This window comes from Mobula birostris, chromosome 7 (assembly GCF_030028105.1).
Source record: "Mobula birostris isolate sMobBir1 chromosome 7, sMobBir1.hap1, whole genome shotgun sequence".
NCBI classification, from domain to species: Eukaryota; Metazoa; Chordata; class Chondrichthyes; order Myliobatiformes; family Myliobatidae; genus Mobula; species Mobula birostris.
Window position 1 is genome coordinate 144,113,888 of NC_092376.1, and position 125,093 is coordinate 144,238,980.

Below are 125,093 nucleotides of genomic sequence, written 5' to 3' on the forward strand. Positions count from 1 at the left end.
AATGCTTGTGATCTCCCTTGTATACTGGAATCGATAAATCCTGTTATCTTTCATTTTGCTGTGTTTATAGACAATTACTGCACTGTTCATTCTACTTTGCTTTACTCCTTTTCCTCTATTTCTTTACTTTTTTCCAGGTAATAATGAAGAAAACCTGAAAAAAAATTAACCATGGTTGTAAGCATATGCTTTTACTGCATTCTGAGAATTAGCTACTCTTTGCCCAACTCGTTGCATAATCAGGAATTTCACCACTGTTTGAAGCTATTAAAATAATCTAAATAGCGAAGAGCGCTGTTGGCTATTTTAATACTAGCATGTTTTGTAAATGTATTTCCAGAAGGTAATGAACCGGAAATAAAGTTCTGTTCTTTCCGCAGTCGTTCACAACCTGAAGATAAATGTGGAACTTCCCTCAAAGGATGAACTTTTATAGTGATGTTCCCAGATGTGCAAGAGCTTTATTGATTAACATTTGTGCATTTCACCCTGCACATATTTCCAGTACAAAAGGAACTAAATTTACATCAGCAAATATTTACTTGAACATTGCACTTTGATTGGTTTGTTAACCTCGGTCTGCCCACACTAGGCACTTTATTGTTGCTCGCAACGTGGTCTCTGGTTGAAAGCACCACCGGCAGTTGTTGGCCGTCGAAACTTTAGATTTTATGACTGCTGCTGGAGAAAAACAAGGGCGACAACCACTCCTCTCTGTCACACTCACAGCCCGAGCTGCATGAATCCCTGCACTACGTCAAGAAATGCTGCGGACTCTCGCAGCGGACGGTCCCAGACAAGGTAAGCTTGTCAGCCGCTGTCGCTCCCCGGCAACAAAGTAACAATGCGGCCGGGACGAGATGGAATCAGGCGCTGCGGCGGGGAGCTAAAGGCAGGGGTCCTGAATGGGAGAGAGGACGGTAGGGCTGAGGCCGCTCTTCCCAGCTCTCTCTAGATCCGGCCCGAGTGGGCGCTGGCGGCTCATGTGTCCCACCGTATACGCACCACGATGGTTGAGGAAGGGTAGGTACCGCTGAGATTCTCCTGGCCTTAGTTCCCGCGCCTTGCGTGGTTTTAACCTCTCCCCCAGAATTTGCCTCAATCCCACTGCCGACTTCCGCTGCTGCTTGCCCCCATGGTTTTTTTCCAAAAAGCTGTCAGTCATCCCTCCCAACACGCATGTGCAAACTTGCCCACCGTTTAAAAAAATAACATCTATTATCAGTAAACAACTTCTTTGCGTCTATATATGCTGTCCTTGCAGATCTGAGCTAATATTGTATGAGTACTGGTCCAATTTCGGCTGCGGTGCTGAGAAATTTTCCAGTTAAGACTTAACGAAGAATGCTGATTTCCAGAAAATTTTAACAAATATCAGCAATTAATTTTCAACGTTAATACTATGTGTGTATTAATTCGTCACATAAATACGTTCGAGTTGTAAACAATCAGTAGTACACATAAGTAGTGGCACCAGTCTGAAAATGTTTTGTACTTGACTTGAAAATATCATTTGTAAACTTAAAACCATGAAACCTTTCCAGTCTGGAAAAGCTATTATATCTGGGAGCTGGCGTGTTTTTTTTTCCCACTACTGCATACTCGTTAATTAGTTCAGTTGTGTTTATTTTTGTGTTTGTCTTTATGGGATGGAGGTGTTGGTGGGAAAATGCACCTTGAGTTAAGCTAGTTTAGCCGCCAGGAGTTACTGATCTATCAATGGATATTGTGAAGCGTTCGTTCTTGTTCTGATATGGTTTGTACTGTGCTCCCAATATCACAGTATTATGTTGGTGATTATTGATGGTTGACAGTGCTACAAACAGGGCAATGTTATGATTGTTTCTATTTTAGAGTTGTTTGGAGGGGCTCTGGTGTTTATGATAGAAGCTCTAAGCTGTTCATTGTGAGTTTAACCACTATTAGCAGAGTATTTTTTCATATCTACTACAACACAATCTTATTAGACCCAGTAACCATGAACACTTGTGCTGGCTGGCAGGTTCACAGGACATTGATCAGAAACTGAGACTATTGATTCTGTCCTATCCATATTACAGGAATAATAAATACATGTCACAATCATTTCATCATCTGAATCTCCTAAACACCAGCTATGAATAAATTCTCTACTTCTTACAAGTGGCTCAGAGTAGAAAATGGAAAGTTGCATGCACTTGTCTCATTTATGAAACATAAATTTGACTTTGACTTTTAATGTGGTTTATGTTCCTACATTTTAATCTTTCTTGATCAAGTAAGCCAGCAACTTGAGATCTTCCGAATAGTGACAATTAAAATTTGCTAAAATGTTATTGCTGATGTGTGAGATTTATCCATTATAATGCCTTGTGCAAAAGATGCTGTTGCATTCAGTTTCACTAGTCTACAGTTACTCTGAGAGAATTCAACTGGAATTATTGTTGAGATCTCTTTCTGGGCTTAGATTTATGTTTGACTATGTATCATTTACAATTTACATTTGTGTGCTGCATTAGCATTTATTTTGTATTCTGGCTGGATTTTAATTTGGTTTTCCCTGTAACTATAAGCATTGTTTGACCTTACATTTCTTTTACCTTTATAATTCCACATTTCTTTTTCCTTTCTGATTGTTCACGGTAACTGCACACATGTAAAATTTGGATGCTATTTTGTTAACACTTCAGTTGTTTGTTAAATTCTGTTATCCTGATTGGGCGTAACTGAAGCCTTAATATAATTGCTTTTTTTGAGGCACTTGTAGAAATGAGCCAAAATACACAGTAATAGGAACTGTACAATAATTTTGTTTATTAAAATCCCTCAGTTTTTCTGTTGCACTAGCAAAATAATTTGGAATCCCCAAAAAACTAATTTGCTGCGACATTCTGAATGAAATACTGTACCTGATCCACTCGTGATAATTATGAGGACTTATTTTATTCAAGTTTCAGAGCTATATGTAAAATGTGTACTAATTGTATTGGAATAAAACTTGCATTCTATAATCTTTCAAAGGAATGTATATCTAGCATTTCAGAAGAATCTAGAAAGGGTGAAACTGACTTCAGCAACGCTGTATATATGCACCAATATTGTAAATTAGCAGTTGAGTAATTGAAAGTACATTGCACTTTTGCTAGCTTTGTACTATAACTGATGCCTATATAATAAATTGGGTTAAATCCATGGTTTTTAATAACTTGCCAGATTAAGATTACATGCAAAACCCAATTAGCTGGTAACTTAACACTTGTTGAAAACTGGATTGAAAGCTGATTTAAGAGCTGATATAAGGCCAGCAGAAGAAAAATATGGAAGGATGTACCTTTATCTTGCCTGAATCCTCACAGCAAAAACCTTCTTAGCAATGGAAGAGGCCACTGATTGCATTCTTTGAGTTGAAAGAAAAGAAATGGATCTCTCAGTTTTCATGCCCATACAAGGTCATTCCTTCATCACTCATTTGATCTTGAATCTCATTTTAATTAAGTTCTAGTTCAGGCCCTCATGTTCTCCTATTTCTACTGATTTGGCATCATGCTTCTGGCCTGAAGCTGTAGAATTTTCTCCTGAAGTATTTCCCCCCTCTACTTGGGTACTGTTTTAAAAGACTTCTCAAAAACTGCTATGCCCATCTTCTCAGACAAGAGAGAATATCCAGATGCTGTAAATCAAAGCAGCACACCCACAGTGCTGGAGCAATTTAGCAGGTCAGGTAGCATCTCAGGAAAAGAGTAAACAGTTGATGTTTCAGGCTGAGAACCTTCATCAGGACTGAGTATTAATATGTCCACCTTCTTGTTGCTTGTATTACTGTTCACTTTTGTGTCATGATGTCAAATAATGCTAATGCTGTGTGAAGTTTCAATATAATTCCAAACTTTTACATTTAAAGCCAGACCTAAGTGGTAAAATCAGACAGTTCGTGTTGTGAAGTTCTTTTATCTGAATTGGAAAGAGCCTTCTGGATATTTGTATGTTTTACTGGTGCCAGGAAATCTTTCACTTTCATTATTGCTTAAATGAAAAAAAAAAACAATTTTTGATATCAGTAATGTTTCTGCTTTCTTCATAATTGAGTGTTTTGGAAATTTAGTCAAGCGTTTGTGAAGTCCAGGTTTGGTTATGTAAGCTGGTTATTAATATATCCAGTAGGATTTTTGAGCACAGCTTTTGTGCTGACGGAGCATTGAGTGTGTGTAAATCACAGCTTATGAAATGTTTAGGTGTATTTAAATACTGTGTATGTACTTAAATTGAAGTTTGTTAAGCACAAGCAGGAAAGGAATAAAATAAACATTAATGTACTAAAAGGACATATGAAGGGCTGTACCTTGTGTGGAGCCTATAATACTTATTTGGATACATAGACTAAATAAATTATTCACTAATTTCTGTGTATGTATGTTGTATCTGTATTCTGCATATTTAGCAGTAGCGAAATAACAGTTTGCCCATCTAAAATGGAGATGAGATTTTTTTTCCTGAGAATTCATGCATTTTTGGAACCCAGAGTGGAGGAAGCAAGAGTTTTTGAATATTTTAAAGTCAGAAATTCTTGATTGTCAAATGAGTAAATGCTGTTTTGGATAGACAGAAATTTTTGTTACAGTCAGACCAGCCATCATTTTACTAAATGTCAGAGCAGGCTCAGGTCCTTTCACTGCTCCTAATTTCTAATGTTCTTACTACTGCATTGGTAATGTTATGTATAGTGCCTATAAAAAGTATTTACCGCCCCCCCCCCCAAAGTTTTCATGTTTTATTGTATTACAACATTGAATCACAGTGAATTTAATTTGGCTTTTTTGACACTGAACAACAGAAAAAGACACTTTTGTGTCAAAGTGAAAACCAATCCCTACAAAGTGATCTAAATAAATTACAAATATAAAACACAAAATAATTGATTACATAAGTATTTACCCCCTTCAAGTAGTAATTAATAGATGCATCTTTAGCAGCAGTTACACCCTTGAGTCTGTGTGGATAGGTCTCTATCAGCTTTGCACATCTGGACACTGCAATTTTTCCCAATTTTGCTTTACAAAACTGCTCAGGCTCTGTCAGATTACATGAGGATCATGAGTGAACAGCCCTTTTCAAATCCAGCTACAAATTTTCAATTGGATTGAGGTCTGGACTCTGACGTGGCCTCTCCAGGACATTAACTTTGTTGTTTTTAAAGTCATTCCTTTATAGCTTTAGCTTTATGCTTGGGGTCGCTGTTTTGCTGGAAAAGAAACCTTCTCCCAAGTTGCAGTCATCTTACAGACTGCATCAGGTTTTCCTCCAGGATTTCTCTGTATTTTGTTGCATTCATTTTACCCTCCACCTTCACGAGCCTATCAAGGTCTGCTGCAGTGAAACGTCCCCACAGCACGATGCTGCCAACACTATGCTTCATGGTAGGGTTGGTGTGTTTTTGATGATGTATGGTTTAGTTTGATGGCCAAAAAGATCAATTTTGATTTCATCAGACCAGTGAATCTTCCAGCTGACTTCAGAGTCTCCCACATGCCTTCTGGCAAACTCCAGCTGAGATTTTGTGTGTTTTTTCAACAGTGGCTTTCTCTTTGCCACTGTCCCATGAAGCTGTGACTGGTGAAGCACCCAGGTAACAATTGTATGCACAGTCTCTCCCATATCAGCCACAGAAGCTTGTAACTTCTTCAGAGTTGTCATAGGTCTCTTGGTGGCCTCCCTCACTATTCTCGTTCTTGCATGGTCGCACAGTTTTTGAGAACGGCCTGCTGTAGGCAGATTTACAGCAGTGCCGTATTCTTTCCGTCTCTGGATGATTGACTTAACTGTACTCCAAGGGATACTCAGTGACTTGGAAATTTTCTTGTATCCATCTCCTGACTTGTGCTTTTCAATAACCTTTCCACTGAGTTGCTTGGAGTGTTATTTTGTCTTCATGGTGTAGTTTTTGCCAGGATATTGCCTCACCAGCAGTTGGACCTTCCAGATACAGGTGTATTTTTACTACAATCAATTGAAACACCTTGACTGCACACGGTGATCTCCATTTAATTAATTCTGTGACTCCTAAAACCAATTGGCTACACCAGTGATGATTTGGTGTGTCATATTAAAGGGGGGAGGTGAATACTTCTGCAATCAATTATTTTGTGTTTTGTATTTGTAATTAATTTATATCACTTCATAGAGATATATTTTCACTTTGTAACAGAAGAGTCTTTTCCTGTTGATCAGTGTCAAAAAAGCCGTATTAAATTCACCATGATTCAATGTTGTAAATCAATAAAACGTGAAAACTTCCAAGGTGTGTAAGTACATTTTATAGGCACTTTAATCTGAAGTGAGTAATGCAGTACTGTGCAAAAGTCTTAGGCATATACAGTATATACAGCTAGAGTGCCAAAGACTTTTGCACAGCGCTATAGTAATTTTATGTATTACTCTGTACTGCTGTCGCAAAAAGAAAACAAATGTCATGACATGTGAATGACGATAAACCTGATTCTGATATCGGTCTCTATTCTGGACTGAGATTGGAAGGGGCAGGGAGAATCATGGTCAGGAAAAGAGGAAATTAGAGGGGTGGGTTCAGGAAGCACCAGAGAGATATTTTGGAATCAAATGACCTTGTCTGGTGACTCAAGACTAGGTGTGTCTGCCTCTGCATCACCCCCCCCCCCCCCAACCCCGACCCTGGCATTCCTTCTCTGCCTGTCTTACACCCCTCCCACAGCACTCCATGCTTGCTATTCCCAGCATCTTGGTCCTGCCAGATTTAGAAACTCACTCTCCACTCTGTGTTAACAAAGACAGTACTGTGAAAAAGTATGTACCTAAGACTGTTGCACAGTACTGAATTATTTGACATCAGCCAATTCAAGTATTTAGTTGAAGCAGTTTGTATTTTGCACCACAGTTCCAGTTAGTCCAGAGGTTGGGAGGCGAGATAATAATGCTGACATATTCTTCAGTAATATTAGCTTGGATTTGCACACTGGCAAGTCAAGGCTGAGCATGACAATTGGTTCAGCATTTAAAGAAAAAGTGACTGAAACATTTTTAATACACTGCCTGAATATTCAGCAATGAATTTTGAAAAGGAATTGGATTATTGTTTGAAAGAGAAAAGAAAATTGCAAGGGTATAGGGGAAGAGCCTGCCAAGGGAATCATGGGACCAAGGATGAAGGGTCTATGCAGGTTTCATGACTCTCACTGTGCTGCACTATTTCACATTATGAAATGGAAAGGATATTCATACTTGTCATTGTAAAACACTAAAACAAATGTAAATTTCAGTAGATTGTGAAAAGAACACTGCATAGTTGAATCCTACTGTAGATAGTGTTCATTTTGGCTTGATCCATCCTTTACTTCTGGTGGATGTGATTAGATCACTGTGACTGTTCAGAATAGTCTATCAAAGCATAAAATATTTTCGCAAGAAATGTCAGATGCTGTAATCAAAAGCCAAAAAAAGCTTGGAGGAATTCAGCGGGTTGACCCATTTGTGGAGGTAAGGAGATGGTCAGTGTTTATGTCTAGACCTGCAATGTCTTTGACTGTTTATGTTGCTTATTGTCCAAATCAGATGAACAAGTTTTATACATGCAGTGTTGAATTACAAGTTTAGGATAGCAGTTTAGCCTCTGCCTTTCTTGTTGAAGCTGGTCATTACCTAACAATTGTGGTCTGGAAATTACTTGCCTATATTTGCTTGTTGCAGTATTTTTGCTACATACATATCTGGCTTGCCTTATTCTTCTGAGCAGCGCTACTAAAATTAAGTATTTACGCAATCATCTGGAGCTGACTGCTCTTTGACTAAAGTCCTTGATAAAGCTGTTGAAAATGCTCTTCACTGAATGGTTTCTGTAATGATTTGTGAAGTGTGACTCCAGTCAGCTGAAGAATTTTTCTCCTTATTTTAAATTCTTAAAACTTTGATTAGGTTCCTCCCTGGGTCAAATGGAGGATTGATGTTTAGGGTATTCACTTTCATGGAAGTAGCCTTTATAATAGCAGTTTCATAGCACTGTTGAACGAATCTTCCTTCAGTCAATGCTGAATGAGAATAGTTTGTCATTATTTAAATTAGATTTATCTTGTGTTTTGTGGATAGGACAAATCCGGGTTATATCCCAATTGTTTGGGGGTGTGAGGAAAATGCTGGTATTTTAATTGTGATTTCTGTCTCTGAGGCCGGCATGAGAGTATCCTTCAGGAGAGTGAACCCATGGAAAGCATCCACCTCACTGTACTAAAGACCTGTGCTGATCAACTGGCTGGAATGTGCACTAATAACTTTAACGTCTTGCTTTGGCAGTCTGAGGTACCCACCTACTTCAAACACGTGTTAACCTGCCTCAGTGATTATGGTCCAGTAGCAATTACATAACAGCAAAGAAGTGTTTTGAGAGGTTGGTAAAGAAACATATCAACTCTTGCCTGAGAAAATACTTGGATCTATTCCAATTTGCCTACTGTCACAACAGGTCCACAGCAGATGCCACTTCATTGGCTCTTCATTCAACCCTGGAACATCCGGACACTGAAGAGGCATACATCAAGATGCTGTCATTGACTTCAGCTTGGTATTCAATACCATCACCTCCTCAAAACTACTCAATAAGTTTCAAGACCTTGGCCTCAATACCTCCTTGTGCAATTGGATCCTCAGTTTCCTCACTTGAAGACCCCTATCAGTTCGGATTGGCAAAACCATCTCCTCTACAGTCTCCATCAGCACAGGTGCATCAGAGGGCTGTGTGCTTAGACCTCTGCTCTACTCACTTTACACTAATGTTGTGAGGCTAAGCACGGCTCCAATGCCATATTTAAGTTTGCTGATGACACCACTGTCTTTGGTCGAATCAAAGATGGTGACATATCATCTCATGTTCTCGATATTTATTGCTTATTTATTATGAATATTATTTATTTTGTATTTGCGCAGTTTGTTGTCTTTTGCACATTGATTGTTGGTCCATCCTGTTGGGTGCAGTCTTCCATTGATTCTATTGTGCTTTTTTTTTGGATTTATTCTATATGCCCACAAGAAAATCACTCTCAGGGATGTATATGTTGACATATATGCACTTTGATAATAAATTTACTATTGAACTTTGTACAGCTTGGCTAGAAGCACACCTAGATGGTGTACCAAGCTTTCAGTAATGGAGCTGTTTCCTCAGCTTTTTCTGTAACCACTGTTGTCAACTGTTGTACAGAATGAATTTGGCTAAGATTGGTTTCTGTGCTGGCATGAATCTTGGGGAGAAATCAAAGTGGATTTCTACTTCTGACTTTGTTATTTAAAATGCTTTAGCCTTTTCTTTGTCACTTGATGCTGGGCTTCTCCATTGTGGATGTTCTTGGAGCCATTTCTTGTCAGTTAATAAATTGTATTTGGAGAAAGTTATTTGTTCACCAACTATAACTCAATAACATTGATTTCTTTATGATCTTTGTATATTTGCATTTTAAATTTTATATCCACATTTGGAACTTAAATTTGTTAAAACTGAACATATATTAAAAAGCACTTTATTCTAGTCACCTAAAGTCTTGAAAATGTAACTTCTATAGTAATTTTTCTTTGGCCACATACTTGTCATATTTGTAAAAATTGACTTCAGCACAGTTGATCCATGGTGGTATATGTAATGACTCTTATATTGATATGTTTTCTAGTTTCATTTTCACTTCTCAATGAATATATATTTTCATATCTGAATATACAGCAGTGTGAAGTCATCTCCAGCACGAACTGTGGATCTGAGTGAAGATGATAAGGATCAGGCACCAGTTACTATGAATCCTCTTCACATGACGAAAGCCTTCAAAGTCATGAATGAGCTACGAAGGTAAATTTAAAGCAAAAATTGCCATTTTTGCTCCCTGGATTTAATTATTTATGTTTGTTACAGTTCACCCTTTTATCTATCCACTTTTCTTCCACTGATCATGAAGAACTGTTCCTGAAGGCTAGCTGGCTTCTAGGATTCTATCAGCATTTCTGGTTATCTGCATGTAATATTCTTTAAAACTGAATGCTTTCAGTTTCTACATATGTTTGGGATGGAAAGTATTTTCAAAAGCTCAGTGTCTGGTGACACTTCCAGTGGTGTTTGTGTGCAGGATTGGTTTATTTTACCTTTATATTGAAAGGGTGCAGCCATGCAATTAGCAGCTTCTATCAGTGCTTCTGTTTGAATTGTCTGTATTTGAGGCATTTTGTTTCAAAGTGCGAATCAGCAAGGTATGGTATAATGAGGATATCTGTTGCCTTCCAGCTTTTAAAATGATTCAGCTGTATGTTCCATCATTTTGCAGGGTATGTTTCCTTTCTCTCAATAAATCACTCCAATGCATCTGTCTTTTGGAAGAAAATTACAGATTACAAGAGACCTTGTTTTAAACCTATTTATAATGTACTCGGTTAAATTAATAACATTGACTGGAATATATGGTGGCTGAGGAATAGCAAAAACTGCTTCTGCGTGAAGTACCTGTAACCTTATAATTTGTGAAGAATGGCTATTTTTTCCTCAATTACGTTTTGAAGTGATCTACTTGCAAAACTAAATTTTGCCACTGTATCTTGGTACACGATACAATAATCATTCAATTTCAGTTGTCAATTATTTCAATGATACAGGAGATTATTTTGTTATTTACCCTGCACAAGAAACTTTAAAAAAGTTGTATGCCTTTTAATTCCTATGGTCTGTAATGGTGTAAAGGGTTGCAATCATAACTGCTTCTGTCAAAATTCATTTGTGTCCAAGGCTCAACAAGCAGGAGTGAAGAGGGATGTCATTTGATGTATTCACTGGCAACAATGATATTGTAACCACAGTATTTTCGGATTATAGCGGTGGAAAGGAATGCCCTGGTACTTGCATAATGGGGGAGGAAAAAGAGATCGGTGTAGGCTAGGATTAGGATTCGGGAGTGGTGGAGATGATTTAGGAGGTAGGAATTGAGATTGAGAGAAAGGAAATAAGTAGGCTGATAACAGACAAATGAAATAAAAGCGAATCATGGTTGAAATCTGTGATAGATCAGGCATCATCATTGAATGAAGAAACAGTGCGTCATCATAAATGAGTAAACAGACATATTTCAGGTGGTTTTGACTTTATTACAGCGTTCTCCCTGGTAATCTGACCAGTGATACAGCCTTAACATCATTAAATAATAAAACAAGGTGCTCTGGGTAGGAGCTTGCTGCTCATCAGGTTCCCATATTGCAATTGTGGTTTTGTGGTTACACTTGTTAATTAATTACTTTTTTGACCAGGCTTTTGGGATATCCTGAGATTGTAAAAGGCTTAATGAAAGTGTTTGGTCGTGCCTCTACTTGTTTTTTTTAACCCCTCTGGTATTTCATCATGGCAGTTTTTATATTGCAGTCTGTTTTTTAAATATGATTTGTAATAAGTAGTTTGTTTAACTTTCAGTAAAAGCACTTTGTGTGATGTGACCATTGTTGCTGAGGATGTTGAAATTGAAGCACATCGTATTGTCCTGGCAGCCTGCAGCCCTTATTTCTGTGCTATGTTTACAGGTACCAACTTTTCTTCATGTGCAATGACAAATATTTTGTAATTTCTGCATAGAATTGAAAAGTATTTTGCTATCTATTTTCTGCTGTGATCTAAAATGCAGGCAGGGGGTTGTTAGCAACAGAAGGGATTATTGGATCCTGGAATGAATTTACTGCAGCATGTGGTAAAACTAACACTGAAAGTGCTTTACCTTTCTCAGTATATGTGCCTGGGGGCGGGGGATAAGCAAGAGTTCATTAGTTTTACTTGCCTGTTATCTGATATAAATTGTAAGGGTGTGGAGACACGGACCATTTTTAACTTTTAAGTCTATGTTTAAACAGCTTGTATTAGTAATTATATTTTTCCCCTCTAAAATATCTAGTTAAAACAGTCTGTTCCCATAGATACTATTGTTGTAAATGCATCAATTGTATTCCACGACTCCTTCCATTTAGACCATAAGAGCAGAATTAGGCCATTTAGCCCATTGAGTCTGCTCTGTCATTTGATCATGGCAGATTTATTTTCCCTTTCAACCCATTCTCCTGCCTTCTCCCCATAACCTTTGGCACCCTTACTAATTAAGAGTCTGTTGACCTCTGCTTTAAATATACCCAATAACTTGCCTCTGCAAATGTCTGTGGTTATGGATTCCACAGATTCACTGCTCTCTGGCCAAAAAAATTCCTCATCTCGTTTCTAAAGGGACGACCTTCTATTCTGAGGCTTTTTACTTCAATTAAAACACCTCGCTTCCAACCATTTATGATAATTAAGGATGTCTAATTTGGTGATTGTTCTTACGGCCTGCTTTGAAACTTTGCCACAGTTAATTTGGACACTATCAAGATTAAGCATGAAAATTGTACATCCAATTTGAAGATTACTTAACAAAAGTTATACTCTAATTGTAGTGCTAAATAGGGGTTTCTAGTTACTTAACAAATAGTGGAATTCCAAAGTAACCACAACAACCAGTTTATTTCACTGTACTAAATTACTTTAAATTCTCTCCCATGAGGCATTATCTCAATTCTACAGAAGGTGTTATTTAGTTTACATGTTCTAAATTCAAAGCTAACCTTCACTTCAAAATAACAGTAAACTTAGAGTTCTTGCAGAAGTTTCTGTGCTGTATAGTTGAATGTTTCAAGCACACCTGAAAAAATAAGCAATTTACTTTGCTCTAGTTTTCCATTTGTAGATAAACGCTATGTTTATCAAAATGGCATGTCATTCTTTATTGAAATTAACTGAGTTGATAATATGTATGGGTGCCAACTGAATAAAAACAAATATAAATATTGAAAGGCAGGCAACCCTTTTTAGTTACATTGAAAAGAAGCTGACAGATATTTGTTAGCATCTGGTGAGTAAAATCTATCTGGTGATAAGACTAGGTAATGTAGGGAAAAGTAATTGTAATAAAGTTGTACACAAGATGTGTGTGTTTTCCTCTTTGTTACTCTTTTCAGTTTCCCTTTGTTCACCTGACACCCACACAGGCTCCCTGTATTCTTGGACTTGCTGCAATGCAAGTAAAAAAAATCTGGCTGGAAGTTAATTTTGCACCTTATATAGTATCTAACTTGGAGGCATATTTATTGTGGTGTAATTAGGATCTTTGCCAAGAATCTATCAGCAAATTGTCAGAAGAATACTGCCTCTTTACTAATGTAAAGAGCTGTTGTTACAAGGTGACTTGGAGTTCATAATTTTTGTATTTTTTCTGCTTGTATATTCCCTAAAAGTAGATTTAAATAAGCTTATACTACCCATCCTTTTTATTCTATTCTTTGCCTTACTGATTTGTGCTGTGAATGGTTAATGCACTTTCATTCACAAAGTACAACTAACATTTACCATTTTTACAATTTTGATCCGGACTGTCAAAAGTTATCTTTTCTGTTTGCAATTGTAATATGTTAGGCTGCTTCAGTGACACAACATGGCAGTGTGTGGAAATTTTTAATTTATCCTCTCCTGTAACTTCCCCATTCAACAAGAATTTTCAGTCCCGGCTAGGTCCAATCCATGCATGTTTATATATTACCCGTGAAGATAATGACAGCTAAGATCTTTGACAGGGTTTCCTGCTCTTTTGATAGTAGTATTATGAATCTGTCTATTTCAGAGTTTATTATGATCTCAATTTGAAGTGATGCTTGCTAGTGAAGAAGAAATAGGGAACGGCCAATTCCTGTGCTGTAAATATTGTGCGAGAAATTCATAAGTCCTGCAGGAGAGTGGTTCAATATATGTGAGGATAAAATTCAGGCTTGTTTGGATTGCTCACATGATTGAATATCCTATTAAAATTTGTTGTCCAGATTTACATGTATCAGAAAATGGCATTTATTGAATGTCTTTCAGTTAGAATTTTCAAGTCATTTTCATTGTTGAATATTTTTCAAAATAAGGTATTTGAAATTCTGTCAAATCAGAAATGCTGGCTAATTAGCAATGGATTCATTTATAAGTGGTGAACATAAGGATTAGACAGATTGGATGCTTGCCTATGGTGCACCCTTGTGCTGTTTGAAATTGAAATTCCTTTTTGTTTTCCTGAATGATAGTACAGATTTAAAGACAGTAATTTCTACTGTTAATTCTCTTCTCTGAACCTGAAACACCATTCCCTAGAAATTTTCTCATTCAACACCTCTTTATGCATTCTGTGTAAATTTTATCTAACACCTGATTTGTGTTAAATGTAATGGGTGCTTTATGCACATACAACGCATTTCAAGAAATTTGATCATGACTCCTATGCCGTATATGCATGAGGGCCAGCTGGTAATGTGAAGTATTAATTTAGCTTACTATTGATTTTTGACATCACCTGTACAATGGATAGTTCGCAAAAGGCACATGCTTTAAAAGTAGGAGTAAGTCATTAACTGCATGGTGGAGGCTGGCATTAACTTCGGCTATTTATGTGAGCCACAGCTCTGGGGCCAGACACACACCCTTCTTTAGATTAATATACGAGGGGCGATTGATAAGTTTGTGGCCTAAGGTAGGAGGAGTCAATTTTAGAAAACCTAGCACATCTATTTTTCAACATAGTCCCCTCCTACACTTACACACTTAGTCCAGCGGTCGTGGAGCATACAGATCCCTTTGTTGTAGAAGTCGGTGTCTTGGACCTCCAGAAAGTGGTCCACAGCAGGGGCAATTGATAAGTTCGTGCCCTAAGATAGAAGGAGATGAGTTATTAACTTTAGCCTTTCTGCATAATCACTCAAAGAGTTGAACTGCATGTGCATGTAATGAGAGCTGTATAACTCATCTCCTTCTACCTTGGGCCACGAACGAAGGAAAGTAGCAAAGCCAGTTATACTTTGTGCCCAGTAGAAAATCATAGCCTCGCCTCAGAGTGGCGTAAAAACCTCTTCTTCCACCCCCCCCCACACACACACAGACACACACACACACATGCAATGTGTGGGGAAAAAAGATATTGGAAATTTTCCAGCTATATCCCCACCATCTACTTCCTTATACTTTTGTATCTCACTTCCTGCAACTTGATAACTTTCCAAAAGCTGGGTGATGCTAGTTAATGAAGCCATGTGAAGGATAAGCAGAGTTCTAGGATTAACTTCTAGTAAGGAGGGGAAAATTGAGAAGATATATTGGTATTGAGCAAGGTCAGGTCAATTTGGAATATCATGTAGATTTCTGGTTGATCTGTGTTTTGAAATTGATATAGAGCTAGTAGAAAGGGTTAAATGAGGCATTTCAGAAAAAAAGATGGACAGAACTTACCTTTCAATGTGTGTAAGTGGTGGCTGAGGATTGGTATAGCAGAGTTCTTCAAAATTATGTACATCTTTGGCAAAACTGGCACTGTGTTTCAGGAATCCCCACCACCCAGGTCATGCTTTCTTTTCACTACTGCCATCAGGGAGAAGGTACAGAAGCCTCAAAACTCACACCACCAGGTTCAGGAACAGTTAATAGCCCTCAACCATCAAGCTCTTGAACCAAAGGGCATAACTTCTCTCAGTTTCACTTGCCCCATCACTGAAATGTTCCCACAATCTATGGACTCGCTTTCAAGGACTCTTCGTCTCAATATTTATTGCTTATTTATGTATTATTATTATTATTATTATTATTATTATTATTATTTCTTTCTTTTTGTATTTGCACAGTTTGTTGTCTTTTGCACATTGGTTGAAAGCCCAATTGGTGTTGTCTTTCATTCATTCTATTATGGTTATTGGATTTATTGAGTATACCCACAAGAAATAAATCTTAGGGTTGTGTATGGTGACATATATTCACTTTGATAACGGATTTACTTTTTAATTTTGAAGTTTTGTGTTTTGTAGGGAAGAGCAGAACTAGAGCCCATCACAAGCTCAAAAAGTCAAATAAAGAATTCATAAATGCTGAATATGTTGGCATTGGGAGTAGTTGAGGCAATGAGTATAACACATATATTGCAGGTATACAGGATAGCAGGTGTAGGCTTCCAGGCCCTCAAGCCTGCCTCACCATTTAATGTGATCATGGCTGATCAATACTGGCCTCAGATGACTTTATGACTTCTCTTCTGTGCCAGTTCTCCATAACCCTTAATTCCTTGATTATTCAAATAGAGGAAATACTTCCACTACCCTCCACTACCATCTGGTGGGGGTTGGGAGTGGAGGGAGGGAGAGAGTTTCAGAGATTATTTAGCCCTGATGCACTTAAAGAGAAACTTGGTAATTGGGAGAAAGAAGAGAATATTATGCTGAACAAGAACACGAAGAAGGGCAGGAGGAAATTCCACGTAATCCATAATGGATTAATTTTCACTGAGATACAGTGAAAAGATTTTGTTTGCACGGACTTGGAGAACAAATGGCTTTTTTTAATGCTGTATGTTCTGTATTTTACTGTGTAAAATAGAAGATGGAATTGACTTACCAATGGACTTAGTTATGTGTGGAAGGCTTTATTAAATTAATTGTCTTAATTCTGGTTCTACGGAAGCTTCCATCTAATTGAACTTCACAGTGAATTTGGTTAAAGTCTATTATCTCTGACCAAGGGTTTAGCTTTTACAATTAATGTAATTTTGTCTTTATTTTTAGGTGACATGACTGAAAGTAAAGCAAAGAAAGTTGAGATAAAGGACATAGATGGGCATACACTCAGTAAACTAATTGATTATATATATACAGCTGAAGTGGAAGTCACTGAAGAGAATGTACAGGTAAATTATGTCTCTTTTTTCATGAAGCATGTTAGCTTAGCCATTAAAGTGAAATGTTGAAAATGAAAGAAAAGCATCAGATGCTGGGAATCTGAAATTAAGACAGAAAATAGTGGAAATACTCAGCAGGTCAGGCAGTATTTGTGGAAAGATAACTCGAGTAATATTTCAAAAATCCACTGTCAAAATTGGGAAAATAAGTTAGTTTTAAATTGCTGAGAAAGTGGTGGTGGGGTATGAGGGGGCTAGATGGAACAAAGGAAATACTTCTGTCAAAATAAAGCCTGGAATGCTGTGGAATATTTTGTGGAAGTCATTCAGTTCATGAGTTATTAGGGGCAGTGAGAGAAAATAACCAGATCTGTAAAATGAGGGCAGTTAAGAGAGTGAGCATATAAAGGAACAGAAATTGCAAAATGTATAGCAGTAGAATAAGTAGAATATACCAAGTAACTTGGCCAATAGTTTATTGAAAATGAAAAACAGGGCTAATGTCATGCTGGATGAGTTAAAACACTAATGGCTAGTTCTGATATATATAGTGCAGTTTTCAAATTTATATTGGGCCTCATAATAATTGCACATAAAGCCAGGCGAATGGGAGTGAATGGAGAACTAAAGCGGCAGGCAACATGAAGCTCTAAGTTGCCTCTAGAAAGGGGTCACTCAGTGCACGCTGATAGTCTCGAACATCTATGTATCAAGAAAAAGGAGCCATTGGAGATATTTATTAACATTAAGGTGACAAATCCCTGGGGCTTGATTAAATCAATCCTAGGGTTATGGGAAACAAGGGATAAGATTGCTAGGCTTCTGATGCAGATCTTTATTGCATCTTTAGCCCTGGGTGAGATCACGAGTGAAAAATTGGATGACTGGAGGGTACTGAATGTTGTTCCCATACTCATGGAGGTCAGTAGGAATAAGCGGAAAATTGACTAGAGAGAGTCAATATGGTTTTGACCCTGCAAAATTGTGCCTCACAAACCTGATCAAGTTTTCGGAGAGTACTTGGAAATTCATGAAGGCAAGGTGGTTCATGGATTTAGCAAGAGCTTTGACTGGGTCCTGCACAGTTGGCTGGTCCAGAAAGTTAGGATGTGTGGTTCAAGATGTTTTGGCAAAGATTCCAGAGTTAGGTGGTGAAAAGTTCATTATTTTTCTGTAAACAAAGATGTACAACATGGATTTATGCTTGGAATTTTGTTGTTTGCCATACCTAAGACTTGGATGAACAAGTGTGTGGTAAAATTAATGAATATATAGGTAAGGAAGTTGTGAAAGGATGCAGAGGAACATACACTCGGCCACTTTATTAGGTACGCCCGTACACCACATTAATGCAAATATTTAATTAACCAATCACGTGGCAGCAACTCAGTGCTTAAAAGCATGCAGGCAGAGTCAAGAGGTTCAGTTATTGTTCAGACCAAACATCAGAGTGACTAAGTGGCTTTGACTTATGGAATGATTGTTGGTGCCAGACAAGGTGGCTTGAGTAACTCAGAAACTACTGATTTATTGGGATTTTCATGCACAACAGTTCCTGGAGTTTACAGAGAATAGTGCAAAAAATAAAAATATCGAGCGATAGTCCTGTAGGCGAATATGCTGTCTTAATGACAGATATCAGAGGAGAATGGCCAGACTGGTTCAAGCTGACAGTAACTCAAATGATCATGCTTTATGAAAGTGGTGTGCAGAAGAGCATCTCTGCACAACTCATCAAACCTTAAAGTGGATGGGCAACAACAGCAGAAGATCAGGAACGTACGCTCTTGTCGCCACTTTGTTAGGTAAAGGTGGTACCTTATAAAGTGGCAACTAAGTGTAGATTAGTTGGAATGTTGGGGGGAACAGTGGCAAATGGAATTTAACCCAGACAAGCATGATGTAATGTGCTTTGGAATGTTTGATACTGGTTGGACATATATAGCATATACTGTACGTATAGAGTATATGTACTGGGCCAAGTGGTTAAGGCGTTGGACTAGTTAGCTGAAGGTTGTGAGTTCGAGCCCCAGCCGAGGGAACGTGTTGTGTCCTTGAGCAAGGCACTTAATCACACATTGCTCTGCGACGACACTGATGCCAAGCTGTATGGGTAGTAATGCCCTTCCCTTGGACAACATTGGTGTCGTGGAGAGGGGAGACTTGCAGCATGGGCAACTGCTGGTCTTCCATACAACTTTGCCCAGGCCTGCGCCCTGGAGAGTGAAGACTTTCCAGGCGCAGATCCATGGTCTCGCAAGACTGTAGGTAGTATAATAATGACAGTGAACTTGGAAGTCTTGATGAATAGAGGGATCCGAAAGTGCATGTTCATGGTTTCCTGAAAATGGTAGCATGGATGATTAGAATAATGAGAAAGGGGTTTAGTTTAAACACAAGAAATTCTGCAGAAATCCAAAGCAGCATACACACAATGCTGGAGGAACTCAGCAGTTCAGGCAGCTCCTGTGGAAATGAATAAACAGTTGATATTTTGAGCCAAAACACTTCTTCAGGACTGGAACGGAAGGGGAAGATGCCAAAATAAGAAGGTGGGGAGAGGTGAAGAAGGATAGCGAGAAGGTTATAGGTGAAGCCTGGTGGGTGGGAATGGTGAAGGGAGAGCAAGGAATGTGATTGCAGGAGAGAGTTGACCATAGTAGAAAGGGAGGGAGGGGCTCGAGGAGGAGGTGATAGACAGGTGAGAAGAGGGTAAGAGCCAGATTGGGGAATAGAAGAAGAGGGGAGGGTGAGAGTATTTTTTTTTTACCAGAAGGAAAAATCAATATTCATGCCATCAGGTTGGAGGTAACCCAGACAGGCTCCTTCACCCTGAGGATAGCCTTATTGTGGCACAGGAGGTGGCCATGACCTGACATGTTGGAACAGGAATGTGAATTGGAATTAAGACGTTGGGCAAAAGGGGTTTAGTTTGCTAGCCTTCATAGGCTAGATTATTGAGTATAAGAGTTGGGATGTCATGTTACAGTTATACACAACATGGATTAGACCATACTTGAAATACCAGTTAACACAATTAAAGGATGTGATATTGCTTAAACAAGTGCAAAGGTGGTTCAGCATGTTATTATCTGGAATGGAAGGGTTCAGTTAAAAAACATAATGGATAGAGCAATACACAAATACTGGAGGGACTCAGCAGGTCAGTCAGCATCTGTGGAGAGGTAGAGATTGGATAGACTGAGGTTGTTGTAAGGGGGCACGGGAGGCATAGAGGTGATCTTGTAGAGGTAGTCATGGTCTCTTTCCAATGGTAGGGGTGTCTAAAACCAGAGGACATAACTAAAAGGTAAGAGAGGAAATATTTAAAGAAGCCAAATGTGACAAGTTGCCAAAAGATGTGGTAGAGGTAGGTACAATCACAGTGTTAAAAGATGATTTGAATAGGCACATTGATTGGCAAGGAATAGTGCGAAATGGGCCAAATACAGGAAAATGGAATTAGAGAAGATAGGCATTGTGATCCTTACGGGCACGTTGGTCCTGTTTCTGTGGTGTATGACTAATCTGCATATTGTTTTACCATTGGAGGGGAAACTACATTGTGAACACTTAATGCAGTGTACTAGGTTGGAAGGAGAGCATCCCAATTGCTGTATCACTTGGAAGAACTTTCTGGGTCTGTGGCTGGTCGGGAGGGAAGAGCTACAAGGAGAAGTGTTGCAGCTCCTGCATTTGTGTGGAAAAGTGCCATAATAACTGGAGTGGTTGGTGGATATGGAAGGATGAATCAAGAAAGAATCTTGAAGGCAATGCCTTTTTGAAATGCTGAAGGGAGGGGATGATGAATCTGCTACTGGAATCTTATTGATCTATTGAGTGCAGAGGTGGTGGGGTGGAAAGCAAGAACTTTCTTTCTCTGACCAGGGAGAGGATGAGAGTACAGTTTCAAGAAATAGACGAGATGTGGTCAAAGTCTTTGTTAGCCATGGATCAAGGGAAGCCATGGTTCAGGAGGAAGGAAAACTTAGGTGCACCTGTGTGGAAGATTACTGGAACAAACACAATATTGATGGAGGAACTAGAAGAATGTAATGGATCCTTTTAGAAGGAAGCTGTACTTGAGGTAGCTATGGATATCTATAGGCTTTTATTAGATGTTGCTGGCTAGCATATTTCTTGAAGTATAAACGAGAGATCTGGAAAGAAAGAGTTGGACAGAATGGAATTTGGGACCAAATATTTTAAGATTCTGGCCTTGGGAACAAAACTGATGTCTAACCACTCTCTAACAATCTTAGTCCAAGTGTCTGTAAGTTAATATTTCTATACTGCTCTAATAATTTCCATTGCATTTTGATTACGAAGCAGAGCAAGACTTAAGCTATTTAATGCACTGTGATGAAATATTGAGCTGCAAATTGCATATACATTTAACAAAAGAAATTGGGATTAAATATTTTAAGATCAACCTTTACAGTCCCTCCAAATCATGTTGCCCAATGATGTTGTGCTTGTCTTGAAGGGAAATGGAACTGGTGAATCATTGTTGCCTGTACTGGAGTACAGTGAAAAGCTTGCCTTGCATACTGTTCATATACAGTGCATTGAGTAGAACAAGGTAACAATAACAATACAAACTAAGGTGCAACAACTTCAGAGAAAGTGCTGTGCTGATAAATGATAAAGTGCATGATCATAGTGAGGTAGATTGTGAGATTAAGAGTCCATCTTGTCATATTAGAAGTCCATTCAAGAGTCTGTTAACAGCAGGATAGAAGCTGTCCTTGAGCCTAGTGATGCATGCTTTTGTATCTTCTGCCCAATGAGAGAGGAGAGATGAGAGAATATCCAGGCTGGGTGAGGTCTTTGATTATACTGGCTGCTTTACTGAGACGGTGGGAAGTGTAGACAGGGTGATTTGTTTCTGTGTCCATAACTCTCGTTTCTCACGGTTATTTGCTGAGCTGTTGCCATACCAAGCCGTTATACATCCAGGTAGAATGCTCTGTATGGTACGTTGAACAAGAATTGGTCAGGGATGACGGGGACAAGTCACATTTCCTTAGGCTGCTGAGGAGGTATAGGCATTGATGAGCTTTCTTGGCTGTGACATCAATGTGGTTGGACGAGGACAAGGTATTGGTGATGTTCACTCCTAGGAACTTGAAGCTCTTGTTAGATTTTTGGATACCCATACAGTAACTCAGGTGTTGAGATTAGAAAGACCAAAAGAAGTCCTTCATTTGTATAAAGAAAACTAAAATATTTGAGAAGAAACCTTTTGTTTTATTCTCTTTCTTTCCTCAGACTTTTTCCTCACCCATTCTTTTTAACAAGTGTCTATTATTCCATCCATGGAATAATTAATTATAAGAACATGGCTTTTCTTCTTGGGACATCCATCCATTACCACTGTCACCTCACCTCACCCCACGAAATAGGCCTTTCCAGCCCTTCAAGCCACATCACCCAGCAACCCCCGATTTAACCCTAGCCTAATCAAGGGACAACTTACAATGGCCATTTAAACCGCTAAACAGTACACCTACAGTACAGTAGGAACACCCAGGGAAAACCCACACATTTCGTAGGGAGGACGTACAAACTTCTTACAGATGACATTGGAATTGAACTCTGAATTGTGGCACCCCAAGCTGTCATAGTGTTGGTGCTAGCCACAGCATTACTGTGGTACTTAAGGGTGCTGTACTTAACACTGGCCGTTTGGGATGAGGTGCAATATTTGATTATCTTTTGATGTAAGCCGTCAATTTGCATCAGATTAGGACAGAATCATGTTTGATTATATTGCCTCTCATTAGCTTAAATGCCAGTACGTGATTTAACAAAGTGTAAAAGCTATTTAGATGAGTTTTACCTTCCTTGGAATCATGGGGAAAATGCTTTCAGAAGAAGGGAATACATTATTGTAGAGAATGTTTAGAGAAAGAGGCATCTTTTTAAATCATACTAAATCTGATGGACTTGTTCGTGAAGGTCACTCTATTAATATAACATCGAACACGCTTTACTCTTTATGGTTTACCTGGCTAAGATTGTTTTCTATTGACTGGGGGTGAAGGTGACCAAAAACATCACTAATTAAATAAATATTAACGTGAAAATGCGCCAAGATTTTATCCCAGGACAGCTTCATGAACTGCAATCAATAACTTCTGTAGTTTTAATTATGGCTGCCACACTTTTATAAAGTGAAATAGCAACTCAGCCATTCAAGTTGAGAAACTAATAATGAGACTTAGGATGCTAAGGGAAGCGAGAGTGGAGATTGTTGTGGCTCTGATGATTTTGCATCTTTGTCAGTCAGGGTGAGGCATCTGAAAACTGGAAGATAGCTAATGTCGGTCACTTGTTTAAAAAAGGCAGCAGGGATAAGCGTGGAAACTGCAGGCCCATGGGCTTAAATCAGTAATAGAAATGTTCTTTTAAAATTGACATACAGTGTCGGTGTGGATTTCGCCCTTCTGGCCCTTCAAGCAGTGCTATCCAGCAATCCCCCTATTTAATCCTAGCCTCATCACAGGACAATTTACAATGACCAGTTAACCTATTAAAAGGTATGTCTTTGGACTGTGGGAGGAAACCTGAGCACCCGGTGGAAACCCACACATTCACAGGGAGAATGTACAAACTCCTTACAGGCAGCGGCAGGAAATGAATCTGGGTTGCTGGTATGGTAGAGCGTTATGTTAACCACTACTCTACCATGCTGTCCCCGCTATTGTGTCATTGGAAGAGATTGAGGGATAAGATTTAAATTGACTTGGAAAGACAGAGATCGACGAGGAGTCTGCATGGGTCTCTTCAGCAAAGATTATGTCTCACAAATCTGACCAAAGTTTGCTTAGACTACAAATCTAGTTCCCTCTATGCCACGGGCGGCAAACTTTTGGACTATTAACCTCTTAGTCTCCTGTGTGAATAGGCTTACTGAAGTCCTTGTAGATGACATTCATTGCACTGATGAATACATTTGAATGTGTATGGACAGTAAAGACACCAAGCTGATGACCATCCAGCAGCATTTGATGTCTGTATCAGTATGAACTCTGAGAACATCCTGCATCAGAGTCCTATGTTACGTAGCTGCCGGGGATGACCTGGGACCCAGACTTCTCACCCTTCCCAACACCCTCTTAGCAAATTCACAGTCTACGAAGAGATGGATAACTTCTCTTCCTCACCACAGCCGTCCTGACAGCAGATGTATTCTTGGAAAGTGTATGAAATTAATATGTTGTCATTTTTATGCAATACTTTTCTGTTTGGAGAACAGGAATTCAAGATTTAAGGCTTTTTTGACATGCGTTTTTACCAAATGTTCTCCGCTGCATTCAAATTATTAGAGCTCGTTCCAGACAGTCTTGCCAACCACAAAGTTTATTTGCCACTTGTTTCCTTTACACAAAAATACAGTAGTAGGGGAGCTGGGATAGTGTGCCTCAAGGTCAAGACTACAGCTTTTTATTATTCGGGTATATACTGGAAGTTAGTCTAGCTCCTCTCTGTCTCTCTGTCTCTCGCAGATATGTGATAGATTAAATGCCATTAGTTTAAAAACTACAAATTGGGTTTATAGAGGCCTGAGATTAACTATTTGGAGACCTTAACCATCAGTGGGACTGGTGTTAAGTTTTGAATGCATGGAATGGCTAGTGCTTCAGGATGGTTGATTCCCTGTTCAGCTTGTCAATAATACTTGTCCTCACTTGGGTATGTAGATAATAAGCATACTTGTTAGGCTGAAGCTGAACAGAGGCCATCCTAGCTTGTAGATCTGAAATATGCCTGTATGTCATTTTATGCATCATTTTATGAATTCTACAATTTGAGTTTGACATCTTATTTTAATGTCTACTGTTGGTTCTATTTGCTTTACACTTTACATTGTCATTTTTTTTTGTTACAACAAATCCCAATTTCATCATACCAGAAATGCTGAAATGCAATGAGTTCTTTTCATAGTTGGTTAAAATTAGCAGTCAAAATGAGACATGATGATCCACAGGTTTGTAAACAGACCTCTTAACTGAAGAAAAATATTTCTCGTATAAAGAAGTGCCCCTTCTCTCCTCTCTGTCCACAAATACAAATTGTTCATTGTTTTGTTTTGCTGTCTGTAACTATGTTGTCTAACTGATCCCAGTACTATTCACTGTCAGCAAACGTACGTGGGGTGATTGATATGTTCGTAGCCTAAGGAGTTCGTGGTATGGGGAGTCAATTTTAGAAAACCTCGCGCATTTATTTCTCAACATAGGCCCCTCCTACATTTACACACACAGTCCAGCGGTCGTGGAGCATACGGATCCCTTCTTTGTAAAAGTCGGTGTCTTGGACCTCCAGGAAGTGGTCCACAGCAGGGGTTATTGATAAGTTCGTAGCCTAAGATAGGAGATGAGTTATTAACTTCAAACTTTCAGCATAATCATTCAGAGTTGAACTGCACATGCATGTAACAAGAGCTGTATAACTCATCTCCTTCTAGTTTAGGCCACGAACGTATCAATCACCCCTGCTGTGGGCACTTTCTGGAGGTCCAAGATTCATATGCTCCATGACCGCTGGACTAAGTGTGTAAATGTAGGAGGGGACTATGTTGAAAAATAAATGTGCAAGGTTTTCTAAAATTGACTGCTTCTACCATAGGCCCACGAACTTATCAATCACCCCTCGTAGTTTCTTTTTTGGTGTTGGTCTGTATACAATCTAATCTGCATTATCACAGGTTGACTTTGGTTTTTGAAAGGGTAGGCAATATGTAGAAGCAACAAATGGAGGCATTTGCAAGAGAGGGTAGCTTCGAAAGCACAAACATAAATATTGAAATTTGCTTGAATCGAGACTACAAAAATCTGTGTTTACTTCTAATGTATTTTGCACTTGTGTAATGGGAATCAATCTGGAACATGCAAATGAAATCTTAAATCAGTGCTTTGTATTACAATAGTGTTTGCCTTAACAGTAAACAAAATTAAGATTTTGAATATTATAAGTAATTGGAATACTGCCTAAAGTAAGCAAGTTTTACTGAGCAACCAGCTAGAAATTCCAGTTTTTTAGGCAGATTATTAATGTTGTTCAATGTGGTGGTACAATGCTTCAGGGTTCCTTGCATTTTAAGGACTTATTACATGGATGAGTGCTACATTGGTCTCATTTGCTCACAAAGTTGCTTACCAGTATTGAGCATTCAACATACCAGAAAGGAAACTTAACCACTTAAGACTGCAAATATGAAAGCTTCTTGTGATGAGACCTTTAAACATCATTAACAGTTCAGCAGTTGGAATCCTTGAAAGGAGCATTAAATAGTTTTAGAATGTGCCATTTTATATTTTTTTTAAATCCCAGAATCAAGGCCAAATCTTGGTTGGAGGGAAGACAACACTTTTAAATTCATTTTTTTTCCTTTACTGTGATACAGTAGAATTGTATTGGTAAAAATGTACAATAGGAAATCCTTTGTTAAAATGACCTTGGGATTTACTTTATTTCCTGTCACCATCTGTCTGAACTAGAGTGTGATTTCAATACATGTATTCAATACAGTATTCTAATACAATACTGAGGAGAAAATCTTGTATTTCAGTGATTGGAAACTGGCTATTGATAAAGTATTCAATACAGTATTCTAATACAATACTGAGGAGAAAATCTTGTATTTCAGTGATTGGAAACTGGCTATTGATAAAGTTTTAAAATCTCTTTAATTTCACTTTAGATATTCTATATTTATTAATGCATTTTGCAATACTACATTTTAAATTGAAGATACTGTATATTAGTAAAGGAAACTAAAATCTGAATTTTGATATTTGTACTAAGCTTAAAGCTTTTGTGTACAGTTTAGCAAAATATCCAATAAACATGGTTTAATTTTTCATCAATGTGAAAAATGTTGCTTTTGTCTTTACTTTGGGAAGTAGCATGAATTAATAGGTAAAGAACTCTTTGAAAGGTGAAAATTACTGGAGAAAGTACACAATATGAGGAAGTGCGTGAATGGGACAAATAGTTTTATTTGAGGTTTTATGAAATCCACCAATGGTATTTGTGTTTTCTGTTTACATATTAATAATATGAGCTGTGTTTACAATTGAACTTATTTAGATGTATTAAGCATTCAATTAAATAATTTCATATCAGTATAAAAGATTTCAGAAATAATGTGATAGGAATGTTGTTTGAGGACTAAACATTAGCCAGTATTCTTAGGATGACTCTTCTGCTCTTCAAATATTTTATGGCTTCTTGGTGAAGGATTCAGTTTTATGTGTGATCTGAAATTCTGGATAGTGTGTCAGCTTCATTTATTCTGGTTCAGCCTTTACAGTGAGACTTAAAACCATAATCTTGTTTCTGATGAGAAGGTAAGATTTTTTTTTACCCACTGGGCCAAATCTGACATGACTTCATATTAATCTGCTGGAAATGAGACTTTTAAGACTGAGGCTACACAATTCATAGAAATTAGTATTTTTTCCTAGTTTCAACAGTTTCTTTCCTCTCACTGATGCTGCTCGACCAGCTGAGTTCCTCCATCAGATTGTTTGTTGCAACTAGATTTTAAGCCTTATTTGCTTTCCACCTTTGTCTTTAGGTATTGTTGCCTGCAGCTAGTCTGTTACAACTAATGGATGTAAGGACAGCTTGTTGTGATTTCCTACAATCCCAGTTGCATCCAACCAATTGTTTAGGAATTCGTGCATTTGCAGATGTTCACACATGCACAGATCTGCTGAACGAAGCTAACGCATATGCAGGTAGGCAGTGTTTACTTCAGTTTTCTTTGTTAAAACAACAATGCCATCGCAATAATATGACCACCTTCAGGTCGGAGGAGCAACATCTCATTCTGTCTGGGTAATTTCCAACCTGATAGCTTGAACATCAATTTCTTTAACTTCTGGTAATTTCTCCTTCCTCCCCTTTTCTTTTTCCATTCCTCATTCTGGTTCCCCTCTCACCTCTTCTCTTTCACCTTCCATTACCTTCCTCTAGTCCCTCCCATCCTTCCCTTCCTTCCATGGCCTACTGTCCTCTCTTATCACATTTCTTCTTCAGCTCTTCATCTCTTCCACCTATTACCTCCCAGTTTCTTACTGAATGCCTCTTCCCCCACCCACCCAGCTTCCCCCTCACCTGGTTTTCTGTGATCACCTATCAGCTTGTACTCCTTCCCCTCCTTATTCTGGCTTCTTCCTCTTCCTTTTCAGCCTGAAGACAAGTCTCAGCCCGAAACATTGACTGTTTATTCCCCTCCATGGATGCTGCCTGATTTGCTGAATTCCTTCAGCACTTCGTGTGCGTTTCTCAAGATTTCCATCATCCGTAGAATCCCTTATGTTTATGTGTGCACAGAATAATTCTTAGCTTTATGTTTCTGAAATGTATTTAAATTTTGATACCAGGATAGCTGATCATGAGATCATAGTGAGGCAGGTCTTCAAAAGCCATGTGTGCAAATAGAATTAGCAGAGAGTTGCCAACACTTAATGACTTCTCTGCTCAGTGAGTCACTAATCCAGTTTAGGCATGTGAAATACTGAGTTGACTCCCCTTACTCCAGTGCCAACTGACCTTCTGTTTGTACCTAGAACTACCCCTCCATTCATCTGCACTCAATCCGGGCAGCACTGATTTGTCAATATACACTCATTGGCTACTTTATTCGGTACATCTGCTCATTAATGCAAACACCTAATCAGCCAATCATTGGGCAGCAATTCAATGCAAAAAACATGAAGGCATGGTCAAGAGTTCTAGTTGCTGTTCAGACCAAACATCAGAATTGGGAAGAAATGTGATCCAAGTGATTTTAACCGTGGAACATTTGTTGGTGCCAGATGGTGTGGTTTGAGTATCTCAGAAACTGCTGATCTCCTGGGAATTTCATGCAGAACAGTCTTTATAGAATTTACAGAGAATGGTGCAATAAACAATAAATATCCAGTGAGCGACAGTTCCTGGGCAAAAACGCCTTGTTAATGAAAGAGGTCAGAGAAGAATGGCCAGACTGGTTCAAACTGACAGGAAGGTGACAGTAACTCAACCACCCACATGTTACAACTGTGGTGTGCAGAAAAGTATCTCTGAATGCACAACATGTCGAACCTTGAGGTGTTCATCAACAGAAGACCATGAACATACACTCAGTGGCCTCTTTATAGTCTGGACAGTAGGAGAATTCTTGGAGAGGTGGCACTTTTACGACAGTGGAATTTAATTGCTCTAGTCTCACATTCCATGAGGACACATTCACTCTGCATTCCTATTGCTTTGAAAACTTGCTGTGAGAGGAATCTTTTGTTGGCATTGTGGGGACAAGTACTTTATGAAGCTTGTGTTCTTTCCCATCCTTCAAAGCACAATGCTTTTAAAGATGGAAAAATATCTACTCAAATATATCTAGCAATAAAAGACGCATTGGGAGCACAGAGAGAGTCCAAGAATGAGGTGACAACATTGAGCAGGGTATGACTGTTCTTACAAGAGCTTGTGCTGATCAGGGGAGGTCAGCTATAATGAAAACAAAGAACTTAACCAGTTGGTATTATTAACCAGTGCTGCAGGTATGCAACATTTGTCTGCTCTGTTAAAGCAATTCTGTAGCGACTTGGTTCTGTAGAAGAAGCCAAGTAAACCTGAGTGAGGTAACTGAAACTCTCAGGTCTAGTATCACTGCTGTAAATTCAACCATAATATTACATAATGACACTGACCTTTTATTCTATGTTCTAGATTGTAGAGATTATTTCAGAAGTGTCACACATACTGAGGTACAGTAAAAAGAACATTGTTTTGCATGCCATTCATGCAGATAATTTCATCACAACAGTGCATCAAGGCAGTATTAGGGAAAAGCAGTAACAATGCAGATTGCAGTAAAGAAAAAATGCAGTGCAGGCTGACAATGAGGTGCAAGGCCAGGTCTGTGTGCTGCACGATGGAATCCTGATTCTGACTCAGTGTCTTATTACTGGGTTCTCACACCATTTTACATTTGTGAACTCTTCATCTCTCCCCCCCCTCACCATTGCTTATTCCAGTCATGTCTTCTCACCTGTTAGCTACCATGGGTCTTGGTTCTGGGCCATTGCCAATGAGATATAAGACCAACATTAAACTTGTCCAGAAACTGCCTAAAATACTAGCAGGTCTCGGCTTAAAAAGTTGACTTGATTTCCCTCTGTAGGTGCTGCTTGACCTGCTGAGTTCCTCCAGCATTTTATCTGTGTTATTCAAATACTCTTGTCACCTCTCCTCCATGATGTTTAAATTTAGCCAGAACTCTGCTGCATGTTTTCTATTGTGCATCATATCCTTGCAGAACTATATTGGCCCAAGGCCCCCCACCCCAGATGAAAATTGTTCATTCCTTTCATGCCCTTGTCCCTTCCATATCTTGGAAACATTTCAATGCTGCATCCTTTCTCCCCAAACTGTATGGTGGATTGTAGCATAGCAGTTAGCGTAATGCTATTACAGTGCTAGCGCCCCGGATTTTATTCCTGCCGCTGCCTGTAAGGAGTTTGTATGTTCTTATGCCCATGTAGATTTTCTCTGGGTGCTCCATTTTCCTCCCACAGTCCAAAGACGTGGGTTAGTAGGTTAATTGGTCACGTTGGTGTAATTGGGTGGCATGGGTCTGCTGGGTCAGAAAGGCCTGTTACTGTGCGGTAAATGTCTAAATCTGTAAGTCTCTAAATCTAAGCACTCTCTGTAGCTCTGTCATCTTGCAAAGATCACACTTCCTTATCATATTTATGATTGTGCCCACAGCTGCTTGTACTCTTAACTGCAATTCTCCACCTATGACTTTTCTGCTCTGTAACATACCCTTCAATAAAGTTTAACAATTGATGCAAACTTTTTGTAGCTTATTGTTTGAATCAGAATGCACAAATGGATGCTGATATGAATCACCTTTGGCTGTTATTCTTTGTAAAGACTTCCTTACAGGAAAGTTGTGTAATTTACCAGAAGTAGTGTTCGTATTTCTCATGAGTTAGTGGCAAGTTGGTTGTATTCATGTGGTTCATGAAAAGAGTTTTACCAGTCTTAATGCAATATACTTCAAAAAGGCATAACTGAAATAAGGAACTTTATTTAATCTGTTCTAGCATCATGAGGATTTAAAATTTTGTGATATAAAAGCAAGAAATATATTGTGATGCTTATAATTTTAACTGATAACATTCTGAATTGCTATTTTAGTTTTATTTATTTAAAAGCTATCTATAAATGCAGGTTATAATAATTGCGGCAGATTGTTTGTAAATATTCACAGGTCGAAGCATTTGAATTAGTTTTCTTAAAACTAATTGCTGTGCTAAAGTGCCTAAGCATAAAAATGATGTGAATTGATTACTTGAATTTAGATAGTAGTACTTCCTTTTTAAACTGTACATGAATGTTGATTTCAAGCCATTGTTTTTGGAGGTGAAGGTCCACAGTGTTAATATTTTTGACTGAATTGAAACTGCAAGGCATGATATTCTGTACCTGAAGACAAACAATCTCTTATTGCAATAACCCAATCTATTCAGCTGTAATACTTTATGCTATCCCACTGCAGTGTTATATGCTTAAAAAAAGTGATGTGTCCCACAAAGGCTAAAATTCATGGTTTGTGTGTGTTGTGTCATTTGAACTGTATTGTTTTGCATAACTTCTGAAGTGCCCTTCAAGGTAAATTTTCCTTCACATAAATCCAGCTTATTGCTATGCCTTTGGGTTTCACTGTCCATTGCATTTCCAAATTACTTTGCAAACTAAAATTAGCTCAGTCTATAAAGCTTAAGCACAACTGAAAGGTTTCCTTCCAAATGAGAAACCATACGACAAAGGAGCAGAATTAGGCCATTCAGCCCATCATTCGATCATGGTTGATTGGATTTTCTCTCTCAACCCCATTCTCCTGCCTTCTCCCAGTACCTCGATATTTTTACTAATCAAGAACCTACCGATGTCCACTTTACCCAAATATACCAATGATGTCCTCCACAGCTGTCTGTGAGAATGAATTCCACAGATTTACCACCCTTTGGCTAAAGAAATTCCTCCTCATCTCTCTTTTAGAGGGATGCCCTTCTATTCTGTGGCCGTGCTCTTTGATCCTAGACTCTTCGACTGTTGAAGACATCTACTGTATCTCGGCCTTTCAATATTTGGTAGATTTCGATGAGATCCCTCCTTGTTCTACTAAACTCCAGCGAATACAGGCCAAAAGCCGTCAAACACACTTCATATGTGAGCCCTTTTATTTCTGGGCCGTCTCCAATGCTAGCACATCCTTTCTTGGATATGGAGCCAAAAACTGCTCACAATATTCCAAATGCACGTCAGACCTAATCCCTTATAGAACCTTAGCATTGCATCCTTGCTTTTATATTCTAATCCTCTTAAAATAAATGTGAACATTGCAATGTGCAAGACCGATTGGTATATCATGGCTATTTAAATTATTTCCCTCATATGTAAGGCCAAAGAAAATTTCATTCTTACAGGGTCAGAGTCTTGTACAGAATTGAAAAAGGCCCTTCAGCGAAATCATAAAGTGCCCATTTACACATATCCTACAGTAATCCCAATATTTTCATTCACCCATAGATTCTATTCACCCCAGATTCCACCACTCGTCTCGGTACTAAGGGGAATTTAGAATGGCAAATCAACCTACCAGTCTGCACAAGAATGTGCAAACTGTAGATAGTTTCTCCTTCTGGTTTTAAGTTCCATACTCCAATCTGATCCTGTTCCAATAGGGAAAATAGATAAGGCTGCTAAAGCAGCACAGCTTAGAAATCTTTCAAACTGTTTATTAAAAACCCCCAAAAATCTTTAAATGAAATAAGTACTGGCACTGCAAGTGATAACATTGACAAAGTTATAGAACATTAGAGCACAGTGGAGGCCCTTCAGCCCACAATGTTGTGCCGACATGTTAACCTTCTCTAAGATCAATCTAGCCCTTCACTCCTACATAGCCCTCCATTTTCATATCATCCATATGCTTATCTAAGAGTTTCTTAAATGACCTTAATGTATATTCCAGTATCATCACCTTTGCAACATATTCCACACACACACACCACTCTCTGTATTTTAAAACGAAAGGTACCACTGATATGTTCCTATACTTTCTCCAGTTACCTTAAAATTATGCTCCTTTGTATTGGTCATTTCCACCCTTGGAAAAAGTCTCTGGCTATCCACTCGATTTATGCCACTTATCATCTTGTATTTATTTAGAGCTGGCCCTTCCAGCTCAGCAACCCACCTATTTAACCTAATCATAGGACAACTTACAATGACCAATTAACCTATTAACCAGTATGTCTTTGGACTGTGGGAGGAAACCAGAGCACCCGGAAGAAACTTGTGTTCACAGGGAGAAAGTACATGTCCTTCCATACGGCACTGGAATTGAGCTCCGATCTCCTTCTCAAACTGTAATAGCATCACACTAACTACTACATGACTGTGGCACCAGATGCACCTCTATCAAAGTCACCTCTTATCCTTCTCCACTCTGAAGAGAAAAGCCTTAGCTTGTTCAACCTTTCCTCATAAGAGATACTCTCCAGTGCAGGTGGCAACCTTGTAATTCCCCTCTGCACCCTCTATAAAGTTTCTACATCTTTCTTATAATGAGGTGACCAGAACTGAACAGAATATTCCAAGTGTGGTCTAACCAGGGTTTTATAGAGCTGCAAAATTACTTCATGGCTCTTGAACTCAGTCACCTGACCACTGAAGGTCAATACACCATACATATACCTTCTTAACAACCCTATCAATTTTGTGGCAACTTTGTGGGAAATATGGACGTGAACCCCAAGATTCCTCTGTTCTTCCACACTTGCAACAATCCTGCCATTAGCCCTGTATTCTGCATTTATGTTTGACTTTCCAAAGTGAATCAATTCAGTTTTCCAGGTTAAACTCCATCTGCCACTTCTTGGTCCAGCTCTGCATCCAGTCAATATTCCATTGTAATCTACAACAAGCTTCTACACTATTCACAACTCCACCAGCCTTTGTGTCATCTGCAAATTTAGTAACCCAACCCAGGAAAGATTCTAGCATGGATAAAGCAGTGGTTGATTGGCAGGAGGCAGATTGGGAACAAAGGGAGCCTTTCCTGGTGTTGCTAGTGACTGGCAGTGTTCCACAGAGGTCTTTGTTGGAACTGATTCTTTTTACATTATATGTCAATGAATTGGATGATGGAATTGATGGGTTTGTTGCAAACTTTGCAGATTATACAAAGATAGATAGAGGGGCAGGTAGTTTGAGGAAGTAGAGAGGCTACAGAAGGACGGACAGATTAGGGGAAAGGGCAAAGAAATGGCAGATGGATTACAGTGTTGGGAATGTATGGTCATGTACTTTGGTCGAAATGGAGAAAAATTACAAAAAGCTGAGACACAAAAGGACTTGGGAGGCCTTGTGCAGGATTTCCTAAAGGTTAATTTGCATGTAGAGTCTGTGGTGAGGAAGGCAAATGTAATGTTAGCAATCATTTCAAGAGCATTAGAATATAAACAAGGATGTAATGTTGAGACTTTATAAAACACTGGTGAGGCCTCACTTGGAGTATTGTGAGCAGTTTTGGGCCCCTTATCTTAGAAAGGATGTGCTGAAACTGGAGAGGGTTCAAAGGAGGTTCACAAAAATGATTCCAGGATTGAATGGCTTGTCAAATGAAGAGCATTTGAAGGCTCTGGCCTGTATTCATTAGAATTCATAAGAATGAGGGATGACTTCATTGAAACCTATCGAATGGTGAAAGGTCCCAGGATAGATAGCTGTGAAACACCACTGGTCATCACTAGTCAAGTGGCATGAAATTACTAAAGATATAATGTTGCATACTACCTACATTTCAAAGGACCTTTGTATGCTATGGCTTTATCCTGAAATGCAGTTGCTGGTCTTTCTTACGCTGCAGGTGGCCAATTCTCTTTGCAAGCTATCTTGTTCACCCTTTGTATTACTTATTCACCAACTATGGTGACTTTTTATTCACTAGGTGATTCCTCATGCTAATCACACAGGTAATTCTGCCTCTGAGCTTTTTGTAAGGTGTTGCCTTTGTGTCCTGCTTGTTCAATATAGAAATATTTGCTGTCTAACCATTTTGCACAGCAAAGATGCTTTGATGGAGTAAAGTTTTCTTTGAGTTTATTAGCAATATAAATGCATGTGTTTAGACTATAGGGTAACACAGTAACACAGTGTTTAGTGCAACGCTATTACAGCTCGAGGCGTCAGAGTTTGGAGTTTAATTTTGGTGCCGTCTATAAGGAGTTTGTACATTCTTACCATAATCGTATGGGTTTCCTCCCGCAGTCCAAAAATGCACCAACTAGTTAGTAAATTAACTAGTTAGTAAATTAAATTGTCCTCTGATTAGGCTCCGGTTAAATTGGTGGATTGCTGGCTTGTTGGGCCAGAAGGGCTTGTTCTGTGCTGTATCTCTAAATAAAATAAAAGCTTTTTCTTTAAATAAATACTTCCGAATTTCCTCTCCAACTTAAAGACTGCTAGATCCAGTTCTGACACTGTTCACCACAGCACCTAGGGATAAGAATTTAATTTAACCTGTGGGTCAATTTTTGCTTTGTCATGAGTTGTGCATTTTTACTACAGGCATCTGTCTGTATAAATCCGCACAGATACAGTGGAGTTTGGGATTGAGTCTAGATGGCTGGAGATGTGAGGCAACAGCTCCAAAAACTGCACCATCATGCTGCCCAGTTTTACTTAGTTAAGTCTCCCAGTTTAATTTTGACTAAAGGAATTTGGCTAATATACACGAATGGAAAAACATTTTGATATTCTATTTAAAAAAAGAAAATTGTTTTGTTTATAAATGCTTTAGTGGTGAAGTGTGGAGTCTTAAGAAACCCTATCTAGTTGGAGTTGTGGTTATTTTATAAATTCTAAATTTGAGTGTATGTTAAGATATTATTTTAAAATCCATTGTCGGAGATGGTTTATACAGCTCCTATCTCACAAAATAAGACATTAAGTAAAGAATGATTTGCCCACAGCAGGTAGGTTGTCAACATTTTTGGAGAAAAGTGCCTTTTTGGTTTCCAGCACAAAGTATGTGTGAGAGTATCAGGTCCTACCAGTTGTATTTGTCTCTGCAGTTCATTTGAAGTTGGTGGAAGTGGATTCCCAGGGGTGAGTACAACTGGCAGCTTATGCTCTCAAATCCTTTAAGTGTTGGTGTCCAATTGCAAATTTCTTTGCTAATGTTATGTACTGGGGTAGACTCTTAAAGGGTTGTATTAGTTTCACAGGTCAGGTATCATCTAATTTTTATTAGCATTGTCACACGTACTGAGGTACAGTAAAAAGAACATTGTTTTGCATGATCCAGATCATTTCATCACAACAGTGCATCAAAGTAGCACAAGGGAAAAGCAATAACAATGTGGAATATTGTGATACAGTTACAGAAAAAAATGTAGTGCAGGCAGACAATGAGGTGCAAGCTGTGAGAAGGTAGACTGTAATATCAAAAGTGCATCTTATCATAGCAAAAAGTCCTTTCAATTGCCTTATAACAGCAGAATAGAAGCTTTACTTTAGCAATTGCTTGATTTCTCAGCTGGCTGATTATACTACATGAGTACAAGCACTCAGATTTATAATTCCCAGCACGGAACCCACGGTCCTTTAAACAACAACATTTGAGATTGCCTATGCTAATTCTCCATAGATTCTTTCAGAGTTTCATTATATGGGACCCGGAGTGACAGAGCAGTGAAAGAAGTTTATGGAGTAAAGCCAGATCTGATTTATAAAGAGGCTTTGAGGAAAGAGAAGCAGAATAAAGGATGTAAAGGTAGAAAGGTAGAAGGGCTAAAGTGTGTGTACTTCAATGCAAGAAGCATCAGGAACAAAGGTGTTGAACTGAGAGCTTGGATACATACATGGAATTATGATGTAGTGGCTATTACGGAGACTTGTCTGGCACAAGGGCAGGAATGGATTCTCAATATTCCTGGATTTCAGTGCTTTAAAAGGGATAGAGAGGGGGGGAAAGGGGAGGAGGGGTGGCATTACTGGTCAGGGATACTATTACAGCTACAGAAAGGGTAGGTAATGTAGCAGGATCCTCTTTTGAGTCAGTATGGGTGAAAGGTCAGGAACAGGAAGGGAGCAGTTACTCTATTGGGAGTATTCTTTAGGCCCCCTGGTAGCAGCAGAGATACCGAGGAGCAGATTGGGAGGCAGATTTTGGAAAGATGCAAAAATAACAGGGTTGTTATCATGGGTGACTTTAACTTCCCTAATATTGATTGGCACCTGATTAGTTCTAATGGCTTAGACGGGGCAGAGTTTGTTAAGTGTGTCCAGGACAAATTCCTGTTACAGTATGTTGACAGGCTGACTAGGGGGAATGCCATACTAGATCTAGTATTAGGTAACGAACTGGGTCAGGTCACAGATCACTCAGTGGGTGAGCATCTGGGGGACAGTGACCACCGCTTCTGGCCTTCAGCATTATCATGGAAAAGGATAGAATCAGAGAGGACAGGAACATTTTTAATTGGGGAAGGGCAAATTATGAGGCTATAAGGCTAGAACTTGCGGGTGTAAATTGGGATGATGTTTTCGCAGGGAAATGTACTATGGACATGTGGTCGATGTTTAGGGATCTCTTGCAGGATGTTAGGGATAAATTTGTCCTGGTGACGAAGATAAAGAATGGTAGGGTAGAGAAACCATGGGTGACAAGTGAAGTGAAGAATCTAGTCAGGTGGAAGAAGTCAGCATACATGAGGTTTAGGAAGCAAGGATCAGATGGGTCTATTGAGGAATATAGGGAAGCAAGAAAGGAGTTTAAGAAGGGGCTGAGAAGAGCAAGAAGGGGGCATGAGAAGGTCTTGGCGAGTAGGGTAAAGGAAAACCCCAAGGCATTCTTCAATTATGTGAAGAACAAAAGGATGACAGGAGTGAAGGTAGGACAGATTAGAGATAAAGGTGGGAAGATGTGCCTGGAGGCTGTGGAAGTGAGCGAGGTCCTCAATGAATACTTCTCTTGGGTATTCACCAATGAGAGGGAACTTGATGACGGTGGGGACAATATGAGTGAGGTTGATGTTCTGGAGCATGCTGATATTAAGGGAGAGGAGGTGTTGGAGTTGTTAAAATACATTAGGACGTATAAGTCCCCAGGGACTGACGGAATATTCCCCAGGCTGCTCTACGAAGCGAGGGACGAGATTGCTGAACCTCTGGCTAGGATCTTTATGTCCTCGTTGTCCACGGGAATGGTACCGAAGGATAGGAGAGAGGCAAATGTTGTCCCCTTGTTCAAAAAAGGTAGTAGGGATAGCCTGTATAATTATAGACCAGTGAGCCTTACGTCTGTGGTGGGAAAGCTGTTGGAAAAGGTTCTTAGAGATAGAATCTATGGGCATTTAGAGAATCATGGTCTGATCAGGGATAGTCAGCATGGCTTTGTGAAGGGCAGATCGTGTCTAACAAACCTGATAGAGTTCTTTGGGGAGGTGACCAGGTATATAGATGAGGGTAGTGCAGTGGATGTGATCTACATGGATTTTAGTGAGGCCTTTGACAAGGTTCCACACGGTAGGTTTATTCAGAAAGTCAGAAGGCATGAGATCCAGGGAAGTTTGGCCAGGTGGATTCAGAATTGGCTTGCCTGCAGAAGGCAGAGGGTTGTGGTGGAGGGAGTACATTCAGATTGGAGGGTTGTGGCTAGTGGTGTTCCACAAGAATCGGTTCTGGGACCTCTACTTTTCATGATTTTTATTAATAACCTGGATGTGGGGGTAGAAGGGTGGCTTGGCAAATTTGCAGATGACACAAAGGTTGGTGATGTTGCAGATAGTGTAGGGGATTGTCAAAGATTGCAGAGAGACATTGATAGGATGCAGAAATGGGCTGAGAAGTGGCAGATGGAGTTCAACCCAGAGAAGTGTGAGGTGGTACACTTTGGAAGGACAAACTCCAAGGCAGAATATAAAGTAAATGGCAGGATACTTGGTAGTGTGGAGGAGCAGAGAGATCTGGGGGTACATGTCCACAGATCACTGAAAGTTGCCTCACAGGTAGATAGGGTAGTTAAGAAAGCTTATGGGGTGTTCGCTTTCATAGGTCGAGGGACAGAGTTTAAGAGTCGCGAGGTAATGATGCAGCTGTATTAAAACTCTGGTTAGGCCACACGGAGTACTGTCTCTAGTTCTGGTCACCTCACTACAGGAAGGATGTGGAAGCATTGGAAAGGGTACAAAGGAGATTTACCAGGATGCTGCCTGGTTTAGAGAGTATGCATTATGATCAGAGATTAAGGGAGCGAGGGCTTTACTCTTTGGAGAGAAGGAGGATGAGAGAAGACATGATAGAGGTGTACAAGATATTAAGAGGAATAGATAGAGTGGACAGTCAGCAGCTGTTCCCGAGGGCACCACTGCTCAATACAAGAGGACATGGCTTTAAGGTAAGAGATGGGAAGTTCAGGGGGGGTATTAGAGGAAGGTTTTTTACTCAGAGATTGGTTGGTACGTGGAAAGCACTGACTGAGTCAGTGGTGGAGGCAGATACACTAGTGAAATTTAAGAGACTACTGGACAGGTATATGGAGGAATTTAAGGTGGGGGGTTATATGGGAGGCAGGGTTTAAGGGTCGGCACAACATTGTGGGCCGAAGGGCCTGTACTGTGATGTAGTATTCTATGGTCTATAGATATTTGAATTGAAATGACTTTTAGCAGCCTAAACTTTAGGGTGGAAAGGATTTGGAATACAAAAGTATGCTGTTGTTACTGCAATAAAACTCCAATGATCTGCTATCCAGCATTCAAAAAATTCTTATCATTCATGTCTTTTCACCAGGTGTTGTTTGCCACATTGCACGTCCACTTGCTGCATCCCCAGTTTCCACAATGTCTATCCAGGTGACCCCGACTCTCAAGTACCTTGTCCACTCTAAATCTGAGTGCTTGCATTTGTATAATCTGTTGATTACGCAATAAAAATAGTTGAAAACTAAATTGTGAACCTAATACTATCCTTTAAGCAGACTGCAGTACATAACATTTGCAATGAAATTAATGAATTAAGAACAAAAAAATCTGCCAGTACAGCACCACGAAGATCCTGAGCTTGTTGGATTAGTGGAGTTTTACTGTAAATCAACAATCTCATTTTGATTGATGGTATGCAAACGGAAATGTATTAAGTGAATGAGAGTGTTGGTCCTAGGGCTGCTGGAGAATAAAAGCCGTTTTTCTTTAAGACCTGTCATGCAAGTGTTGATGCTGCCAGTACAGAGAAGAAAAGTATTCAGTTTGTCAGTTTGATAGGCAGCTGTCAAAAATAAATAATATTTATAAACTGCACAGACAAGCAATATTTTTAATCCATCGTATTTCTCTATATTTAGATTATGGACATGTATTACTAATAACAGTTTGGACAATTAACTTTTGAAATTGATTAATTTTGAATCATTTTCCTTTTTTTGCTTATATGAAAATGAGACCAGCTGTATGCTTCATTTGTACTTTAATTTTATAAAATGAGCAGCGGTCTCTGTTTAAGGATGAACATTGCAAATAAAATATTTAGTAGTGCAGGTCTTGAAGTCCTGGTTAGTGAAATAATTTGAACATTTTAAGAACTTTGTTAACACTGGTATTCTGCAATTTTGTCACCAAGCATCATTGTATGACTTTGATTGTAGTATTCAGTTGCTGTTGTCTATTTTTATGATGGCTGGTGAGATGGTCTGTGAGGATTAAATAAAACATAATTACCTGGAATTATAAAGTGTCTTTAATGTGGTGGTGGGGTGGGGAAGCAGGTTACCTCAATTAGGGTGAAAGTATGAAGATAGTGGCTCAATGATGGCAGTCAAAAGGTTTCTAAAACCTTAATTTTAAAAGTTATGTTTTAAGGATGAGAGCTTTTGTTCAAGAGATGGAGGGTTAGGTATACCATAAAAGGTGAATGAACTTCAAATATAAAAGACTTGGATGGAAATATGGATGGGTGAATTAGTAAGTCTGGAGAAGGGAGAAAGAAGAAAGCATCTGGAGTCTTTTGATTATCTGGCTGCTTTACTGAGGCAGTGAGATGTATAGACAGAGTCTATAGGGGGGAGGCTGGTTTCTGTTAGGTACAGAGTTGCGTCCATAACTCTGCAGTTTCTTGCAGAGATTGGACAAACTTGGGTTGTTTCCTCTGGAGGCTGAGGGAAGACCTGATGAAAGTTTATATTTTCAAAAGAATTATGAGAAGCATTGATATAGGAAGAGGAAGAACATGTAATTGGCACGTAAGTGCCACCGGAGGTCAGGATTAAACCTAGCTTTCTGGAATTGTAATCCATCAGCAGTTGTAGCTGTGTTACTATGCTGCCCTAGGAGTAGGGATGATCATGACTGGGGAAGTTATGGGTACAATGAGGTGGTACAGTGGCAGAGCGAGCTGAGTTACTGTCTCAGCACCGGAGATCTGGGTTCAATCCTGACCTTGGGGAATGTTTGTGTGGGGTTTGCACATTCTTCCTGTGACCATGTGGGTTTCCTCCAGGTGCTCGCTTTGCATTCCATATCCCAAAGAAGTGCTGGTTATTTGGTTAGTTGGCTGCTGTAAATTGCCCCTAGGTGAGTATTAGAATTTGGGCAAGTTGATAAGAATGCATGTAGAATAAAAATAATGGGATTTATGCGGAGTTAATATAATTGTATGGTTGATGATTGGTGCGGACTAAAGGGCCTATTTCAATGCTGTATCCCTGTGTGACTATAACTTTATTTGCCTGACAATTGTGCATAAGTATATCATTATTAGCATCTACAAAAGATACTGATAAAAGGGAATATTCTGAAAGATGGCATGGATGAAATTTAGTGTTTGTGAAAAATTTATTTATTTATTTGGAGGCATAGGTAACTGGCCATTCTGGTCCAACAAGCCCACGCCGCCCATTTACACTCAGATGACTAAATATATTGGGAACAAGTTCTAGATTCTCATTACCTTTTATGTAAACCCTGGAAAAATTGTCTTTTAAAACATCAAACAGGTGAAGGCAGTATTAAATTGTAAAAGAACGACTGGGGAAATGGGGACAGACTATTTCCAGCAGCTTAGGGGTTTATAATAAAAAAATTAGAATAGAATAGAGAACAGCCTAAACTTATTTGCACAAAGCAGGTGGTCATAGAATTGAGTTTAAGGATAAAAGGCCATCAGGCAGAAGCTTTAAGTGTTTTCCTCTCCACGAATGCTGCTTGACTCTCTGAGTATTTTTGGCATTTCACTGTTTTAAAGATTCCCAGTGTCTCACTATTTTATACTCATGCTTCATTTTGGGGACAGATGGAAAATCTCCCAACATTATATTTCAAATTTGGAAAGATGGATGAAGGGAAAGGAATTGAAGGAGAATGAGTGAGTGAGCAATTGTGGTTGGGTGATCTGTTCAGGTGAAGGTTAAAAGTCAATCAGGATGATTGAAATTAATATCTAGTTCATTCTTGTAAAGGGATTGGATCAGCGGTAAGGAAAGCGAATGCTATGTTGACATTCATTTCAAGAGGAATAGTGTATAAGAGTAAGGAGGTGTTGATGAGGTTGTATGGGGCATTAGTGAGACCTCATTTGGAATACTGTGTGCAGTTTTGGGCCCCCTATCTTAGAAAGGATGTACTGATGTTGGAGGGAGTTAAGAGAAGATTTACGAGGATGATTCCTGGAATGCAGGGGCTAACATATGAGGAGCGTTTGTTGGCTCTTGGATTGTATTCACTAGAGTATAGAAGAATGGGAGGGGATCTCATAGAAACATTTCGAATGTTGAAAGGGTTGGACAGAGTAGATGTGGAAAGGTTGTTTCCCTTGGTGGGTGAGTCCAGGACAAGAGGCCATAGTCTTAGAATTAGAGGGTACCAGGTTAAAACAGATGAGGAGAAATTTTTTTAGCCAGAGGGTCGTGGATTTGTGGAATTCGTTGCCACATACAGCTGTGGAGACCTGATCATTGAGGGTGTTTTAGGAGGAGATTGACAGGTATCTAATTAGTCAGAGTATCAAGGGATATGGGGAAAAAGCCGGAAATTGGAACTAGATGAGTGAATAGTTTAGCTCATGGGGGAGCTGCGGAGCAGACTTGATGGGCCGAATGGTCTACTTCTGCTCCTTTGTCTTGTGATCTTGTGATTGGACTTGCTTTGCAATCTCAGACCTCAATCTGACACAGTTCCTGGAATGACCTGTTTGACCATTCATTCTTTTGTCACTTAATTGTTTGGTTTTTTAGTTTTACAGCGACTGATTTAGCTTCTCTTGCGCATCTTCTGCAAACTGATTTAAAGGTGAACAGCATGTTTTTTGGTATCATTATACAGGTTGCAATATATCAATATATATCAGGGATACAAAATTAGAAGGCAGATAGAGTAGCTACTAAGAAACGTTACTCCATGACACAGGTGTCCTAAACCAAAGGCAATAGGCTTAAGGTGAGGAGTATGAAGTTTTAAGAGAGGAACTGAGGAAGAATATTTTCATCCAGATGGCTACTACAAAATTTGGTGGAAGCAGATACTCTCACAACATTGAAGAAGCATTTGAATTAACACTTGAATTGCCAATGCATAGTAGGGTATACACCTACTACCAGTAAATGGGATTGGTACAAGTAGGTACTCGGTGATCAGAATCAAATGTATTATTACTGTCTTAGATGATGTAAAAATTGTTATTTTCTGGTAGCAATACTGTGCAAAGTCATAAAAATACCATAAACTACAAAATAAATAGTGTTTTTTTTTAAAAAATGGAATAGTAACATGGTGTTCATGAACCATTCAGAAATCTGATTGTGGAGGGGAAGAATTTATTTCTGAACTGTTGAGTGTGCTTTCAAGTTCTTGTACTTTGACCCTAATGATAGTAACAAGAAGAGGACGTGACCTAGATGGTGAGGGTTCGTAATGATAGAGGTGTGGACGTGTGGTGCTGAAGAGCCTGTTTCTATGCTGTATGACTCTATAGTTCTTGGGCTACTAGTATATTTTGTAGTTCTGAAGTCTATTACCACATTTTGTTATCTTTGCAAGCCAATTTATTGCCTCTTATTTGTATTCTTTTTCTTGAACAGAACAGCATTTTCCTGATGTTATGTTGGGTGAAGAATTTCTTACTCTGAGTTTGGATCAAGTGTGCAGTTTGATATCAAGTGACAAACTCACAGTTGCCTCAGAAGAAAAGGTATGCTCATCAATTTTGGAATAAAGGTTTATATAAACACAGTCAATTGCAGCTGTCATTATGTCCATGACTACACTGCTTCTCTGACCCATGAGACTATGGGATTTTCTTGCCAAAAATTTATTTCATTGGTCCCCTGTACGAAAATCACACTAACCAATTAAATTTTCCTCTTCTGGGGTGTTGCATACAAATTGGTTTTAAGGAGACAAACCCAGCACTTGGCTCTCCTTCTCCACTCTTCTAAATGTTGAAGGTAAGAGTTCAACTTTGCCTGCTCATTCTTGACCTTGCAGATCTACATCTCAGGGCTGTGTCCTAGGCCCCCTCCTTTACTCTCTGTACACTCACTGTGTCGCCTCCCGCAACTCCAATCTGTTAATTAAATTTGCTGACGACACTGCACTGATTGGCCTAATCTCAAATAATAATGAGGCAGCCTACAGAGAAGTTATCACCCTGACAGATTGGTGTCAAGAAAACAACCTCTCCCTCAATGTTGTAAAAACAAAGGAGCTGGTTGTGGACTACAGGAGGAATGGCGACAGGCTAGCTCCTATCAACATCAATGGATCTGAGGTTGAGAGGTTTAAATTCCTCTGCAGAAACATCACTGAGGATCTCACGTGGTCTGTACATACCGGCTGTGTGGTGAAAAAGGCATAACAGTGTCTTTTTCACGTCAGACGGTTGAAGAAGTTTGGTATGGGCCCCCAAGCCCTAAGAGCTTCCTATAGGGGCACAATTGAGAGCATCCTGACTGGCTGCAAAACTGCCTGGTATGGAACTGTACCAGGACTCGCAGGACTCTGCAGACAGTGGTATGGACAGCTCAGCGCATCTGTAGATGTGAATGTCCCACTATTCAGGATATTTACAAAGACAAGTGTGTGAAAAGGGTCCGAAGGATCGTTGGGGACCTGAGTCAGCCCAACCACAAACTGTTCCAGCTGCTACCATTTGGGAAGTGGTACTGCAGCATAAAAACCAGGACCAATGGGCTCTGGGATCGCTTCTTCCACCAAGCCATCAGCCTGCTTAGTTCATGCTGACGACTGTATTTCTATGCTTTAGTGACTGTCCTGTTGTACGTACTATTTATTATAAATTACTATAAATTGCACATTTAGACGGAGATGTAACGTCAAGATTTTTTCTCATGTATATGAAGGATATAAGTAATAAAGTCAATTCAATTTAATCATATCCTTTTTAATCTTTTCCAATAACCTATTTATTGTGCCTTTTAGCAACTGTCAATGCAATTCTGAAAAATTGCGAGGTTGTCAATCTAACCATGTGAACGATCTTGCAATTTTTCTGTTTGAAGTTTAATGTAGGTATGTTCATAATTTCCACAGAACGTGCAGAGTTCTTCAAGTTGTAGCTGTTCTGAGATACTTCTAACTCGCAGCCTGTGTAATTCCTTTTCACATGTTAAAATGTATGTTGCCCATGAGTATTGTTATTCCTGAGGGTAGGATGGAAAATACAAATCCTTCTCAGCTGGCCAACAGTTGGTTACAATCGGATAGGTAGTGTAGAATCTATGATCATAACTTCACCTTTGCATACCGGCATTGTGTAGTATTAGTATATACTTAAATTATTAAGTTCTGGTTCATTGCCTATATTAACTATTCTCAGTTTACCTCTTAATCATAATTTTATGTAGTCTGGAGGCTTAGCACATGCTGTGAGGCAGATTGGTCCATGAGTGGTGACTTATCCTCAGCTGGTGGATGTAAACCTCAAATTCACACCACAGTGATACCTGTCAAAAGCCTTCAGTTAATTTTGAGATGTTTCTGATGATTAGAGATATTTATGTTTTAAATAACTAAAATGAAAGCCTAGCTAATTGCTGAAATGGATTGAAAACATTAGGATTAAGTTAAACAGAGTAGAAACAAATCCTACTGTTGCACTAAACTTTTCTACCAAGGTCACTGGCCCCATTCAAGTGAATGAGGTTGTATTTCATGTGCCATTTGCTCCAGGCATAATGCTAAGCATTCCAGTGCTGGGTCTTGGGATGGAGATTGAGGTTATGCCAATGAACTTGTTCCTTTTCTGTGTTGTAATGGGAAGTTACAGAAGTCAGGCTAGAGTTAACCCATGCAGTGCACCTAGCCAGTGACCCATTAAAATGACAATATTAAATGGATGTAAGTTGAACTGACATTTTAAATGGTGTTAAGTAGATGTCAGTAGTTGCACAAACATAGAAAACAGATGCAAGATTAAGCCACTTGCCCCTTTGAACCTGCTTTGTCATTAATACAATCATGGCTGATAATGGAGTTGTAGAGTAGGGAAAAATGTCCTTCAGTCCACTGAGGCTTCACTGACCATCAAGCACTCATTTATACTAATCCTATTTTATTCTCCCCACAATCTCATCATGCACCTTCCATTCAAACAATAACCTACTCACTAGGGACAATTTACCAAGGCTAAATAAATTTACCATTTTATTCTCCCCACAATCTCATCATGCACCTTCCATTCAAACAATAACCTACACACTAGGGACAATTTACCTAGGCGAAATAACCAACAAACCTGCAGAAAGCCAGAGAATCCGGAGGAAATGCATGTGGTACAGAGAGAATTGGCAAACTCACACAGATAGCACCAGAGGGCAGGATAGAACCCAGCTGCTGAAGGTGTGAGAAAGCAGCTCTGTGAGTTATACCACTGTGCCACCCCTCATCTATCTCAGTGCCATTTTGCTCCTTTCTTTCGAATGCCCTTTGTGTTTTGAAATTTTTCTATCTCTGTTTTGCAAATATTCAGTGACTTGGCCGGTGGCAACAAATTTATTAGATTTAGGGCACGCTGAGTGCAAAAAGTTCTCTTGGTGCCACCCTATAAGACTAGTACACCTGTCCCCTTTGTGGACACCCACAGAGCACAAGCACCCTCACTATATCCAGCCTGTCTAACCCTGTCAGAATTTTGTAATTAAATCCCACCTCCTCTTCAAAGCTCCAACAGAACGGGATAGCCAGTTATAGGTTATGATAAATAGTACATACCTAGGAGTATCTGTGACTTTAATTTGTTAATTTAGAGAATGTCAGTTTATTAAAAGAATGATTTATTTATATTGATGCCTAGATTCAAACTATAAAACAAAATAATTTGTGGAATTTCTTTATTACACTAAACCAACAACTGAAAATGGGAGATCTGAGAGGATTTAGTGACACGATACTATACATGGACTTCCAAGAAGATCACAACCTTGTCGTGGTTTAGAGGTTTGTGTGTGTCAATGACTCGGAGAGCTGTGTTGACTGCAGTTAAAGTATTTTGCTTTGGCTCTTGGTGGGGTGACCCATGCCAAACAAGTCAAAGGGTGACTGACTGAGTGGTCCCCCAATCCTCCGCTGTGGGCTATCAACCCTGACGGATAAAACAAAACTTACAGAAACAGCAATGAAAAATCCTTCCACATTTGAGTGGGATGGTATTCCTGAGTCTCCACCCAGGACCTGCATGACCTACGGTAGTGAAACCGAGAGGGAGCTACTGAAATGATGGATGAAACCACTTACATGATGAAGGAAGCCCTGAACACTGTCAGAGAAGGAGGACCTTCATTGCTGCCCTAAACACCAGCAGTGTAATGGGCAGTAACACACCCACCCATTGTATATAGAACCTGCAAGAGTTTCATAGTCAGTGTGAGTGTCCCTTTGGTGTAGTGACTAACTACAACTACAGCTCTTATATAATAAAATGGCCTTAAGGTTCATGGTGTTACCAACAAAATATTAACACCAAACCATCTAGGTGTTGTCAGGATGGATGGTTTAACAGAATATTTTAAAGCAGGAAAATAGCATTAAATTAGAGAGAATTACTGAACTTAGCATGCCAACAGCTGAGAGCAATGCTGTCTAAAGTTTAATGTTTAAGATGGGAATAGTCCATTGGTCAGATTTGGAACAGTGCTGAAAGTTATTAGGCCTATAAGGATGGAGAGGATAAAGATCTGAAAACAAGGAAACTGATTTCTAAATTGAACAATTTTGTGCATGTTAGAATGTGTTACTGGAGTTTTGGATGACCTCATGTTCTTCAAGGGTAGAATGTGGAAGCTTATCCAGCAAAGTACAGGAGTGGTTTAATCTAGAGGTAACAAAGGCAATGGTGGAAACTTTAGCATTTGAGTCAGGGGAATATTACTTACTACCTGTTTAGGGCAGCAAGGAAGGTTCCCAATCTCTGGCGCTGTTCAGTGCTTCCTTTATCGTATCAGTAGCTCAGTTTTCACTACTGTCAGTCTTGCAATTTCCAGATGGAGACTCAGGAATACCATCACACTCAGATGTAGAAGGATCCTTCATTGCAGTTTCTGTAACAATTTTGCTTTACCAGTCAGGATTGTTAGTCCTGAGCTGAACCTCCGAACCTGGAGGACCGGTGGACTACTCTTGGTCTGGCCTCTACCCTTTGACCTGTTTGGCATAGGTGACCTAACCAAGAGCCTAAGCACAAAGCCCTGACTCCAGCCAACAGAGCTCTCTGAGTTATTGAAGCACACAAGAAGCTTCTAAACCACATCAAGGTAGTGGTCATCCTGGAGGAAGTGGTGAAATACACTTTTTAAAATTGTAACGAAATATTTGTTGTGAAGCTCACCTTTGGGTCTTGTTAACAATTGTTGTTAAGGGTAATGGTGATGAAGGTGGATAAGTAAATGGAAGTTGATGTATAGCATATTTTCCTAATGTTTAGTTAAAGTAAATTTTTGCTCATCTAGAATGATAATTGTAGGGTTTATAGAGGAATTTAGAGAAAATTGCTGATAAAGATGTGTTGAATGGAAACCAGCTTATAGCTGGAATTTTCCAAAAATACTGTACCAACATTTCTCAGCACAGACACTGGTGAGATTTGAACTCCCAAGCACGCATGGAAATCACTCACATTCTGGCTGATATTTGATTGTTTCCTGGCCGTGCTGTGCCATTGGACTTCATGTTAATGTTTCCCAGCATCTGCACGGGGATATATGCTGTTCACCTGCTGGATTCACCAGCACATCGATTTCTATGTGGGTTGTAATGCCATTGGAAAGAAAGATGGGATGGTGTTTGGTGGGTATTAGTCTGTAATAGATCAAGGTTTTCTTTTTTAAATCTGGCCACAAATCATCTTGAAGAGAGAAGGGGAAATGCTTGGGGAGAGACACATTAACAATAAGAGCGTGGGTGACCATTTGCTCTGTAATGGTAAGGTTAAGGGAGCAGGGAGTGGATCTAATGCTGAAGGTAAGGTTGAAAAAGCATGATGGGAGATGAAAGAGAATTCAATAATAAAAAAAAATGTGGTTGACAGTTTGCTGAAGGCAACCATGCAAGTGGTGAAGTAGCTGCTGATGTTCAGTCAGGGGATCGAGTTTTGGAGTAGGAACATTATGCAGTAGTTATACAAGGCATTGGTGAGACCGCACTTGGACTATCATGTACAGTTTTCATCATTCTGTTATAGTAAAGTCCAAAACTAGAGGACATAGGTACAAGATGAAGGGAGAGATTACAAGACGTGGTAGGTAACTTTACACAGAGGGTGATAAGTATCTGGAATGATCTGCCAGAGGAATTGATTTGACAAGGACAATTACAACATTTATGATGCATTTGAACAGGTACTTAGAAGGGAAGGACTTGGAGTGTTATGGACTAAATGCAGGCATTTGGCACGAGCAGAGAGGATGCTATGGTAGGCATGGACCATTTGAGCTGAAAGGCCTATATTTCTGTGGTGTATGACCATCTAATTGCAGACAATGTTTAGTTATAGAAGAAAAAAAAATTCTCTCATAATTGCTATCTTTGAACAGATGTATTTCTTAACTCCCTGTAAAACAGGCTTTGTTTGGCCTTTACCTCAACAGCTTGAATTCTGTAAATCTGTGGCCTTTTGTTCTATAATATTGACATTGCCTAAACTGCATTTAGCAGGTTTGATCTAGATTCTTCATAAACTAATTACTGAGGTGTATAATGAAACTGCTAGTTAGTTTTAGCAAGAGCAGGTTTTGCTAATGGAATTTCAATGAACAGGTAAATCCAGTTTGAAAGATTCTTCTCTCCAGACCCAACCCCAACCATTAACATAGAAATTCTGCTGCCTACTAGTCACCAAGCTTGCACTTCTTTTATATCATTTGTGGGTTAATCTCTGTCAACATCATCATATGGACCAAAGGATTACTGAAAAGAACTAAGTGTTAAGCCAATACGTTTTGCAAACACTGGGATACTATAACTGGGAATAATTATTATATGTTGGCGCTATTATGGGGAAAATTAAATCACAATGAATAAACAACAATAACAAAGAATAATATGACAATTCATCCTTCCAAGCAATTTTGAGATGCAGATTTCTGACACTCAAAGATTAAGGGCTTACAAGTTGTTCGGCACCTTATTCCACTCTCCAAAAAAAATTACAGTTAAGTAAATATCTTTTGAAGTGTGATCTCTGCTTAAATTGACCAAATGATGAATATTAGTGATGCCAACTGAGAAACAACAATTGGTCTTGACTCTGGGAAAAATCATCAAATAAATCAATCCAGGTTGCTGCGAGCACCTTCGAGCAGCTGGATGTGAAACAGCACTCTCACAGGGCTAAATTCAGCAGGCCCCGTCAGAGAACTCTTCATGGGACCTAAAACCAGTGTATGATTTTGTTTTAATGGGCTGTGATGGTGAAAGAATGTGTCACAGAAAACTGGGTTATAAGATGTCAGTAAGGGAGCTGTTTGCAAGTCAAATTTTTGACTATTTATCAATATTATATAGCTAATTTTTTATCATTATGGGATTTTTTTTATCATTTCTATGGGATTTCAATGCACAGCTAAATCAAGTTTCAAGGTCTTGCCTCTATTTATGTTTCTATTCCTCAAAAAAACCACAATACTTATCAACACTTATCGAACATTACTGCAAACTACAGATGGGTCATAAACACATTTCCATTTTGGGTTAGTTTGAGTTTTGGCTGCTTAGTGTTTTTACAGAAAACTATTTATTCTTTGCTTGGTAAGAAAACAAAAGACCACCGGAAGGTCACAGGCAGTGTTTAAGCTGCTGTTACCACTAGTAAAGTTTTATGATTAACTCAAGGAAAATGACCTATGTGATTTATTTTGGTTTCCAGAGCATAATATCATTTAGGTTGCACAGTTAAATGTAGCTGTGGGGACTATTTCACATACATTGTGCCAAGTTCAAGGTCGAGGAAATATTCACAGTGCAAGTGCCTCATTAGCACGTTTTAAAAGCAAGCAGCATGTATAACTTGATCCAGTAATATAAGCATGTATTAGTATATTAACTGTCTGAGTTAAAGTCTTAAAAGTGGTTGCGTACTAGATGGGATGTTCAAGTATGCTTCCAGAAATTTTTAATTCTGTTGTTTCAATATCTGATAAAATAGTTGTACAAATCTAAATAATGCAGCAATCAGTAGATTTTTGGTCTTCATAAAAGTTTATTAAACTATTTTGAAAATGATTGTATAGTGTAACAGACTAGCAAATTTAACATTTAAATATATTCTTCATCTGAAAGTTATACAGTATTATTATTTAAGTTTCTATTTTACTCTCTTCATCCATTTTGGTGTATGTAGATATTAAATTTTACTTTGACTTTTTTTAAACCGAAGTACTGTTTGATTTGGTAAAGGAAAGAACAGGGAAGTTATCAATCTAAGAAAATTGATGTTCTCCTTGAGGATCTGTGTTGGTACTTTGGTTTCATGAAACCCCAAGGTTAAGAGGGGCCTGGAACAAATTAAACATTGGATCTAGAATGTACTTTAATGTGGATAAATACAAACTAATAGATATACATACCATCTACTACCTATGAGATGGAGAAGCCATATAGGGGTTGCAATTGATCATTTTTTCTGGTTTAAAAGCACCATGATGAGACAGTTATTTATTTGATCTAAAGGTGTATGCATGTACTGGACAGGGAAAGTAAACAAGAATCACTAGAAAAAGAAGCTCACAAAGCTATGCGCAACTTCTTACAGATGGTATTGATGTTTCATGCCTTATGGATATTGATTTATAGGTTAACCATTTTTAGAACTCAAAAGTTAGTAGCTTACACATACCCATCCATAGTTATGCATTGCTAGAGTTACAAACTCCTTTTGTCTAAAGTTCTTAAGTAGCAGTAAGAAATAGGGGTACTTCTGGGGAACAAAGTTGAAATGGACATGTATATTTCTGCAGGATGAATGTATTTTCTTCCTTGGATTCTTTTTCAGATCCCATTTGTTGAGCTAATAAGAATTCATTGAGCGTAACCCTGGGCATTCTAGGCTAGGGATTTTTTTGTGTGTGTTTGGCTGTATGGTAATGTTTGGACTAAGGCCATAAACAGTGTGGTTTGAGTCAGAGAACAAATGTGAACATGACTGTTATTTTGATTGCAAAAATGTATGCATGTTTCACTTCCTTCAGATTAATGTGCCTTTTTACTTCCGGCAGGTCTTTGAAGCAGTGATCTCTTGGATAAAGTATGACAAAGAAGCTCGACTGGAGCACATGGCAAAATTAATGGAAAATGTACGACTTCCTCTGCTTCCACGGGACTATCTTGTACAGGTTAGCAATAGTGCTTCTTTCAGGGATATTTCAGGGATAAAAGTTGGTGTTCAGACTGAGTCTGTCAAGATGATTTGCAGTGTTATCAGTAAAGTGTTTCATTTCCAGAGTATAAATAAAAATAGCCATGCAAAATAGTTGTCAGTATTTAAGGGGAATGGAAATATAATCAAGAATACTAATTTTGGAAGGGAACAAAGCTTTATTTGGGTATAATACATACAAGATGAATACTTCAGCTTCAAAAACGCTATTTACAATACCACAAAGCTAACAATTCATGTAATTTAGTATCAACTTGTATGTTAATACATAAACAAGTAATTAACATGAATTCACGAATATCGAAGTGTTAAAATATTCTTTTGTTTTGAATAAGTAGTGTTTGTAGCAGAAGGTGCTAATGGAATTAAATCTCTATAAGGATATAATTAGTTTACTCATAACACAATTCTTTCCAACTTAAAGAAGATCTTGTGCGAAACAGTTTTAATATTATTAAAATATTGTCTAAAACTAATATTTTAATTGATTTTATCTCGAGGGGAAGTTCATGAAATATCCTTTTTATTCAATAGCACATAAAAAGTCAAAAATTTCTGTAAATTCTGCAGATGGGGTGCAATGCAAGGTAATGCAGTACTAAAAGAATGCTGCATGAGTTGTAAATATCAAAATAGTATTTTTGAGTATCTTTGAATATATTGTGGGAGAGAGATCAGGAAAAAAATGGGCCTCCCATTGTAACTGAGAAAAAGCAAATGGTAGGACATGTTGAATGGTTTCTTTGCATTAATATTTTCAGAATTGGAAGACAATAGCATCCTGTGAAAACAAATATCAAATCAGAGATAGGCCTTTGCCACAGTTAGGAAAAGTTTAAAAAAATGTAACAACCAGTAACTCTCTATAACTTGTCATTTTAAGGAAAATGAATGAGAATGTTGTATGTGACCAAATTAAAATCTTTTTCAATATTCTCTTTGAGAATTTTTCTTTTAGACTGGAAGACTGTGCATGTTGATTTGTTATTCACATAGCTGAGAGCAGTAAACTAGTAAATTACAGATCAGATACTTTCTGTTGGGGACAAGATACAGTGCCTTATAAAAGTATTCATCCCTCAACCCTTTGTTCACAAAAATGAGTTTTACAACCAGGGACTTTGATTAATTTGACTGAGAACTTTTATTTGTGAATCACATGCTCATTTTTTCATGGTAGAGCCCAAAAAGCATGAACAATTAAAAATTCAAAAACTGGGATGTCAGCAGTTCAAAAGTATTAATTCCTGTTGGCTCAGATTTAGTTGCACTACTTCTCACAGCCATTATAACCAGTAGTCTTTTTGGATAAGTCTGTCTTAGCTTTGCACAATGTGATGGAGCAAGATTTGCCCATCCCTCCTTGCAAAATTGCTCAAGCTATGCCAGCAGTGAACAGCAATCTTAAGGTCTTGTCAGATTTGTTTGACTGGGTTAAGGTCAAGACTGACTGGGCCACCCAATGACATCAGTTTTCTTCATAAGAAGCCTTTCTATGGTTGCTTTGGCAGAGTGCTTTGGGTTGTCCTGTTGAAAGACCAACTCTTTCTCCATTTTAAGTTTTCTGGTAGATTAGCAGATTTTTATCTAGGATCTCTCTGTATTTAGTAGCATTCATCTTCCCATTAATCCTGACCAGATTTCCAGTCTGTGCTGCTGAAAAGCTTCCCCGTAGCATAATGCTACCCCCACCATACTTTACAGTAGTGATGCTGTTATCTGGTTGATGTGTAGTATTAGACTTACACCATACATACCACTTAGTTTTGAGGCCTAAAAGTTCCAATTTAGTCTCATCCGACCACAAGACCTTCTTCCACATCTTCTAAGTGACACATTTCAAAGTCTTTACAGGCAAGGATGTGTTTTTTTTTAGTCAGGGCTTCTTCCTTGCTGCTCTTCATAAATACCCTTTTTGAACAAGGTCTTACAGATTATGGAGCCATGAAATTCAACTTCAGTTGCAGCCACTGATTTCTCCAGCTAACTCAGAGTGACTGTTGGCATCACAGTAGCTTCCAGTGACTTAAGTTTAGAGGGGTGGCTTGATGTAGGCATTGTGGCTGTGGTTTCACATTTTTCAGCTTTTTGACAATGGACTGCACTGAGCTGTGAGGTACGTTCAGTGCCTTTGGGATGGTCTTGTATTCTTCCCCAGATTTGTGCTTCTCTATTGTCTTGAATGCTCTCTTGTTATTTTGGTTTGGTCTGTTGAAAATCTATCACACTGTTGGACCTTACAGAAAGAGGGGGTATTTTTTCTTATGAATTCAGTGAAAACTGATTATCCTCCAATTTTCTACATCATCAAATTGGGTGAATTGCTAAGGTAATATACTCCTGAGGAAAGTGAGCCTAGTAATTACAAAGGGGATGAATCCTTTTTGACCCTCACAATTGTGTTTTTTAATTTTTAGTAAATTGTTGACAAGTTTTGCAGTTTTTCTTTTGATTTGACATGATGCACAATGTTTTGTAGATTAGCCAAACATCCTGCTTCAATATATTTTAAACTTAGAAAATGAGACAATAAAATGTGAAAATAGTTGAGGGGGCTGAATACTTTTTCAAAGCACTGTAGAATGTATAAGAACACCTTGACAACTTCCCACTTGGTCAGAGAAACTGCAAGTTTTATAATAAAGGGAATGCCAAATCTGAATAAGATTCTAGATCTCTAAATTTCTAAAGATACAGTGTATGTTTTTTCTCAAGCCCTTAGACTAAAAATGAAGTGTAAGGAATTGACCACAATTTTTGAACTGGCTATGAAATCTCTACTCAATTGAGATAAAGATGTTGGTAGAAAGCACAATTGGCAGGATATCACAATGCTGTCCTACAAGATTCCATCTGGGAACCCCAACTACATGCTATAATGATGAGATAGAACGTTTGATCATGGATTAGTGGCATTGTAAGCAGTTTAAAACAACACATTAAGTTATAGAGCACTGTGTTTCATGAATGTGCATAGCTGGCCAATGCAGACCACTGAGTACTGAGGTCTGAAATTGATAGCACATAGTACAGTCGGTGGTTAAAAAATGCTGGAAACAATAAAGTTACATGAGAGATTTGGGTGATCCATAAATGTAGATAAAGGATTTTTAATTGGTAATGAAAATAATTAAAAAGGGTCAGGGGAGTACTGTAGGAAAGATGTATTATTCTTGGAAGGACTGTACGGTGGCTTTATTCAAATGGTACATGGATTCCAGATTTTGAGAAGAGATTGCAGAAATTGCAGTAGCACTTCTGCCACATAGATGGTTAGGGGGTGATTTGGTTAATTTTCAAAGTACTAAGTAAAACCAGTAGGGTATGTGAAAAGAAATTCGGGACTTTTTTTTGGGGGGGGCAAGGATAACACTCAAAATTTTAGAATTTGGGGATGAACAACAGATTTTATCTGCAGGAAGAGATTTGTAACATTTCTTCAGATGGTAATTTATGTTAGGTTACTTGTTAATTTTAAATGTGATTGAAGATTTTTGATGACTGAAGTGAGCAGAAAAGGTAGATATTTGGAGTTTGGTCACAGATCACTATGCACTTAATGGTGGAACAGACTAGAGAGGCCTAACTAGTTTACTGTTGTTTCTATGTGTGTATTGTAAATACTGCAGTAGATACTAGAAACAGTTTCATGCATCTTTATTTTGGAATCATGTTGAAAGTATCTCAAACTCTTCTTTACACATTTTAGCATATTTAATGTGCTCCTCCCTTCTCAAAATACATGTAGAAGCTAATGTAATATTTGCACGAAAATGTGTTTTTGCTTTTCCATTGTGTTTTAGAGAGCCATTTGGAAATGGAGAATTTGTGCTATAGGTGTTTTTATTTCTATATCTGGATGTTTGTAGTTTATTTTAAATGAGGCATGGTATCCTTACAAAGCAGCATTTCCTGTATTTAAATGTTAAATCATTTTTATTGATATGTAATGCTGATGTGACTCACATGCCTGTATCCCTGCTGTGTGCAGACAGTAGAAGAAGAGGCTTTGATAAAGAATAATAATACTTGCAAAGATTTCCTAATAGAAGCCATGAAATACCATTTGCTTCCTCTTGATCAACGAGCAGCAATAAAGACTGTACGCACAAGACCAAGGACCCCAATCTGCCTACCCAAGGTAGGAAAGCCTAGGGCACTTTTAAATTTAAAATAAAAACAAATCTCTCCATTTTTTAATATTTTCTCACTAGTAGTTTTGCTAAGGTGCCCTCTACAGGTATGAGTGCAGATTTATCAGTCTGCTAACATATTCTAAAACTAACACCCGACGCTGAACTATGAATGGTCAGAAGTACAGTAGCTGCAGATTATTTCCTGCTGGCACATCTTTGGCACGGAGCTTCATCCATTGGGAGCATTAATCGTTAAAGTTTGGGTTGCATGTGAATAGTTTCTTGATGTGCACACCCATCAGGCAAGATCCACACAGAAATGTGTGAATGCAAAAGTTACCATTCCAGTTCAAACAGAAAAAGACAAAATGCTTTGCTGTAAACACGCGCGGTGGGAAAGAATGCTGTCAGCTAAAGGTGCTGGAAAAACTGCCAGTTATTGCAATACTATCGTGCTGTTTACATTTGTTTTGTGAGTGATGCTGAAGTGATTATACCTTGGTGCCATGAGAGGGTGATTATAGGCCTCTTGAGCTACTGTACCTCAGGTGTGTATGGAATTCCTACAGTGGTGTTGTGGGAACCTTGTATTGATTGACTAGTATATGGCTAAGTTAATTGAGGTGGTGCTGGGTGAGTTTGGGGAATGGTTGGGGAGAATGTGCCAACAAGTCTTCCACTATAAGCAAATTTGTATGTTCCTTCCCAAGTGTGTGGTGGGTTTCCTCTAAGTGCTCTGGTTTTCTTTCACAGTCCAAAGATGTACCAGTTAGTAGGTTAATTGGTCATTGTAAATTGCCCATGATTAGGCTAGCGTGAAATTGATGGGTTGCTGGGCAGCATGACTAGAAGGGCCTATTCCACGCTACATCTGTAAATAATGTGTTGATCGTCCCATAGTGTTGCTGCATGTTACATTTTGTGGAGGGTAGAGGTTGTGGTGCTCCGGGTTCCTATTGAAGTAAACGTAGAACCGAAATGCATGTTCTCAGTTGGCATTGTTGCAAAGTGAACAAAGTCACTATTGAGTTTCAGCTGGGAGATATAATGTAGCATTTTATTCCAAGGGGTGAGGGAACAGACACAAGCTGACAGCCTTTGGAGTGTCTGTCTCTCTCTCTCCCCTCCCCCCTCCCCCCTCTGCACCCACTCCCCTCCCCCTCCCTCCCCCTCTCTCTCAAGAGGCCTTTCAATCCAACTTTACAACACATTTTTATAAATTAAAGAACAAAGGTAACAGGACAATTTCTATAGTTACAATGCCCTCATAATGATTCTATTTATTTACATGTAATTTTCACATTCCTGGGCCTTCCCACCAACAAAAGTGCATGTTAATTACTGTGGTCTCTGAGGCTACGTCCACACTAGACCGGATAAATCCGTAACCAAAGCTTTTTCTCTTCGTTTTGACCCTCTGTCCACACTGAAACGGTATTTTCCTCCCCGGAAAACGGAGCTTTTCAAAAACGCTCTTCAGAGTGAATAAATCTGAAAACGCCTAATGGCCGGTGTAGTGTGTACGGGGTAACCGGCTCTTTTTAAAAACGCTGTCATGACGTACCGGAACAGACGATGGCGGCAGTGCGGCATTTCATTGTTTTCTTGAACGCAACCTCCAACACCACAACAACAATGGCGGACGGCTTCATGCGTCTGTTGTTTACTTTATTGTCTACGTTAATTTCAACCCCCCACACAACCTAACAATTTCAGAACAGACGGCAATGAGACTGAAGCCAGAAGAGTTAGAAATGTACTCACCAAATACTTTGACCCATAGCTTACTGAATACTGAATTCAGTAAGTATACTCACTTTGCCCTGTTTTCTGTCCTTGCTTGTATAGAGGTGGTTTACCTATTTATGTACACCCTATTCTCGTTATATGCGGGGGATACATTCCTCGCAGTCGCCGCATAATGTGAAATCGCATAATATGAATAATTATTTAAATGGAGAAAATCGAGATGTGTTCCAGAGGGCTTCCTAAATATGTTTTATCTGTAATTTATTCACATTTTTATACCAATATGACACAAAAGCAGTACCACAAAACAACATTTGTATTATATTTAATCAATTTAAGGTAATATTCAATGTAATAAATCATAGAAAGTTAACATCCTAGGGTGTACTCACCAACAGTGGCAGGTGTGTTCGCTCCGGGTGATGAGTGGTTGTTGTGGTGTCGGGCAGCTTTACACGGATAAGGTGGATGTTTGTGGTCGTCAGGATCATATCAAGCACAGCAAGGGGTGAAGGAAGACTCACAGAACTCTTAGAACTGCTGGCAGCAGGAGATGACACCGATTTGAATGAAGTGGTGAGGGTTGTTTGCTTGGCAGCATTTTGTTTTTCAGCATAAATGTGCTTGTAGGGAAGAAGGGTTGACTGCAGTGAACGACTAAAGTGCTGACTCCATTCTAAACTTGGGTCCATGTCCATCGCCATTTGTACCAAGTGTTCTGACTTCCACCATTCTCTCACCATTGGTAAACTCCCGGGATTTTCAAAATCGTCTGTTGCTTGCGGCATCTGAGAGATAGTTCGCTGTAAAAAAATATGTACACCTTGAATGTGGATCACACCGTGGTCGAGTGGTTGAATCAGCAATGTTGTGTTAGGCGGCAGGAAACGCACTGTTATGTTAAGATGAATGCTGTCCAAATGTTTAGGATGGGCTGGCGCATTGTTAAGCAACAACAGAACTTTAAAGGCAAGATTCTGTACCCGACAGTAGCGTCCCAGAGCTGTATTACCTTCAGCTGGTACCGTGCTGTTTATAATTTCTAACTTTTTTTCAAGTGTTAAAGTGGTTCTCTGCCGCTCAGCTGATGACCCAGGACATGATATTGGATGCTTAGGAGGCATAGTTAAATATTTCAAGCACAAAATCACTGCACCGTAGGTAAAACCAACAGAAGTTTAAGATCGTGCATCCACACCTTGCCAAAACCAATGCAAAACTGGCGGGAGTGAGATTGTGAGGCGCGCACACCTGACTTGTATTGGCGGGAAAGTGCTGCTTCTCATCCCAACAGTGAGACTGTGAGGTGTGTGCACGTGACCTGTATTGGCAGGAAAGCAGTGCTCCTCGCATAACTGAGTTTTGGACGCATATAAGGAAATGTTGGTAGAAATAGGTTCCTCGCATAACTGTGAATCCGCATTGTCTGAAGACGCATATAATGAGGATGGGTGTAAGTACTTCTCTAACAATAGATGTGTAACAGCCTAATGTAACATTGTATGGAAATACAAGATAACACTGATACAGACATGTTTTATATATTTAACAAGGTTTATTAATGTATTGCTTGTGCAAACATTCAATAGATGCAATTGTCACTACTTCCAAAATGTCATTTTTAAGTAGTAGCTTATGTTTGGCATAGACGTGAAAATGTTAAGGCCAAAAAAGGAAAATTACAAGTTTCACTTTTACTCAGGTAAAAATAAAATTACTTTTGCCCAGTAACTCATTTTGCTCAGTAGCACATGTTAAATACAGCAAAATAATACAGAAAGACATGGCAAAAGTAAAGGCAAACAAATGAGGTAACAGCAAATTTCACTTTTGCCCAGTAACAAGCCTTATTGCATTTAGTTGTAGCTGTCGTCCTTTTCATTGGTGAAGAGACTATGGCTGCAGGAAATGTTTCCAGGGTCACCCCTCTGTGGGAGTGGGGAAGATGTTGGTGGGGCCAGCCGGGAGTCTGCGTGTCCGTATGTGTAGCTATTGTAGTGGCTGTGAGGCTGGTATTGTGGCGGTGAAAAGAACTGGGGGCGGGAGCCATGATATTCCTCATCATTGCAAATCCCTCTGCAACAGAATTAGTCAGTTTTTCAATGTTTGTCGTCAGCCGAGTCATACTGTCGGTTGCCTCCATACGCTCCAGTGTTTGTTTTTTTTTTAGTTTTAAGTCCTCCTGCACGAGAGCCAATAGCTGTCCATTATTTGGCAATTTCCTTTTAAGTTTTTCTAGTCTGTAACTGGACAAACGTGCACCAAGTCTTTCATGGCGAGATTCAACACCAAACATGTTGCAGCCATCATTTGTTGCTTGGTCCAAACTGTCGGAGTCAGGCGTACTCGTGGAAGTGGGTGAGTTCTGTAGATGTGTCCTACGCATCCCCAGTAGGAGGAGATTCGCCCAAATCCCCGTTTTAATGTGGACGGAGGTATTTTCAAAAACACCTGGTGTGGACGCCTGTTGCTTTTACGCGAAACCGGCATTTTCAAAATTATCCGGTCTAGTGTGGACGTAGGCTGTCGTATTCATGCAATGGGGTTTTAATTGCTTTCATGCTTATACAGACATCTCAGTCAATTGGATGTCTCCTGGCCTACAATTAACTCTATTAAGTGCTATCATCTGAGTCATACTGTTCCAAGCGGCATTTTGAATTCAAGCTACAATCCATCTCAGGTCCAAAGGTTGGTTGCTGTTGGGATTAAAGATTAATATTTGCTATGTATCCTTGCTCCAGAATACACCCTAGCAGTCATGATAGAGTGCTAAGAAGAATGATACAAATGTTTCTTTGTAGATACTAAGCATCATACTGCAGTCATAGTGGTGTGTAAAGCACTGATTGTGATGGTGAAGGTCATGCATACATGTTAACAAACAAAACAGGGAAAGCTTAAAATTCCCAAAAAGTGCCAACAACTCTAAAACCTGCTTTCCAAGGACTCAGTTTCGATTTGACTGAAATAGCTACATTCCTGATATTAAATTTCAAGACCTTCAGTAGTATTACGGAATATTGCTTCAGTCCACCATCTAAGAGAAGAATGATATGGTACCTACAGTTTCTCAACAATTTTTCTAGCCTGTATTCACACAGGAAGATCTGAATTTTGTTATCTCTTTTGTATATGTAAAGAAAACATTTAGAATGAAACTCTGTATGAGCAGTTGGCTGAAAAACCCAACTGCATAAAACGAAGATGGCTAGCTACTCTAGTGTTGTGTTTTATTCTGCATGTGACTGTTAAAGTGGTGCCCCGGTAAAATTGACACTTCCATATGAAAAATTTCAAATAAGAAGGAAATTGAAATGTTTATGAAATAATATATGGAATGGCTCTGATTTTAAAAATGGGAGAACATAAAGCTTTGAATAAGCTACAGTTTATGACAATGAAAGTGACAATGAATTCTGAGGTTTCTGTCAGTCAGTATTCTATTTAGGGATACAATGCAGAATAGGTCCTTTTGGCCTTTCATGTCACACTGCCAGCAACCCACTGATTTGACCTACTAAAGTCTTTGGACTGGAAGGAAACCAGAGCACCCAGAGGAAGCCCATATGTTCATGAGGAGGGTGTACAAACTCCTTACAGATGACATCAGAATTGAACTCTGACACTAATAGCATTGTGCTAACTGCTAGTCTGTGGTGTCCCACTCAATAAAACTTAATTCTATATTTATTAAGTCTTTCTGCCGCCTCTTCTGGTTTGACTTAAAAAAATAATATCTGACCAGAGGTTACAAATCTAGGATTCTATCCCTCTGTACACTGTTGGTGTATAGAATACAATTTAATGTAAACCTGAGTGCAGGGTTACATTCCCATGTTCATGCCTCAACTACTGTGCTTGAACAGAGAATACCATCCAGTTGGGATGAAAAATACTCATTACTACGCTGAACCTCCTTAATCTCCAAATCCGAACTGGATGGCATTCTCTTATCCAGATTTCCCCACAGTACAGCAATGGGGATATTATTGTGACTTCTGTCACTTTCTTTGGGATCAACCATTGAGCCATTTGAGCACATAGATTTGGAATGTTTGTGTGCTTCCTGATAGTCCAGAGAATGCTAGTCTGCACTTTGAAATTTAAGGCTCTGTGAGAACATGGAGCACCACCTGAATCACAATTCACTTTCTTAACATACAGATACTTATGCTACTATGGGAAGAGATCTCTCCTGTTTAGTATCATATAGTTGAGAAGATTACAAGATTCATTACTTCTTACTAGTTTGCCATTGCAATCATAATTTCTATTGTTATGCTACACTAAAACCTGGCTTCAGATAACTACCTTCTGATTGTGCAGTACCTATTGAAATAGAGTGTTGTCATAATGACAGCTGCAGGGTAAGGGAGAGAGTGTTATCTATATCCTTGAGATGTTTTGGTATCTGTATTGCCCCAGGAGGACATGCAACATTTCCCAGAGAAAGTGTTATATTTTGTCAATAATGACTGCATGATACCCAACAGTTTGATTTAAACGACCTCAGCCTTTATCAAAGCTCTTCTTGAAGGAGATAACGGAGAACACAGATGCTGGTAAATTGATTTATTATTGTCACATATTTCAGTTTACGGTGAGAAGCTTGTTTGTGCATTGCCCATGCAGATTGATTTATTACAATTGTACATTGAAGTAGTATAAGTTAAAACAATAACAGAATGCAGAGCTTTTGTACAGAAAATGTGAAGTGCAGGTAGATGTAAGGTGTAATGTAACAGTGAGGTAGACCGTGAGGGCAAGAATTCATCTTGTAGTTCTAGGGAAATATTCAATAGTCTCATAACATTGGGATAGAAGCTGTCCTTGAGTCTGGTACTGTATATGCTTTCTGGCTTTTGTATTTTCTGCCCAACAGAGGGGTTAGAAGAGAGCATGTTTGATGTTGGTGGAATCTTTGATTATGCTGGCTCTTTTACTGAGGCAGCAAGAAAGCTACATAGAGTCCTTGGGGGGGAGGATGGTTTCCATGATGTGCTGAGCTGTTTCTACAGTTTCATGCAGTCATGAGTAGTCATAGCTGCGACACCAAGCTGTGATGCATCCAGATAGGATACTTTCTGTGGTGCATTGATAAAAATTAATGATGGTCAAAGGAGACACACCAAATTTCTTTCACTTCCTGAGGAAATAGAGGGACTGGTGAGCATTTTTAGCTATGGCGTCAACATGATCTTCACTGCTAGATCTTAAGATTCTCAAAGTTCAAAATAAATTTATTATCAAGATACATATATGTCACCATGTACAACCCTGAGATTCGTTTTCTTGAGGGCATACAAAGTAAATCCAAGAAACACTATAGAATCAATGAATGACTGCACCCAACAGGATGGGCAAATGACAAATGTGCAAAAGACAACAAACTGTGCAAATAAAAAAGAAGAAAAAAAAAGCAAAGAATCTAAGATTAAGAGTCCTTGAAAATGGGTCCATCGGTTGTGGGAACAGTTCAGGGATGGGGTGAGTAAAGTTATCCTCTCCAGTTCAAAAGCCTGATGGTTGAGGGGTAATAAATATTTCTGAACCTGGTGGTGCAACTCCTGAGACCTATCACCTTCATCGTGATGGCAGCAATGAAAAGGAAGCATGGCCTCGGTGGTGGGGGTGCTCGATGATGGATTCCGATTTCCTGCAGCCATGCTCCGTGTGCGGAGGGCTTTACCTTAATGGACTGGCATATCCACTAACTTTTTCCAGGATTTCCCATTCAAGGGCCTTGTCACCAGACAAGTTCATGATGCAACCAGTCAATATACTCTCCATAGAAGTTGACCTAACTTCTATACATCTATAGAAGTTTGTTAAAGTTTTAGATGTCATGCTGAACCTTCACAAACTTCTCCGCAGAGTTGCTGCTATGCTTTCTTTGTAAGGTGCTGGGCCCAGGATAGATCTTCTGAAGTGATAACACCATGGAATTTAAAGTTGCTGACCTCCACTTCTGATCCCATGATGAGGATTGGTTTCCTCCTGAAGTCAATAATTACTTCCTTGGTCTCGTTGACATTGAGTGAAAGATTGTTGTTGCGGCACCACTTAGCCAGATTCTCAGTCTCCCTCCTATATGTTGATTTGTCATCACATTGCAGCAAACGTAAATATGGCATTGGAACTGTGCTTAGCCTCACAGTCATAAGTATAAAGTGAGTAGAGAAGGGGACTAAGTACACAGCCTTGTGGTGTATCTGCTGATGGAGATTGTGGAGGAGATGTTGCTGCCAAGCCGAACTGAATGGGGTCTGCAAGTGAAGAAATCAAGGATCAAATTGCACAAGGCAGTATTGAGGCCAAGGTCCTGAAGCTTATTTATTAGTTTTGAGGGGCATCTGCTGTGGACTTGCTGTGATGGGAGGCAAATTGAAGTGAATCCAAGGTGCTTCTCGGGCAGGAGTTGAAATGTTTCATTACCGGGCCGGCTGGTAATGCAATGACATCGGCGCCGGGCCCGGGAGCAGAGGTTCCCGGGTTTGAAACCAGTCAGGTCCACTCCCGAGTACACTTTCCATCCGTGCCGGGTTGAGTGTCGACCTCGTAAAATAAAGGGAAAAATACTGCGAAAATGCCTGTGTGAGGAGTGGCGTGCCACACAGTCTCTCTCGCTCTGCGCCTTGTAAAAAGCCATGAAAAAGACATCATCACGGACGCATACACGCACAGACTTGCATGCACGCAGGCGCACACCAAAGAAAAAGAAAGAAATGTTTCATTACCAACCTCTCAAAGCACTTCATCATGGTGAATTTAAGTGCTGCTGGATGATAGTCATTGAAGCAGGTTACCATGTTCTTCCTCGGCACCAATAGAATTAAAGCCTACTTGAAGCTAGTGTGTACCTCAGGCTGCTGGAGTGAGGTTAATTATATTGATGAACACTCTGGTCAGTTGATCAGCACAGGTCTTTAGTACCTGGACAAGTACCCTATCTAGGCTGAATGGTTTTCATGGGTTCACCCTCCATGTTGGCCTCAGAGACTGAATTCACAGGGTCATTGAAGGCAATGGAAGTTCGTGAAGGTTCCCCCATGTTTTGACAGTCAAAGTGAGCAGAGAAGGTATTGAGCTCATCTGAGAGTGAAGCCTCTTTGTCACTTATGTCATCTGGTTTCACTTTGTAACAGATCAAGCCCTGCCACAGCTGTTGAGCATCCTTCAGTGATTAAAGTTTGGTCAGAATTCATTCCTGGACTTGGTCACCAGACCTGAATGGCACTGATCTGGCACTTAGCAGATTGGGATCTCATGGTTCATCCAAGGCTTCTGGTATGGGAAACCTCTGAATGACTTTGTGGAGATCCAACTGTCAACTCTTTCTCACCCTCAACACTGTTGATGTAAACAGGAGCATGTGCACCAACCCCTTTCTTGAAGTCAATGACCAACCCTTTTTTTGTTGACCCTGTCATTAGGCTCTCTATCTCCTTCCTGTAATCAGACTCATCATTATTTAAGATATGGCACACAAACTCGTAGATCAGGTTTCCAGCCTCGAGGTCCACAGACCCCTTAATGGTATTGGTCCATTGCATAGAAAAAGGTTGGGAACCCTTGTTGTAGATGGAGTTAGAGCAGTTAGATTTAGACTACATAGTGGTGAGTGTACAGGGAGTAGAATGAAGGGGTGAAGCTACAGCCTAATTGGATATCAATGTTGAGAATAATCATGGCAGAGGTGTCGCTGCCTATCCTTATTGATTGTGGTCTGTTGGTTAGAAAGTTAAGAATCCAGATGCAAAGGAGGATGTTAAGTCCCAAGTCTAGGAGTTTGGCAATGAGTTTGCTTGGAATTATAGTACTGAAGGCAGAAATATAGTCAATAAACAGTAGTCTAACATGTGTGTTTTTACCATCCAGATGCTTCAGAACTGTATAGGGTGAGGGAGATGACAATGCTGTCATCCTGCTTTGGCGGTAGGTGGAAGTTATATATCGATTTCATGTGAAGGTCAGGGTTATGTGATTTGAATGCTGCAATCCTAGACTTCTGTAGTGATCTCCCACTTCAGAATCAAGTATCTATTCACTGAAATATAGCGTGAAATTTGTTTTGTTTTGTTGCAGCACTACAGTACAATGCATAAAAAAGTTACAATCAGTTATAGTAAGAAATAGTAAAATAAATAGTAGTGCAAAAACTGTCCTTTTAGAGCAGAGATGAGGAGGAGTTTCTTTAGCCAGAGAGTGGTGAATCTGTGGAATTCTTTGCCATAGACAGCTGTGGAGGCCAAGTCTTTATGTATATTTAAGGCAGAGGTTGATAGATTCTTGATTGGTCAGGGCTTGAAGGGATACGGGGAGAAGGCAGGAGACTGGGCTGACAGAAAAAAGGACCAAATGGCCTAATTCTGCTCCTCTATCTTTTAAAACGAAAGCAAGTAGTAAGGTGGTGTTCATAGGTTCATGGACCATTCAGAAATTAGGTGGTAACGAGGAAGAAGCCTTTCCTAAAACATTGAGTATGTGTCTTTAGGCTCCTGTATCATCTTCCTGATGGTATTAATGAGAAGATGGCATGTTCTGGATATTGAGGGTTCTTAATGATGGAAGTCACCACCTTCAGGCATTGCCATCAATGATGGGGAGGCTACTGCCCATGATGAAACAGACTGTTTATGACTCTGCAGCTTTTTTCAATCTTTTACATTGGCGTGCACATATCAAATAGTGATGCAGCCATCGAAATGTTCTTCACGGTACATCTATAGAAATTTGCTAGAGTCTTTGACGTACCAAGTCTCCTCAAACTTCTAAAGAAGCATAGCTGCTGGCATGCCTTCTTTGTAATTGCATCAATATGTGAGGCCCAGAATGGATTTTCATGATTCATCCGTAGTTTCTGGTTTTGGGACACCCAGATTGTCCTGTATGGTACACAGTCCTCAGCACACTAACTGATAATTTTGTGATAGAGGTGATCTAGGCTAAGTGCTGAGTCTTTGAATGTGGACCAACCAACTGACTCAAAGTAGTCATGTAGAAGCACATCAGTTTTTTCAGACCAGCACTGTACAACAGTAGTGGTGGTGGAATAGCCACAGGCACAGGAGCGCAGAGGAAGAACATTCAGTCAGATCATGATGATGTGAAGCATTGTTTGGGCACACAGCATTACCTGTATGTTTTCTAGTGACCCCATTCAACAGGGTCCATAACTACCCAGAAAGAAACATTTTAGGCAGTGAATAATCTGGCCTCCTGCTTTAGCAATCATCATCAGGATTTATTGACTGTAGGGCACATTATGTGAAATATTTGCAGCAGTCAGTGTCAAATACCATTTTGAGGCTGCATCAATTTGAATGGATGGTATTAATAGCATTATTTTTTCAATACTGAGGAAATTCTACTGAATTCTACTGTTTTATTATTGTGTAAATATATCTCATATTACATTTTGAGATGTTTTTAATTACACTTCAACAATCTCAATGGCTATAATGCTAATTTTCTACATATGATTTGTATTCCTATAGATAAATGGTTACAAATGGGGCTTGTGGAGTGGGGTGACCTACTCTTGCTTTCAGTTTTTATACTTTAAAGCAGGGTTTCTCAACTGGGGTTTCATGGAACCCTAGGGTTCTGTGAGAGATTGTGATTTAAAAATATATATATCTTTTTTTAAAATTTGTGCAATGCACTTGCAGTGGTGGGCAGTAACCAAGCAGCCCTGTTAGCAATCTCAGCCCAGTACGTAGTGCGCAGTAAAACAAGCTACCAGTGTAGTAGAAAATTTTCATTCTAAAGATGGTACAATGTGGCGATTTTTGAAGAGGAGGTGCGGGATGGAAGAGGAGGATTCTAGGCCTGGGCCTACAGACAATTCTGATAAGGTTAATGATGAAGAATTAAAATCTTCTGAGTCATTTCACTGCACTAGTACAACAATGGACACAAAAAACGTTCATCTTTACAATGAAAACTACTTGTCAATGGGTTTTATATGGACTGGTGATCCAAGTTGTCCTATTCCATTGTGCCTAGTGTGTGGCAAACAACTTACAAATGTAACAATGGCTGCACAATTGAAAAGTCATTTAACTACAAATCACAGCCATTGACACGTAAACATGGTGATTATTTTAAACGACTATTGGAATCTCAAAGCAAACAGATGAACTCTTTTGAAAATAAAGTCATAGTTAGTAAAAGGGTTCGTGAAACAAGTTATTTAGTAGCTTTAAGACCAGTTCACTAGACCATGTTGAAAAACTGTGTGAAAACCAGGTCAAAGAGAACACCAATCTTCTGCTTCTTACAGAAATCCGGTGGTTTAGCAGAGGAAGAGTTCTCAACAGGGTGTTTGAGCTGAAAGGTGAATTGCAGGAGTACTTACGAGAAAATAGTAGGCCAGATTTTGCTGAGTGCTTTGAAGATGAAGAATGGCTGCAGAAACTAGCCTACTTAATAGACATTGGCTATGTGGGAGAAGACAAGAGTGGTAGTGGATGATTGCTTCTCAGACTGGAGGCCTGTGACTAGTGGTGTGCCTCAGGGATCTGTGCTGGGACCATTGTTTGTTGTCTATATCAATGATATAGATGATAATGTGGTAAATTGGATCAGCAAGTTTGCTGATGACACTAAGATTGGAGGTGTTGTGGACAGCGAGGAAGACTTTCAAAGCTTGCGGAGGGATCTGAGCCAACTGGAAAAATGGGCCAAAAAATGGCAGATGGAATTTAATGCAGACAAGTGTGAGGCATTGCATTTTGGAAGGAGAAATCAAGGTAGGACATACACAGTAAATGGTAGGGCACTGGGGAGTGTGGCGGAACAAAGGGATCTGGGAGTTCAGATACATAATTTCCTGAAAGTGGTGTCACAGGTAGACAGGGCTGTAAAGAAGGCTTTTGGCATCTTGGCTTTCATAAATCAAAGTATTGAGTATGGAAGTTGAGATGTTATGGTGAGGTTGTATAAGACATTGGTGAGGTCACATTTGGAGTATTGTGTGCAGTTCTGGTAACCTAACTATAGGAAGGATATCAGTAAGATTGAAGAGAAGATTTACTAGGATGTTGCCAGGTCTTCAGGAGTTGAGTTACAGGGAAAGATTGAACAGGTTAGGACTTTATTCCTTGGAGTGTAGAAGAATGAGGGGGGAATTTGATAGAGGTTTACAAAATTATGAAGGATATAGACAGAGTAAATGTGAGTAGGCTCTTTCCACTTAGATTAGGAGAGATAAATACGAGAGGACATGGCTTTAGGGTGACAGGGGAAAGGTTTAGGGGGAACTTCTGCACTCAGAGAGTGGTGGGATTGTGGAACGAGCTGTCATCTGACGTGGTAAATGCCAAGTCAAGTCAAGTCACTTTTTATTGTCATTTCAACCATAACTGCTGGTACAGCACACAGTAAAAATGAGACAACGTTTTTCAGGACCATGGTGCTACATGAAACAATACAAAAACTTACACTGAACTATGTAAAAACAACACAAAAACTACACTAGTCTACAGTCCTACCCAGGACCGCATAATGTGCACAAAACAGTGCAGGCATTACAATAAGTAGTAAGTAAGACAATAGGCAAAGTAGAGGGCAGTAGGTTGGTGTCAGTCCAGGCTCTGGGTATTGGGGAGTCTGATGGCTTGGGGGAAGAAACTGTTACGTAGTCTGGTCATGAGAGCCTGAATGCTTCGGTGCCTTTTGCCAGATGGCAGGAGGGAGAAGAGTTTGTATGAGGGGTGCATGGGGTCCTTCATAATGTTTGTTTTACGGATGCAGCGTGTGGTGTAAATGTCTATAATGGCGAGAAGAGAGACCCCGATGATCTTCTCAGCTGAACTCACTATCCGCTGCAGGGTCTTGCGATCCGAGATGGTGCAATTCCCGAACCAGGCAGTGATGCAGCTGCTCAGGATGCTCTCAATACAACCTCTGTAGAACGTGGTGAGGATAGGGGGTGGGAGATGGACTTTTCTCAGCCTTCGCAGAAAGTAGAGACGCTGCTGGGCTTTCTTTGCTATGGGGCTGGTGTTGAGGGACCAGGTGAGATTCTTTGCCAGGTGAACACCAAGAAATTTGGTGCTTTTAACGATCTCTACGGAGGAGTCGTCGATGTTCAGCGGAGAGTGGTTGCTCCGTATCCTCCTGAAGTCAACAACCCCATCTCTTTTATTTTGTTCACGTTCAGACACAGGTTGTTGGCTCTGCGCCAGTCCGTTAGCCACAGCACCTCCTCTGTGTATGCTGATGAGACCCACCATGGTCGTGTCATCGGCAAATTTGATGATGTGCTTTGAGCCGTGTGTTGCAGCACAGTCGTGGTTCAGCAGTGTGATGGTGTTGGAGATGCTGCTTCCAATCCGGACCGACTGAGGTCTCCCAGTCAGAAAATCTAGGATCCAGTCGCTGAGGGAGGTGTTCGGGCCCAGTAGGCTCAGCTTTCCAATCAGTTTCTGAGGAATGATTGTGTTGAATGCTGAACTGAAGTCTATGCACAGCATTTGAACGTACATGTCTTTTTTGTCCAGGTGGGTTAAGGCCAGGTGGAGGTTGATAGCAATGGCGTCGTCTGTTGAATGGTTGGGACGGTACGCAAACTGCAGGAAGTCCCAAGTGAGGGGGGCAGCAGGGTCTTGATGTGCCTCATGATAAGCCTCTCAAAACACTTCATGATGATGGATGTGAGTGCAATGGGATGGTAGTTGTTGAGGCAGGACACTGAAGACTTCTTCGGCATGGGGATGATGGTGGCAGCCTTGAAGCACATAGGAACAACGGCGCTGCTCAGGGAGATATTGAAGATGTCAGTGAGAATCTCTGCTAGCTGGTCTGCACATCCTCTAAGTCAAGTCAAGTCACTTTTTATTGACATTTCGACCATAACTGCAGGTACAGTGCACAGTAAAAATGAGACAGTGTTTTTCAGGACCATGGTGCTACATGGACAATACGAAAACTACACTGAACTACGTAAAAAAACAACACAAAAACTACACTAGACTACAGTACTATGCAGGACTGCATAAAGTGCACAAAACAGTGCAGGCATTACAATAAATAATAAACAAGACAATAGGCACCGTAGAGGGCAGTAGGTTGGTGTCAGTCCAGGCCCTGGGTATTGAGGAGTCTGATGACTTGGGGGAAGAAACTGTTACATAGTCTGGTCGTGAGAGCCGGAATACTTCGGTGCCTTTTTCCAGATGGCAGGAGAGAGAAGAGTTCGTATGAGGGGTGCATGGGGTCCTTCATAATGCTGTTTGCTTTACGGATGCAGCGTGTGGTGTAAATGTCTCTAATGGCGGGAATAGAGACCCCAATGATCTTCTCAGCTGATCTCACTATCCGCTGCAGGGTCTTGCGATCCGAGATGGTGCAATTTCCGAACCAGGCAGTGATGCAGCTGCTCAGGATGATCTTGATACAACCTCTGCAGAATGTGGTGAGGATGGGGGGGTCGGAGATGGACTTTTCTCAGCCTTCACAGAAAGTAGAGACGCTGCTGGGCTTTCTTTGCTATGGAGCTGGTGTTGAGGGACCAGGTGAGATTCTCCGCCAGGTGAACACCAAGAAATTTGGTGCTGTTAACGATCTCTACGGAGGAGTCGTCGATGTTCAGTGGAGAGTGGCCGTTCGTGTCCTCCTGAAGTCAACAACCATCTCTTTTGTTTTGTTCACATTCAGAGCAGGTTGTTGGCTCTGCACCAGTCCGTCAGCCACTGCACCTCCTCTCTGTATGCTGAATCATTGTTCTTGCTGATGAGACCCACCACGGTTGTGTCATCGGCGAACTTGATGATGTGGTTTGAGCTGTGTGTTGCAGCACATTTGTGGGTAAGCACTCTGCCAGGAATATTGTCTGGTCCAGCAGCCTTCCGTGGGTTGACCCTGCACAGGGTTCTCCTCATATCGGCCACGGTAAGACACAGCACCTGGTCATTTGGAGGAGGGGTGGTCTTTCTCACCGCCACGTCATTTTCCACCTCAAAATGTGCGTAGAAGTTGTTCAACATATCTGGGAGGGAGGCATCACCAGCACAGGCAGGTGATGTTGTCCTGTAGTTGGTGATGTCCTGAATGCCTGTCCACATGCGCCGAGTGTTGCCACTGTCCTGGAAGTGGCTGTGGATTTGCTGGGTGTGTGCATGCTTTGCCTCTCTGATGGCCTAGGACAGTTTGGCCCTTGCTGTTGTTAGGGCTGCCTTGTCGCCTGCTCTGAAGGCGAGTCACGGGTCCTCAGCAGTGCATGCACCTCCACAGTCATCCATGGCTTCTGGTTAGCGCGTGTAGTGATGGTCCTTGGCCACAGTGACGTCATCAGTGCACTTGCTGATGTAGCTAGTCACTGATGCCGTGTACTCCTCTAAGATGGTAGAGTCGCCATCGGTTGCAGCCTCCCTGAACATTTGCCAGTCAGTGTACTCAAAGCAGTCTTGAAGAGCGGAGATGGCTCCTGATGGCCAGGTCTTCACATGCTTCTGAACTGTTCTGGAGCGCCTGATGAGCGGTCTGCTGGGATTACAGACCGCTTGTCAGTGGTCTGAGCAGCTGAGGTGGGGGCAGGGCTTCACCTGGTACGGGTCAGGACCTTGTGTAAACAAGGTCCAACGCATTCTCCCCTCTCGTTGCAAAGTCCACATACTGATGGAATCTGGGGAGCACTGACTTAAGGTTCATGTGGTTAAAATCTCCGGTGACAATAAACAGTCCATCAGGGTGTGCATTCTGCAGTTCGCTAATAGCCCCAAAAGGTTCACAGAGCACCTCCTTAGCATTAGCACTGGGGGGGAATGTAGACACCGACTATAAGGACAGTGGTGAATTCCCGTGGTAAATAAAATGGTCTGCATCTAACAGTCACAAACTCCACAAGTGATGAGCAGTAGCTGGAAACCAGCACACAGTTCTTGCACCATTCTGTATTGATGTCAACACACAAGCCCCCACCGCGAGTCTTACCGGAAAGAGCTGCATCTCTGTGTGCTCAAAACAAGACGCGCCCGTCTAGCTGAATGACGGTGTTTGGGATTCCATCGGTGAGCCACGTTTCCATGAAAACATACGCACAGCAGACTCTATACTCTTGCCGAGTATTTCATTGGAGTCGGATGCAGTCCAATTTATTGTCCAGGGAGCGGACATTGGAGAGCAGAATGGACGGGAGAGCCGGTCAGCTAGGCTTTGCTTTTTGCTGGCACAGAGTCCTGCCCGCTTGCCTCGCTTCCACTTCCTCGCACACCGCTTATGACGTCCCCACCTCTGGCCACTGGCATCAGGCGACTTCGAGGACTGTAGGCCCTATCCCTTCAGCAAACTGAGGTCGCGTAATTTAACCAGCAGATCTTCATGAAGGTTTGTTTTTGGGCGATCTTTGTATTGTAGCAGTATCTGGAGATGGTAGATGGTCGCTTTGTTATCCATGTGCCCTAATCAAAAATTGTGCTTTGAAATTAAATTAAAGTAACACTAGATCCGAAAGGCCATTGCTGCTGTGCTGTGCCACCTCACTCTTAAGTTTTAAGAATAAATTGGATAGCACATGGATTGGAGAGGTCTGGAGGGTTATGGACAATGGGACTAGCGGAATAAAGCTTCGGCACAGACTAAAAGTACCGAATGGCCTGTTTTCTGTGCTGTAGTGTTCCATGGTTCTATTTTTCATCATATGAACCAGTTGAACAAGTCTCTGCAAGGCCTTAATGACTTCAAGTGACAAGATTCTTGGATTTAAATGGAAACTGTATTTTTGGAAAAGTCATGTTGCAAAAGCAAATATTGAAATGTTGCCACTGCTGTTTGGGCTTGAGAGTGAGGAAAGATATCAGAAAGTCTTGAGTCTTATTGAAAACCACCTGGAAGAACTGCAGAACAAATTTGAACAGTACTTTTCCTCTCTTTCAACACAAGTGTATGACTGGGTGAGTAACCCTTTTTCTGAATCTTTTGCTTGGCCTGAGAACTTGACTTTGAGAGAAGAGGAAGAACTTTGTGAGATGCATTCTGATCATGTACCTAAGATGAGGTTTAGCCGCCTACCCCAGGACAAGTTCAGGAGTTCTGTGAAAGAAAAGTATCCTGCCATTCATAGGAAAGCAATAAACATTTTGCTGCAATTTTCAACTTCTTACATGTGTGAGCAATCTTTTATTTGTTTAACAAGCATCAAGAGCAAGGATAGAAATCGGCTCATTTCAGTTGAAGGTGAAATCCGTGTGTGCTTATTTCAAGTTTGACCCAGAATTGAGAAATTTATTATGTTTGCCTTACGAGTTTTAAAAATTTCTGTAAGAGCAATTTCAAGGAAGGTAAGCTAAGCTTAGCTATCTTTTTTTTCAAGATAAGTTAGCTAAAAATTCATTCTCTACTCAAAAGAGCATTGGCAATTATTTTTGGATTATTATATCTATATGATCACGCTAATGTACTGTAAACTGTAGATATAGTAATTTTTATGATACCTGAAAATTATTTCAAGGGTTCCTCCAAGGCAACAAGGTTGAGAAAGGCTGCTTTAAAGGCAATAACATACAATGGATTTTAATTTTATTGGTTACAATGTCTTTTATTGTCATCTGACTGTACATATATACAACTAAACAAAACAACATTTTCTAGACCATGTGCACCCACAAAACATGTATCTCACACAGTCCATAAAACAATATATTAACCAAACAGGTTAATAAACTGTAATTCAAAGTGTGTGTAGTGCATAGCATGATTAGACAGTAAGCAGTAACTGCAGTAAACAGCTCACTGTCCTGGTGGTGGCAAGGTTTTCATTAGTGTCTCAGCCTGAGGGAAGAAGCTGCTACCCAGTCTGGCAGTCCTAGTCCTGATGCATCTGTACTTGCTTCCGGATGGTAATGGGTCAAAGAGATTATAGGATGGGGATAGGTTAGTTTTATAGACCAGTATCACCATGTGGATATTGATCTACACGGAGCATTGTCACAGGAAAGCAGCAGCCATCTTAATTATTAACTTTGATAATAAATTTACTTGGTATGATTCTGTTTTGTATTTTGTACTAAAAAAGTTAGTTAAAAATTGTGAATGTTCTGCAGTACAGCCTGGTTAATTGATTCAGCATTTTTAGATGTTGCAGTGAATTATTTTATCCCAAGAACTGTGTTATCTGATGCAATTTTATACAGTCAGAAAGTAATACAGCACAGATTTGCCCTAATTTGTCTATGTCAATCAAAATGCTCATCTAAGTTAGTCCCAATTTTCTGCATTTGGCCAATATCCCTCTAAGCCGCCCCAATTTATGTACATGTCCAAATGTCTTTTAAATGTTCTTGTATCTGCTCAATCACTTCCTCTGGAAGCTTGTTGCATATATGCACCACCCTTTCCTTGAAGAAATTGCCCCTCAGGTTCCATTTTAAATCTTCCCCTTCTCTCTATATTTTTAATATATATTTTTCTATTTTTTTCTGTATTATCATGTGTTGCATTGTACTGCTGCTGTTAAGTTATCAAATTTCACAACACATGCTGGTGACAATAAACCTCATTCTGACTGATTACCTAAAATCTATGCTCTTCAGTTTTTGATTTCCTTTCCCTGTGAAAAAGACTGTGTGCATTCAGCCTATTTATACTGTCTTGTTTTTATACACCTCTATAAGGTCACCCCTCAATCTCCTACCCTCAAAGGAATAAATTCCTAGTCTGCCCAACCTGGCCCTATTTCTCAGGCCCTTGAGTGCTGGCAACTTTCTCATGAACCTTTGCACTATTTCCAGCTAAATGAAGCCTTTCCTGTGACAAGGTAACCAAAATTGTACACAATACTCCAGTTATGACTTCACCAATGTCTTGTACAACTTCAATGTAATGTTCTAACTCCCACATTTAATGCCCTGGCTGATGAATGCTAGTTTGTCGAGCTTCTTCACCAGACTATCTAGCTGTGATACCACTTTTGGGGAACCATGTACTTGTACTCTTAAGTCTCTCTGCTCTACAATACTCCTTAGGACCCTGGTTTGACATCCCAAAATGCAATACCTTACACTGATCTGAAGTGAATGTCTTTGTCATTCTATGTCTTCTATCAGTTGACGCAAAAATCCAATCAGTCGCATGTAAATATGTAGGACTTGCTCAATAATTCTTACCATCTCTGTCAGCAGAACAAAATATCACTAATAAGAGAAAGAATGGGGCAAAATGTAAAACACAATAGATCCTCTGGTGATACAGCTTTTTGAGCTATGGAGTTTTCTGAACTGGATGCTTATACTTGCATTCTTCACAAACGTCAAGGAAACCTGTATTCAGCTCCTTGAGCTCCAAGCCTTCCCAGCTCACCATCTCTGAGAAAGCATTGTCACAAGCTATGTCATTTCCAAGCATCAGATAAGGATATAATGAATGTTTTTGTCATCTGATACAGTACACTAAAATTGTTTTTGGAAAGTAATGATGTTAGGGAACCCTGACTTAAATTGCTTATGCCAGGTGTTTTTAGCTCCTGCGTCAAGTCACACGGTAGGTCAGTTTTCATATAGAGCTTCTATGAAATATCTATTGAGTAGAGTACAATGTCACAACATTGTGAAATATTTTTCAGGTGAGCTGTCTTTTAATTTTAGTGTACTTAAGTGGAATATGGTGCAGACACCAAGGAAATAAAACTGCACACTTGTGCTCAAAGAATGTAAGAGCAAGACATTCAGTCACCAGGGACAAATGTCACAGGGTGCTAAATCTCATATAATGCAAACAAAAAAAAAAGTGCTGGTAACACTCAGCAAATCAGGCAGCTCTGTGCAAAGAGGAACAGTGTTAATGTCTCAGGTCAAAGAGCATTCATCATAACTGGGAAGGAGAGAAAATGCGTTAATTGTAAGATGCAGGGCGGGTGAAGGAGGGATGGATGGGGCAAAGGGAATATTACTAAGGTGAGACCAGGATTGCCTTAGGAATAAGCTGAAAACAAAATGATATTTTCAGTTGGGGAGAGAGAATCTGAACAAAGGAACGTTAAAGCTACAGTCTGGCGACTGAGTGTAAGCACACAAGGGAATGTAAAAGTTGTGAAATGTAGAGCTGCAGCACATGCCTGACAGGTTGGGCTGTTTTGGAGAGAGAAGAACTGAACCAGTATTATTACACTTGGGCTGGAAACTTCTGACACAAACAAAGAACAGTCCTGCCGAAGGGTTTGGTCCCAAAATGTTGCCAGTACTCTTCCATAGATGCTGCTTGGCCTGCTGAGTTCCTCCAGCATTTTGAGTGTGTTGCTTGGATTTCCAGCATCTACAGATTTTCTCTTCTTTGAAAATTAATTATCGGAAGTTGGAGAATTTGAGCGTTCAAATGGTTGAAGCATGTCCAGATGGAAGATGAGGGGTGGATCTTCATGACTGCTTTATGCAGGAGGTCACAGAAAGGTCAGACTAGGCTGGAGAAATTGTGGCAGGCAACTGGAAGTTCAGGATATATTTGTGGACACTAAATCAGTTATTTGGAGTAGCGGAACTTCCCTTAGATTTTCCTTGCAATTGAATCAGAATGGTAAGTAATGCACCAGGAGTGTCAAAAACAAAATCCATGCTCTGAACTCTAGCCCCCTTTCAAGAAAGAAAGTTTACATCACTACAGTTGACTTTTTTCCATCAAATGCACTTCTATGCAGATTGTTTTTTTTTAACCGTAATTAATCAATGGAATCTTGGGGTATACCTGCAATTTAAGTAATAATTATGTGTCCCACTCTAGCTACCCTCTGCAATACCTTCCCGAAACAATTGAATTTTTATGACACGGGGAGGTCAGTTGGCCATTGAGCCATTGCCTGATTTCAGGAGATTAATATATTTAGTCTGTTCTCCTCTTTCCACAAGTTATTTTACATGGCTCTCAGCTTTCCTTAGAAAACCCTGACTGCCTCATCACAACCCTTGTAGGCAGTGAGTTTGAGATCACATCCCACTCCCTTCCTCCCTGTATTTTTGACCCTCTGCTTTTATCTTTATCTGCTGGTCACTGCACAATCAGCTAGTAGTAATATCTTCTCCTTGTTTATCTTATTTAACCCTATCATGTTTGACCTGGGTTAATAGAACCGTTGAAATGCATTGGGGAGGATGGAAGCAAAAGGAAAATAACGGTCATGTTTCGTGAAGCAGGAATATTGGTTATTGATCTTCTAATAATTATTTTACATAAATATGGATGCATTAAACTTGAAGGATTGACATTTATGATGCAATATTAGTAAAAAAATTGCCTATTGGATCTTTGATAATTTAAGTAAGATTAGATGGCCATGGATTAGATGTGTGGCTGCTTAATACGTGAAATGAATTAGTATTGAGTAAAACTGTTTCTGATTTTTGTCATAAATAGCAGTTATTGCAATAAAATATTCTGTCTACACAAAAAAATCAATGCTTTATAGTACTTTATATTATATCACAGATATTCTGTTCTTGACTGCAGGTTATGATTGTAGTTGGTGGTCAGGCACCTAAAGCTATACGAAGTGTGGAGTGCTATGATTTCAAAGAGGATCGTTGGAATCAAGTAGCAGAGCTGCCTTCCAGAAGATGTAGAGCAGGTAAGTATGTTCACTATAAGTAATCCTCGAATTCAATTTAGTTGAATATTATGATTACATTAATAATTTGATTAAATGTCACAAAGCATTTTTATCTGTTAGGTTAAATAGTTGTTTCTATGCCATAGGAATTATATTTCATAAACTAAACTTGGCTTGGTTGTGCAATCATTTACCTGTCTACTCATAAGGTTCTGCATATACCTGTAGTGACAAATTTTTAAACTGAGTGGTTGCATGTGCTACAGTGTAAATAATTCTGTAATGAAATGGAACGCAATATAAGAGCAAGTATTTTTCTTTCTCTTCATTTGTGCACTTGTATAATGCTATTTAATTATCTGTAATTCCAAATCTCTAAAGCGTATGTTTGCTAATAAAATTCATTGAACAAAATAGCTTGCATTGTGTACTGATATAGCATGAATCTGCTGAGAAAACACTGGATGCATTATTCTTACAATTTAAAAAAAAGTTAAAATCAGAACAAAAAGGAAAAAATGGAGAACATGAAATAAATTACAATATCTTGAAAATGCTTAGAGAGACTACAGTATTTTCTACTCTGCACCTTATTTGGCAAGTTAATGTGTGGCTGAGAAGCTGGTGCAGAGGGCAGGGCTTCAGGTTCTTGGATCATTGGGATCTCTTCTGGGGCAGGTATGACCTGTTCAAGAGTGATGGGTTGAACCTGAATGCAAGAGGAACGAACATTCTCATGGGATGGTTTGTTAGAGCTATCGGGGAGGACTTAAGCTAATTTGGTAGGGAGATGGGAACCGGAGTGAAGCAACTCAGGATAGGATAGATGGTTTAAAAAAAAGCAAAGATAGCGTGCAGTCAGACAGTTGGAGGGCAAGCTGATGATACGATATAATTGCAGCTAGCACGGTGAGTATCAGTGCATTAGGGATGCAGAATCAAAGAGGTAGAAAATGCACCACTCAAAGTGTTATAACTCAATGCACGGATTATAAGAGATAAGGTGGATGATCTGGTTGCGCTATTACACATGGTTGGTTATGATGTTGTGGCCATCACTGAATCGTGGCTGAAGATGGTTGTAGTAGGGAGCTGAAGGTTACATATTGTATCGGAGGGATAGGAAGGTCGGTAGAGGGGGTAGCGTGGCTCTGCTGGTAAAGACTGGCATCAAATTAGCAGAAAGATATGACATAGGATTGGAAGATGTTGAATCCTTGTGAGTTGAGTTAAGGGTAAAAGGGTAAAAGGACCCTGATGGCAGTTATATACAGGCCTCCCAACTATAGCTGAGAGGTGGACCACAGATTACAATAGGAAATAGAAAACGCGAGTTAAAAGGTCAATGTTATGATAGTCATGGGAGATTTCAACATGAAGGTAGATTGGGGAAAATCAGGTTGGAAATGGATCCCCAGAGTGAGTTTGTTAAATGCCTACAAGATGGATTTTTAGAGCAGTTTGTCGTTGAGCCTACTAGGGAGATCAGCTATACTGGATTTGGTGTTATGTAATGAACCAGAGGTGATTAGGGAGCTTAGGGTTTAAAAAAAACCATAGGAGGCAGTGATCACAAAATGATTGAGCTCAACTTGAAATTTAATAGGCAGAAAGTGAAGTCTGATGTAGCAGTATTTCAGTGGAGTAAAGGAAATTACAGTGGTATGAGAGAGGAGCTGGCCAAAGTAAATTGGAAGAGGATGCTGGCAGGGATGACTACAGAGAAGCAATGGCATGCGTTTCTAGGAAAAATGAGGAAGGTGCAGGATAGATGTATTCCAAAAACAAAGGAATACTCAAATGGCAAAGTAGTACAACTATGGCTGACAAGGGAAGGGAAAGCTAATGTAAAAGCAAAAGAGAGGGCATACAACAAAGCAAAAATTAGTGGGAAGACAGAGGATTGGGAAGCTTTTAAAGCCCTACAGAGAGCAACTAAAAGAATCGTTAGGAGGGAAAAGATGAATATCAGAGTGGATAGTAAAAGCTTTTTCCAAGTATGTAAAAAAAAAATAAATGAGAGATAAGAGTGGATATAGGACTGCTAGGAACTGAGGCTGGAGGAATAATAACTGGGGACAAGGAGATAGCAGATGAACTAAATAAGTATTTTGAATCAGTCTTCACTGTGGAAGACACTAGCAGTGTGCCAGGTGTTGAAGGGAGTGAGGGAAGAGAAGTGAGTGCAGTTACTATTAGAAGGGAGAAGGTGCTCTAAAAGCTGAAAAACCTAAGGGTACAAAAGTCACCCAGGCCGGATGAGCTGCACCCTAGGGTTCTGAAAGAGGTACTGGTAGAGGTTGTGGAGGCATTAGTAATGACTTTCAAAAATCATTGGACTCTGGCTTGGTGCCAGAGGACTGGAAAATTGCAATGTCCCTCCACTCTTTAAGAAAGGAGGAAGGCAGCAGGAAGGAAATTATAGAGGAGTTACCCTGACCTCAGTGGTTGAGAAGATGTTGGAGTCAATTGTTAAGGATGAGGTTATGGAGTACTTTGTGACACAGGAAAAGATAGGATAAAGTCAGCATGGTTTCCTTAAAGGAAAATCTTGCCTGATGAACCTGATGGAATTCTTTGAGAAAGTTACAAGTAGGATAGATAAAGGGGATGCAGTGGATGTTGTATATCTGGACTTTCAGAAGGCCTTTGACAAGGTGCCACATATGAGGCAGCTTACCAAGTTAAGAGCCCATGGTACAGGGAAGTTACTGGCATGGTTAGAGCAGTGGCTGATAGGTAGGAGGCAGTGAGTGAGAATAAAAGGACCCTTTTCTGGTTGGCTGCCAGTGACTAGTGGTGTTCCACAGGGGTTGGTGTTGGGACCACTTCTTTTTATGCTGTATATCAATGATTTAGATGATGGAATAGATGGCTTTGTTGCCAAGTTTGCAGATGATATGACAATTGGTGGAGGGGCAGGTAGTATTAAGGTAGGGTAGGAGGCAGAAGAACTTAGACAGATTAGGAGAATGGGCAAGAGAGTAGCAAATGAAATCCAATGTTGGAAAATGCATGGTCATGCACCCTGGTGGTAGAAATAAATGTGCACTCTATTTTCTAAATGGGGAGAAAATGCAGAATCTGAGAAGCAGAGGGACCTGGGAGTCCTTATGCAGAACACCCTAAAGGGTAACTTGCAGGTAGAGTCGGTGGTGAGGAAGGTAAATGCAATGTTAGCGTTCATTTCAAGAGGTCTAGAATACAAGAGCAGGGATGCGCTGCTGAGGTAAGCCACTGGTGAGGTCTCACTTTGAGTATTGTGAACAGTTCTGAGCTCCTTGTCTAAGAAAAGATGTGCTAGCATTGGAGACTGTTCAAAGGAGGCTCAGAAGGATGATTCTGGAAATGAAAGGGTTATCATATGAGGAACGTTTGGTGGCTCTGGGTCTGTACTTGCTGGAATTTAGAAGGGTGAGGGGGATCTCATTGAAACCTTTCGAATGTTGAAAGGCCTAGACACAGTAGATGTGGAAAGGATGTTTCCCATGGTGGGGAGTCTAGGACAAGAGGGCACAGCCTCAGTATAGAAGGGTGTCCATTTAAAACAGATGTGGAGAAATTTCTTTAGCCAGAGGGTGATGAATTTATGGAATTTATTACCACAGGCAAACGTGGAGGTCAGGTTGTTGGGTATTTAAGGCAGAGCTTGATCGGTTTTTGATTGGACATGGCATCAAAGGTTATAGGGAGTGGGGCTGAGGAGGGGAAAAAAGGGATGGCGGAACAGACTCGATGAGCCAAATGACCTAATTCTGCTCCTATGTCTTATGGTCTTATTTGCTGTTTTATTTTTTTGCCTTCCCAGGTGTTGTGTTCATGAGTGGTCGTGTTTATGCTGTAGGAGGATTTAATGGGTCTTTGAGAGTTCGGACTGTGGATGTCTATGATGCAGTAAAAGATCAGTGGACATCCATTGCCAGCATGCAGGAGAGACGTAGTACTCTTGGAGCAGCTGTGTTAAATGATCTCCTCTATGCTGTGGGTGGATTTGATGGAAGTACAGGTAAGGCTGGTTATCCTTGAAATATCATCACAGATTTTGATATTCCCATTTAGTCCATTTTCATTTTATAATGCTATTTTAATGGTTAAAATTACAGATGATCTTTATAGCAACGGGCATAAAATCATTTTTCTGAAGTTCATTTCTTTGTAGCATTTAATTAACTAGGATATCTGCGTAAATCCTGCTTAACAGTTCTTAATTTCTGCCACCTGCTCTTGCTTTTAAATCAGAAACTTGAGGATTCAGGTCCTTCTTCAGAACTACAGCATGAAAATCTAAGCTGACTATAAGCTGCAATACTGGAGTGCAGATGCAGAGGAAACAGCCTTTTGTCTGAAATGTTAAGTTAAAGGCCTAACTGCATTTTCAAATATATGCATTGCATTTTGGGGAAAAAAAATTTGGAGAAGTGCAGGTGGTGATATTGTGTGTTGTGGAGGGGATGGGGGTTAGTAGGGTGCTGTTTATTGTTTAGTTATTTATCATATTGTTGTTTGCAGGAATTTACTCTATATCCTTTGTTCCTTACAATCATGACCACACAATACAAATCTCTTTTTGACTGTAGACACCTTAAAGTCAAGCTTGTTATTATATGTACAAGTATGGCGCAATGAAAACTTAACTGAAGCAGTGTTACAAGCACTTCGAACTATATAAACAGCATTTGGAAGAAAAACAAATTGTACCCAATTTGCAAGAAAGAACACAATTAGGATAAAGGAAAATAAAACCCATTTTAGGTTAAAGTGATCAAAATGTTCATAGTGTTGCAACAATTAAGGTTATGCTGGTTGGTTTAAGAACCAAATGTTTAATTGGAAGTTATGTCTTGAACCTAGTAGTGTGGGACTTCAGGCTTTATAACTTAAGATTATGAAAAATGTTTATAAATGAAATTGTGTTCATTGTGGTAAGACTTAGCTGAATGTTTGTCGGTGTTATAATCTTGGAGGTGATCTTGTTTCCAGCATTTCTGGAGCTCCCACTTAGAAATTTTTCTCCGGCTCACCGTTGTTTCATTGTGACTAACCAAAGTTCAGACAAACGGGTTTTGCTTTTATAAAATGCAGCATATTCTAGCCAGGTTAGAACAGTTATGGAACCAGAATCAGGAGGTACAATTATGTCTTTCAGTAAAAGTGTATAAAAGAACCTCTAATGTCATTCAAATTGTGTTATTGTGCATTTCTCAGATGATGAGAAGCTACTTACTTAGTCTAGCTACAGTTGCTCCAAACATATACTTTAACATAAATTTTCTTGAGACTTCTCAATTAGCTGGTCCAAAAGCCTATTCCAAGGGTTGTGAATTCTTGAAGTTCTTGTTTAATCTTTTTCTATAGTTTATTCTATATTCCCTGTTCTGATGTATTTGTTTACCTGAGAGTTGTGCTCCAGATGATCTTGTAAGATGTCATGTAGTTAATTTTAGTTTGTCATTTATGAAGAGTCCTCAGTTACCGGTCCTCAAGATTTATTGTTCATATGTCTGCATATCACCAATAACTTGGTGTTTATTTCTACCAGCGTTAACAGAACAATGCCCTTTATCTAATCTTTTCTTTAAAAACTCAGTTCCCTGATACCTGAGACCAACCCTGTGCCTTTTATTTGCTGTCTCAATAGTGTGTATGTATGCATTTTCAAAGTAGATTAAATGTTTGCAGATAAGGTTAAAATGTCATGTATTAAATTTAGTGCATGCACACAGTAAATATGTGCACGTTTCTGAGCTCTTTAATGGATTGTCTGTGATTTAAAGATTTTAAGATGTACATAGAGACATCAAACATACTGTGAAATGTATTGTTTGCTTTAATGACCAACACAGTCCAAGCATATGCCCGCAAGTGTCATGCTTCCAGTGCCAACATAGCATGCCCACAACTTACTAACCTACTAATTTACTAATACTAAGCATTTGAAATGTGGGAGGAAACCAGAGCACCTAGAAGAAACACATGCAGTCACAGGGGAACATACAACTCCTTAGACAGTGGCGGGAATTAAACTCAGACTGGCGGTGATGCGAAGTGTTATGCTAACCGCTATGTTACTGTACCACACATAACTGCTTTCCCCTTCTCTCTATTGTAGTCTCACTTGCAAATATAACCGTTTAATTGTGATCTTAATTAGACAAACCTGTGCTATTTGTATATTATAGTACTATATACGTACAAACAATCTTCTGCAAAAATATATATAATTTTTTATTAAATATTTAGAAAGAAAATAATGTGAAGGCCCTTGGTGCAATAGCAGCCTGCTGGATGCATCTTTGCCACTGCTCCCAATTGGAAAGAGGTTAAAGAAATCCAATGCCCCATCAGACACCTCCTGCCTCTTTGATATAAACTGCAAGTCTCACTTTGGCTTCATTAATCACCCCAGAATCAGTATGGAAGCAAGTCTTTTTCAATCTTCAAAGGCTGCTAAAATATATAGTTGAATTGGCTGAGCTGAAAGCTCAAGTAAACAGCACCTAGCTTGCCATCAATTAAACATCTTATCTGAACTCAGTATTTACAGGACTTCTTGTTTGTCCACTTATCTAAACTTTCATCAAGGTCATTGTATTTGTGCCTCAGGAACAATATTAAAATAAACTATTAATCAAAAGAAAGATTTTGGACATCTGACATTAAAGCGACCCTGCACAAGATTTGGATATGATTCCCACTTAATCCAATGTCACAGATTTGATCTCATTTCACTTAGTAGCATCCTTAATTCTGATATATTCTCATTCATTAATGTCCAGTGTGGTAAGAAATAATGATGGCCTACCTTTTACATTTGTGTTAACTGTTAGTTCTGAAAGTAATATACTGTTTTCTCCCTGTTAAACAGGGTTATCATCAGTGGAGGCTTATAACTACAAAATAAATGAATGGTTTTTTGTGGCACCCATGAACACAAGACGAAGTAGTGTTGGGGTTGGAGTTGTGGAAGGTAAGAAAAAAGATAACGTTATAGGTTTTTAAATGGATTACTGGTCCCAGCTGTTACCCACCAATTAAAATAATGACATTAAATAATTTGTAGCACAAAGTACATTTATTGACTAGATATTGGAGTCCCAACCTCTGAGTTTGAAAAAAATAATTTGTATAGCTAACTGATCTGATCTCTTTAAAAAGTTTAATCCTTCTAATGCATATTCATGCATTTGTAGTGATTTCTGTAATGGGGAAAAATTTGGTTTATTTACATGAAAAGTAATTGAATGCATTTGTTGCATATTAAGAAGATTGGTTTATTTAAATATTATTTTCTTCGCAGTTTTTTTAAGGGGCCTGTTCTCCTGATGGCTGTAAGTTATTGTGTGGCCTTTTCCCTTATCATTTTCCTGTTGCATGCTAAGTATATGCTTTTCTTTAATGAAGACTTTTCTGGGTATTCTTTCACTGGCATGCACATGGAGAAGCTTCAACCTGCATAGTAATGGAAAGTTCACCATGCACTGCACCTGAGCATGCTTTGAAGAAAACCAGTGCAAATTGTTTTCACAAAGGTTGATCTAATGTTTGAGGATGTCCAACAGCGTATTCACTTGGAAGCATTTCTTGATTTTGTGTTTGAGATTCCTTTCTCTTAAAACATGATGCTTTCTGCATTCTTAATATATCAATTTCCACATGTTCTCTACTATCTTTCACCTTTTAGCTGGCGAACGGACTACAGGAAACCATTCTCTCCCATATTATGAGTTTTTTATGTACCAGATATATTTGTAAGGATGTATAATGTTTTCTTTTTAATGTGATTTCATATTGTTCATCTGTGAGAGTTTAACTGGAGATGGTTGTAATAAAAACTGTCATTGCATAACGTACATGTCAAAAGCTGTTTCAATTTACTTTTTTGAAAATCGAAATAACTTCCTTTAGTTGCAGGAATATTATCACAAGAAAAGCTCTTGTGAATTATGTGTCAGACTATAAATTTTCACAAGGGATGTAATTAGCCTGTTATAATTGAAACACTGATGAGACAGTACTGAGAGCTGCATTGTTCAGAAATCCCTATTTTTGCAACCAGTTTGTCTTTGATTCGTGCTATGTGAAACCAGAAACATTTTTAATAAAGTACATGGCTTTATGAATGTTTTTAATGTAGAAATCTCTGTTGACTTTGCTGTTTTGCTGGTTGGGAGGGGAGGAGTGATTGAATTTGAACTCATTTCAAATTGGATTCAGTGTGCAAGCATTCATATATGTTAAATCTCTTGATCTGTGTATTTCTCTCTGTCTCCTCTAACTTCTTAATCCTTTCCTCATCTTTTGGACTATCAGAATTAAATGAGAAATAAACATAATATTTAACACTGTTCCAGATGTTGATTGAAGGATGTCCATTTAGATCGATTAAAGGACGTCCATTTAAAACAGAGATGCAGAGAAACTACTTCAGTCAGAGGGTGGTACATCTGTGGAATTTGTTGCGACGAGTGGCTGTGGAGGCCAAGTTATTGGGTGCATTTAAGGCAGAGATACATAGGTTCTTGATTAGCCAGGGCATCAAAGGGTATAGGGAGAAGGCAGGGGAGTTGGGATGACTGAAAGAATTGGATCAGCCATGATTGAATCGTGGAGCAGATTTGATGGGCCGAATGGCCTGCTTCTGCTCCTATATCTTGTGGTCTTTTGTTGCACGCGCATTTGATTGATAATTCTCTCTCTGTCTCCCCAGGCAGATTGTATGCAGTAGGTGGTTATGATGGAGCATCACGCCAGTGTCTTAGTACTGTTGAAGCATATAATCCAGTCAACAATGAATGGACGTACGTTTCAGATATGAGTACACGTCGCAGTGGTGCAGGTTTGAATGTTTCTTTTTGAAAAGATTATTATTTGCCAAACTTTGTACCTTCCCACTTGTATTTTGAGACTGAACTGACTTGATCTTTCAAAGTACTAGACTGAGAACTTTATTTTTAAACTAAATTGATCTTGTATAATCTTATATTTGTTAGGAATTATTAAAGCATAGTTTTCTAACTATTCCTTGTTAATTCAAGGAACAGTTATAGAAATTGTGCTTGAAAATAATGCATGCTTTTTTTTTTATTTAATCCTTTCCATGCCTTTAGCCTTATTGTTTTGAGTCTCTTCCAAGATGACTGTCGAACATCTAGTTTACAGTTGTTCTGTGATACTTAGTGATTTTAGTTTTGGTTCTTTCCCTGGCTTCATTGATTGTTCTGTCTACACTCTTCTCTCACACTCATTTGTGTGTTTGTCAGATTCATTGCCAACTTTCCATCTTATCAAGTCTCTTATCTTTCCCAGAAACTTTCTGCCTATGGCTCAATATGGAAACAGCTCTTTTCAAAGTTACAAATGACATTCAATATGATGGTGATCACAAAAAACAATCCAGTTTTGTTTGTTCTGCCTCAACAGCTCTTTTTCAGCCAGGTGCATGCACAAACCATTTTCAAACTTAATTATCCAGCTAAAGCCAGAGAATTTTAGCAATAACATTTCTTTCTGTTTCTGGGATTTGTACTAAACCCCCAAAATATTTCCAGGATTGCAGTATCTGATATGTTGATCCACTTTGTCCACTCGTCTGTAAAGCCGACAAGTCTAAGCCTAAGCAGTTAAATCTACAGTCTTCTTGTGTTCCCCCACCTATCCTTGTCTGTCCTGCTCACTGGACTTTCTTGTTGTAATTTACACATATACTACATGCTATAATTCTAATTCCCTACCTAGGTTAAACTTACCTGAGCAGCACAATTAAATTTCCTGGGATGATATTAGTCCCCTTACAGTATACACCCTATCCTGGTTACATGTGGGGGATACGTTCCTTGAAGTTGATGCATAATGTGAATAATTATTTAAATGGAGAAAATAAGGTTGCGTTCTGGAGGCTTCCTAAATATGTTTTATCTGTAATTTATTCACATTTTCATATCAATACGACACAAAAGCAGTACCATAAGGCAATATTCGTATTATATTTCATCAATTTAAGGTAATATTCAATGTAATAAATCATAGAAAGTTAACATACTAGGGTGTACAGTACAGTACTCACCAACAGTAGCAGGTGTGTTCACTCCAGGAGATGAGTGGTTTTTGTGGTGTCGGGCAGCTTTACATGGATGAGGAGGATGGTTGTGTGTCGTCAGGTTCATCACGGACAGCAAGGGGTGAAGGAAGACTCACAAAACTCTCAGTACTACCAGCAGCAGGAGATGACACCCATTTGAAGAAAGTGGTGAGGGTTGTTTGCTTGGCAGCATTTTGTTTTTCAGCATAAATTTGCTTGTAGGGAAGAAGGCTTGACTGCAGGGAATGACTGAAATGCTGACTCCGTTCTAAACTTGGGTCCATGTCCATCGCCATTTGCGCCAAGTGTTCTGCAACCTTAAAAAATTCTGCCAGTTGCTTCACCGTAAGATCCTTCACCTGCAACTCGACGCTTTCTTCTTCATCGTTCTTACCTTCAGTCTGAGTTAAACGCAGAAGGTCATCCACACTTAATTCTTCATCGTGAGAATGCAGGAGTTCTACCAAGTCAGCAGTCTCGAGATCTGAGAATCCTTCCCCACCAATTTTACGGCACAGGGCCGCACAGTCCTGGACAGTTGCAGTGAAGGCAGGAAACCCCTTGAGGGTGTGCACACACTCCACCCAAATTGATTTCCACGCTCCACTGAGAGTGGAAGACCTGACCTCTTTCCAGGAGTCATCAGTGTTGCTGATGGCATGTCTGATGTTGAAGGACTTCCACCATTCCCTCACCACTGGTAAACTCCCGGGATTTTCAAAATCGTCTGTTGCTTGCAGTATCTGAGAGATAGTTCGCCGTAAAAAAAATACGCCTTGAATGTGGATATCACACCTTGGTTGAGTCGTTGAATCAGCGATGTTGTATTAGGTGGCAGGAAATGGACTGTTATGTTAAGATGAATGCTGTCCAAATGTTTAGGATGGGCTGGTACATTGTCAAGCAACTAAAGAACTTTAAAGGCAAGATTCTGTTCCTGGCAGGAGCGTTCAGCCTCAACAGCAAAATGATAAGCAAACCAATCTTGTTAGCTGCCCAGTGGACAGGAAGCATATTCTTACTCAAACCCTTAAGAGCACGGGGGATTAGTGAATGGTAAACTACAAGAGGCTTCATCTTACAATCTCCTTCGGCATTGGAACACATAAGCAAAGTCAATCTATTCTTTGCTGCCTTGAAACCTGACGCAGTTTTTTCATCCTTACTTATGTAAGTGCGTTTCGGCATTCGTTTCCAAAAAAGCCCGGTCTCGTCTGCATTAAACACCTGCTTTGGTGTGATGCCTAACTCAGCTATCAAAGCCCACAACTGCACAGGGTAGCGTTCAGCAGCTTCGTGCTGGCTTGCTTGCCACGCACAGCTAAGTTGTGAAGCCTGTGACGATTAACAAACTTAGAAATCCATCCCCTACTTGCATTAAAGCTAACAATATCACTTGACACTTCCTCACTAGCCTCTGAACAAAGGCGACCATAAATGTCCAAAGCTTTCACACGAAGATGATCGGAACTAAGTGTTGTTTTTTTCTTTGTTTCATGCTCAATGCATAAACATTTTCTCCATTTTTGTCATAAGCAGGTTACGCAGTTTGGTAACAATCTTTGAAGACACTTGTGATGAATCAATCACTTGTGGTGGCTCGCCCACACGGCAAGTGAACCGGCTCCAGCAGTCGCAGGTGAGCCTGCAGCCAGCGGCAACCGAGAGGGCTCTGAGTGCGGGGCAGACTTCGGCCCGGAAGCCGACGTCTCTTCCGCCCCGCAAAGAGCGGGGGATGCTGGGAGTGGGCACTTAAGCGTGCGCGATTTAAACAATAAACAGTTCAACCAGACCCTGCTCGACTCAGTGTGCTGCTTTCACTCGTTGCGTATCAGCGCGACCACATTGGTGACCCTGACGGTCCAACGGCATTTGGACCCAGCATGAGTGACTCGGCTCTGCAGAATGCAGTTTCCCTTAAACTGCCAACTTTCTGGACCACTCAACCCCCGGTCTGGTTCGAGCAAGCAGAGGCCCAGTTTCAGGTCAGGCAAATTGTCTCAGACGCCACCAGGTATTACTACGTGGTGGGCACCCTCGACCAGGAGACAGCGGGCCGCGCTATCGACTTTCTGCATTAGCCCCCGGCAACAGACAGGTACGAGGCACTCAAGGCCCTGTTAAACCGCACATTTGGCCTCTTCCGCTGCAAACTGCAAGTGGACGGCCTGAGCGACTATGCGCCATCAGCCCTGATGAGCGACATGCTAGCACTGGCAGACGGCCATAAGCCTTGCCTGCTTTTTGAACAGATCTTCTTGGAGCAAATGCCAGAAGACATCCATCTCCTGCTAGCAGATGAAGACTCCAGAGACCCGTGCAGGGTGGCTGCCCTGCGGACGTGCTTTGGTGCACCAAACAAAATGGCAGAACCACCATCGAAATTAGTGCTGCGGCACGGTCGAAAGTCCAGCCCTCGCACACTCCAGCAGCGGAGCACGTAACACCCATGCCAAGGGACGGCACCACTTCTGAGTCTTGGTGTTTTTATCATCGAAGGTGGGGTTCCAGGGCCCACCGCTGCCGACCGCCATGCTCGTTCCAGGAAAACGCCAGGACCAGCTGTCGCTGATGTCTACGGCGGCTGGTCATCATGATGGCCTCCTCTACGTTTGGGACAAACACTCCAGGCAGAGATTCCTGGTGGACACGGGAGCGGAAATCAGTGTCCTACCCCACCTCGAGCCACGATACCCGAACTAGAAGAACAGAACCGGAACTTACGGCACTCAACAGCAGCACCATCGGCACCTACAGCACAAGAACCAACCCCTTGCAGTTCGGTTCCAGCCGCTTTACATGAACATTTACGCTGGCCGCAGTATCACAGCCATTGCTGGGTGCGGAGTTCCTCTGCGCGCACTGCCTGCTCGTGGATTTGAAGGGATGACGATTGGTCGATGCGAAGACATTCCAGTCTTTCTCCCTTGATGAGGCCAGGTTACCGGCCCCGCACCTGGACTCCGTCACTTTTTCCAGCAACGAGTTTGCCAGAGTGTTATCGAATCATCACGCCGCAGTTTTCATCAACAGACCCCAAGCACGGCGTGATGCACCACATCCCCACACAGGGACCTCCCCTTCCTGCCTGGGCCCGCAGGCTATGGCCCGACAAGTTCCGCCTCGCGAAAGAAGAATTCAAGAAGATGGAGGAGATGGGGATTGTGCGGCATTCCGACAGCCCGTGGGCCTCCCCACTCCATATGGTGCCCAAGTCCGCGGGAGGGTGGAGACCGTGCGGCGACTATAGGAGGCTGAACGATGTCACCGCATCTGATCGCTGTCCTGTACTGCACATCCAGGACCTTACGGCCTGGGCGGGGCGCGCATCTTTTCGAAGATTGACCTGGTCCGAGAGTATCATCCCAGTCCACCCTGGACGATGTACCCAAGATGGCCCTCATTACCCCCTTTGGCCTGTTCGAGTTCCTCAGGATGCTGTTTGGGCTCAAAAACGCGGCGCAGACGTTCCAGCGCCTAATGGACGCAGTAGGGCGAGATCTGGACTTTCTGTTCATCTACCTGGATGACATACTTATCGCCAGCTGCTCCCACCAGGAACATCCAGCACATTTACGCCTGCTGTACCATGGCCTAAGCGACTACGGCCTGGCTATCAACCCCGCCAAGTGCCAGTTCGGCCTACCCGCCATCAACTCCTTGGGACACCGGATCAATCGCCATGGAGCTGTGCCCCTGCCGGCAAAAGTTGAAGCCATCCGCCAATTCACCAGACCCAGCACTGTTAAAGGATTGCAGGAATTTGTTGGGATGGTTAACTTTTATCACCGTTTCCTGCCCTCAGCGGCCCCTTTTCGGCTTGATGTCCGGCAAGGTCAAAGAGGTCACCTGGACAGAGGAGGCGACGGCGGCTTTTGAACAAGCGAATAACATGCTAGCGAACGCCACGCTCCTGGTCCACCCCCGGGTCGATGCCCTCACTGTGGATGCCTCCGAAGCGGCAGTTGGCAGCGTGCTCGAGCAGCTCATCGAAGGCCAGTGGAAGCTGCTCGCTTTTTTCAGCCGGCACCTACGACCCCCGGAACTTAAGTACAGGGCTTTCAACAGGGAGTTGCTAGCCCTGTACCTTGCCATCCGGTACTTCAGGTTTTTCCTGGAAGGGAGGGAGTTCACGGTCTTCACAGGCCACAAGCCCCTCACTTTCGTGATTGCCAAAGTGTCAGACCCATGGTTGGGCCACCAGCAACACCACCTGTCGTACATCTCGATCAAGCCACGATCAAGCACATCTCCAGGAAGAACAACGTGGTAGCCGACGTGCTCTCACACACCTCCATCCAATCAGTGCACTCTCTGTCTCTGGGGGTGGATTATGTGGCGTTAGCTAAGGCACAACGACTGGACAGCGAGATGCTGGCATACCGAACCGCAGTCTCAGGACTCCGCCTTGAAGACATACCCATTGGGCCCGAAGATAATGAGCTCCTTTGCGATGTGTCCACTGGGCAACCTCGGCCCATTGTCCCGACTGCTTGGACGCGCCGTGTTTTCGATGCCTTGCACAGTTTAGCCCACCCTTCCATCCAGGCAAACATCCGGCTGATCACAGACAGGTTTGTGTGGCACGGCCTACGCAAGCAGGTCGGGCACTGGGCCAGGACATGCACGCGCTGTCAAACCTCCAAAATCCAGAGGCACGTGAGGGCCCCACTGCAACCCTTCCAGCTGACTCATAGGAGGTTTGAATATGTCTACGTGGACATCGTTGGCCCACTGCTGGTTTCGTGAGGAGCGGGATACCTATTTACCATGGTGGACAGGTTCATGAGGTGGCCAGAAGCTATCCCACTCACTGACACGGCCACGGAGACATACACCAGAGCCCTGATTACCACCTGGGTGGCACGGTTCAGACTCCCAGCCCACGTCACTTCAGACAGGAGTGCGCAGTTTCCATCGGCTTCGTGGTCTGCGCTGGCAGGACTACTCGGAACCCAGCTCCACCGAACGACTGCTTACCACCCGCAGTCTAACGGCCTGGTGGAACGTTTCCACAGGCACTTGAAGTCAGCCCTGGTGGCATGCCTCCGAGGACCAGACTGGGTTGACGAACTCCCCTGGGTGCTGCTTGGTATCTGCACGGCACCCAAGGAGAACCTGGCCACATCATCAGCTGAATTTGTTTACGGTGCTCTGCTCACAGTTCCCGGTGAGTTTGTGCCAGCACCCCGTGGCCGGGAGGACACATCTACGGTGGTCCTAACTAAACTCCGGGAGCGGCTTGGAACACTTGCCCCAGTCCCGACATCCCATTATGGAACAACACCCTCTTTCGTGCCCAAGGACCTACAACGGAGCAAGTATGTTTTCGTTCACCGAGGCACGCACAGACCACCCCTGCAGCGACCATACGAAGGACAATACAAGGTGGTGCGCCATAATGGGACGACCTGCGTTCTCGACATCGGCAGTCGTGAAGAGACTTTTACCATTGACTGTCTCAAACCGACGCATCTAGACCTTGAACGCCCGGTTGTGGTGCCAACCCCACAACGACGAGGTCGGCCACCTAAAGAACTGACAGTGTGCAGGCTGTGGACTCTGCACCTCCTAGCTCCAGTTCTGGGGGGGCGGAGGGGGGTTGTCATGTGGCGGCTTGCCCACGCAGCAAGTGAACCGGCTCCAGCAGTCGCGGTCGAGCCCGCAGCCAGCGGCATCTGAGAGGGCTCTGAGTGTGGGGCAGACCTCGGCCCGGAAGCCGACGCCTCTTCCGCCTTGCAAAGAGTGGGGGATGCTGGGAGCGGGCACTTAAGCGCGCGCGGATTGAAACAGTAAACAGTTCAACTAGACCCTGCTCTACTCAGTGTGTTGCTTTCACTCGTTGCGTATCAGCGCGACTACACACTGCACTTTTTATTTTCTCAGCATTTTTCTATATCGTGGACTCACCCAGGCCGAAGTAGCGTCCCAGAGCTGTGTTACCTTCACCTGACGCCACCCTGTTTATAATTTCCAACTTTTTTTAAAGTGGTTCTCTGCCGCTTGGCTGATGGCCCAGGACTCGACATCGGATGCTTAGGAGGCATAGTTAAATATTTCAAGCATAAAATCAGTGCACTGTAGGTATGCTTGTAAAAAGAACAACAGTTTAAGAGTGCAAGATCGCACATCTGCACGTTGCCAAAACCAATGCGAGACTGGCGGGAGTGAGACTGTGAGACGTGCACACGTGACTTGTATTGGCTGGAAAGCGGTGCTTCTCGTCCCAGCAGTGAGACTGTGAGGCGTGCGCACGTGACTTGTATTGGCTAGAAAGCGGTGCTTCTCGTCCCAACAGTGAGACTGTGAGGCGTGCGCACGTGACTTGTATTGGCGGGAAAGCAGTGCTCCTCGCGTGACTGTGAATTTTGGACGCATATAGTGAGAAGTTGATAGAAATAGGTTCCTCGCATAACTGTGAATCCGCATTGTCTGAAGACGCATATAACGAGGATAGGGTGTAGATGCAACTTGTATAGAGCAGTCGTGCCCTGGAAGTGATCCCAGTGACTCAAATACCTGAAGCCCTTCCTCTTGCACTAGCTACTTAACCATACTTTCAGCTGTCTTGTCTTTTTAGTGTGAACAAATTAAAATTTATTTGTGCAATTCATTCAACAGTAGGAAACTAAGTTATCCACAGCAGGAGTATCCCAGGTAAACTATACAGAGTCAGTTGAAGTCATGGCAGGTGCTGGAGTTAGCCTCTGATTGGTGGGCTGGAGAGAAAAAAAACTACTCCTAGATCTCTGGTTAGCAGTGCTGCAAAGGAAATGTCACTGAAATTAGCTTATAGTAATTTATGAGGCTCTCATGAGAAGTGATCACTTGGGTGGTAACTAAGGAGCTACTGATGGAGTATGGGGAGGTAAACTGGAGCAAGGAGAATACAGCCGAGGCTTAAAATAATGACATCGTTTGTACCTAATGAAATGGGAGGAAACATTGTTTCTTAACTTTATACAAAGAAATCTTCTATAAGTTAATATTTTACTCACTGGTTTGACCATGGTATATTTTGTAGAGGGAAAAAAAGTGACTAGTTTAATGACTTTTTGTGTTTGTTGCAGGGGTTGGTGTGCTAAATGGTCAGTTATATGCAACAGGAGGTCATGATGGACCTTTAGTGAGGAAAAGTGTAGAAGTGTATGATCCGTCCACAAACACTTGGAGGCAAGTGGCAGACATGAATATGTGTCGGAGGAATGCAGGTAGGTATCTATATTTATATTTTATCTTTAGCCTAAAAAGGAAATGTGCTTTAATCTAATTTGAAGTTTTTTTGATATATCTTTCAGGTGTATGTGCTGTAAATGGATTTTTGTATGTCATTGGAGGGGACGATGGTTCGTGTAATTTAGCATCTGTGGAATTTTATAACTCTGTTACAGACAAATGGACACTACTACCAACCAATATGAGCACTGGAAGAAGCTATGCAGGTAACATAATGGCAGATGTGTAGCTAGGACCATTCTGGTTAGAGTGGTGTATATCACCATCATGTACAAAACTATGTTGCATCACTTCAGTGTTAGAGTTGATGTTACTTAACGAGTGGACATAAAAGTATATGATCTTGAATAAGAAGAATGTTTTAAGTATCTGTGATCTAAGGAGGCTATGAGGGGTGATTGATAAGTTCGTGGCCTAAGATAGAAGGAGTCAATGTTAGAAAACCTAGCACATTTATTTTTCCTACATTTACACACTTAGTCCAGCGGTCGTGGAGCATATGGATTCCTTCTTTGTAAACGTCGGCGTCTTGGACCTCCAGAAGTGGTCCACAGCAGGGGTTATTGATAAGTTCGTGGCCTAAGATAGAAGGATAGGAGTTATACAGCTCTCGTTACATGCACGTGCATTTCAACTCTTTGAATAAAAATGCGGGAAGTTTGAAATTAATAACTCATCTCCTTACAAACTTATCAATCACCCCTGCTGTAGACCACTTTCTGGAGGTACAAGACGCCGACTTCTACAAAGAAGGGATCCATATGCTCCATGACCCTGGACTAAGTGTGTAAATGTAGGAGGGGATTATGTTGAAAATTAAATGTGTTAGGTTTTCTAAAATTGACTCCTTCAACCTTAGGCCACGAACTTATCAATCACCGCTTTTATATGCCATTTGAAAAGATATGTGCTAGCTTTGTGCGAGCCTCAAATAACAAAATTCTGCCATTCACAAGGTCAAAGGTGTTGTATAGGATAGAAAAGCCTTGACATGACATGTGTAATGGCACCTGAACATCTGTCCTCGGCACTGATTGTGACCCCCTGTCTAGGTGATGTCCCAAGGGAAAGGTGCCTCAGTAAATTGGGATTCACTCCTCAAGCATTGTGAGACACACACAGATAGACAAACTCTGATCTCTGTTCTTATGCCACTAACTCAGCATGGTTTCTTTCATTCAAACAACCCATGTGTTCGTCGACAGACATTCTGATGCCACTGGTGCTGGAGGCCAGAAAAAATAGAGCTGCTATCAGCAAATATTTAACAAACCTCCAGTGTTTAACTTGTATAGACACTTTACATGCTGCGAGCTTACGAAAGAGTTAAAGTGTAACTTGCAACTGTTCAGACTTTACTCTAATATTTTACAAGATTTAATACATCACAGCACATACCATCCCTTTGAATATCTGAACAGGCCAAAGACACATATAACTATTCCTTCTGTTTTAAAATGAAGAATACATATTAATATCCTTTGGATGATTGAAAAGTAATATTACCATAATTATTAAAACATGTAAAATTATACAGATCCAATTATTAACTTCAATGTTCATGTTAAAATATATGTACTCATCCTTAAGGGGTGTTAACAACATCTTGTTGACAATTAAAACACGATGAGTAAGGTTTACAAACACCACATGGAGATCAGGGATGCAAGAGTCAGATTACAATTGATACATTGTGGTGCTCAGAATACATTTTGGGTCGTGGATTGCAAGAGAGAAGTGTATGTTTGAAAGTCTGTTTGGGCTGAAGAAAGTTGGGGAAGAAAAGCAATGAGGGAGGTGGTTCTGCCTGATGAATAGACCATATGGAGTAGCTGCAAGCCAGCACTGGGTAAACCATTTTAAGTTTGATTTATCTGCAAAGGCAATTTATGCTTTGGATTCCATGCTAGTTTTCATTTTGTATTTTCCAAATAATTTACAAACAAGTGTGTGCAACTTTCTATTGTTCAACAGTAACAATTCTATTTTAAATCTATTTTCATTTGGTATTCACATTTCCAAGTATATGGTTTCCAGACTGTGCTAAAATGATTAAGAAACATTGTTCAGGTTACTTATTGATACCAATTTTTTTTCAGAACTAGTAATAAGTCTTTACATTGAATTGTTTCTTTTCCTTCTAGGTGTTGCTGTAATTGATAAGCCTCTATGACTTTACCCTTCAGCAACAATTGGATTGAACTTAATGAAAACTGCTAGCATTCTGCCCTAGTATTTTTTAATTATTTATAATACTTGGATACATAGAGTATAGCTCCAGTCACCCTGTCAAAAAGATATCAGCTCTGCAATATGCATTTAAGAAGAAAATCATGGTCTAATTGAAGTGCGTTTTAAGCTAAGGGAACATGTTACTTCCACTACTATCATCTCAAATGAAACAAAAAAAGTGTAAGTTAACTGGCCTGATTTATCAGCTAGCTCTTGCTGGATGATCTCTGGGTGATGTCCAGTGTTGACAAGTGTCAGCCTTCAACAAAGCTCTATTGACCAGACAATGTGAAGCTTCTACTGTTACATGCCAGTTGCTGAAGATCAAGCTGCTGCCTTTTAGAACATTATTTTTTGGATCTGAAATAAACAGTCCTTTAAACACTGCTAAAATATCAGCTATTTTATGAAAGGGAGAAAAAAATCCAACATTCTGTTCATGAGTGAAGAGAAAGATACTTATAATAGTGGTTAGTTTATGTTGGGAGAGAGCTCCTACTGATAATAACCAATCGCACTCTTAGATTTAGAATTGGATTCCCCTATTATAATAAATGAGTAAATGCAGGATGTGAAATTCCTGTTGAAAGTAATCCAAATATTAGGTGGAAATCTTTATTGCACCCATCAAACTCTTGCATGACTGTTGTTGCAAAGAAAGTGTTTGGAAACTGGAATCTCTTTTGCACAGATGCCATGCCTCATAGTACAGAGTCCAAACCAAAGCTAATTTGAATTTCAGCACTCACTAGGGTAATGATATTCAGTAATTAACAATTTAGAAATACTTTGGAGTTTTGGAACATCCTCTCTTCCTTGGTAGTGTAGAGAGTCTAAAGCAAATGGGCTGAATCATCTGTTCCTTCAGTTGATCTGGGGGATGTAGATGGATTATTGTTAGAGGGACAATTATAAATGTGAAAGGAAACAGTTTTAGAGTTATCCTGTGGTAGGATTATTAAAAGTAAACATATCTTTAACCTCATTTCCATTGCATTTCCAAGTTTGTAGATACTAATGGCTATTTTTTAGTAGATAGTGCCACCTAGGGAAAATTTTGCAGAATACTATTTTTAAAAGAGAAGATTAATTATAATATTTTATTATGAAATGTATTCAACTTCCCTCTGGCACCAAGTTATTGTTTTTTTTAATATATCTGTTAACACTTAGTGCAGAATTAAAAGGGTCTGAGTCTGCACTTGCATTCCTGCTCTTAGTAAGTTTGTTGCCTGAGCAATACTTTTTATTAAAACTGTATATATGGTAAATAGATACTGTTAAGCAGATATGGCCCCAACAGTTCTGGAAAAACAAATCTTTGTATAATGAATCATTGACTTTTACCATGATTTGTTATTTGTTGCTTCATTAATACTTTCCATGTTTTTATTTGTTATGTAAACCCCTTCCTTTATTTGTATTTTCTTTCCCTATTGGTTTGTTCCATGTTTAATGAATTATCCCCACCATGTTACTGTTGGCTTCTGGGCTTCGAACAACTTTAATGGACATCAAAAAATTATAAAATTTGATGTTAATTCTGGAGCAATATGCAGGTGTTTTGAGGCTTTTGAAGAGATTTGTGGATCTTAAGTTATTTTCTTGTCAGTGCTTCTCACTTCCACTCTATTGCAGAATTTTCTCATATCTTTACATCTTCTTTCCACCATTTAGATTTTTTTTGTCTCATTATTTTCTTCATTTATAGTTTGTTTTTCACATCCAGTATACATAGGTTGATAGCACAAAACACCTTGTTAATTGTTGCTGATAGTCTGCCTAAATATGTGGATTCTCACCGCCTGCGGAGGTAACCAGGGAAAAGTACAACAGAAGTAAAGAGTTTATAACACCTTTGAGTGGCTGATTGTGCCAGTTCAGAGGCTATGGTTCAGTAGTCACAAGTAGGACAGCAGATTCCTTTCACTGAATGGTGTAAATGGACCCGGTCATATTTTTTTCATCAATCCAGTAATTTGTTGGTTACCTTTATTAAGGCTAGCTTTGTTTTAAAATGTGATTTCTGAGCAGTTACTTGACTATGTTTAAATTCTACAGAAGACCTATACAGAGAAAATCTGCAGATGCTGGAAATCCAAGCAACACGCATAAAATGCTGGAGGAACTCAGCAGGCCAGGCAGCATCTGTGGAAAAGAATAAACAATCGACGTTTTGGGCCGGGACCCTTCGTTAGGATCCTGATGAAGGCTCTTGGCCCGAAATGTCGACTGTTTACTCTTTTCCATAGATGCTGCCTGGCCTGCTGAGTTCCTCCAGCATTTTGTGTGTGTTCCACAGAAGACCTGCTGTGATTTGAATTCATGTCAATGGATTGTTGGTCTCATGCTCTGGATTACTAGTAAATTAACTATTTCCATTATGATATGTAATCAGTTAAGGGCTTATGGGAGCTACGATAAGGGACTCTGAATCAAATTACATCAAAAAACTGTATGATCTGCCTTTCAAAAACATTTGCTTTAAATGTTTAAATTTCTAGAGATGCAGCAGCCATTACAATAGGTTATAGTATTTCTAAGAGAATTTCAAATTATTGTGTTTTTTATTTATGTAATTATAAGTTGATGTTAACATGTTTGCCATCCGAATGATAAATAGCAAAAATGTTCCATTCCAATCAAAGATCTTGGTGCCAATGTAATCTAGCCATTGATATAAACAGCTGCATTTCTAATGTTAGACACTTAAGCAATTTATTAAGTGTAGATTTGTACTTTTCCGTTGTAACCAGTGTTACAGAACAACTCACTGTCCACAATAGTGTCATAAAGCATAATTAAGATGTAAATGTGTAACTGTCTTCACTAGTATTAAATAGATTACAAAATCAGATCAAAAGGACATACTTCAGTGACAAAGTATGGCATCAGGGATTTAATGTACTATTGCACTCAGCTGTCATTTGAAACAATGTTTGAAATCTTAAGTTTTATGTAATGATTTATTTGAAATGTTCCTGTCATATCATGGAACATAAGACTGTGAAGCACTCCTTTTTTTTTTCAAATTGTCAATAAAATGATGGAAATAATTAAACTTTTCATTTATTTATTTGTTAGATTTATTTTCTTTAGTGTAGTCATCATTTGGAGCCGGTGTTCTTTATACAGTATCATATTTAATTTTAAAGTCTATATTTTCAGCATGGATTTGAGTTTAAATTATTAAATGTGCAAGACTCATCTAGGGAAGAAAAAAATGACAAATACTCTAATAAGCAAAAAAGTTTTCAAATTGAAAGTCAGCAAATCCGAGAATGGTTCATGTTTCTGTTGTAGATGAATATACAAATAATTATGAGCTCATTTGATCTCAGTGAGTTTAGATTTGTTCGACACAAGGAGATTCTGTAGCTGCTGATAATATCGGGCACCACGTACAAAATGCTGGGCAGCATCTATGGAGGGGAATGAACAGTCGACATCAGCAGTTTGGGCTGAGACCCATCATCAGCCCTGATGAAGGGTCTCAGCCCAAAATGTTCACTGTCTAGTCCCCTCTGTAGATGGCTGCTGCCTGGCTTGATAAGTTCTCCCAGCATTGTGTGTGAGTAACACACATCAAAGTTGCTGGTGAACGCAGCAGGCCAGGCAGCATCTGTAGGAAGAGGTGCAGTCGACGTGTCAGGACTAACTGAAGGAAGAGTGAGTAAGGGATTTGAGAGGGGGAGGGGGAGATCCAAAATGATAGGAGAAGACAGGAGGGGGAGGGATAGAGCCAAGAGCTGGACAGGTGATAGGCAAAAGGGGATACGAGAGGATCATGGGACAGGAGGTCCGGGAAGAAAGACAAGGGGTGGGGGGGGGGACCCAGAGGATGGGCAAGAGGTATATTCAGAGGGACAGAGGGAGAAAAAGGAGAGTGAGAGAAAGAATGTGTGCATAAAAATAAGTAACAGATGGGGTACGAGGGGAAGGTGGGGCCTTAGCGGAAGTTAGAGAAGTCGATGTTCATGCCATCAGGTTGGAGGCTACCCAGACGGAATATAAGGTGTTGTTCCTCCAACCTGAGTGTGGCTTCATCTTTACAGTAGAGGAGGCCGTGGATAGACATGTCAGAATGGGAATGGGATGTGGAATTAAAATGTGTGGCCACTGGGAGATCCTGCTTTCTCTGGCAGACAGAGCGTAGATGTTCAGCAAAGCGGTCTCCCAGTCTGCGTCGGGTCTCGCCAATATATAAAAGGCCACATCGGGAGCACCTGACGCAGTATATCACCCCAGTCGACTCACAGGTGAAGTGTTGCCTCACCTGGAAGTGAGTGTGAGTGTTGCTTTAGATTGTTTAGAATTGTGTTTAATTTAATTCCAAATTGTCAAAAGTGTACTTGTTTAACTTGTATGAATTACTTTACAAACGAGGAAGCTATGTTTTTAACATTAGCTAGGTTGTGATTACAATTTCCAATAAATTTTGTATTGAAAAATTAGACTTCATTTTCTAAGTTCACAGTAAGAAGGGGAAAATTATGGAGCTGGCAATATTTATTAGCAATAAAGCACAGTTGTAGTGTTTCTCTACTGTGAGGTACATATTCATTTTCTGATACAGGAGGACTGTTGATCAACCCTAATACAATTTAATTTTGAGGTTCATGTTTAATGGAAAGATTAGTTGCAACTCAAGAATCTAAAACAGCTAATTTGCATAATACTTTAACTTTGCAGCTATATCTCTGCATTAGGAGAAAACGGCAGTGACAGAGTTAAGATTCTTAAAAGAGACAATGAGAAAATGGTGAAGCAGCAGGGATGTGATGTAATTAGTACCAAATGAATGAGAATTGTGATAAGAGCGAGAAACACTGCTGGAACAGTGAATAGTTTGGTAAAATTGTACTGATATTTTAAGTAATTTATTCGGTGAAACACCAGGATAGTCCTTCTATTGCAGTACCTTAAGTTATTAGTAGCTATTGACCTTGATGTTTTAGGTCAAAGACTTGGTCATTTCATACTGTCATGATAACGTACCATTGGCACCAACATGCTATTTCCTTCTACGTCTTCACACCCGACTCCTTGCTGACTTCATCAGTAACCAAGGAGACAGCACGTCCATTAGAATTAAATTAATATTAAAATATCAGAAACGTTAAGAATAACCTAAATGGGCCAGGGAATGTCAAGAAATGTAGTCTACAAAAAAGAATTTGTCAGCACATGGCATAACATATATTTTAAAAATTAATTCTGATGGTTAGGTTTACCATCTATTGGTAAAATCTAAGGTGAGTGAAACTTGGGTATTATTGAATCCGCCTACCTTCTCCCCTTCCCACCCCAGCTTGTTGTCATGACGTATTCTCCCCATATTGGATTGCCCGCGCAGCGCAACATCAGTCCACCGGTTCGTCCAATCAGCGCTCGCCTATCTACATGAGCCGAGGGTTTTATTTAAAATCGCCCACCTTGGCGACACAGGAGCCCGCCTTCTCTTCGATGTCATTGGAAACAGCAACTGGTTCGCCGTGTCACTCGATGCAGTTCCCTGGCTCCTATTGGTTAACGTTCTTCGTTGTAAAGCGATTGGCTCGCTGAAATCAAGAGTGACAGGATTTTCCCGCCCCCTTTCCAGGTTGCACCGACGCTTAGGAATGAGCATTAATGAGAATAGTGTGGAAGATGGAAGGGAACAGTAGCGTTATCACCTCTGCCATTCTGGCAATAGATTACATAGATTCGTTGCTTCCACAAAACCCCTTACAAGAGCCTTTTAAAAATGCATGGAATTGTATGTTGGACAATTTTACAAAATTTCAAATTGCTACTTGGGGATCTCTGCTTGTTCACGAAGGCGTTTATTTCTTATTCTGTTTACCGGGTTTTATTTTTCAGTTTATTCCAGCAATGCAGAAGTATAAAATACAGAAGGTAAGGAATAGGATGTTATTCGGGGATCCGAATTTGGCATTGTTTATAGTGGGAGTTGAGGCAATTAGCACTGGTGTTATTCAACTAAAGTTATTGCGCGGATTGCGTTAGAAACAACGTAAAACATTTCACGAATTTGAAGTATCTATTTGCTAGGTTACATGTATTAAAATGGTGTTATTTTATTGAAGCGAATTATAACATTGACAATGATCATCATTTATGTTAATATAGAATGAAGTACCAAAAATGTGTAACCTCCATGAAAAGTTCGCCAGATCACGGTAGTTCGTAAAATATAATTACAGTATTATAAACATGATAGGGAGCATTGATCTGTGATCCAAGATTTTACGGAGTGATAGGACTCTTACACCCCACTGAAATTTTAAGAGTCTAAAATATTTAAACATCAATGATATACAGTGTTTTATGTCTATTGAAATGGTGTTCAGTTAAATTGTGAATTATTTCTTAAGAAATCCACTTTCATCGGAAGGTAGTCATATAAATTTGGTCACAGCAGTATTTTTTGTATTAAGGCGTCAAATATTAAGCGAATGAGTTTTCTTTTGCAGCAATTTTTTTTGTTAAATCGTACCTTCAATTTGTAAATGTGCATAATTTATCACGTGGTTCTTTACCATAAAGTTAAACCAACGTTTCATTTGGAAATATAAATTAACATCAGTAGAACAAATTGTGTAAATGACGTCATTCACTGTTCTTGGAAAGTCCATGATTTATTGTTTATTACAACATGGTGCTGTGCAGTATTTTTGTTCAGCTGAAGGACTAGGAATGCATGCACTCCCAGACTGGGATTGGGGAGTTCTGGCTCAGGATTATACATGATTTTACAAGTGTTGTTCCCGTTTTCTTGCCCCCTTTGGCCTTCTGAAGTAGCAGGTTTGGGAAGTCTGAATATGCTACCGAAGTGTATTTTGTAAATGATACAGAGTGGTGCCATTCATTTGATAGTAGATGATGTGATTGTCCCAGGCGATGAGTTTGTCCTGGTTAGTGTTGTCTGCTGTAGTTGCAGGAGCTACATTCATCCAGGTAAGATAGGTTGCTCCATAGTTTTCCCTGATCAGTGCCATATAGATGGTAGAAAAGTTTTGTGGAGTCTTTGACTTCGTTGGCACATGTCTGTTTGTACAAGTATGTTGCAGAAGTCTGTTTGTTTCTAATCAATAATTGTCACCAGTATGTTGGAGAATTACAGCATATACCTGGGCAATTTGTCTACATTGTGGGATGTAAGTGTAGTGGAATTGCTTTGTTTTAAAGAAATGCAGCACGTATAATTGGGGCATTGTGGGATTCACTGTCTATGGCGGTTGGAGTTCAAGTGCCTGGCTGAATCCTCTCCATTGATAAAATGCACTGGTAAATGCTTCATCCTTTTGCACCCACGTTGCCAAGCTCTGCCTCTGAGAATGGGATGCAGTGGATGACCATGATGTCTTCTGTGCCTTGCCGTCCCCTTCGCTCTCCGCGGAGCATTGCAGCACCACTCTCCTGGCCAACTGTAGGTTTCATCCACTCAATCCGCCAGAGCTGACCTTGCGTGTTGGGACAGACACGTCCCCATCTCACCGGGGTATGAGGCTGCTGGCTGCCCTCGCCCGGTTTAAACCACCTGTCGACGCAGTGTAGCAGCTGTTGTGTGCAAACACCTACTTGGAGCCACAGTTGAGAGCTGTGTGTCCAGTGGGGACCAAAGGTAAGTGAGCTGCCTCAGAATGGATGCGATAAGCTTTCTCACCGGAGGTGCGATACCACCCTGGACACCTCATACACCCCTCTTAAGCAATAAAGGGTGTATAATTGCTTTCTTTGCCAATAGCAACCACATTCAGAAAAGTTATTTTAAAAAAGAGTAAGCTAGGTCCTACAGCTGGTTTTGAATGGGTTAGATTTGAAAGATGGGGAGATTAATTTGAGTCTTGTTTGGACTTCATTGCAAAACCTCAAATAGTTCCATAATGTATTATTGCAAAGGTTTCAGAGAAGAGCTACAAAGATGGCATCACAAATGCACATGAAATACATCAGTAATGGATGAACAGGCCAATGATGTAAAGCTACTAGTGATTTATTGAAGAATTTTTAAAATTAGGAAGAGCTTTGAAAAGTAGATGTGGTGAGAATGTTTCCACTTGTGAGGAAGAGCATATAAAGAGACCATTCAGTACCAGCTAATTAATAAGGAATCCATAAGAAATTTGTTTGCCCAAAAGGATGGTGCAAGAGTGAGATTCACTGCCACAGAATGATTGAGCAAATAGTACAGATGCATTTAAGGGAATGCTGCACAAGCATATTGGAAGTCGTGGGTATGTGTAGAGGAATGGGCTGTTGTAATGACAGATGAAAAAAAGAATGAGGTGAGTAGAGCATAAACGCTAGCATAGGCCAGTTGAACCATTCACATTATATAATTCAGCTTCCAGTTACTGTAACTTCCTAAATCAGCTCTCTTAATGTCACTTCATTTTTGTAAGTATTCTTCGGGATGCGGTGGAACAAGTGGGAAAAGTCAGGATCCAGATTTCCAAGGGTTTTGGGAGTTCGAGCAAGTCAGGTTGGGGAACTCAGTTCATAAATGATGCCAAAACAAAATTGATGAGAATTTAGGTAATAGAGGCCTAGTCGCTAATGCTAATCAAAGGCAGGAAAAGCATTGGGAAGAGGATAATGATGAATACTGATGTTTTTGATTAGAGGTTCTTCTGAAGTCAAGAATGAGGGGAAAGAAGATGAAGCAAGGGTGTGAGTGGGGCAGAGAGAAAGAGACCAAAGACAGAGAGACTGATTCAACATGTCTTTTCTTCTTATACCAGATTGCTAATTCCATTGAACTGCCTTAGATACCAATTAACCAATGAGATAGCCCCAATTCAAGTAATGCAATTCCCACTACTGGAACTAAGAAGTTATAAAAGCAATTGCAACCACTACAAAACACACTGAACAATTACATGTATATAGTATAGGCAATTATACAAACAGCATGAGGAAGTTAAACTACAAAGAAAATAACAATTATACATTCCAATCCTAGAGAAGGACATTCTTGCTTTGGAAGGAGTGCAGCATAGGTTCACTGGGTTAATTCCAGGGATGGTGGGAATGTCATATGTTGAAAGATTGGAGCGACTGGGCTTGTATACACTGGAATTTAGAAGGATGAGAGGGATCTCATTGAAACATATAAGATTATTAAGGGAGTGGACACGCTAGAGGCAGGAAACATGTTCCTGATGTTGGGGGAGTCCAGAACCAGAGGCCACAGTTTAAGAATAAGGGGTAGAACATTTAGAACGGAGTAGAGGAAAAACTTTTTCACACAGAGGGTTGTGGATCTATGGAATGCTCTGCCTAAGAAGGCAGTGGAGGCCAATTCTCTGGATTCTTTCAAGAGAGTGTTAGATCGAGCTCTTAAAGATAGCGGAGTCAAGGGATATGGGGAGAAGGCAGGAACAGGATTGTGGATGATCAGCCATGATCATAGTGAATGACGGTGCTGGCTCGAAGGGCCGAATGGCCTACTCCTGCACCTATTGTCTGTTGTCTATTGTAATAAGGATGGGCAGGCACAAATAATGAGGTATAGTCGAATAGTAAGCCCTCTTGATTACACTGTGTGAGAATTTAAGTTTTGGAAACAAGTAGGATGATTCTTTGGTGAAAATGAATTCTGAAATGATGTCTTAATTTGTGTATTTGCTGTTGTAAATTGTGCAACATTGAAAAATCTGTTAATCTTTTGGAATGTAGGACAAGCCAGAAAGTCTTGAGAAACAGTGGAGATGCTTCAAGACGTTATTGTTTAACCACTTCTTCATCCAGTTGCCGATGATCTGCGGTACCTATTATTTCACTGAATTCTTCAATATTCCATATAGTTGGGAGAATATGCCACGCTGGTAAGATGTCTGAGAATCACATCACTGGCCATAAAAGCTTTGTTTACATTATATGTCATCGCGAGGGTTGCATTTTTCTAACTTTGCCGGAAATCTAATACTGGACTTGGTGCCAACTCCAGCTCATAGCTATCTAATTCATAGCAGGTCAAGCTGCAGTAATCCTGATCTTTTTAATATCAGATATAACCATCACTGGAATTTATTGCTCCAAATTATCAGTTCCAAAATTTGCATTCTACTTATAATGAATCCATTATATCCTCAACATGAGCTTGAAGCTTAGCATACGCTCTCTACACTTTTGTAGGTTGCCTGTCTGTCCATCCTGTTAGGTGCGACCTTTCATTGACTCTATTGTGTTTATTGGATTTACTGAGTGTGCCCGCAGGAAAATGAAGTTCAGGGTTACTCCTGCTGGTGCAAAGGCTGCCGATAGCAGACTGTCAGAGTCTTCTGTCCTTCATGCATCTAGGCGAACATCCTTCCTTCCTCCCCCAGGGATGATGATTTTGGAGCTTTTGTCGGTGGCCTTGTAGTTCTGGATGTAGATCTTTATGGGATGGAGTTGATGGCCCTGTGCTCAACCCTTCTCGTTTCACAGCTGGGCTTGGGACTGCCCATGGCAGAGTGAGGAAATGTATGAGTACAGATCAGTCTCAGTAGCATTTGTAATGAAAATAAAACCTGATGTCTTTTGAGGGGGGCATTTTTTTTTTTAGAGAGACAAGGGAATGCACATGCTGGAATTTAGAGCAACAATTTGCTGGAGGGACTCGGTGGGTTGATCTGCGTCTTGGGGGAAGTAGGGAATTTTGCTTATAGTTTGGGTCCAAACCTCGCTTCAGGGCTGAGATTGGAGGGGGAAGATGGCCGATATAAAGAGAGAGAGTGGTGGGATAGGGCCAGTAGGTGGTTGGTGGACTGAGGAGGGGAGACCAGCTGTTGAAGCAATGTGAGGGAGGAGGAGATGGGAGTCAGAGGTGGGTGAATGATAGATGGAGGCAGGGGTAGTTATGGGAAAGGGGATAAAACTAAGAGGACTAGAGTTGAAATGGAAGGAGAGAGAGAGAGGGGTGGTGGGAAAATCACGAGGAAGGGTTTACCTGAAATATGAAAATTCAATGATCATATCATCGGGTTGGAGACTATCCAGGCAGAATATAGAGTGTTCCTCTAGTTGCTTTGACTTCACCCTGGCCATGGAAAGAACTGAAGAAAGGTGGGTCTGTGTCAGGATATGAAGGGGAGTTGAAATGCCGTGAACTGGGAGCTTGGAATGGCCTTTTTATATTTCATGAATTTAACAGACAATAATGAGCTTATTTATATTGATGGTGGGAGTTGTATTTCCTGACACTAAATACAATAAAATCAGTAATTTTGTGATGAAGTTCTTGGCCATTGATTTAAATTGTTGCCAAATCATGAATGTTATAGAGAAATACAGCACAGAAACAGGCCTTCTGGCCTAAATGGATCACTCACCAAGATTTCCATCTGAGCTACTCACATTTCGACTATAAGACACATGAGCGTATGGCCCATTGAGTCTACTCTGCCATTCAATCATGGCTGACCCCTGTAACCTTTGATGCCATGTCCAATCAAGAACCTATCAAGCTCTGCATTAAATACATCTAATGATCTGGCCTCCACAGCTGCCTGTGGTAATAAATTCCACGAATACACCACCCTCTGGCTAAGGAAATGTTTCCACATCTCTGTTTTAAATGGATTCCTCTCTATCCTGAGACTGGGTGGTCGGTGGTCTTGTCCTAGACTCGCCTACCATGGGAAATATCCTTTCCACATCTACCATGTCTAGCCCTTTCAACATTCAGAAGGGTTCAATGAGATCCCCACTCATCCTTCTAAATTCCAGTGAGCACAGACCCAGAGCTACCAAACGTTCTTCATATGACGACCCTTTCATTCCTGGAATCATTCTTGTGAATCTCCATTGAACCCTCTATAATCCCAGCACATCTTTTTTTTAGATGAGGAGCCCAGAACTGTTCACAATACTCACCAGTGCCTTATAAAGCCTCAGCATCACATCCCTGCTCTTGTATTCTAGACCTCTTGAAATGAATGCTAACATTGCATTTGCCTTCCTCACCACCAACTCCATCTGCAAGTTAACCTTTAGGATGTTTGCACAAGGACTCCCAAGTCCTTTTGCATCTCAGATTTTTGGATTTTCTACCCGTTTAGAAAATAGTCTGCATATTTATTTCTACTACCAAAGTGCATGAATATGCATTTTCCAACATTGTATTTCATTTGCCCATTTTCCTCATTTTTCCCAGACACTCTCACCATTGCTGCTCTGCTGTCATCCCTGCCAGCAGCTCCTTCCAATTTACTTTGGCCAATTTCTCTCTCATTCCACTCTAATTTCCCTTACTCCACTGAAATACTGCTACATCAGACTTTACTTTCTCCCCATTAAATTTGGTGAATTTGGCCCATAGCTCTCTAAATCTTTCAAATATTGTTAATGTACCTGCTTCAAACACTTCCTCCAGCAACTCCATATATTGACCACCCTCGGGGTGGAAAATTTCATGTTCCTATTAAATTTCTCCCTGTTCACCCTAAGCCAGGGGTTCCCAACCTTGTTTATGCTATGGACTAATATTATTAAGCAAGGTATCCATGGAGCCCAGATTGTGAACCTCTATCCTAAACCTATGTCATGATTTTGACTTCCCAACCATGGGGAAAAGATTGTGCAATCATCTATCACAAGCAAGAGAAAAATCTGCAGTTGCTGGAAATTCAGGCTACGCACACAAAATGCTAGAGGAGTTCAGCAGGCCAGGCAGCATCTATGAAAAAAAAATCATGCGATGTTTCGGACCAAAACGTTGCCTGTATTTTTCTCCAAAGATGCTGCTTGGCTTGCTGAGTTCCTCCAGCATTTTGTGTGTGGTGCAATCATCTATGCCCCTCATGATTTTATGCATCCCTAGAAGATCCCCCTCATTCTCTTATGCTCCATTGAATAAAGTCCCAACTTGTTTGACCTCTGAACCAGAAAAGTTCTTTGTTGATTAAATATGAAACCATACACATCAAGAATAAAAACATATAATGATTCTATTAATTATGTAACATTCTGATTCTTTTTCTTGAAGGCAGATGATTGCAATGCAGTGTCTGGGTTGTGCTATAGTTGAGGACACGTGGCACTACTTTCTACATAGACTGTTGCATCATAAGAGAATCTACAAATATATTCACAAAGTTCATCATGAATTTACGGTGAGGCAGTCTTTTCCAGATTTTGCACGAGGTCCTGATGATAATGGGCACCCACAATACTCAATTTTCCTTTCCATTCTATATTGTTTAAATTTATCTGTCCCCACCCACACAAATTAGTGTGCAGATTCCTTCCCTACAACTAATGAGGATATTAATTTAATCTTCTCTTTCTGTGCTTGGAATGTTTATGCATGTACTGACTTTAAGCCTCAAGCTTCAGGCCACTAAGCAAATTAAAGTAGTATATTAAATAGAAAATTATAAATTTTGTACATTTATTGCTGGAGTCGAGCTTTTGAATACAAAGTATTTGAATTTGTGACCTGACCAATGAAAGTGTCAAATGTAGAATTAGTTTATTGAGTAATTTTTTATTTTTACCGCCTTTTAGAATTGAATTCTGCAGCAGATTTTAACATTATAGTAAAAATTTCTCATAATATTTCCACTAGCCCTTCAGGTTTTACTGAGTTCACATTCAATAAATGTTTCCTTGTGCCCTATTTATATAAAATAAAACTTTCCATTTCCTTTTGTCTAGGCTCCATTTGGTATGCAAGCTGAATATGCCCACCCAGCAGAGACAGTTATCCTTGGCATGGGCTTTTTTATTGGCATCATGATCTTCTGCAATCATGTCATCCTCCTGTGGGCTTGGGTGACCTTTCGCCTCCTAGAAACAATAGACGTACACAGGTAAAGTTACTGTTCAAAGATAACCTTAAAGCACTGCTATAGTCTTCGAGAGTGAAAGAGAAAATAAAGTCAGTTTTCTTACTGTTAGTAATGTACATATGAGACAAAACAAGACCATGTCGGGTATTGCTTTGCTTAACAGATTGGTGTACAAAGCTGTGGTCATAATAGTTCTTTATCGATCCGAATTATTTATATACCTCCTTGTTAAACAATCATGGAAAAGGTATAAAGATCTCAGTGTTAAAACTGTGATTACAGATAGTGTTTTTGTTCAAATCTCATTCTGGAAACCCAATGTTTGTATCACTAAATTTATGTATCTTAACAGACACACAAACAGATAAGAGACATAGTCTAAGTGCAAATGCACTAGTTACATATATTGATTTTGTGGAGTTTTCTAATTTAAAAATTCAGAAAAGCAAAGCAATTTCCACTAGTTCACTTTTGGAACGTGGGACGAAAGATTGTAACAGGAGCCATTACATTTTATAGCAGCTGAGAGAACTGATTATGATGTCCACATTATTTTCCCTAATTAATTTTGTGTGTTATCACAACAAATAATGAAATAAACATTAATTCATATGAGACTGCTCATGGAGTAAAATCACAAGATCCATTGGGAAGTAGATTTCCAGTAAGAAATTCAGTAATAGAGCAATTAATATTAGACTTTCTTTGGTACATGCACACCTCGTGCAAGTTGTAGCACTGGAACAACGTCAGATAACAAGGTTAATACTATGCTCCTCTAGTGTGAATGTTGAGGCTGCTAAAATCAAATGTGTGCTTTTTGACTTTGTAACTTTATCTACATTGTGATTTACAGTATGAGCTGCATCACCAGAAATATGCAGGTGCCTTTGTTCAGCTTCTCTATTCCAAGGAGCAAGGAAAGGTTGAGATTGGTAATGGGGAGTATTATTGGGAGAGTTTGGGAAAGGTAGGAGAGGAAGTTGTCCATCAGCCAAGGCACGGGATAGTCAACAACTCATGAATAGTTGTGTTGCATACTGGTACAGCGGCTCTTACAGTGGAAAGCTGTGGGCTATGGTGGATTAGTGTGATATCAGTATTTCACGACAGCTACCAGGAGAGACAGACACCACGTGATATATTGACAGTGATTATTTGTCAGTTTAACACTGGAATTGGGTCAATTTCTCTGTATAATGAGTGAAGTGAAATAATCATTCCCATATCATTTCATGGTTTCTGGAAAATTCACTGGAAGCTTTCAGAAACCAGCCATGGGTTCCTGCAAGGATTTTCATGTCAGGGGCCTTAGGGGTAGTAAACCCCTTTGCTGTGTACTACTCCTGTTGGAGTTCCCTGGAGGTTGGGGGTAGGAGGCTTGGGTCTCGCTTATCTGGGTCTTTCATTACCAGTACAGTAGTGGACTGGGATGCCTGAAGACAATTGCTCATCTTCATCCTTGGGGGGTTTTTGAGGGCAGGAACCAACACCATAGTTCCTTTTATCCCACCCTTTCCTTTCCCTCCTACTACTGCTCTCCCTCCTTTGTTGTGAGCTGATCACTGCAACTAATGAAAAACAAATTTTCTGATCATTACATTTTCCCTCCTCTTTCCTAGTTGTGCCTGTCCATTGCTCCCACTCCTATCCTAACACTAGGACATAGTCTGCCTGTCTCATGATGCACCCTAATCCCATCCACCTACAATTTGTAGTCATGTATTCCATAATGGGTGCACAAGAAGACCTTTGGATTTGTTAATTGTTTTGTATTTTCTGTTCTCAGTGGTTATGACGTTCCCTGGAATCCTCTGCACCTTATTCCATTTTACGGTGGTTCCCGCTTCCACGACTTTCATCATATGAATTTTGTTGGAAACTACTCTTCAACTTTCACCTGGTGGGACAAGCTGTTTGGAACAGATTTACAGTTTCATGTCTTTAATGACAAAGTGAAGAAAGAGAAGGAAGTAACTAAGAAGGACTAGCAGAAAATGCTGTAAACCAAGTGCATAATGCTTCAATATATATTGTTATTGTGAGGAAATCCAAAAATTAAGAGTTGAATAATTTCACAATGATGTTCATAATAGTTATATGACTATGATTCTACATTAGATTAAGAACATTCTGCAGCAGTTCAATTGACATGAGCATTGTTAACTTTACCCTCATACAAACAAGATGCCAAGGTTTCTCATGATCAGTACTGAATTTCATACATAGATTACACGAAGTGCTTTGAATCGAATATAAAAAGTAATCTTGCAGTTCTTTCTCTTTGTAAAAGAAAATCATTTGTGTGATACTAATTACTGAAACATCATTTTCAGATTTCTGGCTTATAGAAAAGGTAATTGCAAGAACATGGTGTGTCCTAAGTGTACAGATACTAATTAGAGTGTTGTTGTGTTGGAATAATAGTTTGAAGTAATGGAAATGTTATTCCAAGAATTTTGAATTCTTCAAGATTTCGTATGACATTGTTTATGAAATGTGGGATAATGTAAGATACTTTGAATCAATATTGGTCACTTTTGGCTTGATACATAAAACTACAGATTTATAAATATGTTGAGGCAATAGTTATAATTGCACACCAGATATGCCATTTGATTCATGATCCCAGGTTCCAGATACAGGCAACATCATTGTTTAATTGAGAAGTGATACATTTTGGTAGAAGGTTGTACAGAGGCAATATGGACTTAATAGCCCAGTTCTAAAGGGAGTGCCAAAATCTTTAAATATGCCAAGACACACTGAGTAGTTGAAAAGCTTGCAGGTTCTTGAGCTTCATAAAGAGGAATTGAATACAAATGTTTACAGTGCTCTAATTTAGCTACGTAAGAGTAACATTGTGACAAATTTGAATAAGATAGAGAAAATGTGTCCCAATTAGCTAATGTCAGAAGAACTAAGGGTCATCACACATTAAAGGTTTTGAGCAAAGATATAGGGAAATTGTGAACTAGATTTCTCCCCTGTAGAACTGGCTGCCTTGGATAGTGGTGGTGGAAGCATAGACAGTGTCCTGTTTCAAATGGTAGTGGGACAGGCAAGGGAAATAGACTGGGTGGATTACAAGGGAAATCAGGGAATGGGTTTAATTTTGGTGCACAAGCTGGTGTGAACACAATGAGCTAATATCTTCTGTGTCATTAATATGCTGTTGCTCTAATGTTACTTTACAATATATATGGAATCCTGTTTTTGAAGTATTTTTAAACAAGTTTATCCGGTATACTAATCACTGTTTGATTACTGTGTGTACTTTGCATTACATTTATAAAAATATTGCAGTACATATTCAAATTTCATTCACATCAGATGCATTCATTTTCAGATTGTAATTTTCAAACTATTGAGAGATAATTAAGGATGTGATTTCTCATGCAGTATTGAGGTCATGGTGGGATGTTATATAGCACTGATGTTTACCCCCTGCATTTACAAGAGGCTGGTAACTGAATTACCAGTCAGTTGTGCTAGGGATTTGTATCAAGTTACAAATAAAGCATAATTCTTTATTCTGTGAACTAGTCAAGTCAAAGTAAATTTATTATCAAAGTATATACATATTACTTACAGTACCCCCCCTGAGATGAATTTTCTTGCAAGCATTTACAGGAAGAAATGAAGAAGTAGAAGATAATTTATTTATTTAGCGATACAGCGTGCAATAGGTCCTTCCAACCCTTTGAGCCACACTGCCCCAGCAACCCCTGACAAACCAGATTAACCCTGACCTAATCATGGGACAATTTACAATGGCCAGTTACCTACCGGGGAGATCTTTTGTCTGTGAGAGAAAACCGGAGGATTGGAGAAAACCCACGCGTTCTACGGGGAGGAAATACAGAGACTTCTTACAGAACAATGCTGGAACTGAACTCTGAACTCTGGAATGCTCTGAGCTGCAATAGTGTTGCACTGATTGCTATGCTGCCTTGACTCCCCCCGCCATTTACAAAAATATATACTGTATTATCATAAATTATTTATGAGAAGTACTGTATAAACAAAGACTGACAAATAACCAAAGTTCAAAGTAAATTTATTATCGAAGTACATATATGTCATATACAACCCTGAGGTTCATTTTCTTTTGGCTTACTCAATAAATTTATAATAGAATAATGACCGTAATAGAATCAATGAAAGACTGTACGAACTTGGTTCAACCAGTGTGCAAAAGACCACATACTGTGCAAATACGAAAAAGAAAAATAATAATAAAAAATAAATTAGCAATAAATATCAAGAATATGAGATGAAGAATCTCTGAAAATGAGCTCTTAAGTTATGGGAACATGTCGATGTTGGGGCAAATGAAGTTATCCCCTTTGGTTCAAACCAATGTGCAAAAGAAGACAAATCATGCGAATTATAAAGTAACTAAATAATACAGAGCACATGAGTTGTAGAGTCCTTGGAAGTGAGTCTATAGGTTGTTGGGTTAGTTAATTGTTGGGGTGAGTGAAGTTATCCACACTGGTTCAGGAGTCCGAAGGTTTAGGGTATTAACTATTTCTGAATCTGATGGTGTGGGACCCAATGTTCTTGGACCTGCTGCCCAATGGTGGTAGCAAGAGCATGGCCTGAATGATGGGGTACTTTGATTATGAGTGCTGCTTTCTCATGACAGTACTCCTTGTAAATGCCTTCACTGTTACCTCTAAACTTCAAAGCAATTTTAATGCAACTATTGACCTTAAAACACCCTTCCCTTCTCAGCTTGCTACAAACTCAATCTGTGTAATCTAAAGACTGCCTGAGGGGAAAATCAACCAATGATTCCAATGATGCAAGACTTCCAGTGATGTACTTCTCCTGCCTGTAGTTCTCGTGTCAATGGTATATCTGCTGGTGGATGACTAATTCACCCTCCTGACTGCAGAGCTCTCTTAAAGGTAGAACAACAGTGTTAAGTCAAAGTGTGTTTTCTAGGGTTCATATTTCCCCTCCCCTCTGGTCTGAACAAACAATACCTTAATTCTTTTGTTTTTCTCTCAGTTGTTTGATACCAATCATATAATATTAAAGCCATAATTTTTCAATTACTTTCTAGATAGTTCCTTTACCTGGAATGGACATACTTGCCAATATTTCTAAAGGAATCTGGGGGTGAAATTCAGACACGGAAGGCTCCATTATATTACTGTACCATAGATCAGTGGACAATCAAAATCCACAAAAGCTCAGGCAGGGGTCTCTGCCTCAAAGTTCAAAGTAAATTTATTAGCAAAGTGCATATAATGTCACCTTGTACAACCCTTACATTCATCTTCTTGTGGGCACTCACAGTAAATATGAGAAACAAGATAGAATCAATGAAAGACTACACCCAGCGGGGCAGACAATCAATGTGCAAAAGACAACAAACCATACAAATACAAAAATAGAAGTAATTATTATAACAATAATTACTAATAAATATTGAGAACATGAGATGAAGCCATTTGAAAGTGATTCCATAGGTTTTGGGAACAGAGTGATGGGGCGAGGGAAACTGAGTGAAGTTATCCCCTCTGGTTCAAGTGTCTGATCACTGAGGAATAATAACTGTCCCTGAACCTGGGAGTGTGGGTCCTGAGGCTCTTGTACCCCTTTCCTGACGGCAGCAGTGAAGAGTGTGTGGCCTGGATAGTGGGGGTCCTTTCTGATGGATGCTCCTTTCCTGTGACAGTACTCCATGTAGATATGCACAATGGTGGGGACGGCTTTACCCCTGATGGACTGGGCTGTATCCACTACCTTTTGTAGGCTTTTCCTTTCTGTGTTGTAACTCCAATACACAAAAACTAATTGAAGGGAAAACAAGAGAGGCAGGAATGTAAGTCTGCAAGAAGTGGTTCTGACAGCTCTGGATGCCTTTCTTCTCCTTCCTTCCTTCTTGTTTGTGCATCTTGATATTGGGAAGGTCCATTTGGTTCACTGGAGTATTCTCTTATTAATTCTTCTATTGCTTCCTTTACGATCCGATCTCTCCTCTTGGTTTTCTCATCCACAACATCATCTGACAAATCCTCTGTTTTCGTATCATTGACTCTTTTTGGCCTTCCATTCATCCAGCTGGGCTTTGGTCTTTGCATCTAATTTTACAAGCAGCTTTTCGTCTTCCACTTGGAATTCATGCAATTACCTCAAGGCACGCAAAGTAGATTCTGGATCTTTATACTCAGAAAAACCGAATGTTTGCAATCTTCTTGAAGCTTCTTGAATTCTCTTCCAGCTTAAAACAAGCCACATTTCACAAGTAACCATCTGATTAGCATATTAGAGGCTTTCTCAGATATGTTGCCTACAAAAACTGTTGTAGTCGGAACACTGCTTTCATCGCTTTCAAGTTTCCTCTGAGCAGCACGGTCCTTCCTTGGTCCAATATGCTTTCCAACCCGAGGCACAGAAATTGACACCAATACCTATTTGCCCTCTGATGTGCAAAGGTTCATCACGTATAGCAAGGATAGAGCTGTGGCATCATCCAGTACCTTCCTTAGTTTGCTTTCAGTTGGCCTTGTTGAAGGGGATGTGGCAAGCAGGTAGTGGATGGATCTCCAATCAAGTTGCAGTCAGCTAATCACACCCCCACAATGCTGGTCCTCCTGTTTTTACCACATACCACAGAAGTTACCTTTTCTCCAGTATAAGTTCTTAGTTGGATATCTGCAGGCTTCAGTTTAGTATCTTTGAAATGCTGTTCAAACTCATTTTGTGAATGATTAAAACAGCCGAGCTGATGTCCAATTCCATTGCAACTTGACTTTTTATCTTTATCTCTTCTCTGTGCAGTCCATTTATTTTTGTCTGCTCAACATGCTTTTTGTATGTGTCCTATTGCATTCTCTGCAAGTTTTGCCTTTAAACCTGCATTAGTCTGGTCTACTTCAGTCTGCCACAACGGCAACACAACTTGCTTGGCCAGGCCAGTTTCTGTTTAGACATTGCAGTTTTGTTCACATTCACTTTCATTACTGACTGCAACTCAATTCCATCTGTTGTTTCCGTTGATACAGCTATTTCAACTGCTCTTGTGTAAGTCGAGCTTCAGTTAGGAGCCATTTCTGAATGCTTTCTTATAAAATTCCACAAGCTAAATGATCTCTCAGTACATCATTAAGCCCATTACTGAACTGACAATGCTCGGGCAACCTCTTCAATTCAGCCATGTATGTTGAATGGACTCCTCTTCCTATCAATTCTACCTATGAAACCTAAAACATTCTGTAATTAATAATGTTTTCAGTTCTAAATGTTCCTGCATTACTTTCAGAGTATCAGCAAAGTTTATTCTGGCTGGTTTGGTTGGAGCAGTTAAATTTCTAAGAAAACTGTTTCAGTCAGCAAATGGTACTTGCTTCTCACTGACAATTTCATTTGCTTTAAAATACTGCTCAGTTAGCTCAGCATACTTGAGCCACTTATCCATTGAGCAATCAAGCATGTCAACCTTTCTGATGTAGCCAGCCATTTCTGCTCTTTTTTAATGATTATTATCACCTGGTACACATTGTTTATGAATCTGTGAACTTTTCCGTTTTCTGCCTTTCTAAAAACTCAATCGTCTTTACTTTTGTGAATAAAATGTGCTGCTTCGAAGAAAAAAAAGGTGCTGTGCTTTTTTTAAAAACTTGACAATTTCACACTGCGCTTTAAAAAAACTCAAATGTCTTGCCATGCTTCAACAGGTAGGTGGTCGTCTTGGGTTCATTTAAACAATACCTCATTGTCACTGTTATGTTTTGTAACTCCAAAACATTAAAACTAACTGAAAGGAAAATAAGAGAGCTGAGAATGCGTGTCTGACTTCATTTTTTACTTTAAGCAAGGCATGCAATTATCATGTTGTAGCATTGAGATGTACAATTTGTAATTTATGTATTTTACATATAACCCATAATGAATTACTTAATGCTCACTCAAATAATATATTTACAATATTACTGAAATATTAAATACACAGCATTTCTGTTCAAGGGCATTGCTCTTTCCATACGAGGCTGTGATGTAACCAATGGTATTTTCCACTGCACATCCATAAATGTTTGCCAAAATATTAGATGTCATGCTGAATCTTGGCAAATTTCTAAGAAAGTAGAGGTGCTGCCATGCTTTCTTTGTAATGGCACCTAGGTGCTGGACCCAGAACAGATCGTCCAAAATGATCACACTGAGGAATATAAAATTGCTGACCCTCTCCACCTCTGATCCCCTGATGAGGACAGGCTCATGGACCACTGGTTTCCTCCTGCTGAAATCAACAATCAGCTCCTTGGTCTTGCTGATGTTGAGTGAGATGTTGTTGTTATGGCGCCTCTCAGCCAGATTTTCAATCTCCTTCCTATATGTTAATTCGCCACCACGTTTGATTTGGATCACAACAGTGGTGTCATCAGCAAACTTAAATATGGAGCTGTGCCTGATCGTACAATAAATATATATAAAGCAAGTAGAAAAGAGAACTTAGCACACAGCCTTGTGGTGCACCTGTGCTGATGGAGATTGTGGAGGAGATATTGTTGTCAATATGAACTGATTGGGGTCTGCAAGTGTGGAAATTCAGGATCCATTTTCACAAGGAGGTATTGAGGCCTGGGTCTTGAAACTTATTGTTTAGTTTTGAGGGGATGATAGTATTGAATGCTGAGCTGTAGTCAATGAATCTTCACTGTATCTTCACTGTTCAGGTGATCCAGTGGACAGTGGAGTGAAGAGCTAATGAAATGGTATCTGCTGTTGACCTGTTGTGATGGTAGGCAAATTGTAGTGGATGCAAGTCACTTCTCAGGCAGGAGGTGATATGTTTTGTCACCAGCCTCTCATAGTGCTTCATCGTTGTGGATGTAAGTGCTACTGAATGATGGGCACCATCTGGGGTGGGGTCTACTGCACATACACAGCAGAGGTACACCGCACCAAAAAACCTCAGTCCTCACCCCATAAGAAAGCCCAATACAGGGCCCCATATCCTTTCAAAGATGTCCCCTCTGTCTTCGTTACATAGTCTCAGTCTCTCCAAATGTAAAGTATTTGCTAGTTCTCTCAGCCACAGATCGTAGGTAGGCACAGAGTCCATTTTCCACATTTGCGGGATTAACTTCTTAGCAATCACCATTCCAAACAATACAGTCATTTTTTCATATATATTGGCTGAAGATAGGGAGCTTGTTGCTCCAAGGATGGCTATGAGCGGGTCTGGTTCCCACCGCTTCCCAAAAGCCTCAGAGAAACAGTGAAAAATACTTTTCCAGTATGCATAAAGCTTACAACATGACCAGAATGAATGTGACAAGTTACTGTTCACAGATTTACATCTATTACAAACTGGTGAAACATCAGGGTAGAAACTGTGCAACTTTTCTTTGGAATAATGGAGTCTATGTATTGTTTTAAACTGTATAAGTCCGTGTCTGACATTGACCGAACAGTCACGTATGCTCTTTAAACACTCATCCCAGACGATCTCTGTCAGTTCTATACCCAGTTCATCCACCCATGCCTGTTTAAGACCTGCCGTATTCACCTGAGCTTCATTATGTAGGATCTGATAAAAACAGGATACCGCACTACGAGTAACAGGATCAAATCTATTTATTGCCTCCAGGGACTCATGTTTGTCTAAAAGTTTAAAGTTAGGTATATATTTCCTAACATAATCTCAAATTTGTAAATATCTAAAAAAAACTAGATGCAGGGACTGCTTGTAACTGCGCAAATGAGGCAAAGTTTCCATTAATATATAGGTCACCTACACTACAGGTGCCTCAATCATTCAGGCCAGGAAAAAAGGAATGATTGTCACAAATCAGAGTGCCAATATAAGTTTTTGGAGCCTTAATGTGTAGTTGAATCTGCTTCCAAATTCTTATAGTGCTGCCAACCACGAAGCTGTTACTAAAATGTGACTTATTAACTGCAGTGGGGCTATTAAGGAGAGCTGGTAAGGAAGTCTTACAAAGCACTCGCTCTATGAGTAACCATGCTGGGCACGAGTCTGAAGTTAGAGGGTGGGCCTTTTTTCCATCATACAAGAATGGATAGGTGGGCAGCCCAGTAATACATTTTAACGTCCGGTAGGGAAAAACCACCTGCTTCCTTGGGCTTTGACAAGTGTTTTTTAGTAATTCTAATGGCTTTATAATTCCAAATGAAGGGTATAATAATTGAATCCAATTGCTTAAAATATGACAGAGGAATAAAACATGGAATTGACTGGAAAAGATGAAGAAATCGTGGCAGTACAATCATCTTGATTGCGTTAACCCTCCCCACCAAAGAAATTGGAAGGGTTTTCCAAAAGTCAATACAGTATTGCGTTTAACCTGCTCAACTTTGTTTTGCCAAATCACTTGCAAAAGGTCATCTGGGTTTTTTGTAATAGTCACACCAAGATAGGAAAAATTATCATAAGTTATTTTAAAGGGAATGGACTGTAAATACGCTGTATTAACCACTGCAGTGACTGGCATTAGTTCACCCTTATCCCAATTAATAGAGAAACCAGAGAAACTACCAAAATTATTAATTAGAGTCAGAAGGGCAGGTATTGATGTTTATGGGCTGGAGATATATAAAAGGACATCATCAGCATATGATGAAAGGTGATGTTTATGTCCATGCACACCAATGGGCGATATCAAAGGGTCCTGTCGGATGCTAACAGCCAGTGGCTCAATGATAACTGCAGACAAAAACGGAGAAGGGGGCAGCCTTGACGAGTCCCACGATGAATTGCAAAAGGGGAGGAAATATTCTGATTAGTGATAATAGAAGCAGAGAGGTGTGAATAAATTACCTCAATCCATTTAATGAAAGATAGTCCAAATCCACGTTTCTTAAGTGCAAACATCATATATGGCTATTCCACTTGGTCAAACGCACGTTGAGCATCTAATGAAATGACTACAGCCTCTTCTGCATGTTTTGTAAATAAAATATTGCAAAGATGATGCAAATTAAAATACATATGTCTACCTGGCACAAAGCCAGTTTGATCTGGATGAATAATAGAACAAATGCATTCTTTTAACCTATTGGCCTGGACTTTCCCAAGAATTTTGGTTTCAATGGGCAGCAGCGAAATGGGGCGATATGATGAAACCACCTCGGCATCAGGGCCTGGTTTTGGAATCAGAGAAACATTGGCTTTACATAAAGTGGGTGGTAATCTGGGAGCTGTCCTAGAGTGATTCAATATTTGTAAGAGCAGAGGTGACAATTTTGGACCAAACACTTTGAAGAATTCCATGCTAAAACCATCCGGATGTGCTGGTGATATTAAACCTGATTCTGATTTTCAGGCAGGCTACCACGTTCTTCTAAGGCACCGGTATAATTGAAACCTACCTGAAGCAAGTGGCTACCTCAGACTGCCAAAGTGAGAGGATAAAGATATCAGTGAACACTCCAGCCAGCTGATCAGAACAGTACCCTGGCTTTACTGAGTTCACTCTCTTGAAGGATGCTCTCACATTGGCCTCTGAGACCGAAACTACGGGATCATCAGGGGCTGCGGGAGTTCTTGAAAGTGCTTCCATGCTTTGATGGTCAAAGAAAGCATAAAATGCTTTGAGCTCAGCTGGGAATGAAACCCTGTTGACACCATGTCGCTTGGTTTCTCTTTGAAGGAGGTAATAGTATTCGAGCCTTGCCCAGCTCTCAAGCGACCTTTAATGATTCAAGTTTGGTTGGTAATCACCACTTCCTATGTGAGATTGTATTTTACTTGGTTGTCAGAGCCGGGTGCTGCTGACCTGGCCCTCAGCAGGTTGTGTATCTCATGGTCCATCCAGGGCTTCTGGTTGGAGAAGACTCTGAATGATTTTGTGGGGACATACTCGTCTACAACTGTTTTTATTAAGTCCATTACAACTGTGGTGTATTTTACTTGGTTGAGTCTGATGAGTCCCTGAACACGGCCCAGTCTACTGACTCAATGCAATCCCGTCACTGATCTTTTGCCTCCCACGACCACCCCCTTGCTGTCCTTACTTCTGGAGCCTTGCTCTTTAGCCTCTGCCTGTACGCAGGTAGGTGGAGGACAGCCAGATGGTCAGATTTCCATCACAATCATTACTCTTTCATAAGACATAGGAGCAGAAATAGGCCATTTAGCCCATCAAATCTGTCCACTCTTTGATTCTGGCTGATTTTGTTTTTCCTCTGCCTTTATTCTGTAATCTTTGATATCCTTACTAGTCAAGAACCTATCTACCTTTATTTTAAATATACTCAATGACTTGGCCTCCAATGCAGTCTGTGCAATGAATTCCACAGATTCATCACCCTCTGACTAAAGAAATTCCTTCTCATCTCTGTTCTAGAGGAAAGCCCTTCTATACTAAAGCTGTTCCCTCTGACCCTAGACTGTCTCACCAATGGAAACACCATCTCCGTGTCCATGAGATTCCTGCACCCCCCACCTTTCATTCTGCTAAACTCCAGTGAGTACAGGCCCAGAGCCATCAAATGCTTCTCATAAGTTAACACTTACATTCCTAGGATAATCCTCATATTCTCCTCTGGACTCTCACCAAATGCCAGCACATCTTACATATAGGGACCTTAAACTGCTCACAATACTCCAAAGATGGTCTGATCGGTACCTCAGCATTATATCCTTGATTTTATATTTTAGTCTTCTCAAAATGAATG

At 40.1% G+C, this 125,093-nt stretch overlaps 2 protein-coding genes across 7 annotated transcripts; both read left to right on the forward strand.

Annotated features, from left to right (window-relative positions):
- Positions 1-393: 393 nt before the first annotated feature.
- Positions 394-100,683, forward strand: LOC140200479 (kelch-like protein 3). Of its 6 annotated transcripts, none has more exons than XM_072263855.1 (15): positions 394-801; positions 9,713-9,835; positions 11,435-11,541; positions 16,615-16,736; positions 27,316-27,478; positions 43,876-43,985; positions 52,522-52,638; positions 56,674-56,823; positions 79,007-79,124; positions 82,915-83,112; positions 85,972-86,073; positions 87,814-87,942; positions 96,255-96,395; positions 96,483-96,626; positions 98,565-100,683. In XM_072263855.1, exons 1-15 carry the CDS (start codon positions 740-742, stop codon positions 98,591-98,593), a joined length of 1,815 nt encoding a protein of 604 aa, XP_072119956.1. In that variant the 5' UTR covers positions 394-739; the 3' UTR covers positions 98,594-100,683. The 6 variants fall into 6 exon arrangements, with proteins under 6 accessions (XP_072119956.1, XP_072119958.1, XP_072119960.1 ...); XM_072263856.1 differs by lacking the exon at positions 394-801 and adding an exon at positions 848-1,023; XM_072263857.1 differs by lacking the exon at positions 56,674-56,823.
- Positions 100,684-104,243: 3,560 nt separating this feature from the next.
- LOC140200846 (methylsterol monooxygenase 1-like) lies at positions 104,244-115,975 on the forward strand. Its single transcript, XM_072264475.1, has 5 exons — positions 104,244-104,550; positions 108,337-108,485; positions 111,629-111,755; positions 112,300-112,454; positions 114,223-115,975. The coding sequence occupies exons 1-5, from the start codon at positions 104,284-104,286 to the stop codon at positions 114,422-114,424; spliced, it is 900 nt and encodes a 299-aa protein (XP_072120576.1). The 5' UTR covers positions 104,244-104,283; the 3' UTR covers positions 114,425-115,975.
- Positions 115,976-125,093: the final 9,118 nt, after the last annotated feature.

Excerpts from the sequence above, each read along its gene's own strand:
- LOC140200479 (XM_072263855.1), top strand. The coding sequence starts at position 740 with ATGAATCCCTGCACTACGTCAAGAAATGCTGCGGACTCTCGCAGCGGA. Across the intron at positions 43,986-52,521 it reads CAGTTGCCTCAGAAGAAAAG|GTCTTTGAAGCAGTGATCTC; the intron begins GTATGCTCATCA and ends TACTTCCGGCAG. Across the intron at positions 83,113-85,971 it reads TGGATTTGATGGAAGTACAG|GGTTATCATCAGTGGAGGCT; the intron begins GTAAGGCTGGTT and ends CCTGTTAAACAG.
- LOC140200846 (XM_072264475.1), top strand. The coding sequence starts at position 104,284 with ATGAGAATAGTGTGGAAGATGGAAGGGAACAGTAGCGTTATCACCTCT. Across the intron at positions 104,551-108,336 it reads AGAAGTATAAAATACAGAAG|GACAAGCCAGAAAGTCTTGA; the intron begins GTAAGGAATAGG and ends TTTGGAATGTAG. Across the intron at positions 108,486-111,628 it reads TGGGAGAATATGCCACGCTG|GCAGATGATTGCAATGCAGT; the intron begins GTAAGATGTCTG and ends TTTTTCTTGAAG.